The 144179-nt window shown below is 38.5% G+C and overlaps 1 non-coding gene and 1 pseudogene across 1 annotated transcript; both read left to right on the top strand.

Annotated features, from left to right (window-relative positions):
- The first annotated feature begins 26589 nt into the window (after window positions 1-26589).
- LOC123453876 lies at window positions 26590-26692 on the top strand. The gene has a single exon (XR_006633051.1). It is a non-coding gene; the product is annotated as a U6 spliceosomal RNA (small nuclear RNA).
- A 1954-nt stretch (window positions 26693-28646) lies between these two features.
- Window positions 28647-29525, top strand: LOC101602691 (annotated as a pseudogene).
- The last annotated feature ends 114654 nt before the right edge of the window (window positions 29526-144179 follow it).

The raw sequence follows: 144179 nt of genomic DNA, 5'->3' as shown, positions 1-144179 counted from the left end.
CACATCTGCTGAAAACTGGAAACATAATACAGATTTTCATCGTTTATATTTAAAAAGCTGAGTCTTATTGCTAACTATGTCACAGAGTGAAATAGGCATTTGTCCACGGGAAGCTCTACTCAGTAACATTTGTATTTAATTTACATACATCAGTACCTGCTATTCTTCATGCATTCCTCATTCATCCTATACTCAACAACGTTTGTATTTAATTTGCATACACTAACTCCTGATCTCCTGCATGCATTCCTCATGAGTTCTATCTTCAGGACCTTTACATATTCTCATCAATCACCCCAATTCCTCTCCCCAAGTCAAACCACTTTCCCCACCTCTCATAGTTTTACTAGGAATTATTTTTGTACATTGCTGTATCCTTACTACCTACCACGTAACGAACTCTTCAATTAATGCTTTTCTAATTAGTTATTGCACTTAATTATTGGGATCAACTATAATCAAGATAGGACTAGTGCCTCAAAATGTTGGTGACAGATCCTGCAAGTAAACATCCACAGTAATTCTATTAGTGAGTATAAGCTGTCTTATCATTTGTCAGTCTGATAGACACTTAAAGCTTTTTAAAATTATTTAATTACAAGCAGGGATATATAGAGAGAAGACAGAGAGAGTAGAGAGAATGAGTGCACCCAGGTCTCCTGGTGCTGTAAGCAAATTCCAGCTGTGTGACTCACTTTGTGCATCCAGTTTTATATGGGTACTGGGGACTCGAACCCAAGTTGTTAGGCTTTGCTGGCAAGTTCCTTAACTGCTGAGCTAGCTCTCCAGAAACTTAATACTATTTTTTTATGCTCAGGGGACCTTTTGGTACTAGAGAACAGAGGTTAGTCTGTCTTTCCAGTCTATTTTATGACATAACTTCCAAAGGCCCCTGTTTCGGGAAGAAAACAAACAAAAACAAACAAACAAACAAAAAAAAAGTCAAAATAAACTAAGTCCCTTGTGCAGTTTTCCTGTGATCAGGTGAGGCATCTTTACCAATATATGAGACCTTTTCTCCAAGCAAGGCTGGGCTGAGGGTCTGGAACATAATCCTTTGTGCTTTAGAAAATTAGAAATTGAGTAATATTAACCCATGAGACAGACTGCAATTTAAGAGAGGGGAAAGGTCACAGTTTTGTGCCCCAAATCTACTGTTCATTTATCTAGTAAAAAATGCAATGCTCATATGCATCTGAATAGCAAAAGTCCTATTTCTGTCTCTTCACAGTAAATATGAAGGTATTAAGTGGTGATACTGAAAGCATTTTAATAAATATTTCACAAAAATGATATGATAAAAAAGCTAATTCAAAATGTAATTAATATGAAAATATTTAATATAAGGATACTAATATTTTTATATTAATAACATTATAAGGAAAGCATTTTGGAAAATATTACAAAATGGTATTTTTAAAGGGTGAGTTATTATTAGCATGAAAATTAAGTGTCCTGACTGGAGTCAGATTCTCTGGTTTGAATCTTAGAGTTCTAATTTCTCAGTCTCAAACTCCTATTTTATGAAAGTAGAGAAAATGAAAATGTATTAGGTCATTAACATGTTTTAAGAATATTTGTTTACATAAAAGTAGTTGTGATTAGTATTAAAATTACTAACATGATCATGATTGTAATTAACTGTGTGATAGACCTTGGATCTTCAGGTGTTGAGTCATTCCACAGAATAGCAGTGGCTTTGGAAAGTGGTAGAACCTACTGAAGGTAGAAATAAGAAGAAGGTCAATGGATTATTGACATGTATCCAACCTTTTCCTTTTATTCTCTTTGCTCCCTGGCCATGAATTGGATGGATTTTTCTATCCTGAGCTCCTACGAAGATACCACACCACAGGCTGAAAGTAACAGGATCTGTCAATCATCAAGTGAAACCTCCAAAGCTGTGAACTAAAATAATCCCTTGCTCTTTATGAATTAAAACCGTGGACATCTGTTACACTGACTAACATGGCAGAGCACAGTAAAATAGCAGTTACTTCAATACGTTTCATGCCTTCACTGTCCTGGAAGGTCACTTAAAGATATCTTCTGGTTTCCAGAAATAAGTTTGCCATACCTAGAATCACCGGATTCTAAGGCAAAATGCAAAATGACAGTTCTGAATCAATCTAGATGTGATGTTTCCTTTTTATTTTTTTAAACTATTTACTCATTTTGAGAGAGAGAGAGGTAAACAGAGTAAGAGAATGGCTACTCCAAGTCTCCAGCCAGTGCAAATCAGATCCATGTGCCATCTTGTGTATCTGGCTTATGTGGGTTCTGGGGAACTGAATATGGGTCCTTAGCCTTTGTAGGCAAATGCCTTAACAGCTAAGCCATGCCTTCAGCCTCCAGACATGATCTATTTAATTACAGGCCTTTCCTTATGTTTTCTCTACTGGGTTTTCATTTTGTTTTCTCACCATGGCTACCCACTTTTTTTTTTTTTTTGAGAGCTAAGGCCAGAGAAAGAAAGAGGCAGAGTAAGAGGGAAAGAGAGAGAATGGGCATGCCAGGATATCCAGCCACTGTAAATGAACTCCAGAGGCATGCGCCCCCTTGTGCATCTGGCTAACCTGGGTCCTGGGAAATCAATGCTCAAACAGAGGTCCTTAGGCTTCATAGACAAGCACTTAATTGCTAAGACATTTCTCCAGCCCGGATACCCATATTTAAGCCCCTCCTCATCAGGAGGCTTTCTGTTTCCTTTTGACACTGCTGTTAAAGTCATTTGGGTTAGGCTGGGCTGGGAATAGAATACAGGTGGAGATTGTTCCATGTCGGATATTTGGAATAGTTTTGGGCTATAGATTGACAACAGGTGGAGATTGTTTGACGTGGGATATTTGGGCTATACTGGTCTATGAATTGAGGACAGGTGAGGACTGATTGATATCATACATGTGTTTGATGTTGGAAGTTTGGGTTAGACTGGGCTGTGGACTGAGTACAGGTGGAGATTGTTTGATGTTGGACATTTGGGTTAGACTGAGCTCTGGACTGAGTACAGGTGGAGATTGTTTGATGTTGGACGTTTGGGTTAGACTGGGCTGTGTACTGAGTACAGGTGGAGATTGATGTTGGAAGTTTGGGTTAGACTGGGCTGTGGACTGAGTACAGGTGGAGATTGTTTGATGTTGGATATATGTGTTAGGCTGGGCTGTGAATTGAATACAGGTGGAGATTGTTTGATGTTGGTTGTTTGGGTTAGACTGGGTTGTGGACTGAGCACAGGTGGAGATTGTTTGATGTTGGACGTTTGGGTTAGACTGGGCTGTGGACTGAGTACAAGTGGAGAGTGTTTGATGTTGGATGTTTGGGTTAGACTGGGCTGTAGACTGAGTACAGGTGGAGATTGTTTGATGTTGGTTGTTTGGGTTAAACTGGGCTGTAGATTGAATACAGGTGGAGAGTGTTTGATGTTGGACATTTGTGTTAGGCTGGGCTGTGGACTGAGCACAGGTGGAGAGTGTTTGATGTTGGACATTTGTGTTAGGCTGGGCTGTGGACTGAGTACAGTTGGAGAGTGTTTGATGGTGGACGTTTGGGTTAGACTGTGTTGTTAACTGAGTACAGGTGCGGTTGTTTGATGTCGAGATTTGCATTCTCCCATTGTAGCCAATCATGTGCCTCAGTAATGCTTAGTAAATTAATCGTTAGTATTATCAACTCTTAAAAGCCCATTAGGTGCAAACTTTTTGTGGTTTTTGAGATACAGTCTCTGCCACATTTTCAACCTTACTTTTCTAGTTTCTGTATACATTAGAAATCATCATAGCAGTTTTGTCAAATCACCAATATTTTAATTCTTGTTTTAATCTCCAGAAGATTTATATGTTTTGCTTATAGGAATAAGGATTTCCTTTTAAAGTCCATGGTAATTTTTTTTAAGTATCATGATTAAAATTTTTGATATAGATGAATTTTTTTCAGTCTATAAATATATCAATCTTAAGCAGGGTATGTTGGTACATGCTTTTAATCCCTGGACTGTGGGAGGCAGAGGTAGTAGGGTAACCATGAGTTCTAGGCCACCCTGAGACTACATAGTGAATTTCAGATCAGCCTTTTAAAAAAATGAACAAAAAAAGTCAATTTAAAAAGGCTCTGAAATCCACACCTTTCTGTCTGTGGAGTGCTTTCATGAGATTGTAGTGAGTAAGTTTTTAAAGGACTGTGGCCTGGGATGTAGCTCAGTGGTAGAGCAATTAGTTAGTTTGCCTGAGGTTGCAAATAGCCTTGGATTCAATCTCTAGAGCCAAGTCAAAATATTGAAAAAAAATTCAGGTTATTAATCAATTTTCCAACAATTTAAGGTGTGTTCATTATCTGGCAGACTTTGCAAGTTACTTTTTGTTTCTGTTAACCTAGCTGAGTGGAGCACGACCGTGCCTGTGGGGTTTTATTTAGCTGCAGAATTAGGTTGTCAGGATGTCAGTCCTTGGATGCCCTGGCTTCCATTTGGGTCATGTTGAGAAAAATCCTGAGAGAATAATACATTTGACAAGTTTTGTAAAATTTGGATCTATTGTTCTGTGTGGATCCCAAATTCCTAGTTGGCTTAGTCACTCTAACTCTTTTTGGGTGCTTTCAAGTTCACATATGTAAATTTAAAAACATTAATCTTGTTATTTGATATTTAGTCTTCATTTTAGTGACCACCAAGAATATTATATGTTATTATCTGCTCTCTTTTCATTAGAATGAGAACAGTGCTAGCAACTATAGAATTTCTTATCCACAGTGTTGTGGTCAGTGATGGACACTGTTAGGCAGGCCATCCAAGACATGACTTATATTTATAGCAATAGTTTGCATCATGCAAATATCTAATACAGCATAGCACAGTTCATTTTCATATCTCAGATTCTAAAGCTACTCCAGCCATATATTTTGGTTTTAGTTAGTTTGTTTATTTACTTATTTATTTTTGTCTCTTTGAGGTAGGATCTCTAGCACAGGTGATCTGGAATTCACTAGATAGTCTCAGGATGGCCTCAAACTCACAGTGTATCTCCTACCTCTGCCTCCCAAGTTCTGGGATTAATGGCATGTGCCACCATGCCCAGCTCTAATCAGAATTTTATGCAAAATGCACAACTGAAATATATATTGTGCTAATTCCTGATATTTTAATTATAAAATAAAATTAATTAAAAAAATGTGTACTTATTAAATGTTTGTCATCACGTGTATTTTATCTATGTACTTTTCCAAATCAGAGATATTGGTGGATGCATAATTAGTTTGACCTTAACTTTTTTTTTTTTTTTTTTTTGGTTTTACTATTAATTGTGCAGGCTACTTTTTCCCATTTTCCTTATCTGTCCCATATTTACATCTTTTACTTTTGCCTATAGACATCATACCCAATTGTTGGATAAGCTTGAATTGGCAAAAATAAAATACCAATTCATGTGTCTGTTAGAAAATTACATTTACCTTGTCTTAAATCAAGAACTAGATATTAAAAACGAATACTTTTATATTAAAGTCGTGATTTTTTTGGTATACAGAATTAACATTGGATAAGATTTAATGATTTGATTAGCAACAATGAGAAAATACTTAAAGATAATTTTCTCCCTGTGTCAGAGAGTAATAATGAAGTAATATTTATGAACCTGAATATATAAATCTGAAGTAATGTAGAATTAGAAATACCATGTGAAAAAAAAAAACAAACAAAAACTCTGGTGTCACAGAGGAGAGGTTTTTAGATTATGGTCTAAATTTAGAAGTAGACTGTCCAAAAGGTACAACTAGTAAATTCAGTTGTTGACCTCTTGTGTGAGAGGCATCTATTTTTGTACTAACTGGTGATGCTTGTTTGACCTTTTAAATATACAACATGCTGATCTGCCCACCATCTCCTGAGGGAAAAGCCTGCATTTGCCTAGTGTCAGCTATTAGAGATCGCAATGTTAGTTCTAGATTGTACTAGTCTAAGGAACCAAACTATGCTTATTTGTGCTTTTGAGGAAAAAAATTCAAGACTATTTCTTGAATGCAGTAGAGTGCTCTATAGAATTATCTTCCAGAGGGTCTAGTAGTTATTTCAGAGAATGTTTTCTGAATGTTTTGCCTCACTTGGAAAATGCAGCTTAAGTGACTTGTGTAAGGTATGTGGTATGTTGAATGAAGAGTGTCCCCCAATGCCACGTGTGTTTGTGATTGAGCCTCCTACTCACTTCCAGCTAACAGGGGCTTTGACAGGTAGAGACCTGCTGGAGGAGGGAGGAGGTGTACCACTGAGGAAGCAGCTTGAGGTTTATTAGTCCAGCCCACTGGGTATTTTGAGAGAACTCCCACAGACCACTTCTTTCCTGTTGATGTGGAGATGTGACTCGGTCTTCCTTCTCAGGCCCATCGTGCTTTCCCTGTCATGATGAAGCCTCACCCTAAAACATGCATGTGAAGTAAACTCTTTCCTCCCATGAGCGGTTTGTGATTAAGTGTGCTGCCGCAGCAACAAGAAGGTAGCTCCTGTAAGGTGTCACAGCCTGACTCTCAAAATGGATGCTGGCCTTGGCCTGTCTTCAATACTCTGTCATAAACCATTCCATGAAAGCAGAAAAGAGGGGACCATCACATTCTCTGGGTACGCATCATGTTGTGAGCTCTAGAAGAGCAAAACATTTTCCAGAATTATTTCACTGAGACAGTTATTATCTGCCACTCAATTTCTAAACATCTGACCAGTTAGTTTCAAATGTCAGTTGCTAAATTTCTTTCCTTTCTTCTTTTTCCTTTTCTTTGCTTTATGTTTCCTCTCCTCTGTTCCTCTCCCTTCACGCTTTTCACACGATAAAGTCTACTTGTCTGCTAGTCATCCGGTACCTACCTGTGTGATCAGACCTACTTTTACATTATCATTGCGCTGCGACAGAGTAACCTTTCATAGTAGCCTGTGGCTACACCACACTGCCCATGTTATTCACCTCTCTTCATCTCATCATGTAGTTACTGTGGCATTTGTGTCACATTATTACCAGATGAATGCTACATGGCAAACTGATAAGATATTGAGAGAGAAAGACCACATTCACATAACTTTTATTGTAGAATATTTTATTAATGTAGTTATTAGCTACTTACTATACCTCATTTAAATTAACTTTATCACAGTTATGTATGTACATACAGGAAAAGTCATATATATATATATACATATATATATATATATATATATATATATATATATATATATATACATATACATATATGAATATATATAATTTGGAACTCTCTATGCTCTGGTGCATCCATTGTGACCTTGGAATGCATTTCTCATGGATAAAAGGGCTGTGGTAGTTTGAATGTGGAGTGTCCCCATAGCCTCGTGGGTTTTGAATACTTGGCCTTCAGATGGAGACAATTTGGGAAAGTTGTCGGGACTTTGGAAAGCGTAATTGTGCCAGAGAAGATGCGATTCTGGGGCCCGCAGCACAGCTTCTCGTTGCCAGAGCGGGCTCGCTTTTGTGGACCCCGTCGAGACGTTCCTGTGAGTCAGCCACCTGCTTTGCCGTGCTTATTCTGCCACGATGAAGCTCTACCCTGAATTCAATCCTTTCCTCTCAGAAGATGCTCTGGTTGAGTGTTTTATCTCTGAAATGATAAGGTAACTGCAGGAGGTGTGGTCTATGCTTAGGAAAACCGTGTTTCTTGCCGTTTATGGCAAAGTGTGAGATTTTTGGTTTAACAGTTTCAGTTCTGTTTCTACAAAGTAGCTCCTACTATCAGTCTGACAAGTAACAGAAGACAGGACTCTGTCCTTTTTATACTGAAGATATGTTTTTATGATAAACCAAAACTGGAGTGACTCTTTTATGATAAATAATTTCTGAATTATCATTCTTTTATGATAGCATTTCTTTTTAGTGCAAGTCCAGGGAAGATGGTTACTGGATTATCTCATGAAAGTTGATGATGGACTTCATACAAACAATATATTTAATCAACTATTTTTAATATTCTATTCTTCAGAAAAAAAGAACTGGTGACCCAGGCAAATTTCTGAAGGAAATGGCATCAGTAGCAAGTAGACAAAAGGAGATAAGCCTCACAAGTCTCTTTCTAGATGAACAACAGATGAAGGGAATAGTTACGATTTCTTACTAGATTTTTGCTCACTCACTCACCACTCCCACTGCAAATGGAATAAACAATGAACATCAAAACAAAGCTGGAGAGATGGCTCAGCAGTTAAGGCACTCGCTTACAAAGCCTAGTGACCTGGGTTTGATTCCCCAATGTGTACATAAGACCAGATACACAAGTGATGTTTGCACCTGTAGTTTGTTTATAGTGGCTGAAGATCCTGGCACACAGATCCACTCTTATTCTCTCTGTCTGTCTGTCACTCTCTCCTTTCAAATAAATGAATGAAAAAGATTAAAAGTCAATGCAACAATAGCTTTGTTGAGTTTTCACTGTGGACCATGGTTTGTGCTAAATGAATTACATGACTAAATAATTTGATATATTTTTTTAAAGTGAGAATTTATTTTGAGATAAAAGAAGGATTTTCCAAATGGATGGAGATGCTATTAATTGGAAAAGGAAGCATGTGGACAGGAATTGAACAACTTGAAGTAGAGCAAAGTTCATGGTTCCGCCCAGCTGAACTCATCATTTCAGCTCACCCGGGGGCCTGTTCTGCAGCTACCCTGCTGGCCGGTGGTTCTAGGAGGGAGGCCTTGGCCTCAAACCGTGTCATCCTCTCTGTGTTCTACCTTTTCTTGTTCAATCTGCCGGTTTCACTGATTTTTCTTCTCTAATTGCTGCTGCCTTAAAAACTGATGTCTAGGGCTGGAGAGATGGCTTAGGAGTTAAGGCGTTTGCCCCAAAGCCAAAGGACCCAGGCTTGATTTCCCACGATCATGTAAGCCAGATGCACAAGGGGGCAAATGGAGTTGATTTGCAGTGGCTGGAGGCCCTGGCGCACCCATTCTCTATCCGTCTGTCTTCTCTCTATCTCTCTTTGCTTGCAAATAAATAAATAAAAACTGATGGCTAGACTGGCAGAATTAGTTTCAGTAAGTACTTATAAATCTGACCTTTCAGAATTACGTGGGAAATCAAAACACTTGTTTCTAGAATCCCAACAAATCATCAAATACAGTCTTCAAGTAGATCAAATTAGTTCATCACAAATACAAACCTATCTGTAAAGATATATACTAGAGCTAAATATCAGTCAATAGCTGAGTCAAGGTTTTAATTTAGATAAGAAGAAGAAAATGAAATACTTTCAAAGGCATTGACTGTTAGAAGAAGAAACTCTGGAGGAAAGTTGAGTCCCCAGGAAATTCTGACAGTGTTTATATCTGTTACAGAACCCCACTCTTTTTAAAATTACGGAAGTAACACCAGGAGTATAATGGATTTTGACAGCTGGTTCATTGCAGTGGGAAAACGTTGCTAAGCAAAATGTCTGAACAATCACTTCTGTGGATTTTTATTTTAACAGTGACATACAAAATATTAGAGAAGAAAATAATTAAATTTCCCTTTGGAAATATAAAATGTAATTTCTCAGGACTTTTATTTCAATATACTTCTTAGATGTTCTAAAGAAGAATTGAATGGCAGCTGATTAGTATACACAGTTAATAAAAATGAGGCCTCTGATTTTTAAGGAAATTATTCTCTGAACATTTTCTTTGCTTCATTGGCAAAATATAAGATTTTTATATGAGCTATAAAGTTGTTTCTTTGCATGTGAAGCATTTCCCAAATCGGCAACCTAAATGCATTGAATGTTCTAAGAATGTCTATTTTTGACACACTGGATTCCGTGTAGGAAACGACAGTGAATATAATGGCACCAGGCAATATAAATTGGTTTCAAGGAGAGATAATTAAAACTTGTTATGAGGGCAGTTACTTATTCCTTCATCCCTTTGGGGGTCCAAACTTTAGCCAATTTTGGGTTGAATCTATAATGTAGTTAGAAGTTTCTATTGTTTTAAAAACTAACATTTTCTTAGAAATTTGACTTGGACATGAGAATACACTTGTTGGCGACATACAGTGTCTCTTTAAAATGTTTACACAGGGCTGTAGAGATGCTTAGTGGTTAAAGCATTTGCCTGAAAAGCCAAAGGATCCCGGTTCAACTCTCTAGGACCCACATAAGCCAGATGTGCAAGAGGGTACATGCATCTGGAGTTCATTTGCAGGGCTGGAGGCCCTGGTGTGCCCATTCTCTTTCTCTCTCTCTCAAATAAATAAATAAAATACAAAAATATTTACACAAATTAAATATCTGTAAAAACAACCCAAATCCAAAATGACATATGTATGAGTTATGTAATAATGTTATTATTCAGCCAAATAACTTTGACTAAATAAAAAAAAGCAAGTATGGTTGTGTATACATCCCTACCTAATCTCTCTCTGTTTCTGTGTTTGTCTCTGCCCCCCCCCCCACCACACAGACACAGAGGGAGAGAGAGAGAGAGAAAGAGGGAGGGAGGGAGAGGGGAGAGAGACCCAAGTGCATGCTAGCTACAGGGAACATTAAAAGTATATGCAACATCTGAACCTTGCTTTCTCGTGAAACTTCAAAATCGAAGAAACAAAATTATTGAAAGGGACATCAAAATTCTTTGGATCTGACCCTATATTACTGTAGTATAGCTGCCATAGGTATTATTTTCCCATCACTAGGAACTAATTTCAGCCAGACAAAGTTTAAATAACAGTATTAGTAGACTTTGGATGACAACAGACATGAGCCTATAATAACTGAGAAGAGAAAGAATATTCCTCTTGACCTTCTTTTTCCTGACAGCATTTCAAATTGCAGAGAAGGAGAGGAGTTCAGCACTCTCAACAGGAGAGACCAACACGTGCTGCGGAGTGTGAGCTATCGAAGACACTCGGGACTTGAGGCTGTGATGTCAGCGAGACACAAGTTGTAAAACAGCCTTAAGAATCTGAAAAATTCTTAAGTCTTTGGCTAATTTTTTTTTTTTTTAAAGCTGTGATTCCACACAGTGAGATGCTGAGATACAGTGTGGGAAAAACGCTTTGAAAAGCAGAGATGTTAAGACAACTTTTGCATGTTGTCACAGCTAGAACACACTGTTGAAGTGACCGCGTTGCTGGAAGGAAGCCTCTGACTGCACAGCAGCTGATGGAGGAAGCGCTGACCTTGGCTTCCAGTCTCTAGGGAAGCTTCATGGGGGCACGAGAGCATGGCATGAGCAGAGGCCGGTGTCACTTCTGCCGCAACAGGTGGAAACGGCGGCAGCACGGTGATCCCAGTGCTGGCAACGGGGAGCTCGCGACTGCACCCCATAAGTCCAGTTCCAACAACCCGCTTCCACCATGCAAGGCTTCGCCTCCCAAACTGCCACCAGCTGGGTGCCAAGCATTCAGAACACACGAGTTTATGGTGGACGTCTGATTCAAACAGCCGCATACACCTACCTTCAGGCACCTGCTCCTGAAGAGGTGCAGCTAGTCACAAGATGAGACCAGCAGGAAGGCAAAATTAAAAGTGATCTTGTTTATGTGGATCTGAAACCACAGTTCAGCAAGGCCCATGCCAGACGCTGTCAACCTTTTTTATTTTTTTAATCAGACCGCATAGGAAAAAGAATTATTTGATTGTACAGTAAGTTTACAAACACAAATGAAAGCTGATGAGCAAAGGAAAATGTATACATATGATTTTCATGATACCTGTCATCATAAATAAACAAAAAGTCTTTACATAATAATCCTAATTATTCAGAGCCTTTTAAAATTGTTGAGCTGGCCTCAAGTTTGTGATCACAAAGAGAGAAAGTGAATTTATCTGAAGAATAAAATCTTAATTTTTTTGAATTTTTTTGTAGAAGTAAAAAATGACAATATAAAATAAGTGGGATACAGTATTTGAGAGAGTAATGTATCTGGATTTTGTATAACGGAAGTAGTTGCGATTTTCAGTGAGTTCTCAAAGTACTTATCAGATATGTTGGTTCTTAGTGGGTTTTGTTCTTGAAAATATTGGCTCACAGATGTTAGTCCTGCCCAAAAGCTATGACGTGAGTAAGATGATGATTACAAAGCAAAGGTAATTTGTCTCTGGGAAGATAGAATCTAATAGAATCTAATAGAGGCATGACTAAATTTCAGCTCTACATATTCCATTTGAAATTTGGCAGGTAACATATTTATGTTGTCTGAAAGGGAATTTTCAAATATACTAAAATACTGATTATTTTTCTGGATGTTATAAAACCTGGCTTCAATATTTTTATGAATTCAGAAGGCAAGTCTACACATTTCTCATTGTTCAAACGGCTGTGTTCAGTCAATATGTTGAAATGCACAAGATTTTTTGCCTTAATTTGACTTGCATTCCTTTCAGTTTTATTTGGAATGCTGTTGTGATTTGAAGTATTGTATTTATAAGTTGGCTGGTTTTTGCTTTGAAGGGTCATGTCCAATCCAGTTAAATGAGTGCTTAAAGTTACTTAATATATTAAATCTTTATGTCAGTTCTTGTCATCAAGTTCAGGCACAAATTTTGCTTTCCATTACATAAAAGACTTGATAACATGGCACAAATTAAAAAACAAAACAAAACAATGTTTCAACATTTGGCTTCAACTTAGCCATCTTACTTCTCAAAAGTAAATGATGTAATCACACTCAGCACTGACTCTTCTGAGGGATTCTTGAAATTGGTGATGATTTAATCCCCTGGCCCTTAGGAAATGCTGTCTTGAGGAAAATTTGCTTGACATTATCCATTTGAATGCTCTTGCACAGAAATTCTCTTAATGCACTGTGCAAAATACATCACTCAGCGTGAGTTTGGGGTGGCAATCACATCATCGTCTGTTAATTTTACAAGGTCTTCTCCTTTCCTCATTCACGTGCCGTCGCCAGTGCTCACTGGTTAGCTATACTAGGCATGTTGAAAGTGAGTGCAGAAGATCACTAACACAGGATTTGCTACTTCATATAAATCTCTTGGCTTAGTTGTGTCTTTTTGAATATTCTTATTTGTTTTCAAGGAGGGAACAAGAGAAAAAAAGTAAGGATGGGTGCACCAGCGCCTCATGCTGCGGCAGATGAACTCCAGAGACATGTGCCGCCTTGTGCCTCGGGCTTTGTATGAGTTCATTTATAGTGGTTACGGCATTTATAACCATCAAGATTGCACATATTTTTATTTTCATGTTCTAAATCTGCTTTTTTTTTCTGTTTTGATACTTTTAAAGTTGAAAATTACATTATACTTTCTATCTCTGCAGAAAGAGAATGTCTGTGCATCTGGCTTTCTGTGCATCCCCGAAAATAGAACCCAGGTTGTTAGTATTTTCAGGAGAGCACCTTAACCTCTGAGCCATCTTTCCAGCCCTGAATAATGGTATTTTTAACTGAGAAAGCATAGTCTTATAAGATGCATATTACCAGGATCGAAGAGAAATGCCTCAGGCCTTATGTAAGAGGAGTTATGGTTATAGATGTGGCCTCTAGAGTCTCTTCTTAAAGTACCATCCAGAGACCAGAATACTGGTTAATGGAATGAAACCAGGGAAAGTATTAACAGCACATCTTGCACAATCCAGTAAGGAAGGAGAACCAGGGAAGAGGACGAAGAACCAGTCACCTCTAGTCTCGGTCCATTTGTGTTTGTTATTGAGGTGAACGTTCCGCACTGTACCCAGTATGATGTGAGACGTAGTCATGAACACTGTTCCCCATCTCCTTGAGCCTACAGAGGATGAAATGCTTAACCATGTCTTACTGTGTTAAAAACATGTTGTTTTTAACTTCATAGGTAAATGGTTGCTCTGTGTGGACCAAAACTTAGAATAAATGTTTGAGGTAAGAGATAGCTAACCAAAAACTTAGTTTTTTAAATTTTTATTTATTTATTTGAGAGTGACAGACAGAGAGAGAAAGAGGCAGAGAGAGAGAGAGAGAGAGAGAGAGAGAGAGAGAGAGAGAGAGAGAGAGAGGGAGAGAATGGGCGCGCCAGGGCCTCCAGCCACTGCAAACGAACTCCAGACACGTGTGCCCTCTTGTGCATTTGGCTAACATGGGTCCTGGGGAATTGAGCCTTGAATCAGAGTCTTTAGGCTTCACAGGCAAGCGCTTAATCGCTAAGCCATTTCTCTAGCCCCCAAAAACATTACTATGAATTTATCTTTAGCTTTTCTTAGCTTCTTTCCAGGGACTATTTAATGCCATCCTTTTAGCTTTGTGGCTGTTTTAAGGGCCCTGTCACTCATTTATCTTTAGCTGAACAGTTGCAAGCTCCAAGCTGTTGTTCTGATGCATATTTATTTATGTGCATGCAGAAAGAGGGAGAGAGAGAGAGGCAGAGAGAGACAGGAAGAAGTGAGGTGGAAAGAGAATGGGTGTGCCAGGAACTCTTGCCATTGCAAATGAACTACAGATGTATGTGCCTCTTTGTGAATCTGGCTTTATGTGGGTACTGGGGAATCAAACCTGGGTCATTAGGTTTTGTGGGAAAGTGCCTTTACCACTGAGCTATTTTGCTTGCCTCCTTTTGTCGTATTTTTAACCAAATTGTGGCAAGTTGGTTGTATTTGAAAATTTTAAGCATCTTTGAAAATATGCCTCCTCTTCCAATTCCCTCTCTCCTCGCTTACCCCCAAAGTATAATATGCTTTTTTAATATATGCTTATAATTTGGAATGATTAAGCCCAGCTATTTCCCCTGTCCATCTCGTTACCCTTTATGTTCTGTGTGGCACAGATGAACACGGTAGCTTCTTTTCCTGGTGAGAGCAGAGCCAGTAAGCACACGGAGCAGATAACAGAGAGTGCTGAGGTGTTATTATTGGCAGTAAGTAAGAAGAGCAGCAGGGATAATTCCCAGAGCATAGTCTACTCGTGGACAATGAAAGCAAGCAGCTTTGATAGGCACGCTGGCAAGCTTTGACTCACATGCAGAGCAGAGCACATTGCTGGTAACAGCTCAAGGTCACCCTTCTTCATCTGTTGCAGAATAAAGATGGTGGACAGGAATGCCTCCGGGCAGAGAATTAACTATTAAAATGGGCAAAGTTTGCTCTGTGAATGACTGTTTTTTTTTTTTTTATTGATTCCTTGTTTAACACTCTTTCTCTCTCAGATGCATACACACACACACACACACATAACACACACACACACACACACACACACACACACACACACACACACCTTTGATTTAATGCTAGTGCAACCTTCCTGGCAAGAAGAAGATACTCTAAAGAGACACTTGTGCCATCCTTTGACTATCAGGTTATTGAGACAATCTGCCCCAGGAAATGAATTTCCCCTTGACTCTCACACAGCAAGAAGGGAAGGGCTGAAAGCCTGGTGCCATCCAGAGGGGACAGATTTCATGCTGTGATGACAACCTGTCTCTATCAACCTATGGGAGAGGATGGAGGCCAGGGAGTGGGCACATCTTGATGGAGACTGCCTTGCTAGACATACCTCTCAGCCTTTATTTAAAGTTCAGCCTCATGTTAGGACCTGGGAGATGGACTTTTGGTGTCACAGGACATCTTTGTTCTGCTTCCCAATGTTGCCACCTGGAACAAATTTTCATTTTCTGCTTTTCACCATTGTCTGCTTAATTGGATTATGCAAATGTGTGGCTGAACATGGCTTGTTTAGGCTGTCATGGTTAGGGTTAGGTTCAGGGTCTGACAGTAACTCCTATAATATTAGTAATCATTTAAAGGGGAAGTTGTTATTTTTTTCAGAAAGCAAGGTGATTTTCCTGAAAACTATTTTATCATTTTGATATGTAACATATAATATTACTTACTACTCACTCTCTTATCATATGATTGATCTAGAAAAGTGATCCATTCTGTTTGAGACCTTGTACTCTTTGATAAACATCTCATTACCTCCTTTCATCTGCCTTCTGTCACCTTTAGCCACAGGTGACCCCTGATCAACTCCATACTTCTGTGAGTTTAAGTTTTATAGATACACACAGGTCAAATCTGGTGATCCTTATCTTTCTGTATCTGGCTTCCATTACCAAGACTTCTTGCTTGAGGGGAATTTCATATTCTCATCACATAGATTTTCTGCAGAAAATACAGCACTTCCAGTGACATAATAATGTAAGGTCCGATGCTAAGACCGAAATCAATTGCAATTGACTAATATGTGTATGGGAAATTAACTGATAATTGAATGATATACTTTTGCCTGACTCTGTGTTTTGTTTTGCTCCATTGTGTTCAGCATTAAAAGTTCTTTGGTTAACATAGAGTTAAATTAGATAAGAAAGTAAATGACAACTCCATCAACACTTCACACAAATAGTAATAAATTAAAACCTCATATAAATGAAATGTCACATGAAGATAAAGCATGGAAGGCACATGAAATTCTCATGATTAAGGCCTCTTTGAATGAAATTTTCACTGATTAGAACCAGATATGGTTATACCCTGGTATTAACCATGGTGTAATATTTCATGCTGATATGTTTTATTTGTTAGAACTATCAGCCACTGAATATTTTGGTCCTACTCTACAGGATATATTATCAACACAGTGAATGCTCCAATTGTCTCTCCGCAGATTGCCTCTTTAGTATCAGTGGTGAGAAAATCAGTGTCCTTTGTTAGCAGAGCTCAAAGTATCCACTTCAATTTTCAGTTCAGTGAATGAATGTGAATGTTTGCATCACCTGTATGATAATCAGGAGAATTTTATTCACGCACTCTCCTGCGCTTCCACTCATGAAGGCTCCTGAAATTGTGCTTTTCGATTAGTTAGCTCATGAGCAGGAGGACACTCAAGGTCTTCTGTAATTTGGTCCATTAGCATATTAGAGACAGAGCAGAGGAACTACTCCCTGTCTTCCTACCTGAATTCACAGCACATAAGAAAACAGATCTCTTCTACATGAGATGGGATATGTGAATCATGATAGCTGGTCTACCCAGAGTGTGGTCAAACATGAGGAAAATTATCTAGAAAGTAAAAAAAAAAAAATCTTTCTAGGTATTAATGAACTAAATTAATTGAGCAATGAACTAAAATTATGCTAATTGCACTGGTAATTATAAGTATATACTTATATATATATATATATATATAAATATAAATATAAATATAAATATAAATTCTCCAGTCCAAAATATTTCTAAACGATTTCTTCAGTTACACTGAGTTAGCAATATATGTAAACTTTAAGGCAAATTTTATCTTTTATTCTTCAATAAAAGGAATACATATGCATATTAATTTCAAGAAACCTCATGTATACAACCATGCCCTGGTGAACAAGGCGATTGCATGTGACTGTTTACAGAACAATTGGTTTTAAACTGCTTCTTCATTAATAGTTTTGAGTAATGAATGGTCTGCTTGTTCATGGGCATTCAGGCTTCCAATCAGATATTTATGCTCTCTTTTGTAATTTGTCTTTATCTATACCAAGTCCAGTTTCTATGGTGCTTTGGGTTGAATAATTAGATGTATGCACTCTCATGGTTCTTTTGGTAGATGGTGCATACTGCACACTTTCCTGATCTGCATTGCCATCACTAACCAGAGAGCTTATTTGCATATTATTATGGTGCATGCTTATTCAATAGAAATATATATATGTATATATACATATGTATATGGTCTACATATATACACAACGTATGCTACATTTATACACAAACATATACATATATATGCATGCATAGATACATAAATAAACACACACACAGAGAATGGGCATGCCAGGGCCTCTAGCCACTGAAAATGATCTTCAGACGCATGTGCCACCTTGTGCATCTGGCTTACGTGGGTACTAGGGAATCAAACTTGGGGCTTTAGGATTTGCAGGCAAGTGCCAATTCTCCAGCCCAGGAAATACTATTTTCAGAATACAAATTGTTCGGGGCTGGAGAGATGGCTTAGTGGTTAAGCGCTTGCCTATGAAGCCAAAGGTTCCGGTTCCAGGCTCAATTCCCCAGGATCCACGTTAGCCAGAAGCATAAAGGGACACACACATCTGGAGTTTGTTTGCAGTGGCTGGAGGCCCTAGCATGCCCATTCTCTCTCTCTCTCTCTTTCTATCTGCCTCTTCCTCTCTGTCTGTTGCTCTCAAATAAGTAAATAAAAATGAACAAAAAGCATTTAAAAAAAAAAGAATACAAATTGCTATTTTATATTTTACTGTGAACAAGGCCTGTTATTTGTTAACTTTTGCCCATATATTTCTTGAGGGAAAGATGCTAAAATTAAATTTCAATTCTGTAAAAATCTATACCTAACATCATTCCTCAGGCTGAATAGTTCTTTGGAAATTTTTATTAATATTTGTTATTGTTCTAAATTTCAACCTAGAGTTTAATAAAAGTATGTGTTGAATACCTCTTGTTACTCAGATCTTACTGTAAAATCATCTCACCATCTCTGAAGGAGTTTGCTTTAATGAAAGAACAGAGATACAGTTTGCAAATAGCAGAATCATTAGCGGCTTTTTTTTTTTGTTATTTAAGTCAGTGGTACTACCAGCCCCCTTCCTAAAAATAATAATGATTATCAAGTTTATGTGATATGCATTAGTGAAAATTTATGATAGTTGCTTAGCAGATGGCCTAATGAGAGTGAGCAGAAGACTAAGGCTGAGTGCTAAAGCCATCAGAAATCCAATAGTTTTTATCAGCAAAAGGATTTTCAGAACTATGTTCTAAGTGAGAAAAATCATCTTGATGTAGAAATAGGGACATTTTTAATGCATTTCTGGCATTGATTTAAAGAAGGGTTTAGCCTTTATGAGCAACGGCTTTATGTCAGAAACTCTATTACTTGGTTGACTTGCATTATCTCCTTCAATCCTCACCAACATCAGGACCTGGGACCACATATGGAAGAAAGGAAGGTGCTGGAAAGTGAGAACTTGCCCAAGGCAATGCAGTTGAAAATAGCTGATACAAATGCAGTCAGTCTGACTGCAGAGCTGAGTATGTTCTACCATCACTGTGTGTCAACAGACCTCCCATTCCCACTGCTGAGTTCTTCCAGAATGGCACCTACGCGACAGAAGAAGTTGGTTTGCTGTTATTTGTATTGGATACAACGAGGACAACGGTAGTTATTCCAAGTAGTGGATACAAATCTTTAATTAGATTTTTTAATCCCTCCAACTATGGCACATTAAAATTAGAGAGAAAGATATATTGGACATCTGAGACATTGAAGACAGTGTTGGCAGATGCCCAGGTTCAGCTCTCCTAATTTTTTCTTTGCACAAGTCAGAACAACAACAAAAAAGCAAGGTGACATGTGTGGCCTCAACACAGTGCAAAGAAAAAAAAATGCACAAACCTAAATAGCTATGATTAAAAGAAAACAGATAGGAAAAGACAACATCATGCTAAGTCCTGTGAAATAGCTTCTCACACACTTTGTCTTGTCACTCATGTTTGCAGAGAACAAGGGCCGAGGAAGAAAGAAGCAGGACTGTGGGAGAGGAAGCCAGCAACAGGGCCAGAGTTGAAATAATGTCACAGAGCCAAAAAGAACTCTTCCTTTCAGATGAAGTGGTAGTTCTAATTAATGACTTAAAACCCTCCTTTTTTTTTTCTGGATAAAACTTGACCCACTGAACAAACTACCACATCACATGATCAAGAAGATACAAACACAAAATAAGAAATGTCGAAAATAAAATAATCTTTAAAAAATGAAACCTTGGGGGCTGGAGAGATGACTCTGCGGTTAAGGCACTTACTTTTCTGCAAAACCTAAAGACTGAGTTTGATTCTCTAGTGCTATCTTAGTATTTCTGAGTTAAATCAAAGGAAGAAAGTGCCAGAAAATGTATATTTAGTCATGGCATGACAAGACTGCATTTTCAAAGCCAGCTGCACAAAGTGGTGCATACATCTAGAATTCATTTTTAGCAGCTGGAAGCTCTGGTGAGCCCATTCTCTCTGTCTCTCTTCTCTATATCTCTCTTCTTACAGATAAATTAATTAATTTAAAAAGATTTAACCCTTGCTGCTGGAGAGATAACTTAGCTGTTAAGGCACTTGCCTGTGAAACATAAGAACTGTTCAAAGCTCCCAGTTCCCAAGTAGCCTGAGGCAACAGTCACACATAGAATGCCACACACATCCATCAGGGGCACACGCAACTGGAGTTCCTTCACAGTGGCTGAAAGACTCTGATGTGCCCATTCTTTCTTTCTCTTTCTCTCTCAATAATAAAAAAGCCTTGTTAAATAATGATCAGATTATAACAATACATTATGCAAATCAACTTGCATGACGTTTAAGGAAAAAATTACAATTTAGGGCTAGAGGATGGCTTAGCCATTAAGATAGTTGCACGCAAAGCCAAAAGGACCCACGTTCAATTCTCCAGGACCCACGTTAGCCAGATGCACAAGGGGGCACAGTCTGGAGTGGCTGGAGGCCTTGGTGTGCCCATTCTCTCTCTCTCACTCTCCTTTTTTCTCTGTCAAATAACTAAATAAATAAAATTACAATTTAGCAAGTGCCATAATAATGATCGTGTCAGGAGAGTATTATATAGTATATATAGTGGTCCAGCTCTGCGGTCCAATAGGATAAAAATGGGATTTTGCACAGCCGTATGCCTAAGAACTTGCTTATTAAGTGCAAAGGGTATAATGCCACTTAACAGTGGAGAAGCTGAAAGCCCATTAAGTGTCATGTTGACACAATGCTCTGCGAAATATGTCCTTGTCAATGCACATAACGTGTGAGATTTTTAAAAGTGAAGAACTTATGGGGCATGCATAAATATTCTGTGGGTAATGTCGGTTCATAGTATTTCTGAGTTAAATCAAAGGAAGAAAGTGCGAGCAAATGTATATTTAGTCATGGCATGACAAGACTGTGTTTTTCAAAGCTTTTAAAAAGATAGTAAGGCTGGAGCGATGGCTCACCTATTGAGAGCTCTTCCTGTGTATTCATGAGGACCTGCAGAGGCCTCAGACTGCAGGTAAACAACGGGGCGTGGTCACAACCATCTATTACCACAGTCCTGTAAGGCAGCAGAAAGATGGGGAGCTCTGGAATCAGTCATAGACTCCAAGCAGTGAAGTGATGAAACTGGGCTTCAAACATTTATCTCTGGCCACTGCAGGCAGGCACACCCACTGAAGGAGAGTGCCTGGAATGCCACATGGGCACACACATATGCCTGCCCCCCCCCCACAATATACAGCACATTACATGCATACAAACACAAGAAAAAAAGAGAAGGAAGAAGAGAAGGAGGAGGAGGAGAAACAGACGGGAAGGAGAAGAGGAGGAGGAGTAAGAAGGTCATTAAAAACAACCATGGAAAAAATGTTCCACATTAAAATACAAAGCAAATCACTTGATGAAATGAAAGAGAGTTTTACACAAACTTCCTTATTGACTTTCCGAACCAGGAACGTATAACAAAAGCTAAGAAGCTCAAAACAGACTGTGAAGACTAGTGTGTCTATGAGGTGCAGAGTTTTAAATTGGCAGAAAGCGTGTTACTATCTGTTGGGGGCTCAGGAGCTGCCTCTCACATGTAACCCTTATGTGAGCAAAAGCAGCAAGACAGTAAATAGTATACAAAACGCCCTGCGCATGCTGAACACATAACGCGGACACCAGCGATCTGCATATTTAAGGAGACAGCCGCAGCTCATTACCAACTCAGCCGTCATCAGGAACGATGAAAGCCGCCTGCCAAGGATACGTGAAAACACACCCGGTTTCAACCTGAGTTGGGAGGTAATAGTCACGATTTTCATGGTAAAAAATGAGAGAAATTCAACCATAAATTTAAGGAAAAAATGTCATTGCAATCAAGTGTCTTAGAAAAAAAATTCAGTAATTTCATCCCAATAACATGGTGAAAGCTTTGACTAAGTTACGCTGTGTTTGCTGGCACCAAGTGCTTGACCATACCTTATGGGAGGAAAGGGCTGATTTTGGCTCACAGACTCCAAGGGAAGCGCCGTGATGGCAGGGGAAAACGTGGCATGAGCAGAGGCTGGACATCACTGCCTGGACAACATTAGCTAAACAACGGCAGCAGAGTGTGCCAAGCCTGGGCAAAAGGCAGCTGGCAGTAACAGCCGTAAGTCTGCCCCCAGTAGCACACCTCCTCCGGCCAGGCTCCGATTTTCAAAGTGCTATGAGGTTGGGAGCAAGCCTTCAGAAGCCATGAGTTAATGGTGGTGGTGGGGGGAGAGAACCTCATCCAAACTGCTGCATACTGTACGCATGTGTTCCAAAGTTGATAGTATACAAGGTGCATATCTTAATTTCTTTTCATCTGAACACAGAAGACTGTGACATTGAGAAAGAATGGCGATGAGATGAACCATTCTTATAAATCGCTTCTCCACGTGATAAAGTTAGAGTAAATGGCCCCGAGTTCCGTAGCACAGTGTCACCCTGAGGAGAGCAAGTGGGTGTCCAGTGTTTCCAGATGCCAGTGTCATCACGGAAAGTCGCCTTTGCTGTTGTTGCAGTGTCCCAGCCCAGGAACAACACTGTGCTATGCTCTCCATTCAATAACTTCTATGGTGGCACTCCGCGGATCCGAGGACCTGACGACCAGTTAACAGGCAGCCCATTACCATTTTTCAGGAGCTCATCTTCATGTTTCAGTCAAACGCCATGTGTTTATCTCATGTCACTTAAAGAAGAGAAGTCCGTGTATTAGAGAAATAGGCAGAAATTAACGACTCCATTGAGAAATTTGTCTCTCAAAACTGTGTCAGCCAAGTAGCACGTGTGTGTGTGTGTGTGTGTGTGTGTGTGCGTGTATGAAAGCGTTTGGACTAGTAGCAAGATGTCATGAGTCTTGTGCACTCAGTTTGAGAGCCCTTGGACCTCAAACTGCCTGAGTAGAAAGTGGTCTGAGGACAAGTCTGCTTCCAGCTGGGCCTACAGGGTGGCTGACAGCAGCAAGATAATCTCACTCTGCATTTTGGGTGGCTGAGCTATTATAGTTGCTACTCCCAAGATAGAGAAGGAGCTATTTCCCAGTTGAGAGTCCAGTGAGCTCAGCAGGGAACATGCTGCTGCCTGTGGAAGCCAGAGTGCCTCTCCCGAGCTCTTTTACTCAGGGCAGTCCCCGTGCACCAGGTGAGTGTGCAAGCAGCTAGGATTGTGAGGGCCCATGATATTTCTCTGGTGTGTTTCCTCAGAAGACACACATGTGAGTGAGATGCCTCTGATTTATGCTGAATCATTTTCTTTTTTTTTTTCTGTGTAAAAAAAATTAATTTCAGAACAGTTTGAAATTTAAGCAAATGTCGAGAAATGGTGCAGAAAGTTCCCATATACCCCACACTCAGCTGCTCTTATTAACATCTCACATTACTGTGGAACATTTGGTACAATGAACTAATCCGGATACATGATTATTAAGTATAGCCCATACTATTCAGATTCACCCAGGTCTTGAATTTATTTAAGTTATCTTTTGACAATTTCATGCATGTTTGTAATGTATTTTGATCATATTCATTCCTCATGTTCTTCCATATCTATTCCACTCCCAATCAACCCCTTCTTCTTCCCAACCAGTCTGCCTTCTTCTTAAATGTCATTTTATTATGATTATTTTTTTTGACCCAATGAGTTTAATTAGGGTTGCTCACATGAGTGCACATGTGTAGAAGGAGGTAGGGAATAATTTACCCGACCAGGGGCAAGTTACAAGTAGCTATGCCACTGAACAAAATGTTGCTTCCTTCCCCAGTCACCATTAATTGCCTTTAGCTCCTCAGGGAGTGGTGGACCTTCCTGGGTTTCTCTCCCCTGGCAATTATTAATACCTATAAGTCCCCATGGAATTGTGGGTCCTTGTGAATTTTTCCCTGATAGATGATGAAATGTTGACAGGGCTAATCTCTTGTGGGTCTTACGCATGCTGCCACAGTTGCTGTGAGTTGATAAGCTCCGAAGCCATGTCATGTAGAGAAAAGAGCACTTCACAGCACTCCGCTTTCTGTTTCCTCTTCCACCATGGCTCCTGAGCCCTGGAGGGGTGGTACAGCTATCCCGCTGAGGCTGAGAACTCAGCAGCCACTTACTCTCAACACTTTGACCTGTTATGAACCTTTAAAGTACCTCTCCCACTCACTGCATAAAGAACTTTTTTGGGGGTGGGAAAGTGTCTCAGGGGTTGAAGGTGCTTTCTTGAAAGGTCTACAAGCCAGGGTCCAATTCCCCAGTACCCATGCAAAGGCAGATGCACAATTTGTTGTATGTGTCTAGGTCTAGAGTTTGTGTGCAGGGGCAGGATGGCCTGGCATTCTCATATTCTCTCTCTTTCTCTCTCTCCATATATATATATATATATATATATATATATATATATATATATATATATATATATAAAACAAACAAACCAATCAATCAACCTAGAAGTTTCTCTGACCAAACGTAAGAGCAACACTGCAGCTCTAATCTATGGACATAAACATAAGCATTTAGAAGGAAATTTCACAAAAGAATGATAGCTGCTACTCTACAGCCTATGGCCTCCTTAGCTCCAGGCTTTTGACGAGGTTTATTGTATCAGGCATGAATTCCCTGCTGTTTATTGGGTCTCAAATCCAATCATAAAGACATTTATTATGCTCATAACAATCATGCCAGTATTGCAGCAGGGGTCACACTTGCTGGCTGGTTGGTAGTGTAGAGAAAAGGGTCACAACTAAATAAGACTACCGATGACAGCTCCCTCCTGTAGCCTGTATAGCATCCTCTGGTACTGTGAGAAATAGTTATCAGGCAAGGAGCTTCTAGCTCCATTCCAGATTGCTTTTTCTATGTCCTGAAACCAAGGCATGTGTTGTGTTGAACAATAGGGTCTTACCATCGGCCCTGGTGGTCAATGAACCATAGCGACAATTATCTGTATTGTTCTGGTGGCCTGAAGAGCCTCGCAGACTAACCAGTAGGGATCTATCCCACTCTAGGCGCAGGCATCTTTATTTAGTGAACAATGGCTTCTGAGAGCAACACTATCCTCTCATGCAGGGAAATGTTTTCTTATCAAGAATCGCATATTTTATGAAGAAGAAAATGCTTTTTAATGAGTAGACTGAACAAAAACCCGTATTCCATCTTGTTCATGATACATTTATTGCAGTGTCTTGGTGAAATACATTTCAATCTCCGACTCCGATAAGATACATCAAGAATGGAGTTACTGGGATTAAGTCCAGTAGGTATGAGGTGAAAATTACTAGCTTCAAAAGAAATTTTTCTTTCAAAAGCCTCCATATAGAGTCTCCTATTCCTTTTCCATTCTCACAAAGGAACTAATCCTAAGAGCTTTAAGAAATAATTTTAAAATATAAATTTGTAAACAGCTACTGTTGCAAGCTAGTTGTTAGGTTATCCTTTTTTCAGACTGTAAATATGGTATGTTATCTACCCAAGGCTTTAAAGATGCACCCCGACATTCACTATGTGCAGAGAAGACACACACAGAAAAAACAGCCTTTATAAGTCAGTTAATAGCTAGTGGAAACAAAGCACATATCTCTGATCAAATGGACCATAGAAAACATATCGGAAATACTGACCTCCCTTCACATTTGTACTGATGTTGTAAGGAAGCATTAGTGTTATTATTTTTTCTTTATTTCTTGCAAATATCTCATAACATCTTAAGAAAAGTTATCTACGAAGAGTTATTATGAGACCAAAGTCTCTAAAAATATGATCTTTTTTCCAGTAGGTAAGTGGTATTAGTTCCTTAAAGAGGAACAGAATACCAGAAAAGAAACTTAGAAATAACACATCGAAGTGTGGTGCTTTCACATGCTGAGCTGGACAAATCCTCTGAGACCTAAGGCCTGTCTGCAAGAAAGGAGCACAAAGGAAGATACTGAAAATAAACATCACTCCTAGAGAGCCCGCAAGAACTTTGTCCCAAGTCAAAAGCTATGGTCTGTTCTCCTGGCCCATAACCTATTATTCATTGCCTAAGACATTCCACAGCTCACACCTACCCCTCCCTTCTGAGGATTGTACTCTCTTCAACCATCGGATCTCAGATCAGGTTGCATGGTTTGTGTCTCTCTGTGTGCATTCCCATTAATAGATCCGATGGTTTCCCCTTGATAACCTGGTTCATGTTATTGAGGTCCGTGATGGCTCTTCAAGAGAGGCAATGTAGGGCTCACCCCTTTTCTGCCCATCATAGTCACTTAGGTTGCGGTTGTATGTAACTGGTATGGATCTGGAGCTCTTTGTGAATCCAACCAGGACAGTCACCGCCTTTTTGATGAGTGTCACTGCGCCCCCACGTTTGAACACTGCATCAATTGATTATCATTATATTTGGGGCAAAATGGGAAATTACCCATAGCTGGCCAGCGAGAATGCACACCAAGTAAAGTTTACTTTCTTCTAGTCATTCCATACATTGCATTAAATTCTTGAAAGCATGTTATTTTTAAAGCTATAAAATTCTGTGAATATATATAAGTATATATGTATATAGCACATCAATCTGTTATATAATATATTATCCAAATTCTGTCATTTGTCATGTTTTAATAAGAAAAATGATGATGGTAAAATCTGAAGGAGGGGGAAGTGACATCGGTGCTCACTTCAGCAGTGTTTGTACTAAAATTGGACCGATATGGAGAAGATTAATGTGGCTCCTATGCAAGGATGACAAGCAAATTTGAGAAGCTTTCCACATTGTTTAGGGACCGGCAAGATTACTTAGTGGAAAAAAGGCACTTGCTTGCAAATCCTGCTGCCCTGGGTTCAATTCGCCAGCCATCCATGTAAGCCAGATGCAAAGAGTGGTCAAGGATCTGGTCTGTGTTAGCATTGACAGGTGATCATAGCATGTTCATACACTCACATATGTACACAGGTAAATAATTCTTAATGACATACTGTAAGAATTTTTTTAAGAAATTTCGTAATGGAAGAAGACATAAATGTAAGAATACTGAGAATGATAGTAGAGCAATTTGTTTGAAGTAATATGGACATTTAATGTGAAAACACAAATAACGAGCTAAGGAATTTATCTGTTTTCATATTGCAAACATCATCTTAAAATTCAGATAAGATGTTGTCAATTATTTCTCATTTGCGTCTTCTAAAAAATCTGATGCGGGCTAGAGAGATGGCTCAACAGTTAAGGTGCTTGTCTACAAAGCCCAATAACCCAGATTTGATGCCACAGTACCCACAATGTGGTACATACATCTGGAGTTGATTTTCAGTGGCTAGGGGCCCTGGCATGCCCATTTCCCCCCCCCCTCTCTCTCTTCATCTCTCTCTCTCTCTCTCTCTCTTTCTTTCTTTCTGCTTACAAATAAATAAATAAAAATTTAAAAAATCTGACAATTACTCTAGAAATCTGATGGCTTCTTTCGAACCTTCCTTGAGCCATTGAAGATGAATAGGATCCCTGTGGGAAAACAAAAGGAGCTACATTTTTTATTAAAAATAAGAGCAATCTAAATTCTAGGCCAAGTTGTACTTCAATGTGGGTTACTAAAACGTTGTCTAGCAGCAGGAAACATAAATAAAAGACTGGAGTTAGAGTCAGAGCCTCAGAATGAAGGAGAATTCTCCTTCTTCAGTTGTACTTTTGTCTCCTTTTCCCTGTGCACTGAGATGCATCCTTTCTTCTATAAAACATGCTCTTCAGCAGGGCACGGTGGTGCAGGGCTTTAATCCCAGCACTCGGGAGGCAGAGGTAGGGGAATTGCCATGAGTTCGAGGCCACCCTGAGACTGCATAGTGAATTCCAGGTCAGCCTGAGCTAGAGAGAGACCCTAGCTCAAAAAAGAAAAAGAAAAAGCATAAAACAACAACAAAAACCCCCAAGAAACAAAAAAAAAAAACATGCTCTTCTCTGCACTTTTCACTTTCTTGCTTCTCCTCTGGTTTCTCCCATCTCTTCTCTTCGAATTTACTCTCATTCCTTGCCAGTCTCTGTCCTCTATTCCCTTCTAGTGCTCATGTCAAATTCAAAAAGGTTTGATAACCCCAATGAGGAAATAAATGTGCACAAACACACACACACACACACACACACACACACACACACACGCACGCACACTTGCAATGCTGTGAAATGAACAAGGAGCTCTACTTACCTCAATGCTTCACTCATCTTTGGTTTCTAAAACGAGAAGCAAAGGCTAGAGAGATCTCAGTGGTTAAAGACTCTTGGTTGCAAGGCTTACCAGTCTGGACCCTCAGGACCAACCTAGAGCCAGATGCAAAGGTTGCGCATGCGCTGTAGAGTTGTTTGCGGTAGCAAGGGCTCTGGTGTGCCCATTCATTCTTTCTCCCCGCTTTCCTCTATTTTATTCTTCCTGTTTGCAAAAAAAATAATTTTAAAAAAGTTAAAGAATACAATGGAGAGAAAATTCTATGGAAGAATAACCAAAAAAGAAGGAAGAAGAGATCACAACCAAAAAAAGATGAGGTTTCTGATTTCAATGAATGCAAGTGAATTAAGCTGTACCCCAAAGGCATGAATAGTGCTTAATAAGCTAGCCTTTGCCAGACATGATCTCTCTGCATAAAGTGCTACTTCACTCTAAAATGAAGCCTAGCTCTCACCAGGTGTTCTCATTAGAGTGACCTTGTGTTTAAACCCTGCATGCCAATCCCTAATGCCCCTCCGTGATGCCCAGAGAAGACAGGGTGCACTGGAAATCCAACTGCTGTCCCAAGATCACACAACTCATGGATGGTTATCCACAAGGCCTCCTTGTGCGAGCAGACAATGCGGGCTCCAAGCATGGGCCGCAGATGAGCGAGTCCTGGTGCGGGAAGGGTGTGGTGCTGAGAGGTGAGAAGGCCATGGCGAGAACGGCATCCCAGGGCACCTGGAGGACAACTCGGCGCTGGAGAACCTGCTGCCTCAGGCCCGGGAGGTGGAACGTGCGCTTCGTGTTCACCAAGGAGGACCTCAGTGCCACCAGGGACACGCTGCTGGCCAAAAAGGTGCCAGCTGCCGCCCGTGCTGGTGCCGTTGCCCCAGGCGAAGCCACTGTCCCAGGTCTGGAGCCCAGAAGACTGCCTTCTCTCAGGCTTTAGGCATCACCACCAAGATCTCCAGGGACACCGGTGAAATTCTGAAGGATGTGCAGCTCAGCAGGACCAGAGACAGAATGCGAGCCCGCGAGGCCGCCCTTCAGGGCACGCTGAACATCTCCCCTTCTCCGTTGGGCTGACCATCCAGCAGCTGTTGGACAATGGCAGCATCTACAACCTCAGAGTGTCTGACATCACACAGGACACTCTGCATTCTCACTTCCTGGAGGGTGTGTGCGATATTGCCAGTGTTTATCTGCAGATCGTTTGCCTAACTGTTGCCTCATTCTGTCGTTAGTCGGTACAAGCGGGTCCTGGTTTTGGCCATGGACATTGAGTACACCTTCCCACTTGCTGAGAAGGTCAAGGCCTTCTTGGCTGAACCATCTACGTCTTCCAGCCTAGGTGGAAGACAAGGAAGAGTCAGAGGAGTCAGCCGAGGACATGGGACTTAGCCTCTTTGACTAATGACCAAAAACAGCCAAAAAACCAGTTTTGTTTGGAAAACATGGAAATAAAGACTTCCTTCTCTTAGAAAAAAGTAAAATGAAATCAATACTCCTTTCCCTCACTTCTACACAAATTACTTAAAATAGCATTAAAAGAAGATTCTTCTATACTCATATGCATATCTGTTCTAGAACATGCTGAGCTTGCTGTGTAACGATTCCAAGGGACTTCTGATGTTCACAGTCTCTGACTCCAAAAATATAATCAAATGTGTTGAAATATTAGTAAAGTCTGTACAGTGTTAACTCTTTGGAAATTTCCTGTGTTAAAATTAAGGTCAGCTTGATATTATCTGAATATTTAAAACTAATCTCTTGTTAACTTTAATAATTTTTAATTTTCTTTAATAATGATTCATTATAGTTTTTATTAATTTTAAATACATTCTTTTTATCATTCTCATTTTATTTTTCAAGCATGTCCTTAATATGAAATCTATAATGTATACCTTTGTTTGCCACTGGGAAAGCAATGCTTCAGTAATTCATTTCCCTCCTGAAGAGCTACACTGCGGAAAAATGACATGAAACATGATGTGCCATGAGTGATATCCAGTTCCTAAAACTATTCTAGCCTAGGATGGAAAAACTCAGAAATGAGCTATAAAAGGTAACTTATGAAACTTTATTTTTTTAAAATTTTTTTAAAAATTTTATTTATTTATTTGAGAGCAACAGACACAGAGAGAAAGACAGATAGAGGAAGAGAGAGAGAATGGGCGCACCAGGGCTTCCAGACTCTGCAAACGAACACCAGACGCGTGCGCCCCCTTGTGCATCTGGCTAACGTGGGACCTGGGGAACCGAGCCTCGAACCAGTGTCCTTAGGCTTCACAGGCAAGTGCTTAACTGCTAAGCCATCTCTCCAGCCCATGAAACTTTATTTTAAAAATATCATTTATTTATTTTTTAAAATATTATTTATTTATTCACAAAGGGAGGGAGGGAGAGAGAGAAGAGAGAAGAGAGAGAGAGAGAGAGAGAGGGAGACGAAGAGAGAGAGAATGGGCACGCCAGAGCCCCTAGACACTGCAAATAAACTCAAGATGCATGCACCACTTTGTGAATCAGGCTTTACATGGGTACTGAGGAATCCAACCACAGTAGTTAGTAGTTAGGCTTTTCAGGTTAGCACCTTAACAGCTGAGCCATCATTTCAGCCCTTAATAAAACTTCTTGGAGGAGGTATTGTTTATCTTTAGTCTTACAAGTGGGTAAAGATACTAAGGGTGTTTAGAACCTTGGAACATTTCAGAAAAACAAAAATATTTTGTGTGAAGTGATATTACATTTTGTTGGAAAAGCCAGAATTTTTAAACTAAGTAGCTTGAAATATATGTTGAAATTGTATTTGAGGATATGACTAAAAAAGAGTGGACTTTATGTTAATTATTAGGGACTATTTTTACTTTTTCTTTTTTAAAATGCTTTATTTATTTATTTATTTATTTGACAGAGAAAGAGGGAGAGAGGGAGACAGAGAGAGAGAGAGAATGGGCACACCAGGGCCTCCAGCCACTGCAAACAAACTCCAGATGCATGTGCCCCTTTGTGCATCTGGCTAATGTGGGTCCTGGGGAATTGAACCGGGGTCCTTTGGCTTTGCAGGCAAGTGCCTTAACCGCTAAACAATCCCTCCAGCCTCCATCCCGGGACTATTTTTTCTTCATAGAAAAATAAGAATCCAGTGAAGATCTCTGAGGAGAGAGACTTAAAGACGTGATCTACCAAAGAAGCATCAGAATTAAACTCTACTTTATAGTTGGACATTGCAGACATTCACAGCACATTCTCCCAATAGCTGACCATTCACATTCTTCTTAGTGCATTGAACACTCTCCAGAATAGATGAGATGTTACCTACAAAACCAGATTCAGGAGCCAGGCATGGAGGTGAACAACTTTAATCCTCTTTTTTTTTTCTGACAAAGGACCCAAAACCTTGTAACTTATTTCAAACAACTATGTTATTATTTTCTGGCACCTCATCCTTAGGAACTAAATCTGTAAAGGCATATATTTGGGACTGTTTCAAGTACCTATAACAACAAAATCTGTAGCACTTTGCAATTGCTCAGAGAATACCAGTGAATGGAAAAAAAAAAACAAAAACAAACAGTCATTTCTCAAATCCTTGAGACTTGAATCTATGTAAAACAATAGCAGTTTTTTTGAAGTAAGATTAGGTTTTTTATTCATATTCAAGCACTAAGATTTTATAACTATTTTAGAATAATCTTGATGAATGTTCAAACAAAACAATAAATATTTTATAATGCTTTATTATTTGAAGGGAAAGGAAAGAATGCATTTTACTTCAGTATTGAAGTCTAAATAAATGGAAACATCTCAGCAATAAGTAAACCTATTTTCTCCCTCCTTTGTTCTTTACCATTCAGAAGTGTGACTATATGGGAGAAACTTAACAAAAAGAATACTTCTTTAAAACAAAATCAAAGAGAGTGGGTTTTGAAATTAGCTAGGGATCTACAGAACAGTCTAAATAATAACATTCAATTACTTCTCAAAATGTGGACATGTTTATGAGGCAGAAAACCTCTAAGTCCAAGAAGTGCTTATCCTTCTGTTAATCATTTCCCAAGGTCGAAGACAAGGGGGTGGGTATACCTCACACCTTCAGGCTGAGGTTGGAAAATAGAAAGCATTGTAGGAAAAAATTAAAAAAAATATAATGGCAAAAATCCTAGCTCAAACTACATTTCATTCAATTTTATTCAAGCATTATATTATTCCACATACCAGAGCTCTGTGAAGAAGAAAGACATCAATTTTAGCTGATAGCTTTGACCTTTCCTCATCAATAAATTTATGTGTTGTTATTGCTTTTAAATTACTGAGTATACACATTATTCTATAAAGGTTACGGTAACTTTATAAAACATTAAACTTGTTCTTATTGACTGGATATAATTCAAATTAAATAAGACTACATTAAAACCATCCTCAAACATAGGACTAATATCTATATCCAGGCTAATATGAAATTGAACCTATAACTATAACTTATTAGGATAATATTATTTTATATCAACCCACATAACAACTTCAACTATTTAAAAGAAAATATGTAAGTACTAGTATAATGACTATTGTATATTTTGAACAATATTAATCTCTCTCTCTCTCTCTCTCTCTCTCTCTCTCTCTCTCTCTCTCTCTATCTATCTATCTATATAGTTAGTTAGTTAGTTAGTTAGTAAGCTGATCAAACACCTAATAAGTGGAAGTCATTATTTGGGGCACTGCTTAGAATATTAAAGCCAAATAGTATACTTATTGAACTATACAAATAACATGTTTGAAAATATTCATCTAGGGCATATGTAAATAGTTGGTATTAGTGATTTCTTATGGATGATTTCAGGAGAAAGTAAATCAATCTTGCAGATATAGAAACCCATTGGAAATACATAAGAACAAGATTAAAATTTAGTGCCATATATATATATATATATATATATATATATATATATATATATATATATATATATATATATATACACACACACACACATACATACATACATACATATATACATATATATGAGTTTCAAATAAAAATTCCCAGATGCGTGTGTGTAAATACATGTAAAATATAGATATTAGCCCAATTTTATAATAACATTTTCCAAAAGCTAATCTATGTAGCTGATAAACAATAAATGAAGTCTTAAACTTGCTAGATAGCTTATATTCCATCATCTATAACTTTTGAAGAAATTACTATTTGAAATGATTTTGAAAGGCTAAAAATATTGAACAGGAGGAGTGGAAAGAAGGAAGATATTTGTTTCAGCATGGACATAAAGAAATCTGGAGAATGGAAATTTTAAGAGATTGTAAACAGTACTAGGTGTTGTTTTTTCTCTACCAGGACGTTAGACACTTGAAGGGAAGTAGAGTGATATATCTTAGAAAAGCAATTTGTACTCAGATCATAAATATCCTTGAATGTGAAATGAAGTCTGTATTTTATACCAAAGGCAACAGGAAGTGCTTGCAAGTTTTTTATCAGATAAAAGGAAATGTGTGGAGTTGTACATAAAGACTAGAGGAAGGATGGAAGTCTTGCCTGCAAGTGGGGTGGCCCATGATTAGGACATGAATCCAGAGCAACAGGAATGTGGTGAGGACACATGAATGAGGAATGTGTTTCATGGCCAAAGACATTATCAAGTAGAGAAAAGAGCATATTATACTGGTTATTCTGTAGAGAAAGAGAACTGACAAACACTGAGAAACTGACAAACTGTAAATCTAGATTAACAGGAATAAAAAATCAAAACATTGTTAAAGGATGCAAGTTAAAAAAAACCTGTGATTTAAAAGTCTTGGAAAATAGAATGATTATAGTGGTGAATAAAACTCAGGTAAGGTGATAGAATATTAATAATTAGTAAGTAGAAAAAAGATTGAATAAAATATATATTCTGTTTATAAGACAGTTTGTTGGATTAAATAGTAGTCCACACTTATATTAAGTACTTGAAAAGAAATAGAAAGTGTCTCAAGTTCTAAAAAATTTAAAGTAATAAATAAAATATTTCCAACATATACATAATAAAACTGTGAGAAACTCAACAATTTCTTTAAAATATTTTATTATTCTTTATTTAGTTGAGAGAGAGAAATAGAGCGAGAGAGAATGGGTGCACCACCACCTCCAGCCACTGCAAACAAATTCCAGACACATGTGCCATCTTGTGCATCTGGCTCACATGGGTCCCGGGGAATCAAACCTGGGTTCTTTGACTTCGTAGGTAAGCACCTTAAACACTAAGCCATTTCTCCAGCCCCGAGAAACTCAAAATTTTTTAATGACACATGTTAACAGGCAGTACCCTCTCATGTTACCAATTTTTAATATCATATTAACTATCAACATGAGGAAACGAGAAGCAATGAACCCTTTAAAGGTCACTTTCAACCTTTACTATTGATTACCTGAGACTAAAAACAACTGAGAAAATCTATAATTTAAACTAATATAATAAATATATTTGGACAGGGTAAAGACACCAAAATAGCTTTAAGTCAGTAGCATTGCAATTTCATTTTTATATTTATTTATTTATTGCTTTCTGAGTCATCTAAAAAAATGATTGTTGTGAGTGGAGTGGTAAACTTGGGGTCAGGAAATTCACTCTTATATGATCCTGACTTTAATTAGCTGATATAATGAACAGACCAATTTCTTGGCAATTTTTTCCTGGATTTGGGAAACTGGATATAGTTAACATAAAATACCAACACACTCCCATTAAAAGATTAAATGATTCCTATTTTTCACAACTAATCACTAACCTTAAAAAGATACATATAAATTAAATTCAGGAAATTGAATACAATGTTCTAATAAAAATTGCTATCCAAATGCAATATACAGAGGAAAGTTCTGGATATATGACTTGGTGACTCTGTCATATTCATAAATTAGCATGGGGATTTGTTTCCAGTTCATTTCCTACAGCTCAACGGTGTTGACGGACATGACTGCTGGTCATTCACTTTATCTACTGTTTGCTGTGCAGTTTGTGAACATGCCACAACTTACCAAAATTTACCCATGTAGACATTTGAATGAACATGCATGTATCTGTTATATGAATATTTGCTGACATTTCCTTGGATGATATAGAACTTGGGATGTAGATAACTATTGCTTTAGAAGTTACAAATCTCCTTCAGCTACTGGCTAATTCCATCAAAATTGTAACATTATTGTATATCTAGAAAAGTACAAGAAAGGAAGGAGCTTTTCTTTTTGACGTACAATTACATGCTATATATTTTTTAAATCTTGCCAGCACAATGCCTAATTATGATCTCATTTGAAGTTAACTAACTTCCAATTCCCTCACTTATGGTCAGATGAGAACTTTGCTTAGCAAATGTTCTGATTTTTGTCATTTTCATTATTTTTTTTCATTGATGTGTATAATATACATAGATATATTCTTGGCCTTTCCAATGTTATCTTATAATTATTTTCGCCCTGAAGATTTTTTTACACACTTTGTCACCCCATATCTTCAGGACTAAATTAATTTGGTTGTTAAAATAAATTCTTTTTAAACAAAATTATATTCTCCCATTTGTTCTGATTGGTAGAAGTGGAAGTGAAATTGTATGTCAAGTTTTTAATCTAAACTTTCATTAATTTCTCCAAATGATTATAATTATTCTTCTTTACAGTTCTATTATTCAACATGAAAGTAAATGCTTTATTTGTTTGCTTTCCAATATTCTAGTATTTAACAAAGGTATTCTTCCATGAAACCTAACATGTCTACTTCACAATGTGATGTCTCTAGTAAGTTATTGTGGTTATCAGCTAGTTTTATCCTGCACTTTTGCCCTGCACTTTTGAGTAAGCGTCATTTATGCAGTGCCTATTCACTTTTTTTTTTGAATCTTCACATACTGTATGATGACACTATTTATTCTTTATTTTCACAAGTTCAGTCTGGTACATTTCAAAATTTTGTGCTCATTTTCTGTGGCCTCTTTTGCTTAAAATCATTTCATCATATTTCTCTCTTTCTCATCTTTGTTTTTAAGTTGGGAGTCTGAATTTGTAGTGTGGGTATTAAACCAATGGTTCGATTCAAGTGTAGCACACACTCTACCATTGACCTAAATCTCCAGCTCCAGTCTGTACAGATTTCTAAAAATTACATTTGGAAAACTCAGTGGATAATATCATAGAAAATGCTGGGAAAACTTGGACTGGAGAGATTGCTAAGTGGTTAAGGTGCTTGTCTACAAAGCCTGAAGACCCAGGTTCGATTCCCCAGTACCCATGTCAGCCAGATGCACAAGGTGACATATGTATCTGGAACTCATTTTCATTGGTTACAGGCCCTGGAGCACCAATTCTCATTCTCTCTCTCTCTCTCTCCAATAAATAAACAAATAAAATAAATAAATATAAATATGAAAAATACTGTTCAAAGTATGTACATGCATTCACACACATATATAGTGTTATACTCTGCCTAAAATAAAGCTAATCCTCAGAGACTAACACATGAAAGCAGAATTACATAAATATATGTAAAGTTGTTTTTTTTTCTTCTTAAAACCAGAATCCCAATTTAGATTTCATAACTTACAGGATTGCATCAGATAAAAGTAGAAAGTGATTTAAAAATAATCAAATTATGAGAGACTCTTGTCTTTCCTATAAGTATGTACATTCATAAATACATATATACATACATACACACACACACATGCTCAGGAACAGAGCAGCAGAACGCATCGTGCCTTGTCCATACCGTCTGTGCTAAAGCTGAATATGGGCTGGGAAGATGGCTCAGCCTTTAAAGTGCTTGTTGTGCAGGCCTGAGGACTTGGGTTCAGATCTCCAGCACACATGAAAAAACTGGTCCTGGTGCTGCCTACCTGTTTTCCCAGTGCTGGTGAGAGAAGATAGAAGAATCGGTGCTTACTGGTCAGCCAGTCTGTCCAAATAGGTCAGCGCAAGGTCCAACAAAAGACCCTGTCTCAAAAACGTAAGATGGAGAGCCATTGGCCAGCAAACCTAACATCAAGCACCGGCTGTAATATATGCACACACAACACACGTGCACACATCTGCACCTCAATTGTCATGTTATGTACAGACATTTCTGATTACATCCTGCTGTAATTTCTGCAGCAAGTGACAGGATTTGCATGTTGTGGTTGGGCAGTGAGTACTTCAGGGCTTGGGTCAGCCACTGAGAATCGATTCATGAAGAGCTGGAGAAAGACAAGATCAGTGTTATCTCTCAGTGTTAACCTTACCCACACAGACCACTGCGATTTCTGCAGCAGGTTCGCTTGAGACTGCCCCAGGGAAAAGGAATCTGCACTAGGTGGTTCGCCTCTATTCCTTGCTGTTGGCTCAGGTAGATAGATGTTCATCCATTTTTACACTGAGTCTTGACAGAGACATTGCCAGGATTTCTGAACATGTCTATCGACTGTCTATGACATTGCACATATCTGCCTTTTGAAATGTTCAGTGGAAGGGAAAAAGCTGATAAACATGTTAGTAGTAATTCTGCACACCTGATTCCCTATCTCCATTCTTGATATGTGATTGTCTTTATCTGACTTTGGCAAGAGCCCTTCCAAGTACATCAGATGGAATCTCCCAGAGCCCCTGATGCTTCTCTTCCATAAGTTACCATTCACTGCTACCCCAGCCCCTGCTGCTTGTCTGCGACTCCCCCGTGGTTGTTCTACATGAGGAACTGAACTCTGTAGTACACTAAAGTCTCTTCGTTGCATTAAAGTGTTTCTGAATAAATTCTGTTTGCTTAAAACACTTTATTGTCATAGTTTTGTTTTCTTTTAATAATCGCTACTTAAAATCTCATAGGTGAAAAGCAAATACCTGAAACTCTTCACCTTTCGGTGTTGGTTGCAGGCACAATGTTTCTTAAAGTATTTCTAAAAGTAATTGAACCTTGTATGTTATTTGTCTGTAATTTTTTTTGTTGCATTTGAGTACAAAATCTTGGAGTTTTGAACAACATGACCATAAGTAATTAAGGTTGGAAAAGCAATGTGCCCATTAAATTCTTCCCAGGTGGAAATGTGCATGAGAGTCCTGCAGGGCACTGGGATAGTGCAACCAGGTGTGAGAAACGCCATTTGCCAAACATGCTTAGCCACTGGGTTTATTAACATAATAGATACCAGAGCTCTGAACATCTGCTTGTTAAATGAGAGTCTTTATTGCTGATTCCCTTGGAAAATCCCATTTAACAAGTGACTACAATTTTTATGGTTTTTCTTTTATGTGGTAAACATACTACTAAGAATTATAGAAGCCATTAGAAGTCATAACATGATATTACTGAAGTACTACATTGAATATTTCACTTTAATTTAGGGATGATTTGTTTTGTATCATATATCACATTTTGCTTTTAAAATTATCAACAGTTATGGACCACCTAAGAAGAAGAATCATACATAGGATGGTTATTAATTATAATTATAGTTGATTTGATATAGTCCTCTATTACCATAGAAAGTGTATATGAGATCCATTTTCTACTTGTTTTGTTGTATGTGAATTTTCAGTGATACATTTCTGGAATAGAATACTGGGGGCAGGTGGGTATATATCTATAACTTCTGTCAGTTTTATTCAGGCAATAACCTTTATATTTATCTGAATTTCTGATATATTTTTTATCTATCATGTAAACTCAAGTTATGAAAATGGTATAGAGAGAGTTAGATACTCAGAAATTGTTCTTAGTAGATTCAAGGCTGCATGTAAGTCTGGAGTGAATGCTATATTATTCAATATATATGTTTTGATGCGACTATGGTGAACTCTGTGAAGAGCGAGCCTAAATTCATACTTTCACACAACGAGCTCCTAAAGTGGTATTGACCTATACTGCAAAAAGCATCACATGAAGGAGAAAACCTCACGAGCTTCATCTGTGAGGAAGCCTGGAGTACACATCCATTCTCGAAATGTTTGCAAGACTTTAATAGTTTTAAATATCTTAGTTATTTATTATTTGAGAGAGAGGGAGAGGGAGAGAAACAAAGAAGAAGAGGCAGACAGAGAGAGGCAATGAGTGTGCCAAGGCTTCTAGCCACTGCAAAAATGAACTCTAGGTGCATGTATCACCTTTTGCATCTGGCTTATGTACATACTGAGGAGTCAAACCTTGGTCTGTAGGCTTTGCAGGCAAATGCCTTAACCACAATGTTATTCTTCTGCCACAATTTTTAATATTTTTAAACCTGAAACTAATAAATGCCCAAAGAATTAAACATAGATGAAAGATAAGGACCATTTGGAAAAATACCAATAAGTAATATATTGCATGAAAGAACTCCCTACTATACAGAAGAAAAACTACAGCTGGATAAGCACAGGGGAAAGTAACAAAGAAGAGACCTGGCACAGGGGAAAAAAATGTGCACTACACCATTGCAAGAGGTACAAAGTCTGTTTTGAAATAAAGGCAGGTTCATACTGCATTGTTTTCCCCTTTTAATCATCCAATTGGCATAAGAAATCTAAAATCTCAATAAGATTTTAGATTTACTATTGGGTATACTTTTGGGCACAGCCACTATCAACCTTCATTTAGCTACTGTAAGTAACTATTTAGTATTTAATTCTAACAGTAATTTCTAGGTCGTTGTCTAGATATAAAGGACTGGCATTTTCACTCATTGAGAAAATGACTTTGAAATCTATAAAAATATGAACATAACGTTTATACAGTATGTTGCAGTCAGGTTCACATTGCTTGTAGAAATCACCAACAAAGAGCAGCTTCTGGGGGAAAAGAAAAGGTTTATTTTGGCTCACAGGCTCTATGGGGAAGCTCTACGATGGCAGAGGAAAACAATGGCATGAGCAGAGGGTGGACATTACCTCCTGACCAACATCAGGTGGACAATAGCAACAGGAGTGTGTGCCAAACACTGGCAAGGGGACACTGGCTATAATACCCATAAGCCCACCCCCAACAATACACTACTTCCAGGAGGCTTTAATTCTGAAATCTCCATCAACTGGGAACCTAGCATTCAGAACACCTAAGTTTATAGGGGACTCCTAAATCAAACCACAACATTCCGCCCCTGCTCCCATAAACTGATAACCATACATGATGTAAAATTCAATGCATTTATCAAACTTTAAAAGTCCCCATAGTTTTTTTTTTTTTAATCAATCCCAGTGGTCTTCAAACATTCCTATAGTCTAATGTCTTTTAACTGAGCCATAATACCAAAAAATTCCCCCCCCCAAGCCCATAATGGCACATAATAAACATACACACTACAAAAGATGACATTAGGCATAGCAAAGAAATATCCAAGCAACACATCTTTTAAACAGGGCAAATGCCAAAATCTGTAGCTCCAAGTCCAACAACTCTAGCCAGTGACATGTTTTAAAACCTGATAAATCTAACCAGCAACAAGCCTCTGGAGCTCCAATTCTGCCCCTCCAGCTAGGCCACTCACAGTACTGGAAAACTTTATCTGGGGCTGGCAGCTCTCCTTAGCATCTGTCTGTAGTCCTGACACCCACTTAGACTCCACTCCAATCCACGGTTCATTCTCAGGGCTCAATTGGGTCTCCATGCAGGCATCCAGCAAACCTGCTTCACACAGCCCATGGCCATTTCCAAAACACAAGACCGCATTGCAAATTCAATGACCCTCTATTTCCTGCATTTCATATACTCTACAATACCAGGTAGGATGCCAATTTGTTTATCTGGGCACTGGGGAAATAAAGCAGACTTTGAAGAACAGGATACTCCTTGAATACTCAAGCCCCCTCAAAAGAGTCTTTATTCTTCCTGTCGTCCCAATGCAGGTCAGATGGCCCAATTTCAAAGGTTATAATATCTCGTTGTAGCTGAATGGGCAGCAGTTCAACCAAAGATTTCACTTTTTCTACGTCATATCCCTCTGCTCACACCAGTCTGTTTCTATGCAAATTAGCCCTGCACAACTTCTCAGGACACAGCATGACAGCAAACCTCTCACACAAACTGCTTCTAGCCCAGCCCAGACAAAGCTTTTTTTTGTTTTGTTTTGTTTTTTACACTCAGAAATCTTACAGTCTATAGTTCTTACTGCATTCAGGTCTTGCAACTCTGACCAGAATAGTCCATCAAGCTGTATGTACAGCACTTCATATACCATATGGTCTATGGGCGCTCTCACATTTACTATAATAGTTAGCTAATTTATATCACTATCAAAGCACATGCTATAGTCATAGAAGGATAATTAAGATACTGGAATGTGCTTAGATAGTGACAGAAATTTGCAAACTTCATGATTCATGATATATAGGGTATATGTAGCTGGATTCCTTACGCACAAAAGAAGAGAAAACCTATCTATGAAATACAATGTGAGCTTACATTGATTTGTGTATATACAATCTACATGTATAGATACAAATATAAATGACTAAAACAAATATGTAAATAATAACAGTAGATAACTTAATGGGAGAGGGTGAAAACTAAGTGCTCAGAGATCAAGCTGGAGTGATTTCTTTATGATGTTGTAAAGGAAGTAGACCTACTAGGAAGATTAGACAACAAACTCATTTATTCATGGGTTTATTTATTATTTATTAATTTCTCATCATTTCTCACAGTGCTGGAGGCTGTAAAGTCCAAGATCAAAGTCATAGGAAAATTTTGTTTGGTGAGAGCACTCTCCTCACTTTGCAGCCAGCCATTGTCTGCTTGTGTCTTCACATAGCAGAGATGGTGTGTGGGTGTCATCCCCACGAAAGGGCATCACTCTCCGTGATTTCATGCAGACTCAGTTACCTCCGTGTATGATAGTGGAACTCTGGAGGATGGTCATCTATTATAAGGGGGCTGATTAGATTGGCTTACACGATATGGACAGGGCACTTCAACAATGGCTGTCTACAGGCTTGAGAGTCATCTGAGAACTGAACAGCAGCTATCCATCCCATGATGCTACCAGCGAGTACCAAGAGAACCCAGTCAAAAGACACAGCTTTTGCCCTGGATTCTTTTTAGATGCAGGCTGCCACAAGAAGGACTGCTACTCTAGGAGAAGCTCTTATCTCCTCGGTTTATCCTTTGGAAACAACCTGGCTAACCCACATAAGAGTTGTGTCTCTTGTTTGGTTCTTTTTTTTTTTTTAAGTATTTTTTATTTATTTGAGAGTGACAGACACAGAGAGAAAGACAGGTAGGTAGAGGGAGAGAGAGAGAATGGGCACGCCAGGGCTTCCAGCCTCTGCAAACGAACTCCAGATGCGTGCGCCCCCTTGTGCATCTGGCTAACGTGGGACCTGGGGAACCCAGCCTCGAACCAAGGTCCTTAGGCTTCACAGGCAAGCGCTTAACCGCTAAGCCATCTCTCCAGCCCTCTTGCTCGGTTCTTGATCCAATCAGAGTGATGAAAGAAATTAACCATCAGACTCCCCAAAGCATCACCTCCAGCTACCACACTGGGGACTAAGGAGTCAACATACATATTTTGAGGAGAAACAAATATTCTAGAACAGGCAGAAACTGAATTATGAACCTTTCAATACAGTTTTGATGCTTGCAGTTTGGAGGTGCTTATTTTCAACTCAAAATACTAAAATACCAAATCTCCTAAGAATGACAGAGCTGGTTGTTCGTATCATTGAAAATCAAAACCTGGAGTAGGTGACAAGTTGATTCTGCAGAGAATAAATACAAGAATTTATGATGGGACAACCCAACCTTTTGAAAACTTTCCTGTCACATTTATTACATGCTACTAGCCACTGATGAAAAGAATTACAATTGTTTTGCAAAAGCCCATTTCTCCCTCTAATTTTCATCTTTTTACATGATTTCATACTTTTATTAAGCATTTAAATTATCTCAAGATTATCATTTAATTGATGCCATAAGTTGAGTCTTTTTTTTTTTTACAATATTTCAAAGACACAGAGAATGCAAATGACAAATGAATTAAAAATCAAAACTTTCCCTCAGAAAGCAATATCCAAAGGTAACAGGCTGTGATGTTCCCTTGGGTTGGAGTTCCAGATGGCCCAGCCTTCTGGAGAGGGGAGGAGTGAGGAAGAGTAGGAGGTGACAGGGTGGTATTCTGAGAGATGTGAGCTGAGGGAAGGTTATATAATTAGTATCCTGCTATTCCTTATGTATATGAGTGCAAATGAACTCTACCACAAAGACAAATAAAGAGAAATATTTACTTTATGTTAGACATAGCTAGTGGGACTCATTGGGTTAAATAAATACCTCATATGAACTTGAAGACTCAAAGTGAAAAAAATTCTTCAAAAAGTTTTAAGAGTAAGTGAAGTTAGAAGACATATTTGAACTGGGAGAAAAGATATATGATGGGTAAATTACCATCAAACATTTTATTTAACCTGATTCATATAATACTCAAGGGTTATAAACAAAAACAGAAACATCTAAAAAGTGAACATATTTTTAAATATCTGAAAAGAATTTTCTTCATAGCCAAAGCTTTTAAGGTCATAGAGGCTGGGCAAAGTCTGAGGAAACCTTGAATTCTATTAATTAAATATATATGCATATATATATTTGATATATTTAATTTTATCAATATATACAATATCAATATTTTCTAAGCACAACTATATAACATTTATCAACTTTAGAAAGCTCCACTAAGCAATGAAATATCCAATATTTATTAGGATATTTCTCTCTATTGCTAATTTGTGTGTGTGTGTTTAGAATCAACAGGGCAACAGAAAAACAAACCTTCAGTGTCAGTGCATCATTATAAATCTTTGACCATCTTGACTTCAGGATGCAAATGTGCATACCCCTGCAGATGACTTGAATATAAATTCATGACTACCAATATCCAGGGTCCCAGATCGTTACATTCAACTTCATCAAGTTTGCCTGGTCTATGGGCGCTCTCACGTTTACCACAATAGTTAGCTAATTTATATCACTATCAAAGCACATGTTATAGTCATAGAAGGATAATTAAGATAATGGAATGTGCTTAGATAGTGATAGAAATTTGCAAACTTCATGATTCACTTTACAGCAGAATGACCTGCATAGTGGCCAAGGATTCTTATTTTCCTTTTCTTTCCTGCAATTCTCAAGCCAAATGCAATAACACTTTTCTTCCACTGACTCTTTGTTCACTCAGATGGTCCACTGCTTTAGCACATAACTCTACATATCCACTGGGATTTAACATGGTGAGCTACATTTGCTGTCTTGAGCATTTTACTTGTATATCCTTCCAAATCTCTCCCTCTCCCCCACCTCTGTTAACTCTTACTCCATGAATGGACTCAGCCCCTTGTTTTACTTTGCTAGGCCCTCCCTTCTTCTCTCCCTCCCTCCTTCCCTCTTTCCTTTTCTAATATCTCATATATAGAGGAAGCCAGGACACAGACTTGGCATAATCTTGAGTCTCTTTTCACATGAGATATCTATTGTTTCAATATGTTAGGAAGAGGGCAAAAAGCAGAGCCACTGTGTGTCACAGCCTCTCACTGTCCCCTCATTTGTTCCTCTTCCTGAGGACATATACTTCACACTGACACTCTCTACCAGCTTTTGCGCACATGGAATATACTCATTACTGTACCTCGCTTATCATAGCATGTTGACCCCAACCACCTACCTGCCCTTGCGCCCTCATCCTTTCTTTCTTTTCCTTTCTTCAAGGAAAAGACAGAATGAATTAAAATCAGTAGCGGGCACTGAAACATTTTCTCCAACGGGCAGCTATTTTCTATCATTACTGTAACACATAGGAAACTTAGAGATCATGGACTGCTTTCATCATTTCGATGTGGGACTTTGATGCAATCCTATGTAAGTTTCAAAGTCCAGTGAAGGTTACATTAGCCTATGAGTAACTCTAAAACATGGCTGATTGTTCAGTACTTTTATTTCTGAGAAATCAACCTGTATTTTTTAAAAAAATATATTTATTTGCAAGGGAGAGAGAGAGAATATGGATGTGACAGGGCCTCTAGCCACTGCAAATGAACTCCAGATGCATGTACCACTTCATGTATCTGGCTTTTTGTGGGTACTGGGGAATTGAACCTGGGTCTTTGGACAATGTAAGCCAGTGCTTTAACCACTGAACGTCTCTCTAGCCCTAACTTGCACTTGTTTTCCTCCTATCTTGTGCCCTCTGTATCCTAGAGGCTTAATACACCTTTTCAATGCTTTCAGTAGTTTTTCTATTTTATCTTTCCTTTATGCTTGTAGTTTTCCTCTGCATTGACAGTGCCAAAATAAGGGTAGGCAGAGTGAGATGAATTGCATACTATGAGTTTGTATTTATTAATGTTTTAGAAAGATGGGGTTATAGAAAGTATCTATGATTGTAAAAACCTGCACAGAAAGCTATTTTCTGACACTAATAACTAGTTACTAATATTGACCAGATATCTTGTTTCCCAGCTCTTGCTACACAGGCAAGAAATTATCCATGGTTAAAAAAAAAATGCTATCAATAGGGCTGGAGAGATGGCTTAGCTGTTAGGTGCTTGCCTGCAAAGCCTAAGGACCCATGTCTAATCTCTTTCCAGATCGCATGTAAGCCAGACATACAAAAGGTGAGGCAAGTGCAAGATTGCACATGTCCACTAAATGGCACAAGTATTTGGAGTTCAGTTTCAGTGGCTGAGGCCCTGGCATGCAATTCTCTCTCTGTCTCTTCAAAAAAAAAAAAAAAGTATCAATAAAAAACCACTATTGCTCTGTGAGTAACAAGGAGAAGGGTGGCAATTACCCTGTTATCCAGTGAAAGTCGTCTGGAAAGCAAAAGGACATCTTGGACCACAGTACTGGATTTACATTAATGAACCTTCTCACAAATGGGAAATAATGTTCACATGCTGTGAAGACCTTTCTGGATTATGTTACCTTTTCTTTCTCTTTGTTTTCTAGCAATACAGTAAGAAGTTAAGCTTGGAGGATAATGCCATGAAATATATCTCTGGAAACTTTAATAATACAGCAAGGGTTTCCACCTGGCAGCTTGCAATGTCCCACTGGTAATTTATCAACACACCTACCTACCCAAACAGAGCTTTTTCTTTAAAAATGTAGTGCCTTGTGGGGAGCTAATCAAATTGTGGGTATAAAATAGAGTATTTCAGTTAAAAGATATTTTTGCTTTCTTAAAAAGGAATAATCATGGTATGATTGTTTTCATAAGGTACATATTGTGGTCATAGTTTCTACTGCCAAAGAAATGAAAATCACTTTATAGAGATTTTCACCTCCCACACTTCCCATGTATACTGAAGAAAGATACAACTTCCTGAGAAAGACATATTTTTACAGAAGCAACCTTTTAAATGCTATAAAAGAATGATCTCTGTACCCTACACGGGGTAATTGCACCACTTGAATAATGTATCCTTTCAGAGTGTAAATCAAATATAATTTGCAAAAATGCCAAACCACTACAACAGAACAAATGCATGTCCAGCAGGCTCGTGCCTCTCCTTGTCAATCACCAGCTGCTGTGGTAGCCCAGCAGCTACTAAAAATTATTTCATGTCTCAGACTTCTGTAGCAGGAAGTGGCAAGAAAAATTTTCCTTAAAAAGTCTATCCTATTGATTTGTTCAAAGGAAAATTCAATTTAAGCAAAAGAACAGATTTAAGGCATCACAGCTCTGGATGAAATTAGCCTGGTATGATGGTATTGAGGAGCCGGACTGTTCTCAACACTGAACCTTACTTGACCTTCGACAAGCCACTTGCTTAACATGGGTAAGCAAGTAATTGGGGAGAACAAAAGACATGCTCCCCCCAGAACCATTTTGAATAGCTGATTGGGAATTTATTGTAAGGATTTTTATGTAGAAAGTAGAGGACAGGGTGATGCACAAAGGGCTCAGCAGTTAACTGCAGTTATTGCACAAGCATGAGGGCTTGGGAAAGCCCCCAAGTCCCTGAATTTGAATTTCCAGAACCCATGGTAACCAACTGGGTTTAGCCACATACTCTGAAACACCAGTTCCATAGGGGAGCAGAGACCTGGGAATCACAGGTGATTATGAAAAAACAAAACAAAACAAAACAAAAAAACGGCATGCTCTAGGATCAGTAAGATATTCCAGCTAAAATAAAAATAGGCACAAAGAGTAATGGAATTTTTTTTTTTTTCTTTATGAGGTAGGGTCTCATTCTAGCTCAGGCTGACCTGGAATTCACTATAGAGTCTCAGGGTGGCCTCGAACTCATGGCAATGTTTCTACCTCTGCATCCAGAGTGCTGGGATTAAAGGCGTGCATCACCATACCCAGCTTTTATTTATTTATTAATTTATTTTTTATTGACAACTCCATAACTGTAAACAATAACCCATGGTAATTCCCCCCTCCTCCCATTTTCCCATTTGATATTCCACTCTCCATTATATCCTTTCCTCTCTCAATCAGTCTCTCTTTTAATATTATCATCTTTTCCTACTATTATGATGGTCTTAGTTACATAGTATCAGGCATGTTGAGGTCATCGATATACAGGCCATTTTGTGTCTAGAAAATCATGTTGTAAGGAGTCCTGCCCTTTCTTTGGCTCTTACATTCTTTCTGCCTCCTCTTCTGCAATGGACCCTGAGCCATGAAAGATGTGATAGAGATATTTCAGTGCTGAGCACTCCTCTGTCACTTCTTGTCAGCACCATGGTGCCTTCTGAGTCATCCCAAGGTCATCGCTATCTGAAAAGAGAAGATTCTCTAGCCAAAAGTGATAGTGGAATTAATATATTGCTATGAACACTAAGCAAAGTGCTTACTGGGTACTTTGGTGAGCATGGTATATACATTTAGCCAGACACAAGCATATGTTACACCCCTAGGGCTCATGACCACCCTTGTTGTAGGTTTTCAGTATCAGGGATGCATTCTCTCCCATGGAGGGGACCTCCAGTCCAATTAGGGAGCAGTTGTTGGTCATGATGGCTCATGTCTTTAATCCCAACACTTGAGAGGCAGAGGTAGGAGGATTGCCATGAGTTCAAGGCTACCCTGAGACTACATAGTGAATTCCAGGTTAGCCTGAGCTAGAGTGAAACCCTATCTCAAATAAAGAAAAAAAAAATATATATATATATATATATATGAAGAGAGAGAGAGAGAGAGGTTGGTTTTTCCTATAACAGACATGCCATTATTGCACCCATTGGCTCATTTGGCCTGGCTGGCAAAATTTAAGGCTTGCAGTGTCCACTGTTGAAACTGATGGTTTCTCTCCTATTGAACTCTGTGCAGTATAGCTTTTTCCAGCTTTCTGTCAGCTAGTCTACATGGAAGAGGTTTTTAGCTCAGCTTCAGCAGGATTTCTCAGTGAATTTGCAGCCCAAGTATGTGGAGTCTTCATCAATAGGGTCTAACCATCTATTCCTGGTGGGAAACCAAGAGCCTCAGCAATGGCCTGTAATATTTTGTGGGTATCAGTGACCTCCCTGGCCTGAAGCCATTTGTTTTTCAAGGCTCCTTCTAAATGCTGCAGATTATTAGATTACCCTTTGAATATTTGTTCTCCTGATTGCTGGATATGTCACTCCCACTTACCTGTCTGTCTGTCTGTCCCCAAGTACTTCTTGAAGAATTATGCTGTCCCCTTGTATTTACAATGTCTCACACCTGCCTTGTATCATACTGGAGATATGGATTAAATACATTCTAACTAAAGTTTCAGTCCTTTTGAAAATGCTAAATAATATTTTATGTTCATGTGCTTGAAAATATCTCCAAGCAAAATCTAGATAATCATAACAAATATACTATACTACTCATAGAATTCTCAAATACATGTATACAAATTATTAAAGTTATTTACTAGGTAAGCATAGTCCATTTATCTTGGCTTTCATATATATCTCAAGTATATTCTACTGTTTATTACTAAAGCATAATATTGAAATAGTGTAGATTTTTTTCCTCTTATTTGCAAATTCCTTTATGCAAATTTTGCTTTTCAGCCAGCAAAAGAACTTTTCAAAATAGGTTTTGCAACATAGGTACATAGGAATTTAGTGTTGTTTTTGAGAATTAGAACAAAAGTTTAAATGGAACAGTTTTATAAAAAGTGAACTGGTATGATATGATCATTATGCATTTCTGTGAGAAACCATGGATCACTTAAAATCACTATAATTAAAAAGAACTATGGTGTTTCTGAGGGTAACAAAAAGAGATATCACCTCATTTTGTAGAGGATCCATAAACTAAAGTACAGAGATTGTACACATGAATCTATATAAAACTATAGTTCTAAATTTATAAAATCACTACACATTTCCATTATAAGTAATAAATCGCTGGAGAGATGGTTTATCAGTTAAAGTATTTGCCTCCAAAGTCAAACAACTATGCTAAAATTAAAATTGTCTCTTCACATCCACATGAGGTAACCACCTTGAAGACATAAATACTCCGAATTCCTTTTCAACATCGTAAGTGAAGGCACTAATCTGACAGCCTCCTCAATCAGCTTCCTCATATCTCTCAACATATGACTCAACACAGACATCTCTCAATCTTTGGGATGAGAGATACCAGAGGTATCCATAATCCAGTAACCACGGTGCCAATGTTCTACCTTTCATTCTTGTCTTAAAATAGTCAACAGTTTGTCGAAAGCCAAGAATTGTGGATTTATTCATTGTGGTGCTTTGATTCAGGTGTCCCCCATAAAATAAACCTCTTTTTTTTCCACAAGCTGCTCTTGGTTGGGTGATTTCTACCAGCAATGCGAACCTGACTGCAACATTTATCACTTTAAAAATTTTCTTCACAAATATATTTATACAGACATAATGCAATACAGATAGTCTAGGATTCTGCTAGTTGTTTTCTTGTCTTATTTCTCTTTATTTTATATTTATAAAGGTTATTTCTATCACACGTATGGTTGTAGTTACCTACTTGTTGCTGGGACAAAGCGCCTGACTAAAAGCAGCTGGTGGGTGGGAAATATTTATTTTGCCTTACAGTCTCAAAGAAAAGCTTTGTGATGGCACAGGGAAGCATGGCATGAGCAGATTAGCTAGGCATCACCTGTACCAAGGGAGGTGGAAAATAGCAGCAGAAGGATAAGCTGCTCTTGGCAAAGGGGACCTAGCTGTAACATCCACAAGCCCGTCTCCAACTACATCCATCCTCCAACAATGCTCTATCTCCCAAATTGTCCTCAGCTAGGGACCAAACAGTTAAGAGCACAGAAGTTTATTGGAGACAGCTGATTCAAGGCAACACATCTATTTTCCTTCCATGTATAATGAAGTGTGTGACATTGATAAGTCTCTAGAATCTGTGAAGTATGTCTAAATCTCTATGAAAAGGGTGTGAAATACCATTTTTAGAATGTGCAAAAGATTTATAATAAATGATTAAAGGCCAGGCACTAAGTAAACTCTAGTTCTGGGCTTTGTTAAAGTGTCGATTTGCATGGGAAATATAAGCATCCAAATTTAGTTGCTTGATGTGATTTGAGTCAAATGACAGAGCCATGGATCCGGTTCCATTACTAAATTGGTTTGTCATTGACCTCTAGCATAGTACTCCATTAAATTACACACGTATTAGCCATGCACTTGAAGACATATTTGTTGAGGGAGTGTTTGTAGGATTAATTGCAAAACATGTTTCTAACTATAGAGCACAGGACTCTTTAACATGAAAGCTGGGCTTCTACTATAATGTTCTTCCACATGCCAACTCTGGTTTTACCCAGCATCAGACTGCAGTGCTAGAAGTAATATCTTGCCTTCCATACAATCAGCACCTCTGTTCACCCTACCTTGCACTCTGAGTTACCAGTGGACTTACTAATTGATGTACCAAGATAGTAATGAGTAACTCTTAGGTATTTCTATCATAATACATGTTGCAATATTTATCTACTGGGTATAATTTTGTATGATATGAATTCAGGGCAAAATAGCATTGTAGTTTTTTTTCTCATTTTTCATTGTTAAAGCTTGTATATAATCCATTTTGTTTTCACTTGAGGCATTTCTAATTCCTCAGTGATCTTAGGTGAATGATTTTTGTAGTTTTTAAGGAATTTATAAATTATTAATACCAATCCCATTTTCTTTATTACTTTACTTTTTTTCTTTTTCCATTCAACTAGTCTCCTGGTTTCAAAAAGTCCTTGTCGTAGGTATTGGGTTTTTACTATTTATGGGTCTTCTAACATTGAGCAAATGTCTAATTTTCAAAGATGCAGTCCCCCTTTTTATTTATTCATTTGCTTGCAGAGAGTGATAGAAGACACTAATGGAGAGAGAGAGAATGAAGATGGGCTCACCAGGGCCTTCAGCCGCTGCAAATGAACTCCAAATACATGCACTACTATGCATCTGGGTTTATTTGAGTACTGAAGAATTGAACCCAGGGCATTAGACTTTTCTGGCAAGCACCTTAACCACTGAGCCATCACTCATTCCAGCCCAATGTCTTTTGTTATGAATGACAGGTAATAAGAGAACCAATCATTGCATAGCAGAGGATATTTTTATAAGCCATGGTATATATTTATTATACTGTCTAACACATGGAAAGAACTCAGATTTTCTTTTTAAATTGTTACAATTGCTTCTTAATATCATTCCTTCAGCTCTTCATTTGTTTGCTCTTCATAAGCCTTCTCCCTTGGGGATCACACTAGAAGGTTTAGAGGGAAAAAAGATTTTTGTCTTTGTTATTATTTTTATGACAGGTAAACATTCAATAAAGCTTTGAAAATACACTTTCAAAATGTTAATAGCAAAAGATCCTTCGTTCTCTTTTCTTTTTTCTTTTTGGTTTTTCGAGATAGGGTCTCACTCTGGTCCAGGCTGACCTGGAATTAACTCTGTCATCTCAGGGTGACCTTGAACTCATGGCAATCCTCCTACCTCTGCCTCCCGAGTGCTGGGATTAAAGGCGTGCGCCACCACGCCCGGCAGATCCTTCCTTCTCAATAGTGTAACCATGGCAATTCTGCTTTAAGACTTGGTGCGTATCTGATGAGATAAATGTCACTTATGTGTTGTCTTCAGGCTTCTTCCCTTTTGCCTTTTCATGTGCTCATGCAGTTTGGGGGGCTGTAATCCTTATTGCCTATACACACATTTGCCAAGCAACACGTCATGGTGGGGCAAACCTTCTCATCTCATAGCAATCAGAAAAAAAAAAAAAAATCCCAATATCCTCGCATGTTACAGTGATTAACCTCCCACAATGCCTCACCTCTTGCAGGTTGGGGACCATATCTTCAACATAAGGGGCGGTAGAGGACATTCAAAAGCCCCGCTGTGGGCTGGAGGGATGGCTTGGTGGTTAAGGTGCTTGCCTGCAAAGCCAAAGGACCCCCGTTTGATTCCCCAAGACCCACATAAGCCAGATGCACAAGGAATCACATGCATCTGGAGTTTGTTTGCAGTGGCTGGAGGCCTTGGCGTGCCCATTTCTCTCTCTCTCTTTCTCGATCTTGCTCTCCAATAAATAAATACAAATAAAATATTTTTTTAAAAAAGCTCTGCTGTGCTCCTCAGCATGCTTCTATGTGGAATGTAGCTGTTAACTAGCCATTAAGTCCATCTGGATAGTTTCTGTAATATTGAAAATTTTAGGGAAACAGTAATCAATATCTCTAAAACTTATTAAGGAAAGGAAAACCATGACTATTAAAGGATAGGTATGTTAAAGAACCATTTACCTTCATTGATTTATTCAGAGATATCTCTTCTTTTTCACATACATTGTACATTAATGGTTCCTGAGAGTAAACAGAATGATATCTGAGAGTAAACATTTCTGAGGCTAAAGAAAGGATATAGGAATGAAACTTCTAGAAAAATTGATAATATTATGACATTGTAAAAGTTTTCTAAAAATTTAAAATAATAATGTTATGATAAAATAAAACTGAACTCTATAACATTTTTAGATGATTTATTTATTTGAGTGGAGAGACAGAGAAAGTACGAGGAAGAGGATGAGCGTGAGGGGGTGTGCCAGGACAAACTCCAGATGCATGGGCCACTTTGTACATCTGGCTTCATATGAGTACTGGGGAATTGAAACTAGGCCATCAGACTTGGCAAGTCAGCACCTTTAACTACTGAGCAGTCTCTACAACTCAACTATGGGATTTTAAAAAATATTGGCATTTATGTGATTAATCAAAACTATTTCACTGTCGTTATTGTTTTTACCTCGCAATCATTTGCTGCTCACCCAAAACAAAAAGAATTGTGTGTTACATGATGTCTGGTATTGGATATTTTTGATTAAAAACATTCCAGAGTCTAAGTTCCTAAAATACTCAAACTTCAAAATATAACATGTGTTTTTCTCATAAGTCATAGATGTGGCACTTAAGTTAAATCACTTATGCAATATGTGGTGGATATTCCTTATTCTCTTTTTTCTTGGTAAGCCACACATCATTCATAGGGTGAAGGTCTTATAGAAATATCCTGAAGGAACAAAAGCCCAACATATCACTTGAACTCCTGTCAGTCATGAATAATTGATATTAAAAAAGCATAGCTTTGCTTAAAAAATTCATAATTTCTTTGATGATTTGGAAGGGTATTTTCTTGTTAGCTCAGTGTAGCAAAGAATTATTTCCAAACAATTTAGCATGCAGTGACCTGATATGGAGCAGACACACAGGGAACCTCTGGGGCGTAACTGTCTTCTTCGTCTAGCACATGGTTACTGTAACTATTACAGCCTAAGAGACACAAACACATTTATTAATGCCAGAAACATAGTTCTCTTAGTTCATTTTTTCTTATGTTAAAATCGCATAACCTTTTAGGAAACAGTATCTAGATTTCTGAGTGTTTCAACTACTAAGCACCTTTTTTATTCTGAGATTCGATGCCAAGTTCCAAACAATTAATAATCACAGACATATTCCTTTTCCTCCTCGTCATAGAATCACTGGTGCATGCCCACAAAACTACAAGAAAGTATGACACACCCTTGCCTTAGCATTCAGTGTAGAGACCACCTCTTCATTTGGTTTACATTTTCAACACTTTTGCATTATGCCCTCTGTTAAAGGCACTTCATGGACGAGGTTTAGCTTGCCCACACTACTTAAAGGTTCTGCTGCCATTGTGTTCCTGGTTTCCAGTCTCTCTCCCTCTTTGCTATATCATTTAGTGACAGTCTACTACCCCACTGTGGTACAGGTCTTATCTTTGGTAGACTGGTATATTCCACAAGCATCTAGAGCAGGGTCTTATAATATAGGCATTTGCTAAATGAGGGAGTCTTCATTTTGCCTGTGAGGAAGCAGTCATAGAAGTTATGGTGGCTTATCCAGAGTTATATACATTAGAAGATACCTAGCTTCAAAATCTGTGCTTGGAGGATCAATATTCACCTTTCTCCATAGCCTAGCACTCTCTTCCATGGGGAACAAACATAATTTTACTGTATCAAGGCACAATATTAAAAAGTAGACTGACAAGAAGAAGGAGTGCTGCCTTTGAGCAAAATCAATTCTGAGGAAATTGTTTTCTTAGGCGAATAACCAGAAGGAAGCTTTCTTCACTGTCCATCTGTGGCATGCCCGGTGTATTTCATGGCTCAACCTGATGGCTTTTTTTCTCCTCTTCCACTGTGTGGTCACTTGTGTTCCCCCCAGACTCGCATGTTGGATTCATAACAACTGCCTCAGAATTTCACTATGTTTGGGTGACTTTGGAGGTGTCAAAGGAGACTAAAAGGGGTTCTAAGGATCTCACTTGTACACAATATTCCTTGCCCACACACAAATTCCCCCAGATAACCTATGAAGGAAAGATTCCAGAGCTGGGATACCTACCCATCATTTGGAAAATGCCTCTATAGTTTCAGTTTAAGAATTTGTTTAAGAGATCTGTTATTTACCCATTCCTGTGGGGTTGATACAGGGTCTTTGATCCTACTCTTTTGTCATTGTCTGTTTACTACTCAAGGCAGCTCAGATTAATTTCAAATGCAGTCGTATGCTTGGACCCTAAGGCAGGCCTACTTATGCCATTGTAAAAACAGACTGAGGCTCAGGACACTGAGGAAAGGTGAAGGGGAAGCAGGAGAAGGGGCATCTTTATGGTGAAGCTGCGGAGGAAAGCACACCACCCCAACCTTGGTTCCAGATGTCCAGCCCCCAGAACTTCTAGGAAAAGGTGAATTTCTGGTGTTAAAAATCAATGGGTATATATAAACTAACCCTATTCATGTCATGAAAATTGAATGCTAAGTAGAAAAGAACAGCACAGAGAGAAGAGCTTTGCTTGAAATCTGTGGTGTTTTTCTCCAGCTTTCTGTCAGCTGGTCTACATGGAGGAGGTTTTCAGCTCAGCTCCAGCAGGATTTCTCAGTGACCTTGCAGACCAGTGTGAGGGGAGAGAGAGAAATCACCAGTGGAGTACTCAACAGTGGACACTGCAAGCCTTAAATTTGGTCAGCCAGGTTAAATGGGCCAACGGTTGTAATAGTGGCACATCTGTCATGGGGGAAGCCAACCACTCTAATTGGACTTGAGGCCTGCTCCATGGGAGGGAAGACATCCCTGCAAATGAAAACCTACAACAGGGGTAATCATAAGCCCTGGCCTGCTGGTATCTGTCTAAATGTATGTACTATGCTTGCTCACCAAACTGCTTGGTAAGTACTTCTCTTAGTGTTCATAGCAATATATTAATGCCATTGTCACTTTTGGTTAGGGAACCTTCTCTTTTCAGATGGCGGTGACCTTGGGATGACTCAGCAGGCACCATGGTGCTGAGGAAAACTGACAGAGGAGTGCTCAGCACTGAAATATCTCGATCACATTTTCCAAGTCTCAGGGTACATTATTGTAGAGGTGGCAGAAAGAAAGTAAGACACAAAGGAAGGGTAGGGCTCCTTATAACATGCTCCCCCATACAAAAAATGGTCTGGATATTCATGACCTCAAAGTGCCTGATACTACCAACACAAGACCATCATAATAGGAGGAAAAGATGATGACATTAAATTAAAAGAGAGGCTGATTGAGAGGGGGAGGGGATATAATAGAGAGTGGAATTTCAAAGGGGAAAGTGGGGGGGATTACTATGGGTTATTGTCTACAATTTTGCAAGTTATCAATAAAACATAAAACTAATAACAACAACAAAAAAGAAATTTGTGGTGGTAAAAGAAAAATTTGTATGAAGATCATTGCTTTATTGGAAATATTCATTCTGTAAATTCACTATATTCAATTTCTGGATCACATAACTGTTGGGTACTTCCAGGCACAGGCTGGATCCTTCAGGAGATGGACCTGAGCTGCCAGGCATTGCTAAGGACTCCTGGGATACAGAAGGCCAGTCCCTCTCCAAGCCCAGCACACCTGAACTTAGGCTTTGCCTATAGCCCTGTGACTCTTACCCAGTTGCCTAGGAAACTCCATATATGGTATCAACCAGCAACTTTTGCACAACCCATGCCCCTGTACCCTATACCCTCTCCCTGCCATTGCTGACATGCTGGAATGTACGTCCCCATAGTTAATTAGGCATCAGCAAGCAACCTTGTACATCCAATCCCCTTAGGACCCTCAGCTGCTTATAAACCCATTACCCTATTGATTAAACTGAGCTGTTCACAGAGACTGTCTCTGAAAGTGGTTCTCTCTTTCATTGTGCTCTTCATGGTTACCTGGATGCCTTTGGGGAACTGTGTCCGGCCTGAGGATCTAGGGACGCACATATAGCTATATTTTCAACTTATGGTTTTTCTAAAGGAATCTGTAATAAAATGAAAATGTAGATGAGTAAATACTTTTACTTGTTTTTTTGAAAATGGTCATTTTTCACTAACACTATTTACAGTTTTAACATACATCTATCTGAATAATGGAAGGTGACAATATTTTGGGAAATAACATTTGACACCCATGTGATTCCCATTTATATTGTTAAAATTTAATTGGAATTTTGAAATATTAGAGTGATGCATTTAAGCTAGCACCCAAATTCTTTGCATATGTTAGAAATTCATTCAAGATTGCTGACAGAGGTCATGTTGGGATGCTTTGAAGTGAAATGTCATAAGAAGGCTAAGGTCTACATGAACGAAAGTTGGTTGCTTCTTGTACCATGGGTATGAATGGGTCATCAATAAGAACCTTAATGATGCCTTTATTAAACTTTATGTTCTTAAATTCATCATAGGAATTATTGCTGGTTAATCTCAATAATGATTGAAGGCCGCAAAATTACCTACAGTTCTCTGTACTGGAAATGCTTTGATGGCTCCAGGACTTTGAATCAATATAGAATGGCAGCAGTTTCTTGTATTTTAAAGTCTGGAATCATGTAGCTTTCTATCAAGTTACAAAGCATATAGCAAATATTTTCTTAAGTACTGTGTGGTTTGAATTGAGGTGTCCTACATAAAATCATGTGTTGTGAATGCTTGACCCCCAGTTGACAGCATTTTGGGAGGTGGAGCCTTTGCAGCAGAGGAGGTATGATGTTTATGGAGGTTTATTAGCCCTAGTTTGCCAGTGTTAATTTGGCATACTCTCCTGGTGTTTGCCATCAGCTATGGCAAGGAGATGACCAGCCTCGGCTTTATGAGCGTTTCTCTGCCATCAAGAGATTTTTCCTCGAGCCGGATGTGGTGGCACATGCCTTTAATTCCAGCACTTGGGAGGCAGAGGTAGGTAGATTACCATGAGTTCATGGCCAAGGCCACTGTGAGACTACATAGTGAGTTCCAGGTCAGCCTGGACAACAGTGAGACCCTGCCTTGAAAAAAAAAAAAAGGAAAAAGAAAGAAAGGAAGAAAAAGAAAAATTTTCTCTTGTCTGTAAACCAAAATAAATAAATAAATAAACGAGGTCAGTTGTGTTATCCTAGCCACATGAAGGTAACTGCAACTGAAACTCATAGATGAACGTCCCAATCATAACAGCAGAGGTTATGCTCACACTGTGCATAGCTGTCCTGTGTTCTGTATGATATCACCACAGTTTTCTTCTTGTTTCTGGCACAAAGCACCCAACAAAATGCAGTTTGTGGGAGGAAAGGGTTTATTTTAACTTATTATTTGACTTTGTTTTAACTTACAGGGAGGCTGTGGATATAACCTCCTGGCCAACACCAGGTGGTCAACAGCAACAGGAGAGTGTGCTAAATTAAAACTGGAAAACTAGGGCTAATAAAGCCATCAAGGCATACCCCAAACCCTCCCTGAAATACACCTCCTCCAGCAAATATCCACCTCCTAAATTTCCATTAACTAGGGATCAAGCATCCAGAACACATGAATTTCAAACCACCACAGATACCTGTATCCAGTTTAACAAACTGCAAGTGTTTACTTTTAATGTATTTCAGCTCAGGTTTTTTTTTTTTTTTTTTTTTTTTTTTTTTTTTTTTTTTTTTTTTTTTATTAACATCATTTGCTATTAGTGACTCAGGTCAGAAATGGGAAATGCCTATTGATGAAAGTTAAAGGCGCATGGGAAATCAAAGCTTCTTTCCCTAACAGCTTACAAGGCCAAAGTTCTCAAGGGTACTTTAGTGAAGTCATTCTACTTGAATGCAATGTTGAATCACCTACAATAGAAAGGGCTCAGGGACAAATTTTATAAACACTCTGTCTCACTTCAGTTGACACATGTGCATGTGTTCACACATATAAATCACAAGAAATTATAAAGTGTAATAAGAAACTTTGATTTTAAATGAATTCATTTCTAGAAAAGCCAAATTATACAAGGAAACTTGAAGTGTTATAAGTTTGCACTGCAGATGACTAGCTATAGCAGAAATATTGAAAAGAAAAATAAAAACTATCCCTTAAGTTTTCTTTCACTGTATTATCCTACACATGAAAGATTTTGAATATTTTTATAATCATGAAAGGAAAAGATCATTTAGACAAATACTATAAGAACAGTAGAGAGTTCCTACAGTTCAATTTTTTCTATATTTTCATTATTCACACGTTTTATTTTTTTCATGTGAAGTCTTGGGTTCCTAGAATGCAGAATAATAAATTACCATCATAAAATTATGGCCTCAAACTAAAATGAGTGTGGTTCAGTGGATTTGTTCTTTTCTCTGTATTGTTTCTTCTTTAGAAATAAAAACTTAATCCTAATAGACAAGTCAGATAGAAAGGAATTTCATATCAAGAATAACTTACTATGTATTAAAGGTAATGGTCTGGATGTGGGCATCGTTCTACTAGCTTCTTCTGAAAGGAGGGAATTCCTATGGTTGGCATGAGTTCATTGTAGATGAAACATCCCTTTCATGTTGTCCTGAGTGCTGAGAGTAAAGCTAAAAGATGCCTAAAACAGGTGCTAGTAAGATTTGAAGATTCTTCTGAAGCCAGGACACAACACACTGACACGAAGAGATGAAACACAGAAAACCCCTTGCTGTTTTCAGCTCCAAAGGGCAGAAGGCTGCCAAGCAGACCGTTCAGAGAGCTTTAGGTTGGGTTGCAGGAGGCTGGGGCTGCTCTGCTTAGCTTCGTTGTGGGCACGAGGGCAGGGGGAGCTAGCTTCTCTGGTATCCCTATCAGCCAGCTACTGGAACAATTTTGTTGTTTCTGGGGCAATGATGCTATTGGCTAACTCTCCCGAAAGAAGGGAACTGGAATTTACACTTGTGGTGGGCAGAATGTGCACACAGAGTTCTTTGTTTTTTTTAAGAACTATGTTTGACACATACACTGAAAGAAAGAGAGATAGAGAGAGAGAGAGAAAGAGATAGAGAGATTGAGGGATGGAAGGAGGGAGGGAGAGAGGGAGAAAGAAGGGGTGCACTAGGGTTTGTTGTTACTGCAGACACACTCCAGATGCATGTGCTGCTTAGTGTGCCAGGCTTTATGTAGGTTCTGGATAATCAAACCTGGAAGATCAGGATTTGCAGCAATTGCCTTTAATGGTTAAGCCACCTTCCCAGCCCTACACACAGTTCTTTAAAGAGTGCAAGTCTAAGAGGGAAGTGACTGGAGGTTGGGATTTAATAAACTATGTGTAAAGTAGAATTGACTATTTTTAGCTAAGACGTCAAATCTGGGCCAACATAGTGCTTACAAAACGTTGCATTGGTGTTGACCTCTTGGTGTCTTAACATCAGTTCTGCTCAGTTATTTAGGGCACTGGAGTGGCCTCAATAGCAGAAGAGACTTCTATACAGTAAGCGTGTGAGCCACTCTAAAAGTAGAGAAAAGGCCAGTAAAAGGAAGACACCTAAGTAGAAGAATAAAGGGGTCGAGAAGGATGGGTTGTAGCAGGCTCATGTATGTTTGATGTTAACTAGGAGGATAGTTAATCATGCCTAAAACTGCCTCCCCCCACTAATATTTAATTGAATAATGGAGTGAGATAAATGTGTGGGTTAAGTTTGTTATGGTGACATTACAAATTCATCCTTATGCCATAAACAGTCAAGGGCCAGTCTATTGTGAAGGTTTCCTGGCATTAATTAAGAAGGGCTGACTTGTTTTATTTACAAATACAGAACACTAAAGTTGAGCATTTACAATGGCCACGGTAGCTCCCAGGATTCTTGATTGCTACGTTAGAAACATGGCACTGTGGCACTTCTAGCAATCCACAACTGGTAGGAACTGTCATTAATGCATTTGTGAATGCAGAACTTGTATGACAGATGCCCAGGGTTAGGAAACAGTGATTGACATTTACATAAATAAGAAGGCCATGATGTGGAAGTGGTGGAAAGGTACGGTGCCAGGATGAGCCCTTCTCTGTTGCACCACCCCCAGCCCTGTTAGTGATCTGTCCATTAGAAGGTTGGACCACACTGTGGGTAAATGAATCACTGAAAGCTTGGGGCTGGGGAAGAACCGTGTTCTTATGCATACGTTGAACATATGGAGTCATTCATTAGTAGCTGTGCACTATATGAAGAAACATGAAGCCATGTGTAATGAGACACTAAGATGCCAAAATGGTAATTTGGAAGAGGGTCACCCATGTTATTGAGTTGTAGCCCATCAGACTGCTCATGAGCATGCTATTTGGGAGGCCAATTAAGTTCTCATCATCCATTTCTCCACTGAACCTCTTGCCTTCTGTTTGACAATGCTGAATGAGGTAGACTTTGCAATTTACAATTTAGCTTTCTGCAGCTTCACTACTCATAAATTTCTTGTGTCTTACTCAGGTCTCACTCTATAAAACTCTTGGGTTTCATTCAGAGCCTGTATTTCAGTATTTAACACAATACTTCTGCCCAGATGTAATGTGTTAGGTGATAGTTCACTCTGCTCCCTACATTTGGAAAGGCTGAAATACAAAACCAAGATAAAGGCATCGGGCCAGGTGATCAACTTTATTTACACCATTTAAGTAATTAGATATTTATGTACAGTATAGATGCCCCAGGGATAATATCCAATTTCCAAATGGACAGCCACACCCACATAGTCAAGGAAACGTGAAGCAGGGCTCTTCACAGCAAACTCATCATGGGAAGGCGCTGCAGTAAATCCTGTACTCCAGTAAGGGGACGTTGTTCACAGAAGGAAAAGGCCACAGAGAGAAGCAGCATGCTTATTAGGAAGGGTCGGCAATTTCATGGTATAATTGAAAACAAAACAGTGGAAATTGCCTAGAGGAGAAAGAGCAGACCTATAACAGGGAAGAGGAATACAGTTATTAAAAAATGATGACAGAAGGATGGCATCAACCTCTCCTTATACTAGGTATTACTAATTTAAAATATGTATTAATATATTAAATATTGATATCCTAAAATGACTTTTCATTCCCCACATAAATTGAATTTCTTCAGTGGTCACTCATGTGTAGCAAATGAAACCTTCTAGTAGGATTATGTTGAGAGTAATTATTTAATTTTAGGCTTCAGTGTTTTATTTGTTTTTTTTTCTCCCCCTAACAAAAGCATTTGGTTTCTATGGAGCAGTAGGGAATTCAGTGAACAATAAATTGATCTGAAAGCCTCATATTTCAGACATAGCAACTTGCTAGTTGCTTAGCAACAATCTAGGAAGCTAAAGCTTAATTTTGGATCAGTTAACACTGGAGGAGCTGGAGAATTGTGTGTGTGTGTGTGTGTGTTTGTGTGTGTGTGTGTGTCAACAACTTTAGAATGTCATCATTCCATGACTGAAATGTTCCATTTCTACTCAGTTATTCAATTGTTCGTAACTTCTTCAAACATCCAATTGTGTATGCCATTTTTATACTTACCAATATTTCTCTGTTAGAAAAAAATAAAAGGCTTATTTTTGACTTCTTGTGACCAGAACATTTGGTAAAACAAATTACTTATAAAGAAATTATTTTAAGGGCTGGAGAGATGACTTAGTGGTTAAGGTGTTTGCCTGTGAAACCTAAGGTCTCAGCTTTGATTTCCCCAGTATCCACGTGAGCCGGATGTACAAGGTGGCATGCGTATCTGGAGTTCTGGTATGCCCTTTCTCTCTCTTTCTCTCCTTCTTCTTCTTCTTCTCCCCCTCTCTCCAGTTTTGAGATAAATAAATAAATCTTTACAAAGAAAATATTGTAAAATGTGGCATTTTCCTATTAATGTGTATCATAGCTGGAATGGAAATCAAAGACTGATTCAATGAAGGCTATTTTTACATTTTTGTCAAAAATTTGCAATCATAAATTTAACACCCTACTGGAAAATTTCTCTGATAAGATTCTTCCCTCCGTTTTTCAATTATTATCTTGTTAGAGACATTTATCCAAACTCAGTATTTAAAACTGAAACCTACCAGAACAAGCACTTCCCATCTTGATTTCTGATATTTCTTTTCTCTGTTCTGCTTTCCTTTCTTTGCCTTTCTTTCTTTGCCTTTCTTTCTTTCCTTCTTTCTTTCTTTCCTTCCTTCCTTCTTTCTTTCTTTCTTTCTTTCTTTCTTTCTTTCTTTCTTTCTTTCTTTCTTTCTTTCTTTTTTTCTTTCCTTCCTTCCTTCCTTCCTTCCTTCCTTCCTTCCTTCCTTCCTTCCTTCCTTCCTTCCTTCCTTCTTTCTTTCTTTTCCTCCCTTCCTTCTTCTCTTTCTCTTTCTCTCCCTCCCTCAGTGCTTCCCTTCCTTTTCCTTCCCTTCCCGCTCTTTCTGAGCTTTTATAACTTTGCATGTAAATTGCTGGGTTTCATTACAGAATTCTCATAGATACATTATTATACTCAGTCATGATTCTTCTGCTTTCCCTTCTGTCTTTGCTTGCGCTCCATCCACTATCAGGCAGGTTGCATTCCTCCCTTCCAACAGTCCCCAGTTCTGGTATCATGTGACATGTATTCCACTGCCCGCTCTGATCCTCCCTGAAGATATATTCCTCCCTTTTCATAATCCCCTTTCTAGTTTCAAGACCTTTAAAAATGCGCACATCATTATGTACATATATATGCATATACTCACACCTAATTTTAATTCTGTGCCCTTAGTATAAGAGAACATATTTAGTATATCTTTCTGATTCTGGTGCGTTTCACATACCATAACGGTTTCCAATTTTTCTGAAAATGTTATTCATGATTTTATTTTAATTACAGCAGAATGTATACCACGGTCTATATGTACCACATTTTCTTTATCCATTCCTCTGTGGGTAGGCGTCTAGGCTGGTTCTATTTCTGAGCTGTTGTGAGTCGTGGAGTAATAAACATGGGTATGGTATGTTGACCAGAGGCCTTTGGCTGTATACCTACAGTGGGCGTTGCTGGGCATATGGTAGTGCTATTCTTTACATTTTAGAAAGTATCTATAGAGATATGCACAGTGAATGAACAAGTTTACAGCCCCGTCAGCAGAGCACAGGGCCCCTCATACACCACACACCACCTGCATTTGTTGCCATTCATTTTCTCCATGGTAACCCTCTGATGGGTGATGGAGTCACAAGGATGCTGGACGTTTTTTCAAGCATTTTCTGGCAATCCGCATGTCTCTCTTATTGTCTGTTCAGTAGCTTTGCTCATATGGGTTTGGACTTTAATGCTTATGTTTTTCAGTTCTTTATGTACTCTGGACATTCATCTCCTGCCTGGTGTGTGGGTGGCAAAGATGCTTCCCATAGCTTGTCTGTTTACTCTGCGGATGGTGGCCTTTGCTGTGCAGAAAATTTCTAATTTCATCTCATACTTGTCAGTTAATTCTTGGCAGTATTTACTTCCTAGACTATGGGAGCTTTTCAGAAATTCCTTACCTATGCCTGTATCTTGAGGTGTTTTCCCCTAGCAGGTATGACTTTTAGGTCTTTGTCTGTTAGATTATTTTCACAGTGCAATTGATGTGGATCTAATTTCATTCTTCTGCATGGTGCAGACACCCCGTTCCCCATCACTCTTTGTGAAGAGGCCACACCTTATTATCTTAACGGTCTCCCAACTGAGCAGCTTTGGCAAGTGGAAGCTGCCCCTTTCAAATGTATGCTCTTGAAACTTTAGTAAAAATTTAGATGTTTATGTCCATGTTGGCACATTTTGGGGGCATCTATTTCATTTCATTTATCTACATATCTGATTTTTTTTCCCTGGAAATAACTTGCTGTTTTTGTTACTATAGCTCTGTAATAAAATTTAAAATCAGGAATTATAATGTCTCTAGAATTACTTACTTCTACATGGGGTTACTTTGGCTGCTTGGTGTCTTTTATGCTTCCATATAAGTTTTAGAATGTTTTCCCTTGTCTGTGAACAATACCCATGAGACTTTGTTGGGGAGACATTTAGTCTATCAATCACTTTCAGCAGTAGACATATTCACAATCACAATTTTGCTAATTCAAGAGCATGGGGAGACTTTCATCTTCCTGGGTTCAATTTATTTATACTGTACTTTGAGATTTCCATTATAGGACTGGACAGATGGCTCAGTGATTAAAGGTACTTGCTTACAAAGCCTGCAGGCTTGGGTTTGAATCTCCAGCACCCACATAAAACCACACGTGCAAAGTAGCACATGCATATGGAGTTTGTTTGCAGTGGCAAGAGGATCTGACACACCCATTCCCTCTTTAAAATTCTGTCTCTCACTTACAAATATGTATTAAATTTATATACATATGCATATAATTTAAATTTTATTACAGAGGTCTTATACCTTCTTGGTTAGGTTTATGTCATATGTTTTTAGGTTTTAAAGCTGTTATGAATGGAATTCTATCCCTTCTTGATTTCTTGATCAGTAAGTAATTATTAGGATATAGAGAAACTATTATATATTGATTAATTTTAATTAAATTAATTGTTTTTAATTTGTGTCTTTCTTTGATTTTTATGTTGTCTTACTAAACTAGATAAGTTGTCAAACATGATGTTGAACAAGATTGGAAGGGTGGAAGGGCCTCATTCTAGATTTTAGGGAAAAGGCTGTCATCAGTCTGTTGCCACTTTGTATAGTGTTGGCCATATGTTTCCCATGGATAACATTTCTTATGCTGAAGGACAGTACTTGATCGTAGGGTTCCTTGTCACAAAGGAATGTTGAACTTTACCAAAGGCTGATGGGTAATTAAATGAGGTAACTTCGCCAGCACACATGCATGGCTGAGAGATCAACTAGCATTGGCTGGTTAGGTATTAACATTTTCTGAAGTCATTGATGTTTGTGAAGAAAAGGATGGCATAGGGAGAGAGACAACGAAAAATTATTTTTATTTTGGTATTTCATTCAATTTTATGGTTAATGATTTCACCTCTAGAATAAACAAGGTATATATCCCTGTAACATTATTCATTAAAATAGTCAATAATATTTTCAAAACATTAAGATGTCAAATTGTTATTTGAATATTATTTTAATATATTATTTATTTATTTATTTATGAGAGAGAGAGAGAGAGAGAGAGAGAGAGAGAGAGAGAGAGAGAGAGAGAGATTGGATATGCCAGGGCCTTCAGCTGCTACAAATAAACTTGAGATGCATATGCCACCTTGTGCATCTCTCTAGTCCTGAATATCTTAAAATTTATATTTGTTTGAACTGCTATAAAAGTTTTAGTAAAGAAATTATATTTAAAGACACATTTTCTTGAAAAAGTAGTCTGTTTTAATGATTTCTAATTAAAAAATCAAGCTTAAGTATTCCACTGCGTTAATGATTCTAATACATCTATATGCGGCATTATTTTAGCCACACCAAATGTGGTCCATAAAGCTAATATACTGGTTCTGAAACTAGAACTTCATTAAATCATATTATTTATCCACAAAACGTCTTTATTAATAAAATACATATGCATTTACATTCTTCCATAATGTGCTTTTATTTTTATTAGAGAGCAAAAGAATAAGAAGCAGATTCTCACTATTGCATCATTTACAATGCATAGACCTGATATAAGTCTCTTCACCATGGATTTTTGATCACCTGTCTTTGTTGCTTGCTCCTCTTAATAACAACACTTAAGGTTGTAGTCAGCTCTGAATAATGGTTTATTAGGCCACTGGGAAACAATTCTCTTTAGAAAACCAACCTCATATGATTTGCTTGTATGTTGATGAAGATTTGATTAAAATATGGTTGGTTCACATTTTTAAAAGGTTAGTTTTGATGTTTGATTTCTATACAGTGCAGAGAAAGGGATCTCTTATGAAGGCAGGAACATGTAGGATGAGCTTCCTGTTTACAAGCTGGCACTGGGGTGGGTCCTAAATACATGGGATGTGCCAACAGTATCCATGTTCTATATGATATATATATATATATATTTATTATACATTATATATATATTTATGGATGTACATATAAATCCATAAATCCCTATAGTTTCATTGCCAAATTATATTTCAGTATTAGGTGAAATTTTAATATAATTTAGATAAGCCAAATGTGGAATTTTTTCTCAATTTTTATTAATGTTTTCCATGATTATAAAAAATATCCCATGGTAATACCTTCCCTTTCCCCCCTTTTCCCTTTGAAATTCCATTCTCCATCATATACCCTCCCCATCTCAATGAGTCTGTCTTTTATTTTGAGGCTCTGATCTTTTCCTCCTATTATGATGGTCTTGTGCAGGTAGTGTCAGACACTATGAGGTCATGAATATCCAGGCCATTTTTGTCTAGTCCTAAAGTGTGACTCTGGCTCTTCTCACAGACTCCATAAGTTTTTTAGATATTTTGGGATTTAAAGCTACTTTTTTAAGGATATGAAGACATTATTTGTGAGTTTTGTCTCCTCCATTAATTGCTGAATTCAACTTCCTGGAAACGATGTGAGGTATGATGTCATTGTTCTGGAGTCTCTTGGAATGAACATTTCAGAATGAATTTTTTTTTAAATATAAGATATCAAGGTTTATTAGGGAAGGGATTTATAAACTATATCAAATAAGTTTTTCCCTTATTCAATACAAATAGAATTAAGTACCATAAAAATTGTTCATTGATTAAATAATGAAGCAAAATCTGCAGGATTCCTTTTGATTGAAGCTATTGGAATCTAATGCCAAAACTAGAATCTTTTAATAACATTTAAGTTTCCACCATGCTCCAGGGGTCAGAAATATCAACTTTTTAAAGAGCAGAAAAAACTCAAGGCTCCTATCAGTCTTTCTTGGTTTATTAATCTATAATACAGACCATACTTTGATCCTACCCACCCATTACCATCCTGGCACATGCTCTTACTCTTCTCTAATAGTCTGTCCACCATTTTCAAGTATGAGTTTTTTCAGGTTCCACTTGTAAGAGACAGCATGTTAAACATATCTGAGTATAGTTCAGTAAAATTAGGATTCGGTTTTCAAATCATTTATTTCTAGATTCCACACATAAAAATGAATATGATGTGCTTGTCTGAGTGTGGTTTATTTCACTTAACATAAGTAACTTGACCTGATTCATTTTTCTGTCAATGACACAGTTACATTCTTTGTGGCTGAATAGCACTCCATTTCAAATAGATATTATATTTTATTTATCCATACATCCATTGATGGGCACCTTTGATGATTCATGGCATGGCTATTAAGAAAGGAACTGTGAGTGAAAATATACCTCTCTCACATGCCAATTTTGATTCCTTCTCAATTTGTTTCAGCATAAAACATTTTTGAAGAAAAATGATTTTACAAGAAGAATGTGGAGGAGGAGGAAGAAATAAATTGCTATCATTGGCTTGTATCTTCTAAAGCCATAGTACATGAAAAAACCTATTTGGAGATGGCATGTTGGATGGGATTTATTATATTGATGCAAAGACCTCATAATGTCTTGTGTCAAATCCATTTTTAGAATACCTTGGTAACAATAAGCAAAAATAAAAAAAGTGCCCACAGATCAGTTTTGGTGACAGCAGGGAAGGAGTCTTACTTTCATGATCATGTGACTATGTCCTTCCCTGAGAATCTATTATGCATTTAGAAACAATAAACAGCCAGGTCTTAGGGTGTCCTCCTTTGACTTAGTATAATAATAAAGCAGATGAACTTCTTTATGCAAAAATCCACAACTGAATTTTTAAACATATATTTAGTTTCTTGAAATTACTCACAGGGATCCTCCTTGTTCTCATGCACAGGTGGGCCACAGCTCAGTTCATACACTGCAAAGCAAAAGAAGAAAGAAACAAAGAAAGGAAGGAAGAAAGGGTGGGAGGAAAGAGAGACCTGGTTGACACTTGTTCAAGAAGTGTGGGTGGAGTTCTTAGTGTAAAAACCCGGAGGCTAAAAGGAAGGCTGCAAGTTTTCCTAACGAGGGTAATTTATGCTTTTCGGGCTGTTAGTTGAAATAGAGAGAAACTATCATACACTACAGTTTGCAATGACAGCACTTTTGGCTCCGGCCCCACCACACTGAGATGTAGGTTCTGCGGTGATGCAGATGCAGATGCCATTCCAGGGAACATGCTGGCTTCCTCTTGGAACTTCTCTCCCACACACACAAGCTGTGCAGATACCACATCAATTTCCAGTGGCTCTAGCAGGAAATTGATATATTATTTCTGCTCATATTTTTTGAGATAATTGTGTGACATGACATAGAGACAACGGGTTGGGAAATGGCATAGTACAGAAATAGCATGTATGTGCAACAATTAAAACGGAGGCACACACATGTGGACTCCTTTCCACTCCTGGATCACTTCCTTGAGACCTGAGGAACAAATGGCCAGGCTGCTGCTTCCTCTCTTGTCTCTGCCTCCTTATCTGCAGGTCCTGACCACACTACATGGAGTTTCTTGCATAGGAGTGGGCTCTGTCTCCCAAGACTCAAGCACGCTCAACCAGCCTCCTACTCTCTTGCCAGAATGTAAGAGACCAAGAAAATCATGGAGAAAAAAGCTAAAGCTCTCCAAATCCTCATGAGTGTCATATTCCCAAGGGAATTACATTTGAATTCAGATGAGTTAATTATGTATGTACTAGAAATGTAAGTGGCGATTAAAAATTTGTCAAGTCATAAAAATAAGAAATAAACCACATGGACGCCACTGCAAGGCATATTTCTAGAAGAAGAATTGACCTAGCATAGTCACATGAATGAAAAAGCTAAGGATACTGGACTAATTGCAATCATACCACCCTTTTCAGTCAACAGCCATGAGAAAAAAAAATATGGCTAATAAGCTAATAGTATAGAACTGGCCTTGTACACAAATGTGTGAAGGGTAAAAGATACTCTGGTTAATAATTCATGAGAAATCCAGCACTTACTGTTTATAGTTTTTAGTGTTATAACTCAGAAATTTTGGTTTTTCATTCTCCTCAATGATAAGAATTAATCATTCAGTAAATCTCAAAGGTCAGAAAGTCAGTAGTGATTAGAAGTGACAAGCAGCCCATTATAGGCTAGCTTTAAAGCAATCATAACTAACCAAGATTGAAATCTCCCACCAAAAGTAAAAGTTAATGGTCCCTTGCATAAAAAAATATATGGTCTGCTGGGCATGGTAGTGCACACTTTTAATTCCAGCACTGGGAAGGCAAAAGTAGGAGTATCACTGTGAACCTGAGGTTAGTGTATAACTACACAGAGTGAATCCTAGGTCAGCCTGGGCTAAAATAAGACCCTACCTCAAAACAATTTAAAAAGACATTTATGGAACTTGAAGATTTCAATGTTTTATTTGGATATGCTATTTGGTGGTGAAACTGATATTTAAATATATCAACTGTGTAGGTTTGGTATACAATATGCACAGCTTAACATAACCTTACCAACACGCCTCCCTGTTGCTTGAGACTTGACATGACATACAGTGTGGAGCTTTGGGCTTGTGTTTGATGTCTGTAACATTAGCGTTCCTGATGGAATCTTTTAGAATTCTGAGTTTTGAATTATAAATGTTAGGCCCCTGGTAGTAGTAACCAACATATTATGATGTTTGTCAGCTTACAGTGATTATACCTGTACTTTCAGGATCATGAAAAGAACTGGTGGCAGCCTCCAGGCTTCTCGTATTAGACAGCATCAAGTGATTCAAGGGGAAAGTTGTGCTATCATAACCCAAAGTTCAATGTCACTATGAACAGAACTTTCCAGGAAGGAGATGTGGCCGCACAGTTCTGCTAAGGACGTCGTGGCAAGAAATCACTCTGCCCACAGCCGGGAGAGTCTCTCCAGGAGTCAGCCCTGTCAGGCAGACATTTTCATCATCTCTCTTTTATACATCAGAGAATTAGGGAGCTTTCAATTAGTACTCAAAGTCTTACACAGAGTAAATATGGAATGGGACTTAGTAAAAAGACTAATATCAAGTCTCTGATAGAGTGATTTTTTTTTCTGGCACTGATGTAATTCAAAAAGACACAAAAATTGATTTTTGAGGAATTTTTAGATGAAACTTAACTATGAAATATTAGCTGCATACTCAACTTGCTTTGAACTGAGAAATCAATAACTCTAAAACTTTGGAGATTTAGTGATTCTTCTGATCAGAACAGGTCAAATATTTTTTTTAAATTATGTCTCTTATATTATAGATATCTTTCATTTCTCTGGTTGTAAATCGTGATTTCTACCAACATTCATATTTATTTACTTCCTCTCTGTGTTACCAAGGAACATAATGAGTTTTCAAAACTAAAAATTGGCTGGCGAGATGGCTTAATGGTTAAACCACTTGCCTGAGAAGCCTAAGGGCCTAGGTTCAGCTCCCCAGAACCCATGTAAGCCAGATGCACATCAATGTGCATGCATCTGGAGTTTGTTTGCAGTGGCTAGAAGCCCTGGTGTGACCATCCTCTCTCTTTCTCAAATAAATAAGTACAATAAAATATTAATAAGACATTAAAGATTCAACAGTTGAGTCAAACATTCCTTTTTACATTTCTGTGTTCCAAATCTTCTTCAGCAATTTTATTTTCCAGTGTGATATGGTATCATGTTAATGTACCACTGGGTATGTCCATATTTCTTTTTAATTTTATGCTTTTTTCTTCTCCTTTAATTCACATGATTGGATGAAAAAAGTGCTTGACTTGTAAACACTTTGCAGCAGGACTGTAAAATGTCAGCTGTCCTAAGGAGAGGTACTGGCCATGTTTCACAAATTATATGTGTACACTATTTATACTGGTAATCTACCCAGAAGAGAGTCTGTCCTAAGACACAATGCAAAAATAAATAATGACAGCCGTGCGCTGTGGCACACATTTAATCCCAGTACTCAGGAGACAAAGGTAAGAGGATTGCCATGAGCTTGAGGCCATCCTGAGACTATATGGTGAATCCCAAGACAGACTGGACTAGAGTGAAACCCAACCTCAAAAAATAAATAAATAAAAATAAGATTTGTACATAACCTTGCAAAAATCAATAAAATGATAATAATTAATTATATTAGATTAGAATTAATACAAGAATGGCTCATAAAGAATATACCACCATGTGAGTAACTTCTTTCTATAGCATTGGTAAAGGTATATATTTTCAAATTTTTGGGTTCATGCCAATCTTCAAATGCATAGTGGCAGGAAAGCATAATTTTAATCCACATTTCCCTTAGGACTGAAGTTGAGCTGGGCAACAGCCCATTGAATTTTTCTCGATAAGTAGTCCCTATTTTCATTATCACTGCTATCAATTCTAATATTTAAAAAAATTATTTATTTACTAGAGAGAGTGAGAATGGGTGTGTCAGGGCCTCTAGCTATTGCAAACAAACTCCAGATGCATGCACCAACTTGTGCATCTGTCTTAGGTAGGCATTGGGGAATCAAACCTGGGTTATTAAGCTTAGCAGGCTAGCATCTTTACTGTGTGGAAAATTAGGCATGAACATTGCATGTCTGTGTTTTACATGCATATATTAACTCCTTTTTTAAGAAACTGTTTCTAGCTTGAGACACAATCATGTCTACTTTCCATACTCCACAGACAAGGAGCTCAGCCCAAATAACTGCGGACCTGCCAGCAGAGTTCATTTGTGACTTCCCCATGAAACTTGGCCTTGCATCAAGTCTGAGTTGAGTGAACAAGTAAGCTTGATGACACTTTGTTATCAGTAAAGCTGATCAATACACTACCCAATGTACTCAGTGGAATTTTAAAATATTTTTTGTCTATTATTTATTTATTTATTTATTTGAGAGGGACAGGCACAGAAAGAAAGACAGATAGAGGGAGAGAGAGAGAGAATGGGCACGCCAGGGCTTCTAGCCACTGCAAATGAACTCCAGACATGTGCGCCCCCTTCTGCATCTAGCTAACATGGGACCTGGGGAACCGAGCCTCAAACCGGAGTCCTTAGGCTTCACAGGCAATCGCTTAACCACTAAGCCATCTCTCCAGCCCCCCAATGGTATTTTAATTCACTGCTTTACCATTTCATATTCATCCTAAAATGCATTCCCATAAAAACACATGTAGCATTTACTTTGCCATTGCTGGGACAAAACACCTGACCAGAAGCAGCTGATGGAAGCACAGGGATTATTTCATGTTTATAGAATCCAGAGGAATCTTAACCATGGCAGAAAATGTTGGATTACTTCATGATACACCTATGGAAGAGGGATGAAAGTATGAGGCCAGAGCTCAACCTTGGTCTCTACACACCTTAGGACTAGAGTCAAGATCCACCCCTACCAACAGAGCTTTGCCTGCTGAAGACTTAAGTAGGAAACTTAATTAATCAAAAATACCTAAAGCTATGGGGCCATTTACATTCAAATCACTATAATGAGTACATGTTTTTTTCCCTAATATTTCACAACTTTACTATTAGGACAAATTATAAAATAGATTTCTTGAAATAGCCTTTGTTATAAAATATTTTAACCACATTATAATCTATTGAATTTATCAATATTTTCCCAAGAGAGCAGTTTACATCAAATAATCTTACTTATATTTTACTGGTTTGTGTGTAATAGTGTCCCCTACACACTTATGAGCAAAATGCAGAATGAAATCTAAATCACAGTGTAGTTAGATTAATCAATAGCTAGTTACCTATTCAATAAGTACTGAAAATAGATCATGACTATAAGGAAAACTTAATTAAATTATTTTCTTAATAATATATGTAATCATATTGCCATTGAAAGAGGACACTGATGTGAATCATGTTTTAGAGGATAAGAGAGTGAGAGCTTATAAACTGATTGATCTATCAGGGACTTGTCCTTTTTATTGCTTATCTAGGGCCAAAGAAAAAAATCTGGTATTTTTTAAAAAGAGCAAGAAGTACTATTATTGCAGTGGGTTGTAGGACTAAACAGCCACTATTAATCATCACTAGAAGAATTTTAATAAAATGAGGATGGGTGTTGCTGCTGACAAAGTCCAAGGTGTGGATTATGTAGGAGGACATAGGACATAGAGTGGACTAGCTTTCATTTAGTGACATATCTTTGTATGAGATTAAGAAAGACTGTGGAGAAATGTAAGTTTATAAACACAGAGATGGGGAGATTGCTCAGTGTATAAAGATATTCACTTGTGAAAATTGCTGGCCCAAGTTTGATTCCTCAGTAGCAGTTTAAAGCCAGTTTAAAAAAAAACAAACAAACATTTATTTACTAATTGAGAGAGAAAGAGCGAGAGTGAGAGAGAGAGAGAGAGAGAGAGAGAGAGAGAGAGAGAGAGAGAGAGAGAATGACTGCACCAGGGCCTCCAGCCACTGCAAACGAACTCCAGATGCATGTGCCACCTTGTGCATCTATCTGGCTTACATGGGTCCTGGGGAATCGAACTGAGGTCCTTTGGCTTTGCAGGCACATGCCTTAACTGCTAAGCCATCTCTCCAGTACTAAAGCCAGTTTTTCACAAAGTGGTGCATGCATCTGGAATAGCAGCAAGAGGTGTGCCCATGTTCCTCTCTTTCTTTCTTTCTCGCTATTACAAATAAATAAAATTATTTTTCAAAGACCATAAACATAAATGGAATTAAAGCTATTAATAATTTTAGCAGTGAAAAGTAAAATATAGAAAAATGTACTTGTTTATAACTCAGTAGGAGAGCAAGCTAACTGAGCGTCTCATGCTGGCTGTGTTCATGGTAGAAGTGGGAGGAAGAAGCATGAGGTGTGGGAGACTTTACTGAGCCATTGCTCACAATTTGCCTACTAAAGCAATTGAGTGTGTCAGACTCAGGCTGTTTGTTCTCAGCTTGCTCTGCATAGAGTCAACCGTTGACTAGCTGCAGGAAGATGTAAATAAATTCTCACTTCATTTCAGAAAAAAAAAATCTATAGAAAATGAGGGATTACAGAAACTCCTATCAGTCAAATATCAGCTATTAGAAATTATTGATTTCAGCAAATGGAGCGATCAATTGTCATGCAATTATTATGTCATGGTATTGCATCAGGGATGCTTAACATAATCTCCCATGGACAGCAAATAACTAACTAAATAGAAAAAGAATTCTGGGCAGTCTATCAGGGCTCTGTCAATAAAAGAGAGATCTATAAAGATGTTTCCATAAGGACAGGTTATAATACAGAGAGCTCAATGTTTAGAAAACTGAAGGACTTGCTTTGTCTTGAAGTTCAATGTCAGCTTCTGCGTGCTGCCCTGATCAATGCCTTCTCCAGAGACTTGAACAGTTCCAGTAATGCAGCAAATAGCCAGCAGCAAGACCCCTCCTGTTCACGTCAGGTTGCTTTCCAGAAAAGGGTTTCGAAAGGATTTTTGTTGTTGTTGCTTTTTGGCTTGATTTATTTTTCAAAATATTCTTTATTTAGAAAATTTGGGTGGTTCACTTCCTCAGAGAGAACACAGACCTATGAGGGTCACAGGTCCCCCAGAGTGTTTCTTCTTGGTGGGGATCTAATCTGCATCACGGAGAAGACAACAGCGTAATGTGCAGATGGTGCATCCTGGGTTCACAGACGTAGGTAACGACAGTTAAGGGGTGATAAGGCGGGGTTTTATCATAAATGGAAACAGTTCCAAACACTTTCCACACACTCAGTTGTCTATTTTAGTGACCTGTCAACATGTATGACCTATATCAGAATGTGTATACAATGGTGCCAGTTAATCTTGATGAGGATTCACTTATGTCATTTATTCAAAAATGTCTTGACATGAAGAATTATTATATGTATGTTTATTATAGTCCCCTGAAATTGTTTATGAAAAATAGGTATCACATTATTTTTAGCTATTGAAGTTATGACAATCATAGACATACACACATACACACACACACACACCTTCCCTTCTTCTACCATTTGTCTTTATGCTGGTCAGAATTGAGTTCCACTGAGTTTTAAAAATATACAATTGTGGGATGGAGAGATGGCTTAGTGGTTAAGCACTTGCCTGTGAAACCGAAGGACCCTGGTTCAAGGCTTGATTTCCCAGGACCCACATTAGCTAGATGCACAAGGGGGCACATGCGTCTGGAGTTCCTTTACAGTGGCTGGAGGCCCTGGCAGGCCCATTCTCTCTCCCTCTCTCTCTCTGTCTCTTTCGCTCTCTGTCTGTCACTCTCAAATAAATAAATAAATAAAAATATACAATTGTTTTCATTTGTTTGTAACAGTCAGTTGAAAATTAGTGAAATATGTAAAACATTAATTTTCAAAAAAACCTAGAAAGGGAAAATTTACAGAATCAGTGAGGAACAAAAATAGAAAGAAAAAAGTGTCAAATTTGTTAATACCTTGTTTATTGAATGAAGTATAGCATCTAAATTATCTTAGTCCACAAAAAAAGTTCTAAAATTGTTTTTACTGTTGAAACAGACAGAATGAAAGAAAATGATAAGTACCCAAAAGCCAACCTATTTTGGGATGCCCTCTGTCCAGGTGAGCAGTGATGCGGCCAATGGACAAGAAGAGCAGCTGGGGTCTGCCATGTCAGCAGGAGGGGTTGAAAGACATTTACCTGGCCAACAGGCCAAGGACAGACAGGACACCTCAATTCTCTACCTTGCTCTAGGAGAGTTTATCACTAGTATTTTGCATAAGCTTGAAGGTTTTTTCTTTTCCTTTTTGAATTTCTGTTTGCATTCTTGAGACTGTCCTCAATATCCATATTGGCCACATTGATCCTCGTCTCCCTCCCTCTTGGTATTCCCACAGGACAGAAGCTATGACATATACTTCAGAAGGAAATCAGTGCTAGTTAAGAACTATATACAAACATGATGTGGGCATGTGATAAAATGCCTCAATAGAATCTCTTCAAGCTGAGATATTTTGAAAGAGTGAAATAATCCTCAACAGAAGTAATGTCACTAAAAAAATTGTCTTTCAAAATCAATGATCTCAGGCTGGAGAGGTGGCTTTGCTGTTAAGGAGCTTGCCTGCAAAGTCAAAGGACCCAGATTAGATTCCCCAGTACCCATGTAAAGCCAGATGCACAAGGTGGCACATGTGTCTGGAGTTTGTTTGCAGTGGCTAGGGGCCCTGGTGTGTCTATTCTCCCCCTCAACTTCCTCCTTATCTGTCAAATAAATAAATGAAATATTTTGTAAAAATTCAACAATCTCATCATCTAATAAGAGTACATGTAAACACATGTATGCAGTTTGGAATGAACAAAAATATTCCTGAAATCATATTCACATGTAGCTCTGCAGACTCACTTCTCATTTGTGGCTGTGTGGGACAGCCCATTCCCCTGTCATGGAGACAGGCTACACAATGATGTTACTACAGCAATGGGTGGAGGGAAGGCACATGTGCTTCTGTCCTTTTCTCTGCTTTGAGCACATCCAAATGAGGTAAGCATAAGAAGTAGGACAGAAATGGAGGAGACATCTGCCACCACAGAACACAGTGTATGAGGGAAAATATTCAAATACACTAATGATCAAACGAGAGCATCACACAATCCCCAGGGGAGACACTGTGTTGTCCTCTGCTAAAGGGGGAGTGTGTGCGTAAAAGCACTCCACATGAAGACTCCTAGTTACAAGTAGATGAGGGCAGTGATGCCACGGCTAGCCATTTTGCTGGCTCGTTTTGGCATCAGGAGGACAGGGCCGGGCAAAATGGGACATTTTAAGTTCCTCTCTCTTGGCCAAACAAGGTGTGGAGGAGGAGATTCAAGGCAGGAGGCAATGACTGCCCCCTGTGCTGCCTGGAAGCAAGCTTCTCTGAAGGCCAGATGCACAAGCAGCGGTGCCTACAAAGCTCCCTGCACTGTTCAGGGCTGCTGGGAGGGCTCCACAGTCATCCTGTGCTTCTTATAAACCTCATATAAACATTGCCAAATATGAAGCCTCACACTTTCAATCCCAGCACTCTAGAGGCTGAGAAGGAAGTTTATACACAGTTCAGCGATACGTTTGCAATGTATGAAGTTGACATTGTAGAAGGATTGCCTTGAGTTTGAGGCCAGCATGGGCTACATACAGAGTAAGTGCCAAGTCACCATGGGGTAGATTGAGACCCTGCTTCAAAACAAAAATAAATGGTCGGCCTCAGAAGAGGATCTCTCACTTCAAGATTCATATATTTCACCAGAGGCCAACATACAACCTTATTTTAGAAAACAGATCAGAGCATTGGAAATATAAACATATAGCAACAAAGGAGATTATTGGCTGGGAAGTATTACCATAAAGAAGATAAAAACTACGGACAAATATAGTTTCCTGAATAAAAACAAAACTAAATGAGTCACTCACAGTTTTTTTTTTTTTTTTTTTCAAGAGGAACTGAAAGTAGTAACCAGGAAAGATCATAGAAAGAACAGATGGTTTTAAACTTGAAGTGGCAAAGCTAGGGAAGTAAGTGAGACATAGAATCATCATAGAATTAAAGCAGAATTGAGCACTATACAGAGATGGACATGTACTGCTGAAAACACCATAACAGAAAGTCCAAATAGAAATAGAAATCAGTAAAATGAAAAGTAGCTTCAAAGAATATATATACAAAGAGAAAAAAAAAAAAAGAATAATCTTACAGAATGTTAGCATCCCAGAATAACAGATCTAAATCAGTAAAAGAAGTGCTCAGAGACGAAAAAAGCTTTAAAAAGATATTATCAGCCTTAAAGCTAAAAGAAAGAAGGGGAAATGATTTCCTAGAGAAATTTTTGATTTAGTTGACTGGCCCAAAATTGTTCTCAAAATGTTCCTAGACTTCAATGTTAACAAAGTATCAAGGCTGTGTTTATAGCTGAGGAGCAGTTTGCCTGTGTTCTATTCCCACAGCTAGAAAGCAAGGATAGAAGAAAGGAGGAGGGAAGGAAATACAGGAGGGGGAGAGAGAGAGGGAGGGAAAGGAAAGAAGTAAGAGACAGAGGGAGGGAGAGGTTTATTTATATATTCTGACCAGCTATTTCTTAATAAAAAAGGAGGTTTGAACTTAGAGTTCATCCACTATCATTTTATATACTAAAAGAGCAAATGAATAATTAAAGTTTGGCTGGGGAATAATAGAACAAAATAGTTTGACATCCAGTTACATTTCACTCTTGTAATGCACAAAGTTGATTAACGTGAGGAAGCATCCGTGCAGAACCCTGGGGAGAGAGACAATTACTTTAGGCATGAGGTCATGAAACATGAGGGTGCCTCGTGTATGAGCATCAGCGTTGACCCTGCCTAACCATGAGTCCAGGCAGCTATCAACCTTGAACCCACACGCACCCCAAGCCATGGAATGTTCACAGTAAGATAACCACAACAAGAAGAAATCCTGGCGGTCAAGGGCCTGAGGGACACAACAAGCTATGGACACTCAAACAGCCATTTAGGTGTACTCAGGGGGTATGACTAAGAAATTATGCCAATCAGATCTGCTGTGTGTAGCTGAGGGCACCAGATGTTACCCTTCTATACGGATGATGCCCTCCCAGCTCAGACACTTGCAAACTGTTTTCAGACTAAGCATAATATTAACATGCCCCTTTCTGTGCACAAGATAGAACCTCTATCTGAAAATTATCCTATCAGTCTGACAAACTTTGCTAGAGTTTTCTAGCATGTAAGACATTTCCTGTCCATTTTTCTCCTTCAGAATCATCATTTGTACTCTGTGGTCTGAAGGCTGCCTCTTCCCACTGTGTCTAGCTGCCTTCCACTGGTCCTTCAAAAGCATTTCCCACAAACATCTCACCAGCTTCCCATCCCATATTAATACCTGCTTCCCAGAGGTCTGCACCCCGTACCACACAAAACACTGGAAGAACTATTAGCAAATACCTTCAAAGTAGGGAATGAACAGGTCATAAACAGAAAAAGAAGAAAAGAAATTTACCTTAATAACTAAATAAGAGTCAATAGGAAATCTAAAATATGTAGCATTAAGTACTCTATAATGATTGAAACTAAACTTGTTCAAGTTATGTCTTCTTTATCTGGAATATGCCCTGGAGAACACGCCACTCCATACTATAACATGCTAGATATTAACCAAGGGACACACAGAGAGTAGAACACTGAGAATATTTGTCATAATTAAAGCCAAAATATTTTAAATTAATAAATATAAATGAAACAATATTATCTAAAATACATAGTTGGAGAGAAAGAGACATAAAGGGCCATTTAGAATATCTTATTCAGGATTTAAACTGCTATCAGTCATTTATTTAGCTAGATAATTATCAAATTCCTTGTATAATTTTTTTTTTCCTTTGTTTTTTCAAAGTAGGGTTTCACTGTAGTCTAGGCTGATCTGGAATTCACAATGTAGCCTCAGGGTGGCCTTGAATTTATGGTGAGCCTCCTACCTCTTCCTTCCCAGGGGTGGGATTAAAGGAGTCCAGCTTCCTTGCATAATTGGAATCAAAGGGCCCTTCTACATTACTACAAGTTCTACCAAAATTTCTCCTGATCTCCTGTGAATTTCAAGAGTATTTCTGACTTGAGGAGTACAATAAGGGTTAGCAGATGATTAACTGAATCCTTTTTGCTTAAAACTATACATTTTGTCTGAGTACTGTTAATAGTTTAATGTTATAGATTTGTAATAAATATTCAACATTCTGAGATGTTTTATGTTTTGTTTATTTATTTTTTCTTGTGGGAAAGTGTGTTATTGAATATTTTTGTAACCATCCCAAAACTCATATGGTGAAACCCTTGCCCCAGGGTGTCATAAGGAGGAGGGAACTCTGGGAAGTGATTGGGTCATAATGGTGGAAGCTTCATACGTTAGTACTTGAAGAAGAGACAGCTGTCTACCAGGAGATGGGTCATCTCTACCTCATCTACCCAGGCCCAGAAGTCACTACAGGGGTGAAGCAGTGACATGAATACTGCTCTCACCACTCGTCAGAAAACCAGTCCCAGGGAGAGGGCAACAGACACTGTGGCCACTCAAACCTCATCAAAACAGAGATCCAGAGGCTATGGAGAAAGCCACTCTAAGTCAGATCCCTATCTTCCCACCGAGGCTCAGGGGATAGTGCAGAAGAGGGGCTGGAAAGACTGAGAGCCTCTGGGTGGCTGGGAAGAGCCTGAGACACTGTGCTTCCCCCTTCCTTGCAGAGACTCACTGAGGCCTTCTTGGTCCCCACAATAAAACCCCACCAAAGATCCTCAGCAGAACTGGGATGGAGGAGAGGGCATCTCTGTGTGTGATCCATTTATTAAAAATGATATTCATACATGAATAATAAAGAAAAGGATTTTTTTTCTCTCACTTCATTTGCCGGCATGTGAAGAGACAGTGAGAAAATAAGCTGTCAGAAAAACAGAACCTTACTTCAGGTGAAGGCAGATCTGCAAGCATTCCACTTGCTTATTTGTAGAGAGATAGGGTCTCCCAATTTAGCCCAAGTCACCTTTGAATTTGAGTTCCACCTCCCTTAGCTTCTTGAGTGCTGGGAATATAGGTGTGCACCCGGATTTTATTGGCATTTTTATGTTGGACTTTCCAAACAACAGATTGTGAAAAGCAAATTACTATAGTTTAAGCCATCTAAAACGTGGCATTTTTTTTTTGTGACAGTTCTTACTGAATAGGGTATACAACATGGGGCATCTGTGTCCTGGGGCTTCGCAAACATGTGTCTTCTCCCCAGATCGGGCACAAAGGACAGGCCAAACGGGTGATTTCACTAAAACCTGTTTGGTGAACCAGTGAGCTTATTGGAGTTTCTTCCAGAGCAAGGTGAAAGGTGACTTACAGGAGCAATGGATGACTCAAATGCAGCCACACCACAAGACATGTCATCCCATCCTGGATGGTGAGCCCCAGACAGTGACTTCTCCTCATGGCTCACAATGGCTCGTAATGGCTCATGGAAGCTTTGTTTCTGAAGATGACTGCACTACTTAGAGGCAGCTCCATCAGTCTCTCATCCCCAAGTAGGTGTTTCACCTTTATGCATTTTTAGGTGGGACCTTGCAACTTTTCCCCAGACATACTGACTTCCTGAGTCTATAGAACTTCCCTTCTGCCCCAACCCCAGCCAGGGATGTTGCAGTTTCCAGCTAACATAACCTTGGGTAGTGATTATGTGACCTTTAAGACTCACACTGGACCTCCTGAATCCCCAGAGCTTCCCTTCTCCTTTCGATCTTGAGGAATCTGCTGCACAACAGGGTATAATTTACTCTTAAAATTTTCTCATCTCATTGGGAGGTTTTACTCAATTTTGATGAGAGGATGTTATATGAACTGCTTTGAAACATCACATCTGTACTTCAGTACATGCACACTTCCATGGTCAGTGAGCTCCAGAAAGAAGACCCTTTGTTATAATCAACTCCAATGTATAATCATGGCTTAGGGGGGGTCTTTTAAGCTAAAATGTGATACCTTATGCAATATTTTCTATGATAGAATGACATGATTCGACTAGAATGCACCTGAAACAACTGAAGTTGTTCTCAGAGCTTTCAGTATGACTATATGATTTTCAAGGAAAATAATCTATTCTCTCAGCAAACTGTGAAACACAACACCACAATAGTCACTGGATACATGTCTGGAAGGCATTTATTATTAACTTAGATTAAATGAATCAAATGAATGCAAAAAAAATTGCATAGTTCACAAATGTGTCTTATGTAAAATCTTGTACAAAAGGCATCTGGAAAGTGGAAATACTTAATTATAGATTATTTTATATAGTGGAAAGACTGATAATTAGTAAATAAGCAAAAGTTACCTAATCAAGAGAGCAAGGAAAAAGAAATGTGTACCGAATGACACACCATTTCTGTTAGACAAACCACATTGTATTTATTTTAATACCTTGTTTCTTTCCACTGCTCCTTGCTTTTTCCACGACCCAACCAAATATTTCAGTTGACCCAGAACTTCATCACCAGGATAATCAAGGTCAGCAATAAGTCTCACAAGTAGACTTGTAACAGAAACCAGTGCGCATCACTCTTCTGGCCATTTATTTTCACAGAAAAACCTGACACCCAACTCCCCACTTCTTTACCAATTAGATTTCTACCCAGGAGGAGTTACACTTCTGAGTGTCTTTCAACTTCTAAATAAGATTTGAATGTTACTTCGTCTATCCGTTTCTGAACGTGTAGCCCAGTTTTTTCCTAGCCTGGGCATCTGGTCATGGTGAACTTCTAAAGAGCTACAGACATGACTTTGGGCAGATATGGATGTTTTATATCATTACTGGAGTGATTCGCCAGCTACGATGGAAGAAGTCTCCTTTATTAGTGGGGAGTTATGTTATCTCTGCTGATTTTCCTTCAGAGTAGCAAACATTCTTTACTCCAGTAGAAATAAATCAACCTTTTCTTCACTCATCATTTGTAGGTTCAGTCTATCTTCCTGCACAAATACCTTTTTTAATTTTTTTTTTTTTTTTTTTTTTTTTTCGAGGCAGGGTCTCATTGTTGCCCAGGCTGACCTGGAATTCATTATGGAGTCTCAGGATGGCCTCGAACTCACAGCAATCCTCCTACCTCTGCCTCCCAAGAGCTGGGATTAAAGGCATGCGCCACTGTGCCTGGCACCTGCACAAATATCTTAAGATCTTTCATGAATATCTCTCAAAGGGAAACAAAATAATTAAGATGAAATGATCTCACACGAGCTAGGAAAACATGAATAGCCTTTGCCAATGCAGTATTCTGCATTAATAAATAAAATGAAATTCTGTAATTTAGACCTTTTGGGTTTTACAATGTGACATTTTCAACAAGTTCCAGCATGTATTGAAGACACAATTGAGGTAACCAAGCAGTTCTTTCTGGTCATTCCCTCAAAAGCATCAGATGCCAGGCAGATCAAACATAGTCTTAGAGATTTTTTTTTTTCTCAGTTACAAAAGGCTATAAATACTTTTACACATGAGTATAGAAATGTTATATCAGTTTACTATTTTACTATTTTACTTACTTAGATTTACTATGCTTATCAATAGCAATACTTTATTTACATAAATATGCTAATATTAAAATAGTATGGCAAATCTACACATATACTGAATTCTAATGAACTAAATGCAGAGATGATGGTTCAAATGTTGAAGTTAAATAAAAGAGTAAACTGGATGTGGTGGCGAACGCCTTTAATCCCAGCACTTGGGAGGCAGAGGTAGGAGGATCGCCATGAGATTGAGGCCATCCTGGGACTACATAGTGAATTCCAGGTCAGCCTGGACTAGAGTGAGACCCTACCTGGAAAAACAAAAACAAAAGGAAAAAAAAAGACTAAAATATTTTAATAAAAGTCAAGTGGAAACATAATAGTTTAGCCAACATTATAAGAATGTCAATGTTACTATTTTATCTTTAAATTGGTATTAATCACAATATTTGTATGGAAGCTAATTTTAATTATAATGATTGGTCCAATATCATAATAAATGACTCATTTATATATGTAATGAATGACCCAACTCTTACCAACATCATATCTTGAAATCATATCACAAGAAAGTACTTCTAAGAGGAGTCCCTTATTAAGGGTTGATCATTTAATAGGCATGAATAAAATAAGCAATCCTATGACCCTTGGAACTTAACTGGGACAATGTCACAGTCACAAAAATGAGCTTTGTAAGAATAGTGGAACTTCTTTTTTCCACCTAATGAATACTGAAAAGTGTCTTGTAAATATCCTAATTCCTTTCTCAGTATGCAAATCTCTCACATAAAACAAGGTTGCTGTCTCTGTGGGCTGGCATGAAATTGCCCCTTTCTTTGCTCTCAGCATCTGCATCCAAGTGTACACTAACACTCTATTTTTCCTTTTTCAGTGTCCTCTGGTGCTAATTGGAGATGTTTGTGATGAGCTGTGAATGTGCAGGAAATGCCTAGCTGGAGTCCAGGCATTTGCAAAAGGAAGTTCTGGCTGGCTTGTTATCTGCTGTCTACAGTGACACTATTAAACTTACATCCTCTCTGTCATGTTTAAGTCATCATCTGCCAGCTTTACAATTAAATGTATAAAAAGATGTGGAGTCTTAATGGTGTGATTTTAATGTATTTTTCCACGGACTCAATGACTGAACGCTGAAATATAAAAGCTAAAATCAGTGGAATGCTTATTTCAGTGTGGGGGTGGGGAGCGTTGAGGTCATGACATTTATTCATGCCACAATTTTCATTTAGCCATTAACATTTTCTATTTTACATGATGTATTATTCGAATAAATATTTTCATTATTACTGAAAAACTAATATATCTGAATTCACAGGATTATCTTGTTAGAGCTAATGAGCTTTATTTTTTTGTTTTCAAATTGTCATTATAAGCTTCCCTGAGTTGCTAGTAAAACAAAGAGCTTCTGCATCATTTAAAGCCCAGAAGAATGTGCTGTTCTGTGAGAGACCGAGTTGAACAAGGGTTTGACTATTCGTTATCAGCGGTGCAGGGACTTCGTGGCAGATTGACAACTGAGACTAGGGCAAAGGAGGGCACAGAAGACAGAGGATGAAGAGAGGGAAAGTAGAACAGATATCCTAGTTACTCCTAGCCAGACTCTCATGTTCTTCCTCGTTTTACTTCCTGTAAGAAATGTTCAGTGAGCTGCAAGATAGTGTGAGACATAGGAAACTTTAATTTTATATGACCTGTCAATAAAACTTTAACCAATCAGTTAACAAGTAAGTCAACAAGCCAAAAAATTGAGGTAAGTCCTTTTTTCAATAGCAACAAAAGCCCAGAAGGTGACATTGATGGATATGTGCCAAGAGGAATTCCCAATAGAATTATCTTAAGCATTGGCTTCTAGAGTGAATATTTTGAAAGAAAACGCATTTGGGTTGTTAGTAGGACTAGAACTCAAGGGAAGATCCAGCTTAATAAAGCTGTTCAGCAAATAATTTTGGTGTTGATGGTTGTAGGCAGGCAGAGTATTATAAATCGCATCTCTAGAATGGATTTATCTTGCGAAACTATAACTTTATATTTGCTAGAAAATGATTTTGTTTCGTTGTTAAGGGTAGCCTTAAGGACCGCATTTCAGAGTAACCACACAAGGCCTATCCCCCCGCCCCCGAGAGAATATGGCTATAGTCTCCCCTGTCACCATCTGATGCCTTCTTGGGTTTGCTTCTTAGATAGTAACTCACACTCCTGCCTCCCGCTCTTTTGTTCCACTGTGTGTGCCGCTGTGGAATCTGTCATCACTCAGCACCTTCAGACAGAAGGCTGCTACCATTGTCCTTCCGTGGGCCGTTCCTCTTTTATCCCATGCAGAATTAGCGTTTGTTATTTAATTCACAAACAGCCACTCCCTTTCTTGCTGTGTTAGCTAATTTTCTCATGACCATGACTGAGGGCTCACGCTGCCTCACAGTTCAAGGGAAGGCATACAGCTGGACGGGTTGCTGTCTGTGGCGGTGGCGCCGGGAGGCAGCTTGCTCACATTTGGCCATCAGGAAGCAGAGAACGACAATGCCAGCTCAGCTGGCTTCTCTTTCTGTCCTTCCTATGTAGTGCAAGACCCCATCTTATAGGATTGAGCCACTCATATTCAGAGTGGATTTCCTCCCTCAGTTCCTCCCCAAAGGGATGCCTCATGAATGTCCTAGTTGTTTTTCTTAAATCTAGTCATGTTGATGGTAAAAACCAATCACCCCACTTACATATGGGCTACAGAAGATGTCTTCAAAAGTTATTAAATTCATCTTTCCATCTTATTTTGGGGAGGGACTCATTTTAGGTAGAGACATGAAGGAGGCAAGCTGTAATTTTTTTGATATCTCTTACTATGGATAGGTTCTTAATGACAGAGATTTTGAATTAGGACCTTAGGGGCTTTACCATGTTCATGTCTGACTGGTCATGGATTAACATGACAAGTCAACATGTTCTAACTTTACATGTGTCTCCAGCTTGCAACAAAATTTTATATAGCTTTTATTAATGAGTAGTTTGGAAATGGAGAGATGACTGAGTGGTTCTGCAAAGCCAAAGGACCTAGGATTGCTTCCCAAGGATCCACATAAGCCAGATGAACAAGGTGGCACATGCATCTGGAGTTCATTTGCAGTGGCTGGTGGCCCTGTCATGTGAATTTTCTCTATATATCTGTCTCTCTCCCTCGCTCTCAAACAAATGTTAAAAATGAGCAGTTCAAAGTTTCAAGCACAAAGAAAATGCTAACCACACTTATCCTGATTTGATCATTATATGTCTTATGCATATATATACTCAGTTGTCTTATTGTATTTTGTGCACATTAATGTGTCAAAGGACAAGAAAATGTCATGAAAATATGAAGTACTTTGGAAACTTTCTCAATGGAAAAGCTGAGGACCCTAAACTACTTCTGTTGTAGCCTGTGAGGATACCCTTAAAAACAATATAACAGAAAATTACATCCACTGCTGAATGAGGAAGAATGTGTATCCATTCTCACTGAAACATATTCTCTCTTTTTCCCCTTGCCCATCTATCTTTCTCTCTATTTCTCTCTTCCCAAACTCATTTTCCAAAATATCAGGGCTGTAAAACTGTTCACTATTTGAACAGCAAAGAAAAGATAAAGGCTAGAACTTTTGAATCTTTGATTATGGAGAAGTTTCTACACGAAACGGACATATTTGCCTTAGGTCTCTAGCTGGCACACAGAGAATGCCCGTGAGGACGGGGCAGCTGGAATTAAAGCTGTCCCTTCTACTTTGTGCAATGCAAAAGGAGAGACAAAACCATCTTATAGAAAGCAGCTGTTGGGCTGGAGAGATGGTTTAGCAGTTAAGGCACTTGCCAGTGAAGCCTAAGAACCTGTGTTCGATTCCCCAGTACTCATGTAAACCAGAAGCACAAGGTGGCTCATACGTCTGGAGCTTGTTTGCAGTACTACCCATTCTCTTTCTTTCTCTCTCTCTAATAAACAATTAAAAAAAAATCAGCTGTTAGGAGGCATCACCAAAAGAGTCTTATCAGAGCACACATCTGTGAGGAGAGGAGAGGGGATGCACACAGATCCTCAAACACCATTTTCTTTCATCACAGAAAGCTCTCCACTTTTTAGTGTTCATGTACCAGGCACATTGATATGCTCTTCTGTAGGAGATGACATATCAGTTTCATTCTGGGCATTTAGTCTCTTTCAGTATGTCAGTATCATTGCATTCATAACATCCTTACTTATGCAACCCTTTTTAAATTACTTTTAAAAAATTCCTGGATGTTGTCATGTTAAAGGAACATAAAACCCAAATCCTAATGGCCAATGCTAAAGCCATTTGCATGAACAAATAAGTAGCATTATATTTGCATTAAGTAATCTGAGTATCACTAAGAACATCTTCACTGTAGAACCGGTGGGAGTAAAATAAATAAATATGTATGCACCTATACTCATATCAATGATGAATAAATAACAAATGGATTAGAATAGAACTCTTCCCCCGACACACATACACATATCCTGTGCAGAAGAAGGTAAAAGGATTTATAAGTTTACCCTCCCAAAGGTGGAGTTAACTCATGAGTGTGTATTGTGTTTAAGTACTTGTCCTCAGAAATCAACATGAAAACAACATAGGGATGTGTAACAATTCAGTATGAAAACAACATAGGGACTGTGTAACAATTCAGTATGAAAACAACATAGGGACTGTGTCACAATTCAGTATGAAAACAACATAGGGATGTGTAACAATTCAGTATGACAACAACATAGGGACTGTGTAACAATTCAGTATGACAACAACATAGGGACTGTGTAACAATTCAGTATGAAAACAACATAGGGACTGTGTAACAATTCAGTATGACAACAACATAGGGATGTGTAACAATTCAGTATGACAACAACATAGGGACTGTGTAACAATTCAGTATGACAACAACATAGGGACTGTGTAACAATTCAGTATGAAAACAACATAGGGACTGTGTAACAATTCAATATGAAAACAACATAGGGACTGTGTAACAATTCAGTATGACAACAACATAGGGACTGTGTAACAATTCAATATGAAAACAACATAGGGACTGTGTAACAATTCAGTATGACAACAACATAGGGACTGTGTAACAATTCAGTATGACAACAACATAGGGACTGTGTAACAATTCAATATGAAAACAACATAGGGACTGTGTAACAATTCAGTATGAAAACAACATAGGGACTGTGTAACAATTCAGTATGAAAACAACATAGGGATGTGTAACAATTCAATATGAAAGCAACATAGGGACTGTGTAACAATTCATTATGACAACAACATAGGGACTGTGTAACAATTCAGTATGACAACAACATAGGGATGTGTAACAATTCAGTATGAAAACAACATAGGGACTGTGTAACAATTCAGTATGAAAACAACATAGGGACTGTGTAACAATTCAATATGAAAGCAACATAGGGACTGTGTAACAATTCAGTATGAAAACAGCTTAGGGCCTGTGTGGAAGAGAAAGCCAGCAAACAATACCTAAAGCCAGTGGTAAAACTTAACCTTGCTAGTGATACGCCATGGTGGAAGAACACATGGAGGAGAAGTATTTGGAATGGTTCAAGGCTATCCATGAAACAGATACTGTGAGGAATATTGCACAAGGCTTATAACTGATAAAACTATCATAAGCATCATACACAGGAATGTCTAAAAAAGTGCCAGAGACATGAGGGAGCTAATGAGTTGTAGAACAGAAAAACAAGCAATAAAATAAAATAAATAAAATACAAATGAACTGTGCCTTTTAGTTAATGGAAAGAGACCAGTGTTTCTTTGGTTCTATCATTGTAACAAATATATTATCAGAAAATAACATGTAAACAATAGAGGGAATTTGGTGAAGGGCAGCATCTGAAAGTCTAAAACCAGGAATGCTCATTAGGTTCTTCCCAACCCCCCCATTGTCCCTGCTTTTGGTTGCCCACCATAACTAGATGCGAAGACCCTATTGCTGAAGACACCAAACTCTGTGCTTGCAGGGGCAGAGAAATCAAGGTGATACTGAGCTAGAAACATCCTCTCTGGTGAGAGAGAAAAGTCATCAACAGTCATACTCAGCTATGGAACCTGTAGGGAACAGTACCACAAAGAACTGTGAACACTGGTGCAGTAATGGAATTACCATTATGGGGGCAACCAACCAATTTCTGACTAAATTTGAATCCTGCTCCAAAGAAGGAAATCCACGCACATTATACTTAGTCAAAAGCCTGTGATTTTTGTTGCCTGATGCAATCATTTGCACTAATATTCTCTGGTTTATTTAATGTCCAAATTGACTTACAGAAGTGAAGATATAACTGAAAGTAACATATAGCTAGTGTGGTAGTTTGAATGTATGTCCCCCATAGACTCGGGTTATTTATTAAAGCTTGGTAACTTAGATCTCCAGCCACTTGAATGGAGGAGGTGTCCTGAGGTACAAATCCTGGGCTTCAGCTCTAAAGTGTGTTTGATGGTGGATCTGATTGCAAGCCCAAAGCTATGCAGAGTAGTTGCGTCCTGTGTGCGTCTCTGCGGCTTGCTGCTCTGTCAGGCTTGCTGTCTTGTTTGTGGCGGGCTACCTGGTTGTTCCTCTCTGCTTAGCTGTGTGGAGGCAGCTTCTTTGACCACTGAGGGAACATGCCCTGGATCTGTGAGCTTGAAACAAACCTCTTTCTCCCTAAACTGTGCCTGGTTTGGATGTTCCTCCCAGTAACAGCTGATATGAGTTAATATAAAAAAATATATAGTTACAGGTTGCAGTAAAGAAATACTTCACATATCCTCATAAAATTGGTTCATATGTGCTGTACCTCATTTGCTACATCACTGACTGACGTTCATTAAACATGAATTACAGACTTCTCCTTCTACCACTTGCTATGAGGAGGCATCTGTGCAGGACTTCTGCAGATGAGAAATAGAAAAACAGGACCAAATGTAAACATTTTACCTAGGGACACTGACAACAACCAAAGCCAGCTGGGGAAAGTCGTCCAAACACAGAGAAGTCAACTCATGGAGGTGAGCTCCCTGGTGTCCTTGACCTTCTTCTGTGGTCTTTGCCTCAAGCTGTGGAGGGTGTCTGGGGACAGATGCAGAGCAGCTGGATTGAACCTCAAGAGAACTTTGGGTTCTGTTGTCAGCCAAAGCAGAAAAAATGTGTCTTGTGGGCTGGGAAATGTTGCTGCATTAAGAGACTCTGGCCCAAGTAAAAATGTGCTGAAGAGCAGGGGAACAGGGCGCTGGACAGCCCGCTCCTGCCGTCACAGGTGAGCGCGCACCACCATAGCCTGGTGCATGGAGTGACACATGAGCGCATACACGTGAACACACCACACACACACACAAGCAAGAAATAAAACCTGAGAAATTGAACATCATTTGAATTCAGGTGTCTGTTCGTCCAAAATACAGTATGACAAGCTACAAAAAAATGTTCACAGATTCCAAGAGTGGTGGCATGCACTATTTAGGAGAGGTAAGCAAAAAAAAAAAAAAAAAAAAAAAAAAACCACAAGGGTCAAGACCAGTTCAGATTGCACACCAAATTCCTAGAAAGAAGAGGAAAGAGGGGGAGGAAGAGGAAAAGAGAGACAAAGAATAGGAAGGAGGGAGGGCCGGGCGTGGTGGTGCATGCCTTTAATCCCAGCACTTGGGAGGCAGAGGTAGGAGGGTTGTTGTGAGTTCAAGGCCACCCTGAGACTACAGAGTTAATTCCAGGTCAGCCTGGGCCAGAGTGAGACCCTACCTCGAAAAAACAAACAAACAAAAAAACAAAGAAAAATGAAAAAGAAAAAGAAAAAGGAAGGAGGGAGGAAGAAACAAATGGAAAGAGAGAGGGAAGAGGAGGAAGGAAGGAAGGAAGAAAGGAAGGAAGGAGGGAAGGATTATAATGCATGCATCCATCAAAATACTTGTATCCATGTCATGACTCCACTCATTCAAAAACATAGTTATCACCCAAGTACAAATTAACACTATAGATGGAAATAACATTCTCTATTGAACAGAAGACTGATAAAATGAAATGTTCTCAAAGCTCCTAAGCAAATGAAACATTCATATACTGCTGGTGTGAATTTAAAATGGTGTCTTTACCATGGAGCACAATTTGCTGTTTTCTTAATATGTCAAGCAGACTTGAAGTGAAATTAAGTATCTTTTTGTAAAGTATAAGATTTGATCAATTCTGCGTGAATATGCATAGCCATCACCATAAGGTCAGTGGTTTTGATCAGGGTCATATTCCCTTTTCTTCTTCTTGTCCTCCTCCTTCTTCTTTGGTTTCTTGAGGCAGGGTCTCACTGTAGCCCAGGCTAATCTTGAACTCTCAGCACTCCTATCATCACCTCCTGAGTCCTGAGATTAAAAGTGTGCACCACCACCCCTGGTAGGATAATATTTTCTAAATGTTATCTCATGAAATCACAAGATGTGTGTTTAATCTTTAACCAGCATAACAATGTCCATACTCATCTACTTCATTATATGCAACAATGGACAACTTACATTATCATTGAATTAATAGTCTATTATTCAAATCCATACAATGTGTTTACATTTGCCTTTGATACTTGGATGGTCTAGTTTTTGGAGCTCTTAACTGAAGTAATAATAAGTACATCCATGCACAAATCGTTTAGACATATGTCTTTACTCCCCTTGGGTAAATGCTTTAGGAACTGAATATCTGCATCACCTGATATTTATCTTCTTAATATTATAAAGAAAATAGCAAGTTGTTCTGCAGGGTAGAAGATACCAGCAATATATGAAAGTTTCAGATACTATGCATTCCAGAAGGGATAGCAAAGCAGACTGAAAGTTTTCCAGAGCAGTATAGAATACAAAATGATTGCTTAAAAGATTAAAGAAATGGAGCTGAAGAGATGGCTTAGCACTTAAGTGCTTGCCTGTGAAACCTAAGAACCCTGGCTTGAGGCTCGATTCCCCAGGACCCACGTTAGCCAGATGTACAAGTGGGTGCATGCGTCTGGAGTTTGTTTGCAGTGGCTGGAAGCCCTGGTGAGCCCATTCTCTCTCTCTCTCTCTCTTTCTCTCTCTCTCTCCCCCTCCTTCTCTCTGTCACTCTCAAATAAATAAATAAATAAATAAATTTTTAAAAAAGATTAAAGAAATGGGGCTGGAGGGATGGCTTAGTGGTTAAGGCATTTGCCTGCAAAGCGAAAGGACTCTGGTTCAACCCCCTAGAACCCAGGTTAACCATATGAATGTGTGAAATTCATTTGCAGGGGTTGGAGGCCCTGGCACACCCATACTCTGTCTCTCTCTCTCTGTCAAATAAATAAATAAATAAAAATAAAATATTTAAAAGAAAAGATTAAAGAAATGGAGCTTTCTTTCATCTAAGAGACTTCTTAAGATTTGTTCAAAGAGACATGAGTTTTGTTTTGATGTTTGGGGAGAATTTTGACAAGTAAATTTTGTATGAATAGATGGCATTCTAGGTAAAGATGTCCAGGAAAAAATCACTACAAAAGAACTTGTGGAAAATATTTATTTGTTTATTTATTTATTTTGATGTAAGGACTAACTCTAGCCAAGGCTAACCTGAAACTCACTCTGTAGCCTTAGGATGGCCCTGAACTCAGAGCAATCATCCTACCTGTGCTTCCTGAGAGTTGGGATTGAAGGCGTGGGACACCTTGTCAGGCAGAAGGTTTCCCTTCAATAAGCAATTCTTATACCAGGACACACAGACTTCCCTAAGGAAGAGAGGGTATTCTAAAGGAGCAAACAATGGGGCAGGGTTATACAGAGAAAGCATCTCACCTAAGTCTGCCTTGGAACAGAGAGACATGAACCTCAGTCCTCCCCAGCTGATCATGGTTCACAGCTTACAGGTCAAGTCTTGCAGCAAACTCATGAGCCTGTCTTGGCAGTGGAACTGGGAGCAAGGAGTGGAGTTTTACTTCTGGTTTTGGCAAGGATAGGAAAATTAAAAGAAAACTCCAAAATTTTACCTTGGATGCTAACCTAGTAAATGATGATATGACTGACAGAATCAAGAATTTAAATGAAAAACTTCTGGTTTGGTAGGAATAACTCACTTTGGGCTAACTGGTATTTTGTGACATCATCTATGCAACAATCATTTTTAGAAGGTTGAGGGAAAAAAGGGAGCTATGTGAATTATAGAGAAGTCACATGGCTTCATGATTAAACATAGAATAGTGTCTCAGGTGATATTTGTTCTTTTCAATTTCAGTAGGTTCCTCAGTATAAATAAAAAATGGTGGTGGGATGAGAAAATACCTTCACATGCTTCTATTTTGTTTTTCCTCAGAACAGAGCTCTGCCTTAAAGGAGAGCTCAAGGGTGCTTTGCATCAGATTCTCTGTAAACTGAATATCAGCAAGTAAGTTCAGATTCATCTCTCATTGCAGATACTAGTGCATCATAATGATCAGGATGTCCTATATCACAATGGCAGTCTTGGATTAGATATTGATAATGGCAACATCGACAAAGGGGGTGCTAATAAAACAAACAAACAAACAACAAAAAAACCCTCTCATTCTACTCTCACAATGACCAGGAAAGCCATAGTTACATGTTGGTTCTATGGAAATATCTCCAAGAAGATAGGCACGACTCCATGTCAGGATCACTTTAAATTCCACACAGGGAAAAGAAAGCTTAAAGCAGTCTGTGTAAACCCAGGCCTTATCTGATCCTGCACGGATCAGGGACTGCACCACCATGAAAGGGATTTTCCATTGTGATGGCATTCTTCAGAACAACACACACGTTGATGGCATAAAGCACATTTACTGAGCTAAGCTACGGTACTTACAGATGAGAGTTCATTCATTACCCAACCTCTCCACAAGAACTAACAATATGCCCTTTTATACATCCCACTGCTTTAAAATTGATCTTTTGATTGCAGTTATATCAAATAAAAGATATAGAATGCTGAGCACTTAAAACACAGTGTACCTCATCATGGACAAATATGTTATCTTTGTCTATTTCCCTCATAGGTCAAGATAAATCTTACATGAAGAAGGAGGGTTGGGAAGAAAATGATAAAAAGGTGATCTAGATGGTTTTACTTTAGAACATAACTACCATAATGTTCTTCAAGTCATTACAGGTCCATTAAGGTCTTAAGGGAATACTCAAAGATAACTACAGCCATCTGCAACTGGCAGTCCGCAGCTCAGCCTCCAAGGACCGAAACGATTTAGATTTCAAAATGCTACAGTTTAATCGTCACTAACCTAGACATCAAATTCAAAGGGGAGTTCTAAACTTCAAAACAATTGTCCAATGTATGAAAATAGATATGACTATAAAAAGACTGATTCACTTATTTCCAAAGTCAATTACCACTTCTGAGCAGCTCAATGGCAAAAAAAAAAAAAAGCAGATGTTGATTTACCTTGGCAAAATGAATTATATAATGACAGGTCATTTCTTCATAATTATCATAAATAGATATACATTGTGCACCATTATAACAATCATATGTTCTTGTAATAGCCAGGTATATAGACATCATAGAGATTAATTGGAAATCTGTTTGTAGCCATCTATTGTTATAGATCTGGATCAGCTGCAAAGTGAATTCTGGCCTATTATAAAAAAGTATTCCAGGGTTGGAGAGATGGCTTAGCATTTGATGTTTGCCTGCAAAGCGAAGGGACCCAGGTTCAGTTCCTCAATAACCATATAAAGCCAGATGCACAAGCCAGATGCACTTGGAGTTCATTTGCAGCCGTTAGAGGCCTTAGCATGCCCTTCCTCCTCTCTCTATCTCTTCTTCTTCTCTCTCTCTCAAATAAATAAATAAAGCTAATATATTTGAAAAAAATACTCCATAATGAGATACATGTTATCTTAATTTAATTTTCATTCACAGTCTGGGGAATGTGTAATATATATGTTACAAAAGCAAAAGCATTTAAATCATTTATACACAATTACAGATAAAAGATACAGACTTTAATTCAAAGGATTTTGTGTAGATGCCCACTGTACTGGCAAGAGGGAGATGGGAGATTCAGGTGTTCTGCTGTGAATTGTAAATCCTGACTACATTTTGATCTCTAGCCCTTGCTGGATGCTCCCCTGGTATTCTGGGGAACAGGCCCTGGATACAGTGGAGGTTGGTGCTAATTAGCAGTAGTATAAACAAGATGTTTCAATGTCATCTTATCATGACTGGTGTTCAATTACGCTGAGTTCTTTCCACTTGAAGAATTCAAGAGTTTCATTTACTTTGAAAATAATATAATATTCCATAGAACATAAAAACTATTAACTGTGTCATGTAGAGATAATATTAATCCATTTAGGTTTACCTAAATGAGCATATAGTGAAGCAAGTTTGAACATATCTGACCAATGGATTTGTGTTATTTCTTTTTAATTACTAATTACCATTGTAAATGGAAGTATTATTAAATAAGTATTGTACAGAATTAATATGCATGACATTTTATACAGGAAAAATAAATACTTAAAGATTATCCATTTTCTTTTAAGCTTGAAGTTGCCTCCTACAATGTTAATGTATATAAAATTTGATGTAATATATCTGCAGACTATAAAGCAAACTTTGTGATAAGTCCAACATTGAATCAGTTTCTTAAGAATTAGACATATCTAAGCTGGGTATGGTGGTGCACACCTTTAATCCATGCACTTGGGAGGCAGAAGTAGGAGGATCACCAAGGATATGAGGCCACCCTGAGACTATATAGTTAATTCCAGGTCAGCCTGGACCAGAGTGAGACCCTACCTCAAAAAACCAAAAAAATAAAATAAAATAAAATTAGACATATCTAATGTTGAATTTATCTTTTTAAATACTTCATCACAATGCCATTCCCCTTATTCTTTTCCTGACTCTATTCTGACTTAAACATTTCATTTCTTTTTAAACTAATAATCAGATCACATGTATTTCAAGTGTGTTTTCATAAAAAAAAAAACTTAACAGAGAGTTGTTTTCTAAAAGTGGGAGAATATCTAGAAAGAGATTACTTTAGACATTATGACCATTAATATTTGTGTAATATATTTTAAAATTTATTTAAGGCCAAAAATACAGTCAACTGAATTCTAACAATTTATAAAAGTCTATTCCAATGATATGCAAAAATCTTATATTCTTCCATTTCAGACTATTCCACAGAAGTAATTTATATACCATATACCCGACATTTCTTGCTTAAAATTGACATATCCAAAGCTATTGTGCTAGTTGATAACACTAGGAATAAAATATTCACTCAAGAGGACGAAAATCAGCTTTTGATCTGGCAAAGTAAATGAATATTTGCAGGATTTAGAAGAAGACTCAGAACTTGTGTGGTCCTACATGTTCTATCAGCAATCTATTTTTTGTTGTTATTTTTTGAGGTAGGGTCTCACCCTAACCCAGGCTGATCTAGAATTCACTATGTAGTCTCAAGCTTGCCTTGAACTCATAGCAACCCTCCTATCTAGGTCTCCAGGCCTTCCTGGTTGCTGGGATTAAAGGGTGTACCACCATGCCTGGCACATATCTACTAATATAAAGGATTTGCTCTATAAAGCTTAGCTCGGTTTACCAGAGGGACAATATGGAGAGATATATGATGGTGGTGATGATATTCCCGCCTGAAAGATAATTATCTTCATCAAAATAACTAGACATAAAAAACAACAACAAAATATCTTCCCAGTGCTGGTATTGGAAAAGAGTTGGGAAAGTCTGTAATCAATCAAAGAATACTTAAGATACTGAATCCATCAATCAAAGTTGACTGAATGTGTACCTTCTAAGGATTGTGGCTGCTTTCTTTGTCATAAGAAGTTGCTGGAAACTTTTTGCAACCTAGCTCTCTTGTCTTCCATCTAAGGGTGTGCAGGCTTGGAATATGTGGGTTGGCAGTCGGCCGGTTGTATTTAAGAGATGCCATGGAGGGAAGGAGTAAGTATGGGTGAGAGATACTCCCAGCTGAGTTTTCAGACACCCACACTTTGGGTCATTTAACTTAACGGAGACCATACCCAACGGATATCATTTAGTTTGGCCTCTGTATGAGGTTTGCAGCAAGAACTCTGTGCCCAGGAAGATTCGTCAGCCTCAACCCACGGCAGTGAGCAGAGGAAGAAGAGGAAGATTTCTCCTACATATGACTCTACTACAAAAGTACATTTTGTCTCTGACAATCTTAAATCATGTTATCGAGCACTCAAATAATCTTGTGCCTGCATCAGAAGAATTATGAAGTTGCCAGGCAACCAAACTCCATTTGAATTCATAAACATGAGAGTCCAGTGAAAAACAAGTACCAGAAAAGTGGTTTGGCTAGAGGTTTGGTTGGCATATGGAAGGTGTGGGGTTCCATCATAGTTGGAGATTACACAACGTGGAGGGGACCACGTGGCCAGGCCACATCTCTCAGATGAAAGGAACTGGACTCCAGGAGTATCAATATTGTAGTTGTAAGTGTTCAAAATGGAAAAATAAATGACTCCAAATGCATAATTTTACATATGAAGAAGCTCATCAGTGAAACCTCATGGGAAATCAAGGAGAATCCATCAGGATCATGCTGAAGGAACTAACATGAATTATACCTGGATGCATGAAACTGGCAAAAATAATCATTATTCAGGATTATCTTGAAAAATTGATTTGTCCTGTGGAGCTATTCAATTAAAAAAAAATGGATATACAGTGTGATAGCAACACTTTCACATTCCAACTCATTATTTCGTTCTAGGACATTACATCAATGCCTACATTTAATTTCCAATGTTCTGAAGCATAAATAATCCACCAGAATGAAATTTAACTAATGAATTTCAATAAAAAAAAATACTTGGAAAATTAGTACTGACCTGTGAAATACTCATGTATTTCCAATGATCATATTTTATAGATTAAAAATGCATGTAGTAGACAGCCTCACATTGTTGGGATGAACTTCCAGACCAGACACAGTTATGGAGAAAAGGGAATTTATTTGAAGCTTACAGGTACAGGGAAATTTCCATAATGGCAGAGGAAGCAGGCCCACTTTTATAGGCCCACTTTCATAGGCACCATAGGCAAGTTCAAGTACTTTGCATATCTTTAGACTGGAGTTCCAAATTTATCCTGACACCTTTGGGCTGAACCCTAGGGTCCACCAACAGTGAAACCACCTCCAGCCAGGTGGCTGCATATCTAAATTACAAACTTTAATAAAATCCTAACTATATTTAGGGCCATTGATTCAAAATACCATATTCTGCCACTAGGCCCTCAATAGATTCATAACCATCTTACATTGTAAATTGTATTTAGTCCAAACTTAAAGATCCACATACTCTTTACCCATATAAGATAGTTCTAAAGTCTCAAGTGTCATCTGAGATTTAAGATGGTCTTTTAGCTGTGAGTCCCATAAAATCAAAACAAACTATATACTTTAATCAAGTCATAGAGGACATATTCAACTGCTATAAGGCATAGCAAGAAGAGACTTCACTAATGTAAACTCGATCAAACATCAGCAGTTCAAGTCTAATATCATAACCAGTGACTGACAGTCTCCAGGTTTTCAAGTTCTGCCTCTCCACCTGGGCTGGATAGCCAGGGAAAACTTGGGTACTGAGCCAAAAGCCTCCATGGTAGCTCTTGCTCAGCCCTGGTATATCTAGACATCTTGGGACTCCACTGCAAACCATGGTCCATCTTCCAATGGTTTTACCAGCCTACTTGTAAGGGTCATAATGTCCTGCCTGTATGCCATGTCTCAGCAGCACCTCCTGAAAGTGTGTTTACTTCATGACCATGCCATGCATTTTCCATGCTTCCGAAACCAATACCATGTATGTAAGATGCAGCCATATTCTTAATTCAGGGACAAAACAAGTTGTGACCTTCAAAGGCATGTTTCTTCTCTAGTTAACTCTTTTCCAAAGGAATTTGTATGTCTCTCATTGTCTTTCCACTGGCATCTTTTGCAATGTTTCAGTGTAAAGTACTTGGGCCATCTTGGATCCATCCACAGTGACACCACTTCCAGCCATGTAGCTGAAGTTATAAATTACAAACTTTAGTAAATTTCTGAATATATTTTTCGGGCTGTCCATTCAAACTACCACAATGCCTATCTCCCAGCATGCCCATTAGCCCTCTTTATCTTCTCTCTCTCTAATAAATAAGTAAAATACTTAAAAAATGGGCTGTTGAGATAGCTTAGCCATTAAGGAGCTTTCCTGTAAAGCCTAATAACCTAGGTTTGATTACCCAGTAACTATGTAATCCAGATGTACAAGTTGGCCCAAGTGTCTGGAGTTCATTTGCAGTGGCTAGAGGCTGTAGCATACCCATTCTCTCTCTCTCCCTCTCTAATAAATAAAATATAATTTTCTTTTAAAAATGCATATATAATGCATCATTAGTGAAATCTACCAGATTTGCTTTTGTTTCCTAAGTAAAAAACTTGTTTTTAACAAATGTTCCTGAAACTCAGAAATATTTCGTTTGAGAGCTGAGTCATGAATTTCAACTGTTCTGACACTTGCTTTTCCTCTGATGAATACAAGTCAAAAACCAGTTTCATTTCTTGTAACTCTTGTAACAGAATTACAACCATTTAGCTGATGTGATGTAAGTGTTCTATTCCTTATGTGTTGCCTTTTAAGATTATTTCTAGTTTTATTTTGTTTCAATAATAGAGTTATTAATTTGTAACCACACAGAGAAAGAGAGAGAACCCAGACTGAATGGGCATGCCAGGGCCTCCAACTGCTACCTAGACACATGATCCACTGTGGCTTCATGTGGGCCCTGGGGAATAAAACCTGGGCCATTAGGCTTTGAATGCAAATGCCTTACCTACTGAGCAATCTTTCCAGAGCCTCTAGTTTTATTTTAGTTGAATTAATAGATGTGAAGAACTTAAAGTACATTATTTTAGCACCAGGTAAATGGGATAACTCTTATTTTTTAATAGAGAATTTAATAGGTATAGGCCCAATTGTAGCCCACAATTGGTTATACCTTGATAATGGAGAGCAGGCTCATGTTTGGATATTGTTCTGACTTGTTTCACAGCTCCAGCTATGGGTCCCATTCCATTGAGCAGTTAGCCAAATCAAGATCAGCTGGCTTCCCACCATGGCTGTGCACCACTATTGCACTTTTGTGAACATCATGACAGGTTATTTGCTGTTAAGTGGGTTAAACCATTAGTTGCTTGGACAGATATTGGTCATTTTCCCCCAGTTATCCATGTAGCACTTTCTGGCACTAGATGCGCTGACTGTCTGGGGACTGATTCTCTTCCAGATTCCAGCCATGTCACTCCATGTTATGTGTCAACCACATATGGTGTCTACAGCAGTAGGATCTTACCACTAACCTTTGGTGGGTCAGCAAGTACTCTGACAGAAATTTGTCACTCTTTTAGGAAACCTTATAGGTCTCTGATGGCAAAAGCTCATTGTGGATGATAGCCACTTGCTGGTACTGGGAGTTACAGGTCAGTGCCCACTAAGAGAAGGAAGAAAAAGATAAGTAATATAAAAGAGTTAGAAGGTGAGAGAGAGAGAGAGAGAAGCTGCAGGAGATTAAGGTCAGTCTTCATCATGCTCTCTCCAGTGCCTTGTAACTCAGGTGTTCCCTCTAAGGGCCTGGTGAAGGTTCATACATTTTGTTTGCCTTTAAGGATACAGAATTTTATAGTACCATAGCTGTTTGATCTAGATTTTTGTCCCCCACCCCCTCCCTTGCCCTCTCCTCCCTTCCCACCCACCCTATTGTCTAGTCCTCGAGATGCTTGCTGGGTATGTCAGCATCTTGGGTAGATTCAGGTTAGGTGCTATAGATGAGTGAGACTATCTGGCGATTATCTTTCTGTGATGGAGTAAGTTCACTGAGAATGATCTGTTCCAGTTTCAACAATTTTTCTTCAAATTTCATTGTTTCATCTTTTCTTTCTGCTGTGTAGAATTCCATTGCATAGATATACCACATCTTAGTTATCCATTCTTCTAGTGATGGACATCTGGGTTGATCCAAGCTCTTAACTATTATGAATTGAGCCTCTAAAAACCTGGTTGGGCACATCTCTCTGGACTGAAAGTTGAAGGTTTTAGGGTACATGCCAAGTAAGCTTTTTTAGGAGTCTCCAGATTGCTTTCTAAAGTGGTTGTACCATCTTACATTTCCACCAACAGTGGATGAGGGTTCCTATTTCTCCACATCCTTACCAGCTACTTTACTCTCCATTAGAGAATCTGCTTCTCTTTTTCAGATAGACACAGATCCTAAGGAGAGAACCACCCCATCATACCTCAAAAGGTCCCCAGTTGAAACTAAGAATAACTGGTGAAACAAGCAAGGGTGCTGTTTGCTTGGTGAACCTGGTACTAGTATAAGGGAGAAGGAGATCAACACAGAGAACAATCAACTTCTACCAACTCAGAGATCCAAAGACAAAGAGGCTCCCAACACCTCATCACTGTAACAAACCCAAAATGAACCCAACATGGCTCAGGGAAATTTTTTGAAGAGTGGACGGAAAGAATGTCAGAGCTACATGTTGGGTCACGATATGCAGAGACATTTCCTCCTACCCATGACTGAGGGCTAACTCCACAATGCATGACCCATATGCTTCAACAAGGAGGGGCCAGCGGAGGGAGTAGGACATGGAGGAGACTAACAATGGTACCCACTTTACTGTATTCACTGAGTACAAAACTAATAAAAATAAAATAAATAAAGTGCATTAATTTAAGGGCTTGTAAGACAAAGTCTCCAGTCCTCCCTCTGCTGTGTGGTTGCTTCTCAGTACTGCTTTTTTGCAACTCTCTCTGGTATTTTCAGATTTGGGCATGCTTTCATTGCTAATATTTTCACTATAATTTTGTAAGCTCTGAATGTAGATTTTCCTTTAAAGAACTGAAGCATTTAGCTTTACTGCCACTTCACAGTAAAGATATCTGGATTCTCTTTTATTAATGTCATAATTGTATAACTATAGATGAATCCACATTATGTACATACATTATGTCATTGGTATTCATACCTAGACAGGTACTGCTTTCTGATTTTTTCCTTTACTATATTTTCTTTTCTGTGGCATTACTTGTTCTCTCTTTAGTATGCTAGGAGTTTGTAATTCAAACCTCATTCTTCCCAGCTTTGTTAATCTTTCTCAATATGTTCAAACACAGATTCTACACATTTCATTCCATTGATAACGATTCTCCAGTGGCTTGTTTTCTGTCTCAGCTTGTCTTTGTGTCCCACAGTCATCTTTAGCCCTTCCTTCATAACATCCTAGTGATTTCCTTCTCCTTTCTCTTCTGCTAAGTCCCTCATTTTCCAGACCATCTGTTCCTTCCTCTTTATTTAAAATATTTTATTTATTTACTTGAGACAGAGAGACAGAGAATAGGTATGCCAGGCCCTTTAGTAGCTACAAAAAATTCCTGACACATGTACCACCCTGGTTTATGGGGGTACTGGGGAATCAAACTTGCATTCTTTGGCTTTGCAAGCATGTGCCTTAACCACTAATAATCTCTCCAGCCCAAGAATTAATTTTCTTGCCTGCATAAGTATACTTGACACATGGACCTCTATCCCCATAAGGTGCCTTTCTTTCCCCTATCTATCTATCTATCTATCTATCTATCTATCTATCTATCTATCTATCTATCTATATATGGAGAGAGAGAGAGGGAGGGAAAGAGAGTGGGAGAGAGAGAAAGAGACAGAGAGAAGTTATTTTATTTTTCTTTATTTGAGAGAGAAGGAGGAAGAGAGAGAGAGAGAGAGGGAGGGAGAAAATTTGTTGTGCCAGGACCTCCAGCCACTGAAAACAAACTCCAGACACATGCACCACATTGTGCATCTGGCTTACATGGGTCCTGGGGAATCAAACCAAGGTACTTTACCGTTGCAGGCAAGCACCTTAACTAAGCCATCTCTCCATCCCTCTGTTCATATTTATTTTGGGACAGAGTCTCATGTAGACCAGGCTATGCCAGACAGTACTATGCAGGTGGAACCTTAAACTTCTGATTTTTCTGTATGAGCTTCCATGAACTATATCCTCAAACTCCATAACCTTCTTTTCAATAACCAACTCTTTAACGTTACTTAATGCTCTTTTGACAGAACTGGTTCACAGGAGTCTGTTATATTCCCCAAAGGCCCACAGAGTCTCTTCACATGACCTTCGCTACTTTCTTGTGAATGAAGTCATATTCAACCTTATGAGCCTTGACAGAATTTGCTCTGTTCACCCTGACAAAGTTTTACAAGCCTAAAATAGCAATCTTGTCTTTCTTTCTTCGCCCTTGGGTAGAGTGATTTATGCCTTGCTCTTCATTAACCCCTGTATAATGCTTCAGTGCAGCTATTGTGTTAAACAGAAGGTAATTCCGAGGAAAGTTATTGTAAAGGAGAAGGTTAGGATTGGTCTTTCATGTATCCACCTAGGAGCACTAATGTCTGCTCTGGGTTCACCTGCAGGAAGTAACCAGAATGCAGCATGAGAATGAATACATATAGGCAATAATTACACCAGTGTTACTTGCCTTCCTCTCAAATTCAAAAGCACAGTGTAGCATTTGCAGTGGAAGATGAAGGCTGAAAGAAAAACACAAAACATGGTACCACAGAACTGGTAAGAATTTTAACAATGAAGTATTAAATTTTATATTTCAGAGACATGGTCTACCAGCTGTACATAAACCTAGGACTATGTATTGTGAATTTTCTTTTTTCTTAATCCCCAATGATAATCTAGTAAATAAAACCACAAAGCAGTGATAATTATTATAAAGAATATGAGTTTTCAGATAATTTATAAGGTCAATTAAGTTAGTCAAAGCCAACTTTAACACCCATCAGAGATAATTCTTTCTTTCTCCAGATGAGGTAAAACAGTTTGCCTCATGATAATTTTGGGTTGATTTCTATACATGATATTCTGTGCCTCATCCAAACTAAAACTTTTATTGTAACATTACAAACAAATTCTTTCCTCCAAGTGAATGACAATTCCTTCACACAGATTTTCCATCATCAATCTAGAATGTTAATTGCTTTCCTATTGACTTATTCAATTTATGGTATGAAAGGGAGTCTTGTCTGTTTGATGCTGGGTTATAAACAAATTCACCTCACCACCACTTCTCATACCACTGACATGGCCTGTGCATTCACACAATCCTCAGTACTTCAGCTAGCTGCCAGTGTTTGAATGGGGACATACCTTTTGGTGTGTGTAGGGTTTTGAGGTGGAGGCTTGCTGTAGCCCAGGCTGACCTGGAATTCACTATGTAGTCTCAGGTTGGTCTTGAAAATTGTGGCGATCCTCCTACCTCTGCCTACCAAGTGCTGGGATTAAAGGTGTGTCCCACCATGCCCTGTGGGAAATATCTTTTTTAAATGACTAATGAAGAAAGAAATCAAGATTTGGAAATTTTGAATTATGAGTAAGTAATGAAGGTGGCAAGAAATAAAGAAATGGGGGGAAGAAGATAGAGGGAGGAGGAGAGGAAAGGCAATGAGGACTTGAGATGGATTTGGTTATTAACTTGTTTAACCTTTTGGGATCCCTGATGAAGAATGTAGATAGAGACATTTTTATTCATGTATAGTGTACATTTATAAAATGTGTCAAAATAAACGAAGGCAACTATTTTTTCAATGTTATATGCCCTCTCTGGAGCAAAAACTCAAACAGGTGTTTACATTGAGTTCCTATAGAAAATGTACTAAAATAATACTTTTGAACAGAAGGCGGAACTTACCCCTCAACCACAGCGTAGCACCCATCTCCTCATCCTTCCCACACCTCATGGTGGTCACTGCCAGTTATGAGTTTACTCTCTATTTCTGTAAGTCAGATCTTATTTGACAAAAATATAATTAATCATCTCCCTTTTCTTTAATTCAAACACACTTAGCTACTCAAGATACAAGGTATTTAAGGGGTCATTGGTATGTAAGACAAAACTCAGAAGTATGTATGTACATCCCAGAAAGATGATTATTAGCCAAGTGAGGTCAAGCTATTTCACACATATGTGTATATTTCATACATGTATGTATGTATTTCGCATAGTGTATGTATATTTTACACAATAAGTGTAGGTGTGTCTACTGAAACATGATTGTAAGTCAGGTGAGGCCAACCCACTTCGTATATTATCTATTTATGATTATCATTAAATAGTTTTTGATTTCATTGACTTTATTTCACTGATATTTTCTGTGTAGGCATTTGTTCCTATTGTGTATATAATTTCACATACCATTTTCTTTTCTGTATTTTTGTGGTACTGAGGATATATGTTAGAAAAAAGGTTCCCAGACAGAGCTACATTCCTTGCCTAAAATGTGTTCTTTAGCCAAGGTTGGCTGTGACTTTTGACCCTTCTGCCTCAGCCTCTTGGATAGGTAGGGTTATATACCTAGACAGTAGGTCTGGCTCATTTTAACTTGCTATGCATATTTTACCCCTTTTCTATTATGTAATTAGCTCAAGAACATGCCATAAAATTTCTTGATGAATGTAGCTTTCAATGACATAATAATCAAATAACTGACTATATTGTGATTCATTGAATAATTCCTCCATTATATTTTTCAAAATCATGAATAATTTTATGATTATCTTTGTGAATGTGTTGACATCTGTATTTATTATCTTTAAATCAAGCATTTAGACAAGAGATTACATGCTTGAAGAAAGTAATCATTATGAAGTTTTGATAAATATCCATAGAACTTTCTAGAACTATTACAAAACATCAAAACTATATAACATGAATATGTTTATTTATTGTACCCTAATCATAAATCAGTATTGTAATTATTACAGATAACTTGCCTATCCTATGCACAAGTAGAGATGGCACCCAAGGTTCCATTAATTCTGCAATGCTTGACTCAGGTACAGTTCTCAACTCTTATTAAAAATGTATATTCTATATACTTTTTTCATTGTAATTCTTAAACAACAAATAAGAACTATTTGCATAACATTTGAATTGCATTAAGTATTAAGGTAGTCTAGACAAGATTTTAAATATGCAAGAGGATGTGCTAGGTGGGTATGTGTAAGTAACATCCACGTGATTGAATATCTACAGCTTTCAATACAATATGACATCCATAACCAATTTTTTTGGATACCCAGACACAAGTGTAAATTAATTTTGCAATTATGGCTTTACTTGGTATGTATGTACATACACACATTTTATCTTAACCCTTTTTCCTTTACTTGAAATGTTCTAGTCTTCTTTGACTTTTCCAATTAATATAATGTCAAAAATTGCTTTTCTCCAGATGACTGTGAGATAGATACACAAGCCTTTGCAGGAATGAACTAAAAGAGTAATGAGAAAGTTTCCATAGCTGGAAAGCATTGAATGATACCCGGCTTCCGTGGAATGAAGTATAAGCCCTGTGTATATTTTTTTTAAATTTTTTTTTAAAATTTATTTATTTGAGAGTGACAGACACAGAGAGAAAGACAGATAGAGGGAGAGAGAGAGAATGGGCACGCCAGGGCTTCCAGCCTCTGCAAACGAACTCCAGATGCGTGCGCCCCCTTGTGCATCTGGCTAACGTGGGACCTGGGGAACCGAGCCTCGAACCGGGGTCCTTAGACTTCACAGGCAAGCGCTTAACTGCTAAGCCATCTCTCCAGCCCAAGCCCTATGTATATTATTGTGCCTTGTTTTCCCTAGTCTGAGATCATTTAGGGTTATGGTATGGAAGATAAGTGCAAGCAGAGGAGTTTGAATCACCCAACTCACAGCGACTTGGGTGAGTCTAGTATGTTTATGTGGTGAAGATGAGGTTTACTTCATAGGGTGGATAACCTCATAGACCTGATGCATTATGGTATCTTGAATCCTTACCTATGAGAGTATGTGATTCACAGACACTCAGTAAACATGCACTAACTTAGTCATTCATGTTTCCCAAGAGGAATATGTATGGAAAGCAAAGTAAACCAAATCAGGATGTAAAGGAGGGTATACATGTTGGTACTGATATGTGATGACTGTCACAATGGGAACAAGATGATCAGCACCAACATGACCAGTGGATGAGGTAATTTAAATGATGCCTGCCTTTGGTAGAAAAGTCAAAGTCCCCTCCCAATATTGTAGGCTTTAGACATACACGCTGAAAACCTTCCCAGACATTCATTCACCTGACTTTGCCTTTCCTACTGGGAAACATCCTACCTTGGGTGCTGGAGTTCTTGTTTCCCAGAAAATCCCAGGAAGGCATTCGTCCTGTGGCCACATCCAGAGCCCTCCCTGCTCCAAGCTGCCTACAAACAGCTCTGCCCACTGTAGCACTAATGCCAATTAACACCAAGTTAACGCAAAAGCACATTAATCGTTCATCATCTACACCTCATAAGTGAATCTCTGTATCTACTGATCCAGGGTAGAGTGCTATGGATGAGCTCTGTGTTCTGTTGTAGTTATATATGACTCTCATGCTAGAAGTTCAAGGAAAAATCCCTGAGACTAATGATTACAAAATAAATGGGAGAGAAACAAGAATCATATCTAATACCTCAGTTTTTAGCAACTCAGTCATAGACTTGTTTATTTGTACCACGTTTTTGATTTTTTATGATATGCAGACTACGTGTTTATGACTTGTCTTCATATTATAAAATATATTGCTAATTATAAAGTAAATATGCATTCTTGACTCTTACAATCTTAAAAATAATATTTCAAGGCAGAGAATTATATAGCATATTAAGTATGTGAAATATAAAGGACATGTTTTAGAAGAAATTACCACCATGGGGCTGGAGAGATGGCTCAGCAGTTAAAAGCACTTGCTTGCAAGCCTGGCAGCCTGGGTTTTGATTCCCCAGTACCCACATAGAAGCCAGCTGCACAAAGTGGCATAAGTGTCTAGACCTCATTTGCAGTGGCAAAAGGAACTGGTGTGCCCATTCTCTTTCTCTCCCTCCCTCCCCACCCCCCCTCTCTGTCTTTCTCTATCCTTGTGAATATTGTGGTGGTTTGATTTAGGTGTCCCCCATAAATTTAAATGTTCTGAATGCCAGATTCCCAGCTGATGGAGATTTGGGAATTAACACCTCCTGCAGGGAGTGTGGGCTTATGTGTGATAGCCAGTTTCCCCATGCCAGCATTCAGCACATTCTCCTGTTGCTATGGACCACCTTATGCTGTCCATGGGGTGATGTCCACCCTCTGCTCATGCAATTGTTTTCCCTGCCATCATGGAGCTTCCCCTCGAACCTGTAAGCCAAAATAAACCTTTTTTTCCCCCCACAAGCTGCTCTTGGTTGCATGATTTCTACCAGCAGTGAGAACCTGACTGCAACAAATATGAATTTAAAACATTTTTTTAAAGTCAGGGCACGGTGGTGCACACCTTTAGTCCAAGCAACAACAACAAAAAAAGAAATTTACACCCTGTCTGAGTTAAGAGAAAATGTATTCCTTTGATTCCGCAGCCAGTTTTAATTTTTAAATTAATTAATTTATTTGTAAGCAGAGAGATGTAGAAGAGAGACAGACAGAGAGAATGAGCATGCCAGAGCTTCCAGCTGCTGCAAATGAACTCCAGATGCATGTACCGCATTTGTGCATCTGGCTTTACGTAGGTATTGGGGAATAGACTCTGGGTCAGTAGGCTTTGCAGGCAAGCGCCTGGACCACTGAGCTATCTCTCCAGCCCCCTACAGCCTGTTTTAAACATTGTTTAGAATCTGTGCTTTATTCTGTAAGGCCTTTTATAAGACCACATTATACTTATATTCATTTAACTTAGCCTGTCTCCCTTTCGTCCTCCCATGATACCTTACCATTTCTAAAGCTTTACCTTGTGGCTGAGTTATTAAGAAACTGTTCAGGGAAATAGAGATGAAGCCAGTTAGAACTGATGGGAGAAGGGAGCACAAGCCAATTTCTATCTGTGTGTGACTGAAAAAAAATGCACTGGAGTAGCTAAATTGTCTCCTTTATATTTCAGGTAATCTCAAGCACTAGACTTTTAAAAAGGACAGAAAATATTGACTTTTTGGAAAACCAAATAAATCATGGAGAATGTCTGCAGCTTACATAGATAAGTAAAAGAGAAGATGGCTGAATGGTTTAGGCTGGCATTACACCTGTACTGACAGCCTACATAAATAATAACGTATCTGCAATAGGAAAGGCATTGAGTTTATTGCTATCTTGGACTTCATTTGCAGTCTTGTGTATTTTGTTATTTCGCCTTTTAATTCAAGAACACCCTTGTGTTCACTTGTAACAGATCCCAGTTACACTGAAACTACATTTGATATCCTAAGTTAGCATTGGAGCACTGCAGAAATGGCTTAGCAGTTAAGGTGCTTGTCTGCAAAGCCAAAGGACCCAGGTTCAATTCCTCAGGACCCACATAAGCCAGATGCACAAGGGGGCACATGCATCTGGAGTTTGTTTGTGGTGACTGGAGGCTGTGGTGTGCCCATTCTCTAAGTTAGCATTGGAAGAATTAAAGTTTGAATATTGTGTGTGTGTGTGTGTGTGTGTGTGTGTGTGTTTCAGCCTAAAGACCAGGGAAACATGTAAATGTGGCCATATATTTATGACTCTTACTGCAAATATGTGCTTGGAAATATAAGAATGGGGACCTACTTTTTAAACAACTGCAATGACATCAAAATGCTCTGCATGTGTATACTGACAAGAGTCAGGCATGTAGAGCTGAATGCCATGTTTCCATGGTGCTCAGCCTTCACAGACTTTCCAAAGTGATTGTACCCGTATCCTCTCACACCTTCATGAAGTCACGTTAGCCTCCTTGACCAGTCATGATGACAATATTGCTTGGTAAACTGCAGTGAGTACTGTACATTTAGGGACTTGCTTACTTGTTACTATTTTTTCCGTTCTCTTATTTTTTGTGTGTAGTACGTAGCGTGGTATCTGTGGTGCATGGCATGTGTGGTACATTCACGTGTGTGCAGCTGCATGCTTCCCACGGGCCTTGGCATGGAGGCAAGAGAACAAAGGCTGTCCTTCTCTCATCTGCATATTTGCTTGAGAAGTCTGTCTCTCAACTCAGACTGGGGGTGTAGATACAGGTATGTGTGGCCATACCTAGCTTTTTCTTTGGGTTTTGGGAGTCAGACCTGGCTGTCCCCTCTCATGCATAAGTGGTAAGTACTCTTAGTCACAGAGTATCTCCCCAGCCCTTCTTTCTTTTTGAGAGAGGAGGAAGAAGAATGCCACTATGTCGCCTCCCTGGACCTGAACTCCTGGGCTCAATCGATCTTACTACCCAGAGTCTCTAAGGGAGATGGAAGTACTGTTCAAGGCAGCATACCGAGCTGGAGGTGGTTAGTTTTTCTTTGAGATATGCTTAAGGCTAATATTGGTTGTATAAAATAGTATTCACCAATACAGTTTTTAATGCTTAGAATCAGTGATTATAATATTGAAATGTTTTAACTTTCTGAGCATTTTTTGTGATTTTGAATAATTAGTATCAACTCAAGCCTTATTTCTCTATATTTCACAGTGGTATATAGCATTTATTTTCACATATCTATTTTTTAACGGTACTTCATATTTTTAGCCAAAGTAAGTAATATACACGATAAAATCTAAATGTCAGAAAATGAATCTGTATAACACCGTAATAGCTCTTTCATTTGCTTCATTCTCATTATTTTACTTCCTAATGCAAGGAATTAAGTACATCACTCATATTTATCTTTTTTCTTATTAAGTAAAAACTTTCTATGGACACATCTCGTGTTGGGGCCATTATTTCCCTCTTCCCTGCCCCCATTTCACTGCGGGTCCTCCTCCATGGCATTGCTGGTATTCATTATGGGATTGTGGGTTATGTACTGTGGCAGCAGCAGTCGGTCATTGTGGGAAGGTGGCAATGGTCTTTATATTCCCTCCCATCCTGTGGCTCTTATAACCTTTCTGTCCCCTTTTCTCAAAGTTGTCTGAGCAGTGGTGGGCGTGTTTTAAGTCTGCTTTAGTGTTGAGCTCTCAGCAGCCTGGGGATTTCTGCTTTGGTGCATTTTAAGTATCTTCAGTGTCTGTCTCCATCACCCAGGGGTAGGCTGTCAGGCTTGCCCTGGAAATAGAACTCTTGCTCATCTTTCCATTTCCTGTGTGGCTTTACCTGGGCCCAGGGCCTTGTCTTGTTGATAGATTTTGGTTGTCTTCAGTTCTCGCTAATTTTTGAAAAAGAAAAACAGATTCTACAATGGTGAGTGAGATCAGCATAGGTTTAAGGGGATGTGCATTGTTAATTTAGGGTGATTTTGATGGGTATAGCCTCTCTTTCAGCCAAAAGCTAGTGGGATCTTCTATTTGGAGTATATAATCTTGGACTCTATAGGATTCTGACTCGTTGGCCATTTTCCCCCAGCAGCTCAGGTAGCACATTTTAGCCCTGTACAGGTTAACCACCTGGGAACTGGCTTCCTTCCAGATTCAGCTGGATCTTTCTATACTCTACATCAGCACCATGTGGGGTCTTCAGCAACAGGGTCTTCCCTTTGACCTCTGGGATGTAATTGAGTGATTTGATAGAAGCCTGTCTTATTTTGGGGACCTTGTAGTTCTCTCTAATCAATAGCTCAGCGTGGATTGTAAGTAATTTCGGGTACTGGGAGTTAGAACCTAGACCCAAATGTTTTTGTGTTAGGCTTCACCCCACCTTGTCCAGGGCCATTCTTACTAGACAATTTCCCCTCACGCCCCACCCCCCATTGATAAATTTATTTTCTACGGTTGTATCTTTTAGAATACTATCTAGGAGGAAGGTTTCTATGTTACCAGTTCAGTTTGGATTTGGTTTTGGATTTGTATATATCTCCCTATTCCTCCTCTTCATCTCCCCCCAAACACTCCCATCCCTCTTCGGGTCCTTTGATTTGCCTGTCTGGTATGCCTGTGACTCGAGATTTTACAGGTTAGGAAGCCCAGTTGGAGGGCATGTGGTGTTTGTGTTTCTGTACTCGTGTGAGTTCAGAAAGTATGATTTGTTTGAAGTCTGTATATTTTCCTACAAATTTCACCATATCATTTTCCTTAATGCTGAGTAGAATCCCAGTGTGTAATTGTACCACCTCTTCATCATCCGTTCATCAAACAATGGACATCTGGGTTGATTCCATTTCCTAGCTATTGTGAATTGAGCAGCTTCTATAAGATATTTTTCTGTTGAAATTATTTTCATCATGATAACACATATGTATTCCATTAGATAATTTTTAAAATAAAACAATGAGGTAATTCACATAGTCTTTATATAAATGATTTTCTTCTTTTATGCTCAAATCCATGTATTTTTGAGTGTGCTATAACATGCAATACAATTAAGTTTAGCATATATATCAATACTTTTTTAAAATTTATGTATTTCTTTTAAAAGCATTTTATTTATTTATTCACTGGAAACAGAGAGACACAGAAAGAGAGAGAGAATGGGCATTCCAGGACCTCTAGCCACTGCAAACAAACTCCAGGCACATATATCACCTTGTGCATCCAACTTTACATGGGTTCAGGGGAATTATAACTGTGTCCTTTGGCTTTGCCAGGTGTCTCTAGTCCTATATATTTAATACTTATTAAAAACACAGACACTATCATGTGTTGTACCTTTCTGCCTTAAGCATTTCCTTCTTAAAATACATGATACATTATTTCTGTGTTGGTCTGAAGATTTTTAGCCCTGATTCGTTTAAAAGACATCTTAAGTTTGGAGAGATGGCTCAGTGGTTAAAGGCACTTTGATTCCCCAGCACCCATGAAAGTCAGATGCATGAATTTGGAATTTGTTTGCAGTGGCAGGAGACTCTGGCACGCCCATACTCACACTCTCTCTGACTGCCTCTCTTCCTCTCTCTCTCATAAATAAATAAAATAATTACTAGGGAGTTCATGGGCCCTAAGAGAGTAACAGCTGCTGATGTCTGGCTGTTTGCATACATTATGCCCACCAAATTGCCCTATAAGTACTTTTCTTAATGTTCATACCCATATATTAATGCTATTCATGCTTTTGTTTAGAGAAACCTGTCTTTTCAGATGACAGTGACCACTGGGATGATGCAAAAGTATTCTTAGTGCTGAGAAAAAGTGACAGAGGAGTGCTCAGCACTGATATATCTCTATCACACCTATCAAGGCCCAGGGTCCATTGCAGAGGAGGCAGCAGAAAGAATGTAAGAGCCAAAGGGTAGGACTCCTTATAATGTGTCCTCAAGACACAAATTGGCCTGCATATCCATGACCTCACAGTGCCTGGCACTACCTACACAAGTCCTTCATAATAAGAGATAACATCAAAATAAGAGAGAGAGAGAATAATTGAGAAGGGGAGAGAATATGGTTGATTATAGATTTGTGAGGGAGAAAGTTAGGGTTGGGAGAGAATTATCATGATTTATTATCTACAATTATGGAAGCTGTTAATAAAAACAAGTTAAAATACATTAAACAAAATAAGGCATTTTAACTGGTAACAGAATGCTGAATTTATTATGGTTTAATTTTGGAGCTTTACAAACGTCATCCATTATCATTGATTTTCATAGTTTGCTGAGAGGTTGAATTGAATTCTTGCATTTGTTCCTCCAATAGGCTGCTTATTTTCTTGTGACTGATTTTTTTTCTCTTGGTTTATGTGAGTTTGAATATGATATCTATGAATATGCTTTTTGGGAAAAAGATATTTTCTACCTTTTATCCTTTGAAATTTCTTTATCTGTAGGTTGCTAGTTTTTGTTATTTCAGAAAAATCTTTGATCATTATTACCTGAATTATTTTATTCATTTTTCTGTTTTTATTCTTCTCTTATGAAGTCCCACTGACATTCATGTTAAGACATCTCATTGCCTGAAAGGCCAGAGTTCTCCTTTGCTGTTGGATCCCCTCTGTGCTTGCTGTTTATGTTCTTAGCTTGGGCAATTTCTGCTGGTATTTCCTCAAGTTTATTGATTTCTTTGCTGTGTTGAAACTTAAATATAAGTCTATTGTAGAAATAAGAGGGTCTGGGAGAAAGTATCAGCTTTCCTGTGTGCCATCTTGGGAAACGTAGCTATTTTAAGTGCATCCCTCAGAGACAGGATGGCCTTTATCTATCTTTTAAACAACTTTAGGCTAGAATGCTACAGCTCATTAAGTACTTCAAGATATGACACATTTGGGAAGAGGCCGATCACAAGTAACTTCTGGGTAGCTGAGCAACTCAGTTCAGACCTTGCCTCTTCCACCCATCTCTGAGAATCCCACTCTGAAACATCCTTGATGCGAGCACGCAATGCCAATTCCATCATCTTGCTCGGCTGTCTTCCATGCGCCTGCAGGGTTTCTTCTCCAACCAGTCTCCAAGGTAATGCAATTTCTGTTGCCCCTAACATTTCACTATTATATGTTTTTATTTATTTATTTATTTATTTATTTATTTATTTATTTATTTATTTATTTATTTGAGAGCGACAGACACAGAGAGAAAGACAGATAGAGGGAGAGAGAGAGAATGGGCACGCCAGGGCTTCCAGCCTCTGCAAACGAACTCCAGACGCGTGCGCCCCCTTGTGCATCTGGCTAACGTGGGACCTGGGGAACCGAGCCTTGAACCGGGGTCCTTAGGCTTCACAGGCAAGCGCTTAACCACTAAGCCATCTCTCCAGCCCTTATATATATATATATATATATTTTTTTTTTTGCAATTCAGCAGTGATACCCTAAACCTGAGAACCATTTCAGAAGACATATGTCTATTATTTTTTGTCTTTAATGGTGCTTTGAAAATGACTACAGAAACAAATAGTAAGAGTGTATATTTTTGCTAATAGCAAGGCAATGAATCTTACGTAGAATTCTTTATCTCTCTGTGAGTCTCTCTTTCTGATGCCTCTTTTAGAAATATTTAGTCAGCAGTCTTTGAGTGAGTTTGAGTGAAGTTATAGCTTCAATCAGGTTTGGGATTGCAGACTGAAATTTGTTCTGGGTGTTTCCATTTTTTAACCATTACAAACAGCTGGCAGGAGCCAGGCGTGGTGGTGCACGCCTTTAATCCCAGCACTCGGGAGGCAGAGGTAGGAGGATCACCATGAGTTCGAGGCCACCCTGAGATGACATAGTGAATTCCAGGTCAGCCTGGGCTAGAGTGAGACCGTACCTGGAAAAAACAGAAACAAAAACAACAAACAACAACAACAACAACAACAAACAGCTGGCAGGCTTAGCAGTTAAAGGAGATTATTTGCTGGCCTGGATTCGATTCCCCAGTATCTATGTAAAATCAGATGCACAAAGTGCTGTGCATATTTCATTTACACAAACCAATTTCTCTATCTCTCTCCTTGTAAATCAATACAATTATTTTTTAAAAATACAGCTGGGTAAGAAATGAACGTAGAAAACTCATCATGGATGATACTAGCAGACAGCATTGTTCCTCATTCATGACGACACAGAACAAGGCCGTACCTGGCATTCCAAGAACCACAGGTGAGGAAGGACTTAGACAGAAACTGAACCTGATTGTGTCAAAAGGAAGGCTGACTTTCAAAAGACTACTTAATATATCAAATGGAAAACATGTACAGTCCATCACCCTCATTCTAATATGCTAATAAATTCACTCAAAGACTGCTGACTAAGTATTTCTAAAAGAGACATGTAAAAATGAAGATCAATGGAAATGAGTGTATTTAAATGGAATGGACAAGAGTATTTAAAGCGAAAAAAAATAAAAAGCTAATAAAATGATGTTTATACTCTGTCTTCTCTTAGAGTCATAAAAACTTTTTTGTCAAAGGAAAAAAGTGTTTATGGAGAAAAATGTTACCATGATCCTGTCAGCAAAAATGTTAATTCATATTAAATACTGTCTATCCTTTTGTTAAATAATTTAACATTTTAAAAGATATGCACAGGGCTGGAGGGATGGCTTAGCCATTAAGGCATTTGCCTGCAAAGCCAAAGGACCCAGGTTCCATTTCCCAGGACGCATGTAAGCCTGATGCACAAGGGGCACACGTGTCTGGAGTTTGCAGTGGCTGGAGGCCCTGACACACCCATTCTCTCTCTTTCTCTCCCTCTTTCGCAGTCAAATAAATAAATAAATAAATAATTTTTAAAAGACATGTATAGCTAGACAAAAGATCAAAACTCAAATTTCACATGCACACTCCACTAAGAAGAAAAGGAATGACAACTATGTATCTTTCTTATACATTAAAATTGGAAATGGAGATCAGTGAACTGTTTGGGTAGTTGCACGGGGAAACTACATTGCTGGAAAATATAATTTAGTATAGCTTCTGTGAGAAACATTTTGAAAACTGTTAGAATTTTATATGTATACATCCTTTCAACTTCCTGGTTTTAATTTTGATAATGCATTCAAAAACATAATTTTAAGCTGGGCGTGGTGGGACATACCTTTAATCCTAGCACTCAGGAGGCAGAGGTAGGAGGATCACTTAGAGTTCAAGGCCACCCTGAGACTACAGAGTGAATTCCAGGTCAGTCTGAGCTAGAGTGAGACCCTACCTTGAAAAACCAAAACATTAAAAAAAAAAAACCATAAAACAATAAAAAAACCATAATTTTCACACAGAGAAATCTATGTGTAGTAATAGATTATATAGCAATAGATCTATTTGTATGAAGCATAAAAATTTTTGGAATAGGAAACGATAGGAAATTCCCAATGCGCAGACAAAGCTTTGATAAGTTAACATTTGGTACAATGGAGTATCTGTTACTTGTTTTGTTCTAAGGCAGAGTAATTTCTCTCTTTCTCTCTCTCGCTCGCTCACTCACTTGCTCGCTCTGTATAAAACATTCAATGATCTGTACAGAAGTTTCACTAACCATCTGGTAAAGTAGAAATGGTTTTAATTTTCATTCTATGCATTACATTTTTGTGAAATTAAGTAAAATAATTTAAAGAATAGTAAGACTCTAAAAGGTGAGATGGAAACTGGAATTAACCCAGATGCCCATCATTTGACAGATGGTTAATGAAGATGTGGTACATATACCTGACGCAATTCTAATCAGCAGTAAGGAAATATAATATATTTATATAATATATATAATAAATATAATAAAATTTATAGAGAAAAGGATGGACTTGGAACAGTTCATACTAAATGAACCCACAAAAGTGCAGAAAGACAAAGCTCACCTGTTCTCCCTCATTTGTGGCTCCTGACCTTGAGCACCTTTGAGTTGCAGGCATGCCTGGCAGAGAGATGGAAGGATCTGGGAAGAGAGGTGGTAGTATACACAAAACCAAATCCAAATTGAATTTGTGTCATAGAAACCTTCCTCCTTGGTAGCAGGCTAAAAGACATAAAACTCTCAATAGACGCATGGAGAGGTAGTCTGGTAAGAAGGGCCTTGGTGTGTGTGTGGGTGAAGCCTAACCCTAAAACATTTGGCTCTGGCTTTTAGCTACCAGTACCAGAATTTGGTTACCACCCAGGTAGTGTTGTTGGTCAGAGACATACGTGGCCTCCAAAACAAGACCGGCTTCTGTCAAATTATGTGATTACCTACCTGAGGTAAAAAGTATGACCCTACTGCTGAAGGTACCACATGATGCCAAAGTGGGACATGGCGCAGTCCAGCTGAATCCAAATCCCAGATGGTGATCTGGTCTTGTGCTGAAAAGCACTACATGAGGTGACAATGATCAATAACATCATAAGCAAGCAGGGAGCACTCCTGTATGAAAACTCTCTAATTGTCTATGAGATCTGCACATTGGAAAGGACCCCGTAACAGGAATTGGAAACCAAGTCAGAATCCTCTGAAGATCAAAATTATGAACTCCAATGAGAAATTCCCATAAGATTTTTGTCCGAAAATGAGGCTACACCCATCAAAATCTCTCTAAATTAACATTGGTAACACTTTTAGCCTATACTGATCTCACCCTTCATTGGAAAACTTACTTTCCTTTATTAGAAAACAGCCAAAATGTATCAACAATCCAAGAATAGATAGCTGACTCCCTGGCAAGAGATTAACTCCCCTACAACAGTAGTTAGCGCCCAGGTGAAACCACTGAGGAATTGAGGAGATGAGCCAGAGCCCCAGGCTGTCCTCTGCTGAGCCACAAAGTGCAGGCACAGCAGAGACCCAGGGAGGAGCTATGGCCCTGGGCCTCTCAAGGCAAGTTCAAAGTTGCCATGCAGATCAACTCAGAGAATATACTTGGAAACAAGAGTCAAGGTCGCTTATCTGTGTGATGTCCAAAGGGAAATAAGCTAGAATCGGATTCACAGGTAATAAAATAAGGAAAGCCACTTAATCTGCTGCACTTGTTGGCACAGATAAGCCATCTGAAGCTGCTTCACCGTGTCCTCAGAGCCTGGCTTCTGCTGTCAGAGGCAAAGTAGAAGGACAAGGGTGGAAGAAATTAATACACACAACAAACTTAAATACTAGCAAGGCCTGTGAGAATCTTTAAATCTAACGACTACTAAGACACATATTGGTAAACTTATGTTTTATATCATTATAAAGTAAATTCACTTTTGTCATTATAAAATAGAAACTACCAAATACGTAAAGAGAAGTTTTAAAGTTGATAATCTATATTTTCATTTCCTATATTTTGTCTTCCTGGGGTCTGAACCTAGGGCTTTATACATGCTAATGAAGTGCTCTACCCCTGAGCTTCATGCACAGCTCTTACATTTTCATTTTATAGTTTATGATGAATACTTTGATATAGTTATAGCAAATCTGTTTCTTCTCTCTTTCTCTCTTCTCATACTAAAATATGCCTTCTTATAATTTGGATCCTACTGAACATACAATTTGTCTTATAGTACTATTTTGTAAATAAATTCTTGTTTATAAATTTAAAAAAAGAAAAGAGCGCTGCTCCCACAGTGAGGCTGACAACCTGCACCAGGGCGATGGAGACAGACCCCAAGGACGCTCAAAATGCACCAAAGCAGAGATCCAGAAGCTGCTGAGAGCCCAACACTAAAGTAGACTTAAAACACACCCACCAAGGCTCAGGGAATGTTGTGAAAGACAGGGCAGAAAGAATTTAAGAGCCAAAGGGCAGGAGGGACTATCCAGAGATGTTGCCTCCACCCCCAACAATGACAGACTGCTGTTCTCACAACTCAGAGCCCACAACTCCATAGTTAGCACCAGCAGGCCCACTAAGAAGGGCTGTAGATGGAGTGGGAGCAGGGAAGAAGGGTGATGATGGCAACGACATATGTTGTGTCCATATAAAGTTTCTACTTAATAAAAAAGTGGAAAATAGGGCTGGAGGGGTGGCTTAGCAGTTAAAGCATTTGCCTGCAAATCCAAAGGACCCTGGTTTGATTCCCCAGGACCCACGTTAGTGAAATGCACAGGGGGCATACGTGTCTGAAATGCATTTATAGTGGCTGGAGGCCCTGGCAAGCCCATTTTTTTCTCTCTCCCGCCCCCCCCTCTTTCTTTGTCAAATAAATAAATAAAAATGCAATATTCTTAAGTAAAAAATATAAAAAATACCTGAAGTGCAAAAAGGTGTTTAGCACTTTTTCCTCAAGAGTACTCTCAGGGCCGAAGAGATTTACAGTCTTCGTCTTTCAGCTATAGGAGTAGACATCCTGATAGAAACACTCAACCCAAAACACATGAAATTCAGCATTGCTTGGAGTGAAAGCAAGTTGGATAATTTTAGCCATGAATTTGTAACTTTAAGCACTGTGTCAGTTGTTCATTTGTTTTAAGTATATAAATACAATAACTTTTATTTAGTTTTAAATACATTTTTTAAAATATTTGATTAATTTATTTATTCAAGAGCAAGGGGAGAGGCAGATAGAGAGAATGGGTGTGCCAGGACCTCTTGAAACTTCAAACAAAGATGTGCCACCATGCGTATCTGTCTTTACTTGGGTACTGAGGAATTGGACCTGCATCCTTAGGTTTCACAAGCAAGTGCCCTTAACCACTGAACTATCTCTTCAACCCTGAATATATTAAGAAGGAAATTAAGTAGAAATATACACATTGCATTATAAACTAATCTTAATCTTCACTTACAGTTTGATAATGTCCATTATTTAGTATTGGTGATTTTTCTCAGCATTTTTTCTTTTTATTTATACTTGCCTATTGAATATGATTATTACCAATACAAATATAAAAATAATAAAATCATCTTAGTATTTTTACTTATTAAGGGTTAAAGATTCTATTGTAATGTTCTTTCTTCTTCTTCTTCTTCTTTTTTTTTTGTTTTGTTTTTTCACGGTAGGGTCTTACTCTGGTCCAGGATGACCTGGAATTAACTCTGTAGTCTCAGGGTGGCCTTGAACTCATGGCGATCCTCCTACCTCTGCCTCCCAAGTGCTGGGATTAAAGGCGTGCGCCACCACGCCCGACATTTCTTTCTTATTTAATGTTTGAAACAAGAAATTAAGTGAGGAATAGTAGAATCTATGCACTTCATGTAAAACATAAATGCTTTGTTTTTAATGACTTCTTGTTTCACTTTAAACAATCTATTATTTTCCTTAGAAAAATAAGGTTTTTCACTATTTTAATCATAAAATTCCCTCATGTATTTAAAAAAATTATTGACCATTGTTTTTATGTTGTTTTATATTTTTGAATTCATTTATCAAATTCATTAATCTCCAAGATAATAGTGGGGTTGACTGGGAAAGACAGCATCGTGTTGCTAACCAATTGATTTAGTGAGCCTCTTATCTCAGACTTCTGCTCTGTTGAACTGATCAGAAGCGAATAATGAAAAATGTCCAAAAGGCACGTTTAATAGGAATGCACTAGAGTTCAATCAGGTTTCTGCCATGCTGAAGCGTTGCTGGAGCTCAAGATCTCTATCAGCTAATGAATGTGCTACTGGGTCCCCAGTTAGATGGCTAATCTCAATTTACTTCTACTTCTTCAGGCTCAGACAGCACTCAGGATCCCTGACCGGAGTGTCTTTTGACTGAATCCAAGTTCTGTGTTATGTCTATATCCTATAAAGCAGCAGTGAGAAAAAAGTAAAGCTTTAATCCACTTTTAATCATGCTTTCTAGAAATATTTTAATGACAGCTTCTTGGACCATGTACTTGACTTTTGATCCTACCTTTCTATAAGAAGGGACACTGGGATTTATATCTGTACCCCAGGCTTTCTGATTTGCTCTAGATCTGTTCTATTTCTTGACATATATAGTAGATAGTTAATTCAGCAAATACATAGGCAAATTGTATCATCCACAACACACAGTTGAATTATCATTCAATTAATTGCATGTTATTATAAAATACACTCATATTTATTTTATTTAGTGAAGCTAAGATTTATAACTTGAAAATGATAATTTTTATATCTGAATTATAAAGAAAATAATTTTTTTGCCCATCTTCCCATGAAGCTGAGTAGCATTCGTATCACCTTGTGCATCTGGACTACATGAGACCTGGAGAGTCTAGCATGGGCCCTTAGGCTTTGCAGGCAGGTACCTTAACCACTATACCATCACTCCAGCCCCTTTTCTCCTTTTCTTTCAAAGCATTCACTACTCCATTTTTTTTTTTTTTTTTTTTACTGTTTCATCTCTACAGTGTAAATTTCCACTGAATTGGTGAGGTATGGCTCTGCCAACAGCTAGAAGTAGTGGTGACATACGCTCCCTAGCTGGGTGAAGACGTACAGAACAAAGAGCAACCCCAGGAGCCAGAAAGATGGGGATGACTTGGAAAGAATCCTTTCCTTCCCCCTCCATTGCATGTATTGTCAGAATTGATCTATGCATTAAAAAAATACCTCCTTTGTGTCACTCATTATTTTCTAGCCAGCATATGGCTTTTGACCAGGAATATATAAACACTGAACTTTAGCTCAATGCTTAATATAAATGAAATGTCAAAAGTCATGCTTCCTTCAAAGCAGGAAAAAAAAAATCGAGGGAAAGTGACACGGGTATTAATATAGGCTATTTGTACATTTCTCTCATTTGTGCATTGGACTCTCAAAATGTCTTATTAGTATTTTGGTGCTTACTGAGGTTTATGGAATTAATCTGAAGACACATTTTGACAAATAGCAATGAACTGAGATCACATGTACAATAAGTCTTATCTGGATGGTGTAGGTTAGTTAATAACTCATTACAGCATGTGTGCTGTTGAAACAGCAAGATAGACTGACTAATCAGGTTAGAGCTGCATAGAAAAACTGCAGCTAAAATAAAATAAAAATAGGTACTTTGGGCTGAGATATGACTGAACACTTAAGGTGCTTGCTTGACAAAAACCTAAAGACACAGATTTAATTCTCCAGTTCCCATGTAAAGCCAGAAGCACAAGGTGTTGCATGCACCTGGAGGTTGTTTGTGGGGACTAGAGATCAAGGTGTGCCTATTCTCTCTTTCTGCACCTGCCTCCTTCTCTCTCTCTCTCTCTCAATAAATAAATAAAATATATTTTTAAAAGAGGTACTTTGAATAGCTTTCCTAACTTGTCTGATTCTACACTTTTTAACTTCTTCACTTTATGTTTTGTGAAATTACAAAAAAATATGTGCTCATGCTTCCCTCAGTGCTTTGGGGAGTTTCTGATAACATCCAGCACCATTCTTGGGTGATAATTTGTTATTATAAACTCATTTCAGACAATTGTTTTCCTCCCTAACCTCCCAGGTCCCCGCTGCAGAGATATTCTGTAGTGACTTTCCAGAAATAAACGTGGTCATAATATTTTAAAATTGAACTTTTCTTTCAGCTCATCGACCACAAAATCTTTTAATTTCTTAAATTATTCTTTCAGGCATCCCTAGAGTCTTATTTTCGTTGTTTTTCAATTGTAAAATACGTCAGGCAGTTTAAATTATGCTAATCATCATGTCTATATTCCTGTGGTAAACCTTATGAGCCTTTCCAAAAGAGCTTAGGAAGTAACAGTTTTCCTGTCATGTTGTTTTGTCTTTTCCTTATACTTGAAAATGGTATTAATTATACTAACTTTCTTTCTGTAATCTGCAATTATCAGATTTATAACAACAGAGGTTGTATATTTGCCATTAATTCATTTTAGGAACAGAAACCTTCATAGATCAGAAACACCCAAACACTACTATATCAAATAATCTTGTTATATTCATGAAGAAATAGTGACCTAGAGAGGTTAAAAAAGTTTTCTTTTGGGTAGTTTGAGTGCTAATACGGTAAGGTCAGAACTGTGATCTTGGTATTGCTAATCAAATTCTTACATTTATAAATATGCTACATTCTGTTAAGCAGTAGCCTTAGTCATATTAATTGTCATATTTCATATGAGCATTATTTTGCAACTTTACCTAAGATAAATATAAAATAACTTTGTAAATTACTGATATAAAGTAAACAGAAATATGACTTTATAAGACTTCTTAAACGCCTATGCAAAGATACTACACATGTATGAATTGTATATACATATACATATATATGCATACACACATATATATATACACACAAATTTGTATATATATGCAAATTTTGAATAATATATCTGGAAATTAACTAGCAGTCAATATCTTGAATACTCATTTTAATGGTGGATTCCAAAGTCATTTGGAATCTGCCTTTTTGCTCACATGGCAGTGGAACATTAGGCAAGTGATTTGACTTTTGCTTCTTTTAGATCCCGTGGTTTCAATTTCCCCGCAGCTCCTCCCCTCAGGCATGGCAGCGTTTCCGTGTGCATGCCGGTGGGCTGGCACGCCGTGGGAGTATTCCACTAGCGCTAGTCTAACGGAAACCCGTCGGGCAGAGGCTGCCATTGGCACACTCTTAATAGACATGGTTCAGACACCAAAACCAGAACTATTACTGGGGTATTTGTGGATAGAATGTAAGATATGAAATGAAACATAGGAGAAAATTCTATAGTTTGACCTAATTTAAGCTTTTGGGAAATATGTCAAGTTCTATTTATCTTGTTCAATCTAAGGCAAAAGAAAGTCTAGGACAAAGAACGAACTTGACCTAGTTGTGATGCCGTAGGTGCAAGAGGGCGTACACATCTATGAAGTGCTCTCTGAGCCTCTCACTAGATAGAGATTTTGAGTCAGAAGCAGTAATTTCAACAAATTTTAACCTCAGTGTGGACCAATAGAGGCAATTTGGAAAGGGAAATTTGCACACAAATGTGTGTTCTTTATCACCTGAGAGACATCCAGGCAAAGAACATGAAAGCTCTAAAATGCACTGGAGACAAATTCCTGAAATAGCAGAAGAGCACCATTTGACTTTCAGAGAAAGCTTCCAGAATCCATCAGAAGATACAAGAGTTACAGGAATGAACATGTGCAGAAAAGGCTGCTCCTTGGCCATGGTGGCACACACCTTTATTCCCTGTGCTGGGGAGGCAGATGTAGGAGGGTCACTGGGAGTTCGAGGCCAGCCTAAGACTACATAGTACATACCTAAGACTACATAGTACATGCCAGGTCATCCTGGGCTAGAGTGAGATCATACCTCAAAAGAATAAAAGACTTCCTCCAGTTGATAACCTCCTTTCTTTTCCTTCCTTCCCTCCCTCTTCCCTTCCTCCCTCCCTCCCTCCCTCCCTCCCTCCCTCTCTCCCTCTCTCTCTCTTTCTTTCTTTCTTTTGTTTTTTGACATCACAAGCTTCCCACAACAACAGCTCCTGTTAAGAGGTTAGATGATAATGATCTATCTATTTCTTCACAAAAGAACCTAAAACTCCCCACTTTTCATCCAGGTAACAAACAGCTTCTCTTCTCTCCCTTCTTATAAGGTCCCCAAGTGCCAAGTTATGGAAAGGGCCATTGACAGGTTGTTTTGGATTGTTGTCTAGTTCCTGGTCAGCTGATGAAGTGACCTCATCAGAAAGTTTGTGCTTTTGGCTAAAATTTGTGCCTTGAATTGGCTTTTGTGTGCATCAGGCCAGTGAGCCTTTGGTGGGTATCAAATCTGTGAGAAGAAAACTGAATGTGGATGTGCTTTTGTCATAAGGTGGGTATCACTGGCAGGCTGTGTTCAGCTGTCACCGCTCTCCTCAGTGTTCATGTGCATATGTGTCATGTCAGCAGACCTCCTCCCAGGGGAACCCTATAGGTTCTTGCCATGACCAGTCTTAGTGCACACAAGAGAAGTTGCCAATAGGGCAACTGGAACTTTTCTTGAGTCATTGAGCTGACCAATTTTCACATAGTAGAAACTTAGTCCAAGCTTAAATAGTGAGTAGAAAATGATTTAAATGACCTAGAGCTGGAGAGATGGCTTAGCAGTTAAGGTTTTGCCTGCAAAACCAAAGGACCCTGGTTTGATTCCCTAGGACCCAAGTAAATCAGATGTACAAGGTGGCACGTGTGTCTGAAGTTTGTTTGCAGTGGCTGGAGGTCCTGGTGCCTACATTCTCTCTCTGTCTGTCTCTCTCTCTCTCTGACTCTCTCAAATAAATAAAACTTGAAAAATTAAAATTAAAAAAGTGACCTAGATGTTAGTCACTTTTTTTTTGTTTTGAGGAAGAGTCTCACTCTGGCCCAGGCTGACCTGGAATTCACTAGGTAGTCTCAGGGTGACGGTGATCCTCCTACCTCTGCCTCCTGAGTGCTGGGATTAAAGGTGGGCGCCACCATGCCTGGCAGATGTTAGTCATTTTTATAGAGTTATTGTATTTGGCTGATAATTACTGATTTTCTGTATTTAAATGCTTAATCCTTAATTTATGTACTTGTTCCCAGATACGTTATACAATACTTTCAGTTTACAATTACAAACACATGCAGGGCTGTAGTTGGTGTCTTATTACTGGACCAGAAGCAGCTTATGGAAAGAAGGGATTTATGTCAGGCTTGCAGAGTCCAAGGGAAGCTTCACAGTGGCGGGGGAAGCTGGCTCTCTTCATGTCACTTCCCCAGAGCACCAGCAAGCAAGAGCTGACTGAACACACAGAGTTGGACTGAAGATTCCCTCCCCCCACCCCCAGTGATACCTCCTCCAGGATGGCTCTGCTCACTGGAGACATAAGTGGGAAGCTTAATCTTAACCCAAAATACTTGTGCCTAAAGGGGGCATTTCTACTCCAAACCACCCCAGAGGGATCACATTATCCTCTCACATTCAGGATTTGTTGAAGTCCATCATAAATCCCTTGTGCTTAGGAAACACGTGGTTTAGAAGAAACTCAGTGAATATCACAATAGGCAGATAGGTGTTGTCGACAGTTGTCAGCAGCCTGACCAAGATCACACAGCTGCAAACATCACCACGAACCAGCACAGAACACGTGTCTTAGCCGATAGCACGTGTTTCCACGCAGGCTCAGGCTCCTACAGGCAGCATTTGCTGAAAGAGGCATTTGGTGGTAGTGAGAAGATGCATGCTTCAGGACATCAAGATGATTCCTCCTGACAAAAGAACCTGTTTTGAAAACATAAACTGTTTCTAGTTGGCCACAAACTATTGGACATTCACTATTTTCCTCTGGTGATGGATAAATAATACTTCCTTGGCATGAATATTGCTCTAACTGAATTATGATTTCAGATTAAGGAAGATAAAATGAATCAAAGTAATGGGGAAAGTTCATGTTTTATAGCATTTTATTTCCTTTAGACAATGTATATTCTCCTTTTCTGCAAGTGATGATTGAGAGTCTATACCTACCAGGTGAAAAGAGGAAATAGTTTTCAAAGTATTGAGTGCAGAACAAGCTAAGACCTAGTAAGTAGTGATGTCAGCAGACAGTAAATGCTATTACCTATTTAGAACCTGTGTTAAAAAATATTTTAACTGGGCTGGAGAGATGGCTTAGCGGCTAAGCACTTGCCTATGAAGCCTAAGGACCCCAGTTCGAGGCTCGGTTCCCCAGGTCCCATGTTAGCCAGATGCACAAGGGGGCGCACGCATCTGGAGTTCGTTTGCAGAGGCTGGAAGCCCTGGCGCGCCCATTCTCTCTCTCTCCCTCTATCTGTCTTTCTTTCTGTGTGAGTCGCTCTCAAATAAATAAATTAAAAAACATTTAAAAAAATATTTTAACTATTTATTTACATGGGATAGAGAGAAAGAGACAGAGAGAGGGAATGTGTGTGTGTGTGTGTGTGTGAGAGAGAGAGAGAGAGAGAGAGAGAGAGAGAGAGAGAGCTAGAGAGCGCCAGGGCCTCTAGCCACTGCAAATGAACTTCAGATGCATGTGCCACCTTGTGCATCTGGCTTTACCTGAGGAATCAAACCTGGTTTCCTTAGCTTTACCAGGAAGCACCTTAACCACTAAACCATCTCTCTAGCCCTCCATTTTTTTTTAAATTATATTTTTATTTGAGAGAGTGAGAGAGGGAAAGAGGCAGAAACACACACACACACACACACACACACACACACACACACACACACAGAGAGAGAGAGAGAGAGAGAGAGAGAGAGAGAGAGAGAGGAGAATGGGTGTGCCAGGGCCTCCAGCCACTGCAAACAAACTCCAGACGCATGTGCCACCTTGTGCATCTGGCTTACATGGGTTCTGGGGAATTGAACTGAGGTCCTTTGGTTTTTCAGACAAGCACCTTAACTACTAAGCCATCTCTCCAACCCAGCCCTCCCTTTATTTAAAGACAGATTTTTCATGCTCTACCCTAGGCTCACTGCATATAACCGAAGTATCTTGGCCATCCTCCAGCCTCACACTCCCTAGTGCTAGGATTAACAAACAGCATGCTCCACCATGCTCAGCTGTAACTATCTTTGTTTTCTATTTCAACAATCAGTTTATTTAGCGTGGAAAATCTAGATAATCCTTTCCAAACGTTAAATCTGGCATGGTTTTAGTATTGCTTATAAATTGCCAGAGATCATTTTGTTGGTTTCTGAATAAACGCTTTTCAGGGGAATAAAAGCCATGAAGATCTTTGCATTTCTTTCATGTGAAAGACATTTAATTATACCCTGCAGCTTTGGAAGTCTTTTCTAGATACCGTTCCTTTTTAGACTTTCTGCACATTGAGCTTCTATGGTTCAAATGTTTCTTCAGAAGAAAGTTCTCCACTGGGGTCTGGCTCTTGCTCCAGGGACTGCCTAATGCAGACTTGTTATGATTACTTCTCAAATGCTTATCCAAGTCAAGAGCTAACGCCTTGTGATCTTATTCCCCAACTCCCTACTGTTTCCACTGCCAGCAAGATCAAAGAGAATATCTAATGGATGGAGAATAGAAGCATTTGATTTTTGGAGGAGCATTGTTGTATTAAAAAAACAAAAACAGTTATCACTTGTGTCTTACGAGCTGATTTTTTTTTTCTGTTAAACATCTCCACATCTACATGAGGCTGTGCTCAGACTTATCAATCAGCATCATTGCTCCCCAGAAGGAGGCAGTTAGGAGATCAAGTACAACTGGCCAATGATTCTCATCTCGGGGCAGAGGAAAAACAATACAAATTTATCTCCTTGGATTATAGTCAAGGTTTTGGTTTTTCTCACATACCTAGCAATATCCTCCAATATAGTAGTATTTCAGTGCCTAGGAAAGTATTTCAGCATTTCTATGGGACTGAGGTCTGGTTTGGGGCATCTTATAATTTTAAAGACAAGATATTCAAAATTGGGTAGTCTGAATGTAAATACACACACACACATACATACATACATACATACATACATACATATATATATATATATATACATATATGTGGATATATATTGAAAATATATAAACAAACATGAAATCTAGTTATATTAGTTTAAGAAAGATAATTAAACCAATATTTCCCCAACTTGACTCAATTTTAGACAGGTTTTCTTCTGACTTCTGCTTTTCTTAAGAGCAGTTACTTTAGAATACTTGCCACTTTCAGATGTGAATCATCTCCTAGAATTTCCCCATGACTTTTTTTTTTCATGTGTGTGTCTGTGTGTAATATGGTATGTGTTCATGTTGTGCTGTTCAGTGTCTGTGTGTCTGTCTCTGGGTGTGCGTATGTGTGTGTGTGTGTATGTAATATGGTGTGTGTTCATGTTGTGGTGTTGAGTGTGTGTGTGTGTGTGTGTGTGTGTGTGTGTGTAGTATGGTGTGTGTTCATGTTGTGGTGTTGAATAAGTGTCTGTGTGTGTGTGTGTAGTATGGTCTGTGTTCATGTTGTGGTATTGAATGAGTATGTGTGTGTGTGCTATATCTGCATGTATATGTGTCCTTAAAGCCCCCATGTGCTTACCTGTGGAAGGATGTGCTCACATGTGGCCAGAACAGAAGGTGTGTCCCACTCCACTATTCTTTTGCCTAGCTTTGTTTGAATAAGAACCTTTCAACAACAGAGCTGGCTTTTCATGAGCTCTGGTGATTCTCAGCTCTCTGCCCTGCTGCAGGATGGGGAATGCAGAGGGGAGTGGCCATTCTTAAACGCTTATGTTGGTATTGGAAACCTAACTCAAATAACCTCTCAGGCCTTTATGCTTTTTGAAAGAAGTGCCCCAAATCTTCAGTTCTATAAGTCAGGAATGTATACCTCAAAACCTGAAGGCCACCCACTTAAAAACATTTTATTTATTTATTTGACAGAGTGAGAGGAAGATGAGAGAGAGAGAGAGAGAGAGAGAGAGAGAGAGAGAGAGAGAGAGAGAGGGAGAGAGAATAGGCAGACCAGGGCCTCTAGCTGTTGCAAATGAACTCCTGACGCATGAGCCACCACTCTGTATCTGGCTTTACATGGGTCCTGGGGAATCCAACCCAGGTCCTTGGGCTTTGCAGGCAAACGTTTTTACTGCTGCAACATATGTCCATCCCAGGCTACCTACTTTTAATGTATTGCTGAGAAATGCAAGTGTCAGTTAGGGGAGTAGCTCAGTGTTAGAGGTCTTGTCTAGGTTCAATCTTCAGCACCACCAAAAACAAACAACAAGGAGACTACAACAAAACCAGCTAGCAAAGCCCCAATTATCTCCCCTCGCTGTGTGCGTCTCTGTGGAAGAGTACTGCCTTAACTTCATAACCAGCACGGGCAACCTGACTACCAGGACAGCTACCCAGCCCACAACACACACACATATCCTTTGGCAATTTATCTCTCTGGCACTCAAGTGTGTAAACTTTTCTAGCCATTTTCTTACATAAAATATGAGATCAACAATCCTGAATAAAGTTATTCCTGCACTGTTAATTTGGCCAGGATAAACGTTCTTAGGGCCAGGTTCAATTTTTATTCTAGCACATACTCCAAACTGTATTCAAGAATTAATACTATCCATTAAAACTTTAGACTCATAGAACTTTGAAGAGACAACAGAGAAATGCAGAGAGTTTAGGTAGATATAATAGGGGTTTAAACTTTCTGTTTAACTTGACTCTATCAACACAGACCCTAGCAGGGACGAAAGGAGGGCGTATAAAGTAGGGACCAAAGGAGAGGATGCCTTTCATCCCACCCTTGCAGGCCCAGAGTGAACTTCTGTCCTTCAAAGGAAAGACACCAAGGTTATTTGATCAGAAATGTCAATTAGGTAAAGGAACATGGAAAAGTGGTGGAGGAAAATGGAAGAGCCTCTGAAATGCAGCAGAGTGTGACTCCCATGGGAATATGCATTGTTTCTGGGAGGTCCTGCAGATAAAAGCTGAAGTAAATGCCTCTCTCCAGCTGCAGGACAGCGAGGTCCCCAGACCATGAAGGAATGAAGCCTTGAGAGTTACTGGAAGACAGGAAATTTTTATTTCTCTAGGGTAATGCTAGCTGAGTCTTATGCATTTTGTTAGCTGTCACCAGGCAAGATGACTAATTTTTGTTATACAATTTGGGGTTCAATCAATCACTGTATCAGGGTATGATAAAAATCAGCCCACTCAGGAAGAAAAAAAAAAACATTGCATTTATTTGATTTATGTACATAAAAACACAGGTTTGAGTACTTGTATAAATGTACTCTGAGGTTTAATAATATCTATGTTATTTGTAAACATACAATGTGAAGCCTTTTTTTTTTTTTTTTTTTTTAGGAATTACTACCCATGCTAGAATAAGTGGTGCTGTCTCCAAGATAGGAATAGGGTCCATGTGCAATCCTTAAGTGGTTTGCAGGAAGGGAGATCCTATACAGAAGGTCGGCAGAGCTCAGAAATGTTCTGCAAGTCAACTGTCCCTCAGAGGTCAGAAAGACTGTAGTTGGCTTCAAATCTTCACCTGCAGGTGTGTCTGAGATCTGGTCAGCCAAGCCCTTCTGACTCCATTCTCAACTGTGGAAAGTGACTTTTCTTTTCATCTTCAGAGAAGACAGATGAGAAATTGAGACATGATTCACCTCACCAGTGTTAAACGTTCTTGCCTTTTTGTCTGATTCCTCCTCTCCCCTCCCATGAGTTGAAAATATATTCAAAGACTTTTATTTAAGAGTCATTGAGAACTCTGACTAAATCACTGACATTACCCAGTAAGCAGGACTTTCACCAGATGAAGAGTCCAATATTTGGGGACACTGTAGAGTCTACATCCACTAGAAAAGTTATTATGTCTACCAGGTATAACATTCTCTTACTATCTTAGCCAGTATTTGGTAGCAAAACCAAATAAGAATGAAAATGTTCCTGACCTTTCATAATATATGTGCCCCAAACAACCTTCATTTCCAGAAGGCAACAGTAATATTTTATCTAAAGAAAGAATGGGCCTTGTTAGATTAGCCCAAATGGTTTTGGAAAAAGTTGATGTTACTCACATTTTTTTTAAAATTTAACTTATTTTTATTGAGACAGAGAGGGACAGAGAGAAAGAGATTGTGGTTTGCAAGGAGATCCAAAGGTGTTTGAGTATACCAGATTTGTACAAAGGCTGCCACACTGGCTCAAGATGGAAGGTTTCCCTGGATGTACAGCCCAGCTGAAGGGTTGGAATTGGACTATCCAGAGACTGTCAGTCAGTGGATATGCTACTGGACTTGAATTGCAGATGTTTGATGTTTGTCTGCTGGTTATTGAGTTTGCATGGTTCCAGTCTCTCCTTGCTATGCTATGCCATAGAGCAGTTGAAAATGCTTACTGTGCCTTTATGCATTGACGGTCTACTACTTGTTTTGATTTTACAGGATTCACAGCTAAGGGACTATGGTAATTTTCAGATGAGACTTGGGACTTTCGAACAATCTTGTTAGTAAAGAGTATGGTGATCTTTGAAATTCGATTCAATATAATTTACAATGTGTAATAGTTATGAATTTACTGGGTGCCGAGGGTGGAATGTGGTAGTTTGGATGGATGTCCTCCAGTCTATTAGAGTGTTTATTAAAGCTTATAATTTAGAACTCCAGATTCCTGGACAGAGGAGGAGTCACTGGGTGGGCCTTGGCATGTAGCCCTAAGGTATTTGTCACTGGGGGTGGATCTGGAATTCCAGCACATAGATGTGCAAAGTGCTTGAACTTTTCTTAGAGTTCCTGAAGTATGCTTTTTTTTTTTTCTTTCTTCCTGGACCAGTGGGAGGGGCCCACTGATTCTGCCAATATGGAACTTCCCCCGAATCTGTAAGCTTCAATAAAACCCTTCCTCCTATAATCTGTGTCTGGTCTGGAAGTTCATCCCCTCAAAATGAGGCTGACTGCCACACCTTCAAAATTCACTTTAGTGCATGTGGTTTCTTTATTTTCCAGATTCAGTACTGTACTCTGGCTACTAATCCTCTAAATATTTATAATGCTACTTGAGAAGTTTGTAGCACAGTAAGACAGGACTTTTTGTAGTAATGCTTATTTTCAATTTTTGTTCTCTATTTTTAGTGGCATTCATTCATTCCCTAAACATTGTGATTCAAAGAAATTGTATAAATTTTCTGTCATGATGGTATTTTCCCAGGGCATGTATTTCATACTTTATAATTCCCTGTACTTCCTAAACATGATGGACAAGATATGAAAGGACAAATCAAAGTGATACAGCTGAGTTTAAATGCAAGCAGAACATTTCTTGGACAGAATCAGAACACAAATGCAAGATTAATTTCACCTGAAGCTATGTGGATGCCTGGCTTCTGAATGTAGACCTGAAATGGGGAGTCTAGACCTTAAAGAAGTAAGCAGAAGGGCTCCACACAAGCCAATTCAAAGCTCACCACCTACAACCATGTTTTGGGTGTAGGATGTGGTTGTCAAATTGAGCAGATGAGGATTCAAGTAAGAGATGCAGCCCTAGGAAGGGTGTGTGAAGGTGTTTCCAAGGAGGATTAGCTCAGAGAGGAAGTTCTTCCCCCAGAGTGGGTGGCTCTTTCAGTGTGGATTATATACAAAGAAACCCAAAGAGAACACAGTAGCTTTGGCCTGGTGTCCATGCTACTCGCTGGTGCACACGTTGTTTCCACTACACACTGACAGTGGGATCCAGCATCATCAGCCCTGCAAGTTCGTCGGATAGACTTAAGACCAGTGGTTCTTCCGGAATCCTCCAGGCTTTCAATGGAAGATTTGAACTGCTGAAGCACACAGAGAAACAATAGGGTTCTCAAAGCCTCCAGCATGTTGACCCATCATGTTGTGCTATCAGCCTATACCCTGTAAACTGATTCACTAAATCCCCTTTATCATGCATATTCATTCCAGCATTTCTATTCCTCTGCAGGATTCTGACTAATACAGCGGCCTCCCATTTTCATTTAAAAAAAATGCTATTTACATATGTTGCTTAAGTCTATGTAGCCCATGCTGACTACACATCTAGGAAGAAGAGCAGATTCAGATCAGTCAAGGCACCTTCTGACCTTGCAACTGGCTTTTTCATACCTATTAGAATAGTAAAGCAAACAATCAAAAAAAATAAACTCTTAGAGTTTGGAGAGTTTCACTCCAGGCCCTTCCGGCTTTCAGGGTTTCCACTGAGAAGTCTGAAGGAATTCTGATGGGGTTTCCTTTGAAAGTGGTGTGCTGTTTTTCCCTAGCTGCTTTTAGGATTTTCTCTTTGGTGTCAATGTTTAGAGTCTTAATGACAATATGTCTTGGGGAGTTTCTCCTTTGTTCTAGTTGGTTAGGGGTTCTGTTTGCTTCTTGTATCTTGATGGGCCTTTCTTTTAAGAGACGGGGGAAGTTCTCTTGAATTATTGTGTTAAATAAGTTCTTCATGATATAGGACTTCCCGAACAAAACCCCAGTGGCTCAAGTTCTTAAACAGTCACTCAACCAAAGGGATCATAGGAAGCTGAAGAGTTTCTTTACAGACAAACATATAATAAGCAAAGCCAATAGAATACCCACAGAATGGGAGAAAATATTTGCAGGTTATCCAACTGATAGAGGCCTAATCTCTAGAATCTACAAAGAACTCAAAAGTCTAAACAATAAGAAGACAAATACCCCACTTACAAAATGGGGTGCAGAGTTGAACAGGCAGTTCACAGAGGAAGATATACAAATGGCAAACACACACTTAAGAAAATGTTCATCATCCCTAATCATCAGAGAAATGCAAATTAAAACAACTATGAGATTCCACCTTACCCCAATAAGGATAGCCATCATCAAAATATCAAATGAAAATAAATGCTGGCGAGGATGTGGAGAAGCAGGAACACTCATTCACTGTTGGTGGGAATGTAGGATGGTACAACCACTTGGGAAAGCAATATGGAGACTCCTGAAAAAGCTGACTATAGAAATACTAACAGACCCAGTTATACCCTTACTGGGCATCTACCCTAAAACTTTCAAACCACAGGCCAGAGAGATTTGCTCAATCATGTTTGTAGCGGCTCAATTCATAATAGCTAAAAGCTGGAATCAACCCAGATGTCCATCATTAGAAGAATGGATAACGAAGATGTGATTTATCTACACAATGGAATTCTATACAGCAGTAAGAAAAAAATGACACAAAGAAATTTGAGGAAAAATGGTTGAACCTGGAACAGATCATTCTCAGTGAACTTACCCAATCATAGAAAAAAAATCGACACATAGTCTCACTCATCTACAACACCTAACCTGAAACTACCCAAGATACCTTACATACCCAGCAAGAACCTCATGGACTAGACAATAGGATGGATGGGGAGGGCGGGGAGAGCATCGAAGGGTGGAAAACAGTAATCTGGACCCAAATGGCAATGGAACCATAAAATTCTACTTCCTAAAAGACAAACCAAATGGCTGAACCTTCACTAGACCCTTATAGGAAACACCTGAACCACAAGACACTGGAGAGGGTAGGATCAAGACTAACCTAAATCTTCTACATCTTCCCTCCCTCCCTCTCCCCCTCTCCCCCCTCTCTCTCTCTCCTCTCTAACTCTTGTATATTAGTTATATTTTTCCTCAATTTATTAGTGGGCACTGACCTGTAACCCCCACTACCAGCTTGGGGCTACCATCCACAATGAGATTTTGATCAGAGAAACCTACAAGGCGTCCCAAAACAATGACAGACTTCTGTCAGAGTACTTGATGACCCACCAAAGGCCAGTGGTAAGACCCTATTGCTGAGGACTCCATATGCAGCTGATACGTAAAATGGAATGGCATGGCTGGAAGCCAGGAGAGAGTCAGTCCCCAGACAGTCAGAGTGTCTAGTGCCAGAAGGTGCTACATGGGCGATTGGGGGAAATGACCAATATCTGTCCAAGTATTTTTGTTTCTTTGAAAAGCCAAATAAATTCCAAAGCCTCAACTGAGGCTTCTGTAAGCTGTACCTTTTCTATGTTGCTCATCATCCTGTTTGTAAATGATCTGTTGTTTTAATGGTCTTGTGCCATAATTCCTTTTTTTGTTGTTCTAAGATTATTTTACTGATATGTACTATGTTTGTTTGTCTACATAGATGATTTGTTACTGAAATAGTCATTAGGACTGTCTATGTAAAGGGTGCAGTGCACTTTTCATATGAATGGAAGTTGATTTTGGTACTCTGTAGGTATGAAATTATAATGTACAACTATTGTAAATATAACAATGATTATACATTATGGATGTATTTCCTATGTTAGTATCTCACATGTTAGTGGTCCTACATCCCACACAGATCTACTATTTTTATAGGTCTAAAGTCAATGACAAATTTTCAATTCCTACTTCTTTTGGCAAGCTACACTGTGAACTGTATAGTGTCATGGTGACTTGATTGTTTCCTCTGCAAAAATTCTACCTCATTTTACTGTTTACTTAATTTGTTTCACTTATGTTTATTGTATGAAACTTAGAATTTTAGGTTTGGAACTTAGAATTATGTTCAATTCTAAGTTTCCATTTCAACTATTCTGCCTTCATGGGCCTTTTCTGCTTATTTCCTCCACTATATTTTTAAATTGTTCCTAGCAACATTGATTCATTACACATACATTTTTTTATTTTTCAAGGTAGGGTCTCACTCTAACTCAGGCTGACCTGGAATTCACCGTGTAGTCTCAGAGTGGCCTCTAACTCATGGTGACCTCCCATCTCTGCCTCCCTAGTGCTGGGATTAAAGGTGTGCGCCATGACACCCAGCTACACATACTTATTTTGTTGTTATTGTTATTAATTCACATTGATTTATAAGCTAGCCACTAATCTAACTGTCTCAGATTACTTACTCTTAATGGTATGCAACTCATTTCCTACTATTTTAGCATATTGCATGTGCATATCCATCCATTGGCTTTTTCTTCCAGTGCCCTTTATAAGACACTTCTGTCCATTTTATATAAATGAGGATGTTTTTATAATTATTCTGATCACTTTTCTCTTGTTCCTCAAACTTAGCTTTTGAAGCCTAGGTTTTAGCCTATGGCATCATTCCCATGTATGCATTAAGCCCTCAGTGTCTCAGTCTGTAGGCTTGGCATAGCTGGAAGTTTTCCTTCTGTAAGTCATATGGACTTTGTTAATTAGCTCTTAATGTACGCTGTTGTCTACACACATAGAGGTTCTGAATATTCACTTAGACTCGGTTCATTTATAAACTTAATCATGCCCAATTTCTTTCATTTGATGTTCTCAAATGTGCTGTTTTCCCAGATTTGGGTGTTGGGGATTATAGTCAAGACTACTTAAGCTTCAAATATCCTATTACAAAGGATTTAATTTTTTTTTTTACAAGTGCTGAGTTTAATCTTTGATTGCACACTTGTGTCTGACTTTGGGTTCTGCTGGGCTATGTCCATTGCATTCCGGAACAGTTTCAGGAGTCACTGAGGCTCTAATAGTCCTGCCTCTGGTTTTGATAGCGATCATAATTATTTCTGATTTTGTGTCCTTGTTTGCACGACACACTTAGGATTCCTCTGTTTTTAGTTTGCCTAGATACCTAAAAGCCTTTATCTGGCCCACATATTGTTTTTAAGCCAAAGTAAATTCATGAACAAAACCAATTTTTATTTTGTTTTAAACTGATGAGCATTGAGAAGATCTATTACACATTATAATTATTACAGGAACACATGGGTTTATGGAGGGTGTCTGATTCAAACTGTCATACAGCTCAAGAACATTGGTTTGGAATTTAGCGAAGGGCGGAGAGATGGCTAACTAAGTGATGGAGGCACTTACTCTCAGTTAAGAATTCACTGAAGAAGCAATGCAGTCAAAATAAGTTAAAAATCTGATAAATCTCAGAGGAGCCCAAGGAAATGACAATTAACAATGAAATCTAACCTAGTAAATGCCGATGATAAATGAAGATACTGATGATGCCACAGGATATGAGGATGTAGAGAGCAGGTTATGAACGTTTGGTCCCAATATCTGACTGGTGCTGTCTGAGAGGGCTGTAAGTGGGTTAGTTCAAGCAGACGTGAGAAAGGCAGGCGATTAACACTGGTACTTGGACAGGAGCACACTTTCAGTGGCTCTTCCACACTTATTTTTCCGAGTAGTATTTTCTTCATAGCATGGACTCTCTCAGCAAGCCGAGATGCACACTCACTCAAAGGCATGTCTGTGTACAGTTTTCTTTGTGCACCCTTTCTCCGGTGCCTCATCTATGAACCCCACTTACCTCAGCCTTGTCAAACCCTTTGCTCTCTGTGGTGTTGTGTATTGAACTTCTATTCTACCTGTGATCACCCTTTGCTCTCTGTGGTGTTGTGTATTGAACTTCTATTCTACCTGTGATCTGAAATAGAATTTCTTATGTTAATATACAAATAAAACAGATAGGTATCTGTTGATAGGTTATCAACCAATAAATCAGACATAATAATTTCATAGGGGACAATGATAGCACTGTAAAAGAAGCTGTCATCTATGCCCATATCCATCCCTCATTCTTCCCTTTCTCTTGGATGTAGAGCCTCAGTTATAATAATAATAATCTGGCCAGGTTCACCAATGTCCCAGGGCATGAAGAACACTATGGAAGAAAATTGAAATGGAATCTTTCAGAGAGCTCTCATGTTGCCCTCATCCAATATCCATAATGTCAGTCTATCTGGATGGCACATCTGTGAGATGAAACTTCTGTTTTCCAGTTGCACATGCACTGAAATTGCTCAGTTTACTTTGTAAGTTTCCATTTTAGCTATATTTTCTAGGTATAAGTGGTTATGTTTATTATATTGGAATATTTCCTGACATGATTATAGTTCTATAATGAAAAGGAAACAGTTCCAAAGTTATTAAAACTTGAATATTATACAAATATAATTTAGGTTACAAGAGAAAAATACAATGATGCATAATGTTAATTCACTACATGAAAGTTATATTAATCCAAAGTAAAAAGCTACTTTATAAAAGAAATTATGATTGTTGTTTAATTTATGCCAGTTTATTTTGCACTTAACATATGTAGAATTGATTTTAACAAATGAAAATATCAAAAATATATAAAAAATAAGTTTTATATGCAGTAAGCACATTTTGTATTTCTGTATCAAGAAAAGATACTTTAGAGCTGGAGAGATGGCTTAGCAGTTAAGTGCTTGTCTGTTAGGCCTAAGGACCCTGGTTCAAGGCTTGACTCCCCCGGACCGATGTTAGCCAGATGCACAAGGGGGCACACGCGTCTGGAGTTCATTTGCAGTGGATGGAGGCAATGGCACGCCCATTCTCTCTTTCTCTCTCTGTCTGCCTCTTCCTCTGTCTGTCACTCCGAAATAAATAAATAAAAATAACAAAAAAAATTAAAAAAGACACATAGTCTCACTCATCTGCAACACCTAACCTGAATTTGCCCAAGATGCCTTACACACCCAGCAAGTACCTCATGGACTAGACAATAAGATGGATGGGAGGGCGGGGAGGGAATCAAAGGGTGGAAAACAGTAATCCGGACCCAAACGGCAATGGTACCATAAAATTCTACTTCCTAAAAGACAGACCAAATGACTGAACCTTCACTAGTCCCTTACAGGAAACACCTGAACCACAAGACACTGGAGAGGGTAGGATCAAGACTGACCTAAATCTCCTACATCTTCCCTCCCTCCCTCTCCCCCTCTCCCCTCTATCTCTCTTCTCTCTAACTCTTGTATATTAGTTATCTTTTTCCTCAATTTCTTAGTGCACACTGACCTGTAACCCCCACTTCCAGCTTGGGCCTACAATCCACAATGAGCTTTTGATCAAAGAAACCTACAAGGTTTCCCAAAACAATGACAGACTTCTGTCAGAGTAATTGATGACCCACCAAAGGCCAGTGGTAAGACCCTATTGCTGAAGACTCCATACGCAGCTGACACGTAAAATGGAATGACATGGCTGGAAGCCAGGAGAGAGTCAGTCCCCAGACAGTCAGCATGTTTAGTGCCAGAAGGTGCTACATAGGCGACTGGGGGAAGTGACCAAGATCTGTCCAAGCAACACATTGTTTAACCTAAGTAGCAACAATTAACCGGATGTGATACCCATACAAGTGCAATAGTGGTACACAGCCATGGTGAGGAATCAATTGCTCTTGATTTGGCTAACTGATCCACTCAGTGGTACTAGACCCTTAGCTGGAGCTGGGAAACAAGTCAGAACCATACCCAAACACAAGCCCACTCTACAATATCAAGCTACCATCAATCATGGGGTATAAGAGGGCCTACACCTATCAAACTGTCTATCAAAAAAGTAAGTGTTATCTCAATTTTCTGGGTGCTAACTCACTCTCCGTTGGAGAATCTGCTTCTCTTTTCCAGATAGATGCAGATCCTAAGAAGAGAGCTGCCCCAACATACCTCAGAAGGGGCCCAACTGAAACTAAGGACAACTGGCGAAATAAGCAAGGGTGATGTTTTCCTGTGAACTGGATACCAGCACAAAGGGGAAGGAGATCAATTCAGAGAAAAATCAACTCCTACCAAATCAGAGAGCCAGAGCCTCAGAGGCCCCCAACACCTCAGCACTGAAGCAGACCAAAAATGAACCCAACATGGCTCAGGGAAATCTTGCGGAAGAGGGGGTGGAAAGAATGTCAGAGTTACATGTTGGGTCATGATTTTCAGAGACATTTATCATACTAATAACTGGGGGCTAACTCCACAATGCACGACCCATTTTCAATAATAAGGAGGGTCTAATGGGAGGGGGTAGATCACAGATGAGCCTAAATAATGGTACCAAACTGCCTGTATTTACTGAAAAGAAAACTAATAAATTAAATTTAAAAAAAAAAAAAATTAAAAAAGAAAAGATGCTTCAAATATATGGGTATAATAAAATTAATAAGCCATTAAAACTATTTGTCTCAATTAATATAGAAACATAGGATAAATTTATCAATGGATGTCTTACAATATATGTAGCAATTCATTGTCATATAATTTAAAAATTGCACCACTAACTGTCTCCAAAATGTAAATCTGAATCATTCATGTAAATCAGTTAATTTGAATATGGTATAATTTGACATGTATAAAGAAGGTGAATAAAAATTAAAGACAGTTAGTGAAGTTAAGTTCCTTATTGGAGGTTGGAGATAAGCAAGAGGAAGAACTTAGAATGACCCATACTCCAGTGGACAAAGGGAGACATGAGTATAAAGATATGGGTGTCCATGTAGAAATATGTACATGTGTGTATATTGGATTTTTCATATATAAATAAGCCAAGAATAACCAGCAAAATAATTGCCCCAGTAGCAACAAAATCTCACTCAGATCTTGGATTCTGATACTCTTTTGCATGGACGTTATCATAGCACATTGGCAAAAATGACTTATTCTAGAATTAGGTTGCAATATTAGGCAAACCTTGAGAATGTTAGGACACCTCAAATTGATAAACTATTAAAAAGTGTATGCCTATACACTAGCACGTGCATGCATATACACCCACTAACCCACCCACACATACACACGCACACCATGTTGGGAGTATTCAAAAAGGATGTGAAACTAGCTGAAAGTGTCTCAAATGACCAAATGTGGAAAAATTTGAGCAATATGAGAAAGTAGTATTTGATCATGCTTCAGGGTTATTTTGGTATAGCAACAAATAAAACTTTCAAATAGTGTTGCATGGAATTACATGAAATTGTGAAAATTGCTGGTAAAATATAAGACATAATTTTTGGGCACTTTGGAAAATTGTTTTGCAATATAACTATTGAATTTTGGTATCAAATATCAATCCTCCCTGAGAAAAATGGTGATTTTCTCTAGGTTCTGTTTTCTATGCAACTGGAAATTGTATGCAATGGGAAAACAGTTGTAAATGCTTTAAGGTGATGTGCATTCTCAATTTCTTTTGTGCCCAATATTTATTTATTTGTAATGAAATAATTTCATATGGGGCCTCAAAACAAATAAAAATAGAATTTTAGGATGAAACACCTGTATTTATATAATGACCCTTTTGGAAATAAATTTACTGTGCATATTTTCTTGAAAAAAATTCTACTTGTTATTCTGATCAGGTATTCTCTGCTTGAAGGGTTTTGGTGTGTGGGTGTTTATTTTTTTTGTACATGAAATGGGGCCTGTTCTTCTCTGGAAGACAGATAGGTACAGATAGATGAAAAATAGATAGATAGATAGATAGATAGATAGATAGATAGATAGAAAGATAGATAGATAGATAGTAGACAGATAGATAGATAGGCATAGAGGTAGAGACAGAGATCTAAGACAGAATTCTGTTGAAATGATCCTTGATATGGTTAATAGAGCTCTTGTTTTTATTTAGTATTCTCAATTAGCTTTTCATTATAGAGTCAAATGATATGCAGTTATGTTTGAGGTAATTATTGAAACCTTTCTCATAGATTTCTAAGCAAATTTATCCATTGCTTACATTCACACATGAATACATGCACAAAAAACAACTCAACTATCTGAAACTAAACAATAGAGATATAAAGTCAAGAATTACATGAGCATTTGTGCTTAGGTAGCTTTTTATAATTATATGAAATTTCAATATAGTGATAAGACTACTTCTCTATAAATTATCAAAATATGGATACTAACATATATAGAAGCACAAAATATTTAATGTGACCCAGTCTCCCCCCCAAATTTACTATCTTAAAAAATTATTATCTATAACTGGAATTTCATTTTATTTTTTCTGATTCATGTTGCTAAATGAACTCTGATTTCTCATCAAACTATTTGTAAATTTCTCATTTTTTTCCAAGGAAGTGCAATTTTTCTGTTCTTTGTAACTCCAGTGGTAATTGCCTGGCTCTCACTATGTGATTGAGTGCATGTATACCACATATACACACCTTGCTAAATGTACCAGAAGCAATCCAAGTATCTGGTACGTTGGAGACACTGAAGAAACATTTGCTGAGAAGTCAATGGTCAAGTCAGTAACTTTAGGTAAGTGCAAATTACCAAATATGCTGCCTAAAGGATAGGTTCAGGTCTCCTGTTTCTCTGTGGCATGGCTTTCATTCTCCATTTCTCTCACCCTACTGATGATGTTTTTGCTGAGCAATGCTTTATTTAATTTCAATTATATTTTCCTTGCATTGTATTGCATCTGAATAAAATGTCCTTAAACAGTGCTGTGTTACACCATTTCTGTTACTCATAATGACTTTTATTTATTTATTTCACTAATGATTCCTTTCTTCTATCCTTTATTTTTCCATCAGCTGACCTGTTGATTATAACACTTATTTTCTTCTATGAGTGACGTAGTCTTGAAGTATCATTACAAGTACACCGATAACATCTTCATCTGGCTGCTAAATGATATCTTGGTTGGAAGAAAGGGTTCTAAGATGGCAATAATTCTCTTCCATAATTGTCTTATTTCCAGGGCTGCTAACATGAAGCCTAATAATGCAGTAATGCTTTCATTCCATTGTAAATAACTCTTTGATGGACGTGCATGACATTCTTTATAATCATGGGCTTTGTAGATTTTGTTAAAATAAGAATCAGCCCTACTTATAACAATAGATTTTTCTGTCTTCTCATTTTTTAACATCACTCCTCAAGCTTTTCTGCTTTCTTTGTCCCTAGTGATCTATCTTAGAACACATATCTTTTTTTCTCGCAAGTCTCATTTCTAT

Source organism: Jaculus jaculus, chromosome 12 (genome assembly GCF_020740685.1).
Source record: "Jaculus jaculus isolate mJacJac1 chromosome 12, mJacJac1.mat.Y.cur, whole genome shotgun sequence".
In the NCBI taxonomy this organism is placed as follows: Eukaryota; Metazoa; Chordata; class Mammalia; order Rodentia; family Dipodidae; genus Jaculus; species Jaculus jaculus.
Note: the sequence above shows the minus strand (reverse complement) of the source record. Positions and strands in the feature narration are given on the sequence as shown.